The sequence below is a fragment of the Sus scrofa genome, chromosome 6 (assembly GCF_054392235.1).
Source record: "Sus scrofa isolate SSC_HxYL_T2T_F1_AM1 chromosome 6, Sscrofa_HxYL_maternal_Yorkshire_Landrace_v2.0, whole genome shotgun sequence".
NCBI classification, from domain to species: Eukaryota; Metazoa; Chordata; class Mammalia; order Artiodactyla; family Suidae; genus Sus; species Sus scrofa.
The window spans coordinates 82,745,182-82,887,428 of NC_139388.1; the positions used below are offsets into that span (position 1 = coordinate 82,745,182).

At 46.6% G+C, this 142,247-nt stretch overlaps 4 protein-coding genes and 1 pseudogene across 7 annotated transcripts; 2 read left to right on the forward strand and 3 right to left on the reverse strand.

The window, feature by feature from the left end:
• The first annotated feature begins 8,437 nt into the window (after positions 1–8,437).
• Positions 8,438–87,054, forward strand: PLA2G5 (phospholipase A2 group V). Of its 3 annotated transcripts, none has more exons than XM_084963133.1 (5): positions 8,438–8,571; positions 80,093–80,142; positions 81,946–82,090; positions 84,989–85,095; positions 85,765–87,054. In XM_084963133.1, exons 2-5 carry the CDS (start codon positions 80,103–80,105, stop codon positions 85,887–85,889), a joined length of 417 nt encoding a protein of 138 aa, XP_084819259.1. In that variant the 5' UTR covers positions 8,438–8,571; positions 80,093–80,102; the 3' UTR covers positions 85,890–87,054. The 3 variants fall into 3 exon arrangements, with proteins under 3 accessions (XP_084819259.1, XP_084819258.1, XP_013854492.1); XM_084963132.1 differs by lacking the exon at positions 8,438–8,571 and adding an exon at positions 62,832–62,997; XM_013999038.3 differs by lacking the exon at positions 8,438–8,571 and adding an exon at positions 76,337–76,467.
• On the reverse strand, positions 38,393–50,215 carry PLA2G2A (phospholipase A2 group IIA). Its single transcript, XM_084965698.1, has 5 exons — positions 50,181–50,215; positions 41,590–41,639; positions 41,243–41,386; positions 40,877–40,995; positions 38,393–38,865 (listed from the first exon to the last, which is right to left on the reverse strand). The coding sequence occupies exons 1-5, from the start codon at positions 50,213–50,215 to the stop codon at positions 38,686–38,688; spliced, it is 528 nt and encodes a 175-aa protein (XP_084821824.1). The 3' UTR covers positions 38,393–38,685.
• LOC100513156 (small ribosomal subunit protein eS6 pseudogene) lies at positions 55,787–56,591 on the reverse strand (annotated as a pseudogene).
• A 14,649-nt stretch (positions 87,055–101,703) lies between the features above and the next one.
• On the reverse strand, positions 101,704–108,048 carry PLA2G2D (phospholipase A2 group IID). Of its 2 annotated transcripts, NM_001244695.1 has the most exon segments (4): positions 101,708–102,638; positions 103,974–104,080; positions 104,749–104,893; positions 107,972–108,048. In NM_001244695.1, coding segments are annotated over 4 exon segments (438 nt in total). In that variant the 5' UTR covers positions 108,012–108,048; the 3' UTR covers positions 101,708–102,492.
• A 16,073-nt stretch (positions 108,049–124,121) lies between these two features.
• On the forward strand, positions 124,122–134,003 carry PLA2G2F (phospholipase A2 group IIF). Its single transcript, NM_001244874.1, is given in 5 exon segments — positions 124,122–124,335; positions 125,009–125,061; positions 128,357–128,501; positions 129,383–129,492; positions 131,632–134,003. Coding segments are annotated over 5 exon segments (615 nt in total). The 5' UTR covers positions 124,122–124,240; the 3' UTR covers positions 131,844–134,003.
• The last annotated feature ends 8,244 nt before the right edge of the window (positions 134,004–142,247 follow it).

The following is a 142,247-nucleotide window of genomic DNA, read 5'->3' on the forward strand; positions in this document are numbered from 1 at the left end:
TATATATATATATATATATATATGTTGACTTTTATATGACAATATATGTTTAGATATTGGTGCTTTCCACTGGAAATAACAAAGGAACAAATTTTCCATGTTAAATAATAAAATGGATTATTGGCTCAAGTCAGTGAAGATTCCAGAGGCATGGTGGCTTTCAAGCATGGTTGGATCATGGCTGTTGTCCTGTTTCCTCTGTAGTTCTTTCTATCTTGCCCTCTCCCAGTGTCACTTTTGTTCTTATGCGGGGTTCTCTAGTGATTGTAAGATGGTTAAATGCAAACAGGGATTCCTACTCCTCAATCACATTGGGAGAAAAAGAGAAGGCACAGCTTCCCATAGTCACTGCACAAAAGTCTTCAGCTTTATTCTGCTACAAGCTGCCGAGGATAATCTCTGTTGCAAAGGGGATAAGACAGAAGCTGACTGATGTATCCTTTAGGCTCACCCTTGGGTCTGAAGGACCGGAGTATTTAACCCAACTGCATGATGACTGTGCACCTGAAAAGGGTGGGCCCCTGAGGGAAAACCTGGGTGATGTTAGGAGGGTGTTAAGAGGCCAAATGGGTGCTGCAGAAATGCAAAGCATGTCTCTGTCACTACTGTGCTTCCAGAAATGGGGATTTTTCTAAAACCACTTTGAATAAATTCAGAAATGCCTACTTACTTTTTTATTTTTTGTCTTTTAATTTTTTTTAGGGTCATGCCTGCAGCATAGGGAGGTTCCCAGGCTAGGGGTTGAAAGAGAGCTGCAGCCTTTGGCCTACACCACAGCCACAGCAACGCCAGATCCGAGCCACGACTTCGACATACACCACAGCTCCTATGGCAATGCCAGATCCTTAACCCACTGAGTGAGGCCAGGGATCGAACCTACATCCTCATGGATACTAGTCAGATTCGTTTCCTCCAGAGCCACGATGGGAACTCCAGAAATGCCTATTTAATTGCAGGTGAGTGGATAGAAGGGCCCATTATTATGAGATTGGGGGGAAATACCAACTCCCAACCAATTCAATAAAATTGTGGAGCTGAAACTACTCCCAGAGGAAACTCCAGATGAACCCTCACTAGATTTTGAGATGTTTGCTCTCAGCCCTAGAGCTTTACTCTAAAGATATGGATTTTGTTGTTTTAAATTGTGGGGAAGGAGTTCCTGTTATGGCTCAGCAGCTTAAGAACCCAACATAAGAACACATGAGGATGTGGGTTCAATCCCTGGCCTCGCTCAAGTGGGTTAAGGATCTGGCATTGCCATTAGCTGCAGAATAGGTCACAGATGCAGCTCGATCTGGTGTTGCCGTGGCTATGGAGAGGCCTCAGCTGCAGCTCCAGTTGGATCCTTAGCCTGGGAACTTCCCTATGCCCTGGGAGCAGCCCTAAAAAGAGAAAAAAAAATTGTCAGGAAGATTCACAGGTTATGTCCAGGAAGTCAGCCTATTAAAGATGGTCCAGGTGCCTCCCTGTCAGCCGGAACACAAAACAAACAATTGGACGCCCTTAGACAAAGAGAAATGACAACCCTAGCAAGAAAAACCAGAAAGATAAGATGCAGGAACAAAGAACACATCTCAAAAACAAATCAAAGCAACTCTGAGGCTCTCAGCAAGTCTTACAACACAAATAAAGGAGCTGCCAGAAGTCAGAGAGAAGCTGCCAGAGCAGCAGCAGACTCCCAGTTTTGTCTGGAGATACCCAAAATAGGTGCAAATGAATGGTTACCAGGTCTTTACAAAGAGAGAAAAGCATTCCACACATTCAATTTAGCAAACATTTAGGTTCTAACACTGTGTTGATTGCCAAGATGAAAAGACTCCTGCTGATCCCAGCGGACAGATAAGCAAATGTGTGAGCGGCTATAACAGAGCGTGGAAAAAAGCACAAGGGCGCCACAGAGGAAGAGATAATTCATTCTGCCAGGATGGCCTTTAAGGAGAGCTGCAAAGAGGAGCTGTCCCTGGGATTGGGATCTTAAAGTATGAACGGGACTTTGCTGGTGAGAGCCTCAAAGAGGGAAATGCAGTAGGAACCATGGGTACAGAAGCCTACCAGCTTAGAAGTCCTGTGGACATCTTTGCTTTTCTCTGCTCAGAATCCCTTCAGCTTGTCTTTGATAACATCATTCCATTTTTCCTTCTCTCATTCTATAGGGTCCTGATGGAAATGCCAATCACAATGAGGCCCCACCCCCAGAGGCGAGCACATGACCAAGCCAGCCAATCAGGCTCTCTTCTGAGACTCTGTATCTTTGGCAGATGGATGCACATTCTTAAGGCAGATGCAGCAGAGCCAGTTTCTGCCCTTAGTATTCTAAAAAGACTGTTCATGAGGTCTTGCTACTGAGATTCTGCATCTTGGACCAGCTCTTACATTTCATGAGTTATCTGATTTCCTTTCACCAAATTCCTTTTTGGCTTTGATTAGCCAGAATAGGTTTCTGTAATGATTCAGTGTGCTTGCAAACAAAGATCTTTATTTCATATGGAAATTGGCACCAGCAAGAAGATTGTAAGCATTAAGCCCTGAGGGAAATAGAGAATCTGGGATAGGTTATGGGGGCACAGATGGGCATCGATTTGGCACACTAGTTGCCATTGTCCCCAGAGTTACTAAACAGCCACCTGCTCACCTGCAAGGCTTGGGGGCCTGGATGGTTGCTGACATACAACAGCTTAAAGGGGATGAGGAATGAAGTGGCCTCATGATGGGATGCTTGTTTTGACGGCATCAATGATTAATTAAGGAGAGAGATATTTATCATACCCCGAACCACCCAACATATCATATGTCAGGGTTTGTTTGTTTGTTCTGTCCCTTCTCTCCTAATAGAATGTGAGTTTCTCAAGGGCAGACACTTTGTCTTGAACACTGCTCTGTCCCCAGTGCCTAGAACAATGCCTGGCACACAGTAGGCACTTAAGTATTTAATGAACAAAGGCATGCAAGACTAAAGAGCAAGCTCAAGTTTAGAATTTCTAGAGTAAGGAATAGAAGAGCTATCCTGGAAGAATCGAAGAAATTTTCTAATTCATATTATACAAACTCCTGGTGAGAAATTGTGAGAATAGATGCTGAGGCTTCTCCACCAAGAGTGAAATGCTATATCAGGTTAATTTATGACTCTGATGCCATAGCCCAAGATTCTGCAATTCACTGAGCTAATTTGGGCAGCTCTGGGAGTCTAATGTTGCCTGGGATGGTGAATTCACACACTGGTTCACAGCACATGGAAAGTCAAAACTCATTGTCTTAAGGGGGAGTGTCAACCAAAAAAACGCAGAAGGCTGCAGGGAGGAAAAGAATTTATGTGGAGGTCTTAAGAACTGCAAATAGGGGGAGTTCCCATTGTGGCTCAGTGGAAATGAATCCAGCTAGTATCAGTGGGGATGTGGGTTCGATCCCTGACCTAACTCAGTGGGTTGGGAATCCAGTGTTGCCATGAGCTGTGGTGTAGGTTGCTGATGAAGCTCAGATCTCGATTGGCTGTGGCTGTGGTGTACGCTGGGAGCTGCAGCTCCGATTTGACCCCTAGCCTGGGAACGTCCATGTGCTGGAGGTATGGCCCTAAAAAAAAAAAAAGGCAAAAAAAAGTTGCAGTTAGGGAGACAGATTCCGGTAAAATGTAGAGAGTGTTCTGAGGAAGAGAGGCAGGGGCTTACAGAGGCAAAAGCCATGGGGCCGAACTCTGATACAAGAAAGGAGATATTTGTCCTTAAGGGATGGCTATCATGGGATGTTTCAGAGTAAGAGCCATTCAGTATCTTGAGTTTTCAACAGATGTTCTAGATGCCTTTGTTAGGACCATAAGTGGTCAAAAGGTCAGATTCCATCCAGGGTCAGATGTGCCTAAGTTGTCTTCCCTTAATGGCCTCCCTCCCTGTTGCATGTTAGAGAGGTTGCTCTTTCTCTCTCTTTTCTTTTCAGGGCCACACCTGTGGCATATGGAGGTTCCCAGGCTAGGGGTCAAATTGGAGCTGCAGCTGCCAGCCTACACCGTAGCCACAGCAACACGGGATCTAAGATGCATCTATGACCTACACTGCAGGTGGGGCAACATGGGATTTTTTTTTTTTTTTTTTTTTTTTTCTTTTTAGGGCTGCACCCACGGCATATGGAAGTCCCAGGCTAGGGGTGGAATTGGAGCTGCAGCTGCCAGCCTATGCCACAGCCACAGCAACACCAGATCTGAGCCGTGTCTGCAACCTACACCACAGCTCACGGCAATGCCGGATCCTTAAGCCACTGAGTGAGGCCAGGGATCAAACCTGCGTCCTCATGGTTATTAGTCAGATTCGTTCCAGCTGAGCCACGACGGGAACTCCAGAAGCAAAGGTCTTAATCCTTCTGGGTCCCCAGATATCTTGGTTGTCTCACACTTTCTCTGGATGTAGAACTCTAGCCGTGGGGTCGCAACTATAGCCCTGGACCAGATCCAGCCCTTTGCTGGATTCTTATTCCTTTGTCAATAATCTGTTTATCTTCCCCTCTTTCTCAGAAGATTTTAGGATCCCTTATTCATCCTTAGTGTTCTAAAATTTTATAGTGATATGGCTAGGCATGAATGTTTTCACCGTTTATTTTCTTTCTTCTTTTTTTTTTTTTTTGTCTTTTTGCTATTTCTTGGGCCGCTCCCGAGGCATATGGAGGTTCCCAGGCTAGGGGTCTAATCGGAGCTGTAGTCTCCGGCCTACACCAGAGCCACAGCAACGCGAGATCTGAGCCGCATCTGCAACCTACACCACAGCTCATGGCAACGCCGGATCATTAACCCACTGAGCAAGGGCAGGGACCAAACCCGCAACCTCATGGTTTGGATCCGTTAACCACTGCGCCACGACGGGAACTCCTCACCATTTATTTTCTAAGCACTCAAAGCGAGGTCATTCAATCTGAGCACTGTTATTCTTCAGCTTTGGGGAATTCTCATGTTTCTCTGAGCATTTCTTTTGCTCTGTTTCTCTTTGTAGATTTCCTATATGCTGCTGTTGGACTTCCTGGAATGATTCTCTGCGTCTCTTATCTTTTCTGTTTTATTTTAGTCTTTTGGTTATACTTTCTGAGAAATACCTTGACTTTATCTTTCAACCCTTCCTTGATTTTTCAAAATTCCAACAATTTTATCCTCTTTTAAAAACTTCTTTCTTGGTATCCGATTATTGTTTTAAACTACCTTTCTGGTGCTTTATGAATGTATTATTTTCTTGAATCCTTCTGAGGATAGCAATTAGAGATGAAAAAAAAAATGTATCTTCTGGGAGTTTCCTTGTGGTGCAGCATGTTAAGGATCTGGTGTTGTCATTGCAGTGGCCCAGGTCACTGCTGCAGTGCAGATTTGATCCCTGGCCTGGGAACTCTCACATACCACAAGCGTGGCCAATATTTTTTTTTTTTTTGGCGGGGCGGGGGGGTGGGAATAAAAAAGAAAAAAGGCTTTTGTTCCCTGAATTATCTCTGTTTCTTCTGGGTCATCTCCTTCACCTTGTTTGATCATGTTGGCCTTCCTCATTGTGTAACGTTTCTTTACATTTCTGGTGGTCCTGGATTGTCTGCTGCTATTTAAGAATAAGACAATAAAAATTTCCAAGCGTGTGGATGGACAGGGAGCCAGCTTTTATGCCAGCATGAAGAGCTCTTTTATCCTTGGCATGAAAGTCCACATCGGTTACCCTAATTATTCCCAGACAATGTTTTGAAATGCAGAGAAGTCCTCTGATTTTTTTTTTCTTTTCCCCTAGGAGTGTATAGTGGTAGTGGTATGGCTGTGGATAGAGAGGTTGGATGCCCAGGCACTAGGTATTCTATATGTGTATATGTGTTTAGGTCAGTGTGTGTGTGTATGTGTATGTGTGTGTGTGTGTGTGTGTGTGTGTGTGTGTGTGTGTGGAGTGTAGTCGGGGGTGGGGGGGTCCCCATTAACACCTCTTCTCCATTTTGTTAGTAATAACCACCATTGACTTTGAAAAAAACCATCTCTCCCCTGCATTTCATGCAATCTTATACAATCATCCGTCACGTACCCTGCATTGTTCACCACTGGGGTGGACCTGTGACTCAAGATATCCAAGAACAGGGGTTCCCATTGTGGTTCGGTGTCATGAACCCCACTAGTATCCATGAGGATGCAGGTTGATCCCTGGCCTCGCTCAGTGGGTTAAGGATCCGGTGTTGCCGTGAACTGTGGTGTAGGTCGAGGATGGCATTAAACCAACATGCTGGTGGAGGGAGGCGGGGAGGCGGGGGAGAGAGAGAGAGAACCTTGTTAGACTTCCACTCTGAACCTTCAAATTACGTGAGCCAACAAATTCTCCTTGTGACTTAATGCTAGTTTGGCCTGGGTTCTGCCATTTGAAACTGAAGAAGATCCAGACTGACCCAGGAGGTTTCCATGGGGAGCAGAAATCTGGTCCTACTTGGACTCAGGATACCCCAGGATGGGGGTGTCTGGCTGGTACAATAAGGTGAGGCTGAACACTAGACGCAGAGGTTGGAAATCTCAGCAAAGATCCATGGGCTCAACCATGGCTTAGAGCAAAAATAGCCCCAGCTCTTCAGATGGGCAAGGACATGGCAGACCTGGACTCATTCCCAAATGTCCTGGGCTGGATAAATCCTGAGGACCATGGTACAACTTCAAGGGAGGGGGAAGGGAATCTTCCGAAATATGACTTAAACTGCCCACCAACCTGAGTCAGTTGAGCCGAATTGATTCCATTTGTTAAGTTAAAGCCATGTGACATTTCATATACTTGAGTGTCATAGAGAAGATCGCACTGCTGACTCCCTCCCTCCCCCCTTATCCTCCTCCTCCTTCTTATCTTCATCCTCATCACCATCACCTACCACCTGTCACCATCCCCATTCTCCCAACTCCCACCTCTACACCCCTCCCTGGTGAATGATACCACGTGTGAAATACCAACAGCCAAGCTCAGGCCCATCCCTTTCTCACTTTGCCTCACCAAGGGCTAGAACAGCTTCAGGGCTTTTCCTACCCAGGGTCACCTTGTTATGCTTTGATCTTAGACACACAGAACATTTTCTGATCAAGATCTGAGATAAGTTGTCCATCACGTCCTTAGCTGCTGAGATAACGGAACAAAGGTCATCCAGGAACAGATGAAAGCAAATAAGATAAGTGACTTCAAACATGAACAAAAGGCCAGCGGGAGATGAGGAAAAATCTATTAGCAAATTAGACACCATGGCCTGAGATCTGTAGGGCACAGTTTGAGATCTGACATGAGGGAGGGGGTCCGATCAGAGTGCTCCTACACAGAACCAGGCTCTATGTCACGTCTCGAAGGAGTTGAAGAATTATTTAATTTATCATCAAACAGATGAACGAGCAGAACAGTCCCAATCACACCTTAAATAAATGTTTATTGAGCATCTCTTATGTGCAAGGTCATGTCTGGGCCCAAGAACAAACCAGATGTGTAACCTACCCTCTTGATGCCTTTGTCCCCGAGAGGAGATGAACAGGGGCAGAAATAACTTTGATTCAGTAGAAAGTAATATGCGTCACAGGAGCAGGAAAGATAAAATTCTACAGCATTTGTGTTAAAACGTTTCAGAATGTTAAAGGCAATGAGTCAGGTGAGATGCCCTGGATCTCAGTTAATAAGAGAAAAGTTCACTACAAAAGCTATGTACGTGGGGAAGGAAAAAATGTTATTTAATGACCTTTCTCCAAAACCCACATCCGATATCGGCGAAGAACATAAGGAAAAAAGGACCAGGGCTAGAGAAGCAAAATGCCGGGGGCATTTGAGGCAAGGGGCTGTGCCCATACAGGTGGAGCTTCAGGAGACACCTTTTTTTTTTTTTCTTTTTAAGGCAGCACTTGTCACATATGGAGGTTCGCAGGCTAAGGGTCAAACTGGAGCTACAGCTGCCGGCCTACACCACAGGACCCAAGCTGTGTCTGTGACCTACACCACAACTCACGGCAACACCAGATCCTTAACCCACTGGGTGAGGCCAGGGATCGAACCTGCAACCTCACGGTTCCTAAGTTGGATTCTTTTCTGCTGCGCCATGACAGGAACTCCAGGAGACACTCTTAGTAGACACGGGCAGAAGGAGCTTAGCAAAAGCGTGGTAGATGCAACTTCACCTTGACCTTGAACTGGGAGACAGCCTTAGCACTGTCTGTGGGATAGCAGAGGTCTTTACCAGATGCCCGAGGGCTGTGGGTGCTTGAGGCAGGATGCGCAGCTAAGGCAAGGATTCATTATGGGGAGAATGAGGTTTCCTGTAGGCACATCCCACAGACCCTGGGGGCGGAAGGATGATTTGCTGCCTTTCCTGTATTTCTTCAGCCAGGTTGCAGACCAAAACAATAGCTTGAACTAATTTTTTTTTTTCCACTTTACATTCCGAGAGATGTTGCCCTAGAGGGTTTTAGCTTTTAGCATTAAAGACTAATGTGGTTGGTATAGAGGGACCATGGAAATCCTTCCCTTTACATTGTTTTGAACGGCCTCAGAGCCAAGGCTCTAAACTGCAGAGGACAGTTCTCAGCCAAAGGTGATTTCGCCCCCAGGGGACATGTGGCAACGTCTGGAGGTACGTTTGGCTGTTGCAACTGGGAGGGTGTTACTGGGATCCAGTGGGTGCAGGCCAGGGGTGCTGCTAAAGATCCAGCAATGCCCAGGGCACGTCCCAACAGAGAATTACCCAGCCCCAGATGTCAGTGGTACTGAGGTAGAAAACCCTGCCTTAGATGGATTTGCCTTGGATTTAGACGGTCCAGCCCACACAAAATCTCCACTTAGCTCTGGATTTATGAAGGACAGAAGTCAGGCCATGGTCAAATGTTAGATCTACCCATGGAAAGGTGGTAGATTTTATAACAGAGAAAAACATTTTGAAAAGGAACAGACATTTTTATTATAAATAGAACATGCCATCTACCTGTCGTGAGGCACAGGAATGATGCAATTAAATTATTAGCAACTTGAGGGTTAAGGGAATTAAAGTGGCCGGCACAGGAGTCCAATTACTCAGGAAATTTAAAAAGGAGCCAGGATGATTTGAGAAGGATGCCTCCGGGCTTTTTGTTTATTCGTTTGAATAGGAGGAAAATAAAATCAAGGAAGACAGGCAGGTTAGTAGTTTAGGGGAGATATCTTCTTAGAATAGTGGTTCTCAAAATGTGGACTCTTACCTGCAGCATTGGCATCACCTGGGAACTTGTTATAAACACAAATTCTCAGGCTCCATCCCAGATCTTCTAAACCGGAAGCTCTAGGGGTTTACCCTTGAACTGATTTTGACAAGCCCTCCAGGTAATTCTGATGCTCACTGCAGTTGGAGCACCACTGCCTTAAGAAGAAAGGCTGAGAAACTGGGAACCGCCTAGAAACATAAAAGGAAAAATGAGATCTTGAATCCTTTAGCTGAGACTCAGCCAATGAAAAATTGGGGAGGGTAAGTTTTGAACGACAGTGCCCTTGGCTTTTAGCTTGCAAGGTAAAATAATCTGCTGTTCAACTGAAGATGCTTTGATGTTAGTTTTTCTTGTCTACGGTGGTCAGTGGGAGCTTTTTCTACAACTAGACCAAGAATTCTACCTGTCAGATGATTGTAAAGTGATACTGATTTTAGGATGCATCTGAATTGCATTCAATCAGGATGCATTAAAATGGAGTGGGGGGATACGTGCATTTTAGAATAAATGAATTACAGTAATTTTCAGATTTTACTTTCTGGGAATTTGATTATGGGAGAGGGTTAAGATTCAAATAATGGGAACTTTTGGGTTGGAATTCGTTATTGGAGTATCTTTCTGATGTCATTTGAGTTCACTGCAGAACCTCTAATCCGTTGTGCTAAACAATGAGGCTGAATATGAAATGGGAAGTAGAACGTGAAATGGATTTTCAGCTTTGGTTTAGGGGTGGTTTATCAGGATTAGGGTCAGTTGTGAATGACAAAAACTCCAAATAATGGTGGCTTAACCAAGATGGAATTTTATTTCCCTGTCCCAGAAAAGAAGTTTAGAAGTAAGGAGTCTTGAGAGTAAAAATTGAGTCCACAGTCTTCGAGGACTGGGTACCTTCTGCCTTGCTGCTCTGGTATGCTAAGCGTATCATGGTTAAATATGGTTGCTTGAGTGCCAGCCATTGTGTCTGTATTCTGTCTACAGGGCCCAGGGCCAAGTTTGGGGGAGCTCTGATCAAGGCAAAGAGCACGTCCTTAATGGAGAAGGAGATGAGAGAAAAACCAGGAGAGTGTGGTTCGAAAGGGAGGAGAGAGGTTTTGTTTGTTTGTTTTGTTTTGTCTTTTTCTGTCTTTCGTCTTTTTAAGGCTGCACCCTGTGACATATGGAGGTTTCCAGATTCCAGGTTCCCAGGTGGAATCAGAGCAGGAGTTGCCGGCCTACACCACAGCTCACAGCAACGCTGGATCCTTAACCCACTGAGCAAAGCCAGGGATCAAACCCACGTCCTTATGGATACTAGTCGGGTTTGTTAACTACTGAGCCATGACAGGCACTCTGAGAGCTTTTGAAGAAAGAGGATGAAACCCTTTGTTTCTGTTTAGGGCCACTGTGCTCTTCTCTTATTGCCCGGTTTCATCCCTGTTCTTTAAAAACATCCCCTTGAAAGATTCATCCCACAGAAAAATGTAGCGTGTCTCATAACCTCTTTATTTTTAATTTAAAAAACTTTCCTTTCATTTAAATCATAGTGTATACTTTCTCTTACAGCTTTGGCAAATATTGGGCACAAAGGGAATTAAAAATGCTGGGAGGATGCCAACACAGCAAACATCATTCTCTTAAAACTACTGTGTCCTGCAGTTTTTCCCTTTGCCCTTCCAGCTCTGTTCCAAGCGTCCTGGGAGGCTGACCCCTTGACCCATGGCTTCCTGTGGAGTTTGGCCGCAGGGAGGACCAGCAAGAGAATCAGCAGAGGAGGGAGGGCAGTGAGGTCAGGGGGCTTCCTCCCCTGGGGCCCCCTCTCTGGGGAGGGGTATTACTGTGGGCTGGGTACACCCATTGACTGAAGACCACACCCCCGGCTCCTCTCCTCACCCCTCCCTCTCTCCCCAGCAGCTGCTTCTTTGACTTTGACTTTCCAGGCGTGGAATGGTAGCAACTACCCCATGAGCAAAAATTCCTTGGGGTTTCCCTACACCTGCCCACGCCTTTGCCAGAGTCCCTTTATTCAAGTCTCCTTGAGCTGCAGATTGAAGGAGCCCCCTCTTTCCCATCGGAACTTTGCTGCACACCCTGAGCCGTCAGTCTCACTCCTGGAGCTTCTCCACACAGCCCTCCCTTTAGTCGCCAGCAATGACCACGTCACTGGTCCGATGGCTAACTCTTCACGCTCGCCTTCATGGACCTGTCGCAGCAATTAACATGCTGATCCTTCCACCTCCTTTGCCCATTTTCTTTCTTTCTTTCTTTTCTTTTTTTTTTTTTTTTTGTCGTCTTTTTTTGCCATTTCTTGGGCCGCTCCCGCGGCATATGGAGGTTCCTAGGCTAGGGGTCGAATCAGAGCTGTAGCCGCCGGCCTACGCCAGAGCCACAGCAACGCGGGATCCGAGCTGCGTCTGCAACCTACACCATAGCTCACGCAACGCCGGATCCTTAACCCACTGAGCAAGGCCAGGGATCGAACCCACAACCTCATGGTTCCTAGTTGGATTCGTTAGCCACTGCGCCACGACGGGAACTCCCCATTTTCTTTACCTGGCTTCCATCACCCTCTCTGGGGGTTGCTCCTTGTCACTCCTTCTCATCTTCCTTCTCAGCCTCTTCCGTGGCTGCCCCAGGCTGTCTTCGGACCTCTTCCCTTCTCCACACTCACTTCCTTGGTGATGCCATCAACTCCCACCGCTTTTTTTTTTTTTTTTTTCCTCTACCCATCCCCCTCCTGGGCATATGGAGTGTCTAGGCTAGGGATCAAATCTGAACTCCAGTTTGGACCTACGCCACAACTGTGGCAACACTGGATCCTTGGCCTGCTATGCTGGGCTGGTAATGGAACCTGCATCCTGGCACTGCAAAGAAGCCACTGATCCCATTGTGCCACAAACAGAAACTCCTCCCACAGCTTTTAAGTACCATCTATTAGTACTCCCAAGTTTATACCTGCAGCCCAGGTATGCATCGTTATAAATGCAGATGCACTTATTCAACTGTCTGCTCGACATCCCCCATAGATATCTAATAGGCATCTTAAAGTCAGCACGACCAAGAGAGAACTCCTGACCTGCCTCCATAAAACGGTTTCCTTCAGTCTCACCTGTCTCAGTCGATGGCAATTTCTACTTCTAGGTGCTCTGGCTAAAGACTCTGGAGTCATCCTTGAGTCCTCCCTCGCCTTTCCAATCATTTAGCCTTTCAAATTATATTCTAGAAACGGACCCCTTCTCTCTGCCTCCATGGTTCCTGCCTTATCCAAGCTGCCACCGTCCCTCCCCTCACCTGTATGACTCCCTCACCTGTATGACTCCCTCACCTGTACGGCTGCAACATGCTTCTGTCTTTGCTTCTGCCTTTGCTTCCTACAGTCTCTTCTCAACACACTGGCCAGAGTGGTCACGTTCTGTACAGTTTTCATCTCACTTTGTCTCAGAATAAGAGACAAAGTCTCACCGTGGGCAGCAGAGCCCCGCATGGTCCAACGCCCTATTTCCGATCCCTGTTGTGCTCTCTTGCTCAGTCCCCTCCAGACACCTGGGTCTCCTGGCTGGACTTTCAATATGCCAGGCACAACCTGACTTTGGGGTCTTGGCCTTGGTTTGTCCTTCTGCCTGGCAGGCTCTTCCCCTGGATGCCTGTGGGCTTGACACCCTGATGTCCCTCCATTCTTTTTTCAAATGTCACGTTCTCAGTGAGCCCCGCCCACCTCTGTTTATAATTACACCCCTTCCCCCACCCCTTCCTTGTAACCGGCTGTGCTTTTTCTATTTTCAAAGCCTTTGTCACCTTATACCACACTATATAATTTCCTTTTTTCTGAGGCATGTGGAAGTTCCCAGGCCAGGGATCACACCCACGCCACAGCTGTGACTATGCCGGATCCTCAACCCACTGAGCCACCAGGGAGCTCTTAATTCACTTTTCATTATATTTCTTAGTCATTGACTATCACCCATCCCCCACCCTGGAGCACGGACCTTGGCCAGACCTCTGTTTTATTTGGTGTGATCTGAACACTTGAATGGTGCTAGAACATAGCAAATGCTTGAGAAATGTTTACTGAATGATTGTACAAAGAACCTAATAGGTCTAATTCTATGCCTGATAAATAGAAGTTATCCTTCCTAGTTAAGTGCATGTGGGATGCAAACCGAAACTGACAATATGTTGCTGGAGCTCAAAGAAAACATCAATTACTTTTTTTTTAAAAAAAGTAGAAATAGTACAAACTTGGTCTGCAACACAATGAGAAGCAGTAATAACTAACAAAAGAAGAAAGAAAAACCTCCAATCACTTGGAAAGATAATTTTTCCAAGTGACTCTCACATACACAAAGACATTTTTAATATTGCAGAATGTCGAAAACAAAATAATGAAAACAACATTTCACAGTTACAGGTTCCAGATGAAACTGTACCCAGAAAATTGATACCCTCACATTCCTAAGGAAGGAAGAATAAAATGACTAAATTAAGCCTCCTTTGCAAGAAGTTAGAAAAACAATGACAAAGTGCACAGAAAGGAGTGTAGGAAGGAAACAACAGAGGTAAGAAGAGGTTGTAATCAGTAAAAAAGAAAAGTAGCAGAATGGACAAATTAAAGAACGGACTCAAGAGGGGAGAGATACCTAATAATATAATCTATGAGTCAGTTTAATCCAGAAAAAAGAGGGACAGAACAAAAGCACAAAATCAGGAGTGTGAGAAAGAAATAATTATGGGTGGGAGTTCCCTTGGTGCATAGAGGGTTAAAGACCTGATGATGTCACTGCAGTGGCTTGAGTTGCTGCTGTGGCACGAGTTTGATCCCCTGGCCCAGGATGTTCCACATGCTCCAGGGATGGCCAAAAACCCCAAAACAAACAAAAAACCAAATCACAGACGCAGCAGTGATAGTTCTGTCTTAGGGTTGGGAGATGGGCACCACCTGCCAACGATGGGTCACCACTGAACCACAGCTGAACCGCTGAGATGAGGTTCCCCAGCTTCTCAGGGGGCAGCTGCCACATTGGGTGGATTCCCCATTAGCTGTGCCTGGCTCCTTCACATTGGTCACCAAACCTGCCCCCTGCTTTGTCCTTTCTTTCATCACCATTGATCTCATTCTGGTCCTGAACAAGGGCTCAAATTTAGGTCTTCTTAAGGTCTGAGAGAGGCTTCCTGATTCTCGTGATGACCGAGCAGATTCCTTAAGTCACCCAGAAACGTCACTGGATTTCTACCTTAGGTGTTGCCTCTCCCTTGGCACCAGACAGGACCCATCCATCCATCCACCACTACCTCCTTGCCCTGAGTCAGGGGACCTGGGGTTTGCCGGCTGCCCAGCCTTGGGATGGGGTAGATTTCCCCCAGTTCTTTGATGAGGATGGAGGATGAATGAACTGGTCTGTGTGGTAGGGGAGGAGAGGCAACACCTGGGGGCCCCAGTGGGATTCACCAACTCCAACTTTGGGGGCACCGGGGAATCTGCTCAGTAGTCCTGGAAATCAGGGAGTCCTTCCTCAACCCTTAAGGCAGAGGACTCAGAATCTGAGCCCATGCCCAAGACCAGAATGAGGCCAGGGATGACAGCAGAAGAGGTGGCCGAGCAGGGGCAGGGGTGGGGGTGGGGAATCAACCAGGTGAACTTTGTACAGTGGCGAGGTGATGGGTCAGTCCACCACCAGTCGTGGTGGTGCTGATGCCACATTTCTCTACAAAGCCCCATCTCTGAGTTGCCTATCCAGGAATCTGCCCCAGCGCCAACACCACCTCCCCACACACGTCATTCTGGATGGCAGTCAGCAGGCACTGAGCCACTGGGAACTGGCCTTGCATTCCACTGCCCAAGGCCTGCTCTAGCACCAGCTGCCAGTCAAACACAGGCATCTCCTACCTCCTTCCTGGGCCTCCAAGCTCTCCGTTATGTACCTTTGTTTACCAGTCTCTGCTTCTGTTTCCTATGGCTGCTCAAAAATTACCACAAACTTGGTGGCTTAAAATCGTGTACAGTTTATTCTCCTATAGTTCCAGAGGCCAAAAGTCCAAAATCAGACTTACTGCATGGAAATCCAGGGGTAGGCCGGACTGTGTTCCTCCTGGAAGCTTTAGGCGAGACTCTGTTTCTTTGCTTTTTCCAGCTTCTCAGCCTGTGGCCGCTTCCTCCATCTGCAGAGCCAGCAGAGTGGTATCTTGTTTCAGTAGTCACTTTGCTTTCTTCTAACTGCATCCTCTTTTTGGTCCTTTTGTTTCTGTTCTGAACCACAATTTCCTTCTCTCTGTCTGTAAATATGTCAAGCTTGGTCCTGCCTCTTTGCCTTTGCTTAGCTGCTCCTCTTCCTGGACCAATTTTCTCTTTGATCATCTTAGGGCTGACTTCATATCATGCATGATCGCACTGCGGATGCCTCCTCCCCTGCAGCACCTTCCCTGGCCAATTCACACCTTATCTCAAATACATACCCTGCCTCCCCGCTCCCATCGCTAAGTCTTCTGTTTTTTTTCCCTTTCTTCTTTTCTTTTCTTCTTTCTTTTCTTTTTGTCTTTTTAGGGCTGACCCAAAGCATATGGAATTTCCCAGGCTAGGGGTGGAACTGGAGCTGTAGCCGCCAGCCTATGCCACAACCACAGCAACGCCAGATCCAAGCTGCATCTACAACCTACACCACAGCACCTAGCAATGCCGGATCCTTAATCCACTAAGCGAGGCCAGGGATTGAACCCACATCCTCATGGATATTGTTGGGTTCATTACTGCTGAGCCATGACAGGAACTCCCTAGTTTCTTTATATTGAAACTAAATATGTGTTTTTGCTTTTTTATCCTTGCAGCTTCTTTACTGGCTGCATCTGTCTCTTCCCAGTGACTTGTAAGTGCCAAGAGGCAGGGACCCTGGTTCTCTGTCTGGAATGTTGAAAGCTCATATAAATGTCTGCTTGAATGAATGAATGGAAAGTGGGAATAACAAATGATCTCCCTTAGAGGATTGCAAAGAGGATTGAATGAGAAAATGCATGTAACACGCTTGGTCCAGGACCTGCCACCAAGTAAATGCCAGTAAGTCGGAGTTGTTGAGACACATTGTTTTTGCCGCTGTTGTCATTGCGTGGTCAGTAGCCTGGCTTCTGAGCATCTGTCTCCATCATGCTCTCATTTGAATGGAAATTACTCCCCGGCCATGACCTAGTTGAAAAGTGGGAGAGTCCCTCAGTCGGCCAGCTGGCTCTTTGATCTCCTCCGGCTGCCTAAAGCAGTTGAGGTGATTTATTTCCCTTAGGGGATGGAATTCATCAGTAGCTTTGCCCTTGAAAAGTCTCCTGGGCTAGGTTTGAACTAAATGTGGGAAGCTCAGATGGTCTAGATTTGATTTTCCAGACCTTCAGAGACCAGTGGAAGCCTCCTTGCTTCACTGGCCAAATAAAAGGCATGGAAATAAAGTAAGATGTGCTTTGGGGACGGTGACTCGAAAAAGAGCTGAAATTTTTCCCCTAAAGGTTTAGCAGAAAGAGCCTCTTCTTTGAGACAACTTCCAATCCTGAGACCAATCTCAGAGTTTCTTGAGCCGAGACAGGTAGCAGGGTCCAGTTGTATCTGTGGCTGCCGGCTTACACCAGAGCCACAGCAACGCCAGATCCAAGCTGCACCTGTGACCTACACCACAGCTCATGGCAACACTGGATCCTTAACCCACTGAGCGAGGCAAGGGATTGAACCTGTGACCTCCTGAATACTAGTTGGATTTGTTTCCACTGAGCCTCGATGGGACCTCCCAGGTTCATCTGTTTAAGTGAAGGTGACATTTGCCAAATAAGCAAGAAATAAGCCAAAGTGTGGGCTGAGAATGAGGAAAATCTGAAATGGGTGTTTGGAGGAAGTTTGTGATGACTATACCAGCTCAGAGCTTAGAAGCAGCTGAAGCAGCAGGGACTGTGCCTATTTCACTAAGCCTCTTTTTTCCTTTCCTTTTCTTTTTTCTTCTTTCTTTGCTCCTTTTCTGGGGGGCCATGCCCACAGCATGTGGAAGTTCCCTGGCCAGGGATGCCACCCTTGCCACAGCAGCAACCAGAGCCACAGCAATGGCAATGCCAGATCCTTACCCTCCTAAGCCTCCAGGGAACTCCCTTCACTAACCCTCTTGATGAAAGGCTTTTAGGAGATCTGGATTTGAAGGACGCTGTGACCCACTGGCCTTGTGCCTCCCTTTCAGTGTAGAAGTGAGAGCATCTCGTTATCACGAGACAGCAGAGGCCCCTGAGCGGATCTGAATGGCCCAAGGGGTGGACTGTGGTAGGCACCATCTATGTGTGTCCACAGATTCTGGCAACCCCCCCTGTGTCCTGGACCCTCCGTAGCTGCTACATCCAGGCCAGGCCCTGAGCGCATGGTGATGCAGGTGTGGTTTCTATCCCTGAGTTGTTACCACTCATTCCTCTGTGCACTGAATTAATGTCCCGCTGCATCATGTACGACAGATTTCCAGTCTCAGACGGTCACCTTTCTTCCACCCAGTGTGAACTTTATTTTATTCTACTTGCTCTCTGGCAGCATGTGCCAGTTTCGCTCCATGTTAAACCTGAAGACAAAAGCAAAATGAAACCGCATTTTGGATGACGTACAATCTCTGTTAATATAGCCAAGAGAGCGCAGATAGGTGAGAAATGGCTATTTCCTTGTGGCCGGATGGTATAAACTAGGACCTGGGGGCCTGGCTGGCCTGTGTGTCACTCACACCTACCTCCCAGGCAAGCTTTCTTTCATCTCCTCCTCCATTACTTCCTCCTCCACTGCACCCCTTGATCCCAGGGATGGCTGATTTCAACCTCGGGATGTGACTTCCTGTCAGTGCTGCCCCTTCCAGGTGTTTAATGAGCAAATCCCGCCCAGAGCAGCTGGCTGGCGCAGCCGCAGATGGCAATCATCACATCTAGGATGCATCCCCTCCCCTGGCCCTACATTCCCCTTGAGGCGCAGGGACCAAACCCACGAAGGAAAAGGAAATATACTTGAGAACATAGAGCATCTGAACAGAATGGTCAGAATGGATGAGCAGGAAATTCAAAAAAGCATGTTCAACATGCCTATGTAGATAAGGAAAGACATTCACACTTTCCTCATCGTGAAAAGAACAAGAAATCATTTGAACAAAATCTAAGGGTAAATGTTAGTTATGAAGAATATAATCATTGAAATGGGAGAGCTGGAGAATGCCACAGGGATTTGAGACACAGGACTGAGAAATTCTCTCAGGCGAAAGCGTAAAGAGAAAATATTGAAAATAGAAGATAAAATCTAAGTGATGTGGAAGAGGAATGTGCCAACATCCAGATAATAGAAATCTTTGGAGGAGAGAAGAAACCTGGAGGAAAGGAAATACATATATATATTTTTGGTCTTTTTAGAACTGCATCCACAGCATATGGAGGTTCCCAGGTTAGGGGTTAGATGGAGCTGTGGCCGCTGGCCTACGCCACAGCCGCAGCAATGCAGGATCTGAGCCATGTCTGTGACCTACACCACTGCTCACAGCAATGCCAGATCCTTAACCCACTGGGCAAGGCCAGGGATTGAACCTGCATCCTCATGGATGCTAGTGAGATTCGTTTCTGATGAGCCACGACAGGAACTCAGAGGAAAGGAAACATTTTTTTTTTTTTTGTCTTTTTGTCTTTTCAGAGCCACACCCGTGGCAACAATTTACTTCCCATCAACAGTGTACAAAGTTCCCTTTTTCTCCCCACATCCTCACCAACATTTGCTATTTGTTGTGTGTTTTGTAACAGCCATTTTCAGGTGTGAGGAGATATCTCATTGTGGTTTTGACTTGCATTTCTGTGATGAGTAGTGATGTGGCTATCTGTATACCTTCTTTGGAAAAATGCCGATTCAGATCATCTACCCATTTTTAAATCAGACTTTTTTTTTTGATGTTGAGTTGTATGTGTTCTTTGTGTGTGTGTATATATATATATATTTTATAATTACTCAATGAATTTTCTTACATTTATAGTTGTACAACAATCATCACAGCCCAATTTTACAGCATATCCCTCCCAAACCCTCAGTGCATCTCCCCACCCTCCCAACCTGTCTCATTTGGTAACCATGAGTTTTTTTTTTTTGTTTTTTTGTTTTTTTTTTCTTTTGCCTATTGTTTTTATTTTATTTATTTATTTATTTATTTATTTATTTTATTTTCCCACTGTACAGCAAGGGGTTCAGGTTATCCTTACATGTATACATTACAATTACATTTTTCCCCCAGCCTTTCTTCTGTTGCAACATGAGTATCTAGACAAAGTTCTCAATGCTACTCAGAAGGATCTCCTTGTAAATCTATTCTAAGTTGTGTCTGATAAGCCCAAGCTCCCGATCCCTCCCACTCCCTCCCCCTCCCATCAGGCAGCCACAAGTCTTTTCTCCAAGTCCATGATTTTCTTTTCTGAGGAGATGTTCATTTGTGCTGGATATTAGATTCCAGTTATAAGTGATATCATATGGTATTTGTCTTTGTCTTTCTGGCTCATTTCACTCAGGATGAGATTCTCTAGCTCCATCCATGTTGCTGCAAATGGCATTAGGTCATTCTTTTTTCTGGCTGAGTAGTATTCCATTATGTATATATACCACATCTTCCGAATCCAATCCTCTGTCGATGGACATTTGGGTTGTTTCCATGTCCTGGCTATTGTGAATAGTGCTGCAATGAACATGCAGGTGCACGTGTCTCTTTTAAGTAGAGTTTTGTCCGGATAGATGCCCAAGGGTGGGATTGCAGGGTCATATGGAAGTTCTATGTGTAGATTTCTAAGGTATCTCCAAACTGTTCTCCATAGTGGCTGTACCAGTTTACATTCCCACCAGCAGTGCAGGAGGGTTCCCTTTTCTCCACACCCCCTCCAGCACTTGTTATTAGTGGACTCATTCATGACGGCCATTCTGACTGGTGTGAGGTGGTATCTCATGGTAGTTTTGATTTGCATTTCTCTTATAACCAGCGATATTTAGCATTTTCTCACGTGTTTGGTGGCCATCTGTATATCTTCTTTGGAGAAATTTCTATTCAGGTCTTTTGCCCATATTTCCATTGATTGATTGGCTTTTTTGCTGTTGGGTTGTATAAGTTGTTTATATATTCTAGAGATTAAGCCCTTGTCGGTTGCATCTTTTGAAACTATTTTCTCCCATTCTGTAAGTTGTCCTTTTGTTTTCTTTTGGGTTTCCTTTGCTGTGCAAAAGCTTTTCAGTTTGCTGAGGTCCCATGGGTTTATTTTTGCTCTAATTTCTATTGCTTTGGGAGACTGACCTGAGAAAATATTCATGATGTTGATGTCAGCGAGTGTTTTGCCTATGTTTTCTTCTAGGAGTTTGATGGTGTCCTGTCGTATATTTAAGTCTTGCAGCCATTTGGAGTTTATTTTTGTGCATGGTGTGAGGGTGTGTTCTAGTTTCATTGCTTTGCATGCAGCTGTCCAGGTTTCCCAGCAATGCTTGCTGAATAGACTTTCTTTTTCCCATTTTATGTTCTTGCCTCCCTTGTCAAAGATTAATTGACCATAGGTGTCAGGGGTTTATTTCCGGGTTCTCTATTCTGTTCCATTGGTCCGTCTGTCTGTTTTGATACCAGTACCACACTGTTTTGATGACTGTGGCTTTGTAGTATTTCTTGAAGTCTGGGAGAGTTATGCCCCCTGCTTGGTTTTTGTTTCTCAGGATTGCTTTGGCGATTCTGGGTGTTTTGTGGTTCCATATAAATGTTTGGATTGTTTGTTCTAGTTCTGTGAAAAATGTCATGGGTCATTTGATAGGGATTGCATTGAATCTGTAGATTGCTTTGGGTAGTATGGCCATTTTTACAATATTGATTTTCCCAATCCAGGACCATGGAATATCTTTCCATTTCTTTACATCTTCTTTGATTTCTTTGATTAAAGTTTTATAGTTCTCGGCATATAGGTCCTTTACCTCTTTGGTCAGGTGTATTCCGAGGTATTTGACTTTGTGAGGTGCAATTTTAAAAGGTATCGTATTTTCGTATTCGTCTTCTAATATTTCATTGCTGGTATACAGAAATGCAGCTGACTTCTGAATGTTCATCTTATATCCTGCTACTTTGCTGAATTTATTAATCAGTTCAAGGAGTTTTGGGGTTGAGTCCTTAGGGTTTTCTAGGTATAGTATCATGTCATCTGCATACAGTGACAGTTTGATCTCTTCTCTTCCTATATGGATGCCTTTTATTTCTTTTGTTTGTCTAATTGTTGTGGCTAGGACTTCCAAAACTATGTTGAAGAGCAGTGGTGAGAGTGGGCATCCCTGTCTTGTTCCAGATTTGAGTGAGAAGGCTTTCAGTTTTTCCCCCTTGAGGATTATATTTGCTGTGGGTTTATCATAAATGGCTTTGATTATATTCAGGAATGTTCCCTCTATACCCACTTTGGCGAGGGTCTTGATCATGAATGGATGTTGGACTTTGTCAAATGCTTTTTCTGCGTCTGAGATGATCATATGATTTTTGACTTTTTTTTGTTAATGTGGTGTATGATGCTGATTGATTTGCGTATGTTGAACCATTCTTGTGAACCTGGGATGAACCCAACCTGGTCATGGTGTATAATTTTTTTGATATGTTGTTGGATTCGGTTGGCTAAGATCTTGTTGAGAATTTTTGCATCTATATTCATCAGTGATATTGGGCGATAGTTTCCTTTTTTGGTGGTATCTCTGTCTGGTTTTGGAATGAGGGTGATGGTGGCATCATAGAATGTCTTTGGGAGTATTCCTTCTTCTTCAACTTTTTGAAAGAGTTTAAGGAGGATGGGCACCAATTCCTCTTTATATGTTTGATAGAATTTGCCTATGAAGTCATCTGGTCCTGGACTTTTATTTGTAGGGAGTGATTTTATGACCTCTTCAATTTCATTTCTAGTGATCAGTCTGTTCAGTTGGTCTGTTTCTACTTGATTCAGTTTTGGCAGGCTGTAAGATTCTAGAAAATTGTCCATTTCTTCCAGATTGTCAAACTTGTTGCCGTACAGTTGTTCATAGTATTCTCTTATGGTTTTTTGTATTTCTGCTGTATCCGTTGTGATTTCTCCTTTTTCATTTATAATTTTGGTTATTTGGGTTCTTTCTCTCCTCTTTTTAGTGAGTCTGGCCAGGGGTTTGTCAATTTTGTTCACCTTTTCAAAGAACCAGCTCTTGGTTTTATTAATTTTCTCTATTGTTTTTTGAGTCTCTGTTTTATTGATTTCTTCTTTGATCTTTATAATTTCCTTCCTTCTGCTGACTTTAGGACTTTTTTGTTCTTCTTTTTCTAATTCATTTAGGTGGAGGGTTAATTTGTCAATTTGGGATCTTTCTTCTTTTTTGAGAAAGGCCTGTATTGCTATAAATTTCCCTCTGAGCACTGCTTTCGCAGCATCCCATATATTTTGAGAGGTTGTGTCTTCATTATAATTTGTTTCAAGGTAGTTTTTAATTTCCTTCTTGATTTCCTCATTGACCCATTGGTTTTTTAGTAGCATGTTGTTTAGTCTCCATGTAGTAGGTTTTTTCTCTTTCCTTTTCCCATGGTTGGTTTCTAATTTCATGGCGTTGTGGTCAGAGAAGATACTCGAGATAATTTCTATGCTCCTAAATTTGTTGAGGTTAGCTTTGTGTCCCAATATGTGGTCGATTCTTGAGAATGTTCCATGAGCATTTGAGAAGAATGTGTATTCTGATTTTTTTGGATGTAGTGTCCTGAAGATATCAGTTAAGTCTAACTTTTCTATTGTTTCCTTTAGGATCTCTGTTGCTTTATTGGTTTTCTGCCTAGAGGATCTGTCCATTGATGTGAGGGGGGTATTAAGGTCTCCTACTATGATTGTATTCTCATCAATATCTCCCTTTATGTCTGTTAATATTTGTTGTATGTATCTGGGTGCTCCTATATTTGGGGCATATATGTTGATGATAGTAACATCCTCTCCTTGGATGGATCCCTTAATCATTAAGTAGTGTCTTTCTTTGTCTTTCTTTATGTCTTTTGTTTTAAAGTCTATTTTGTCTGATATGAGTGTTGCGACTCCTGCTTTTCTGTCTTGCCTATTGGCGTGAAATATTTTTCCCCACCCTTTTACTTTCAATCTATATGTATCTTTTGTCCTAAGGTGAGTTTCTTGTAGGCAGCATATTGAAGGTTTTTGCCTTTTTATCCACTCAGCCACCCTGTGTCTTTTGATTGGGGCATTCAGTCCATTGACATTTAAGGTGATAATTGATAGATGATTATTTATTGCCATTTGAACCTCATGTTCCAGTTGATTCTATGGTTCTCCATTCTTCCTTTCTTCTTTTTTTTTTTTTTTTTTTTTGGTTGGATGGTCTCCTGTTATTATCTGCTTGAGTGTATTTTTTTTTTCATTTTTTGCAAATGCAATATTTGCTTTTGGCTTGTGGTTGCCCTGTTTTTTAAGTATGCTAACCCCTTCCCATAATTGTGTGTTTTAGCCTGATGGTCCTGTAAGTTCAAACACTTCATTACTATATTAAAATTAAGAAGAGAGACATACAAACAAACAAAAAGGGTTATTTACTTCCTAACATCCCTTGCCCACATTTTATGGTTTTGATGTCTTTTTTATTTTTTTCTTTTTAATTTTATTTTGTTTGAGGCATGTTCATGATTAAATCTGTATGCTGGCTTATTTGAGTGACTGCTCTCTGATTGCGGTTTCCTCAGTCCTAGTTCTTCCTCTTCTTCTTCTTTTTTTTTTCTTTTCTTTTTTCTTCCCTTTCCTTCCTTTCTTTTTGGTTTAGAGAAGCCCTTTCAATATTTCCTTTAACCTGGGTTTTGTGTTGCTGTATTCTTTAAGTTTTTGTTTGTTGGGAAAAATTTTTATTTCCCCTTCTATTTTAAATGATATTCTTGCTGGATAGAGTATTCTAGGTTGCATATTTTTTCCTTTGAGCACTTTAAATATCTCTTGCCATTCCCTCCTGGCCTGTAGTGTTTCTGTAGAGAAATCAGCTGATATTCTTATGGGGGTTCCCTTGTAGGTAACATTCTGTTTTTCTCTTGCTGCCTTTAGGATCCTCTCTTTATCACTAACTTTTGCCATTTTTATTATGATGTGTCTTGGTGTGGGTCTGTTTGGGTTCAGTTTGTTTGGGGCCCTCTGTGCTTCTTGTATCTTGAACCCAGTATCCTTTAGATTTGGGAGGTTTCCATCGATAATTTCTTCAAATATATTTTCCATCCCCTTATCTTTTTCTACTCCTTCTGGAATTCCTATTATGCATAGATTGGCCCACTTTATATTATCCCATAGGTCTCTTATATTGCTTTCCAGTTTTTTGATTCGGTTTTCTGTCTGTTGACCGGATTGAGTGATTTCCATTATTCTATCTTCCATATCACTGATTCGTTCTTCTGCATTATTCATTCTGGTTTTTACTGCCCTTAGTTCAGTTTGCATCTCTCCAAATGAATGTTATAGTTTTTCTTGGCTCCTCCTTATATTTTCTAGTTCCTTTCTGAGGGTATCTGCATTACTGTTCATATTTTCTCTTAATTCCTTCAGTATTTTCACTATTTCTCTTTTGAACTCCAGGTCTGTCTGACTGCAGAGATCTGTTTCATTGTTGACTGTTTTAGGTGAGTTCTCCTGTTGGTTTGACTGGGGGTGGTTTCTCAGCTTCTTCATCTTGCTTGTTGTTTTCTTTCTCCTAAGGGAGTTGTACTCTCCATTATCGGGCAGTGTTTGCCTTGTCACTGCCGTGGAATATTTCCTGAGGGCTGGCGTTGTTGGTCAATCTTTTTTTGAGGCAGTGTGGCTTTTCTGGAGTGTTGATGGGGCTAACAGTGTTTCTTTGAAGCAAAGGAGGACTTCCTGAGGGCAGACAGGACTGGGAGGTCCACACCACGATGGTAGCAGATTTCACTTGGTCATGCAGAGCTTGCTCTGGTGTTTTTAGGCTGTGGGGTTCTTGCAGGGGGTTGGCGGTGTTGGGCAGCTGTTCCTCAGTAGTGCAGCACCCCCTGGGGGCTGGAGCAGCTATCTGGGTCACTGAGAACCTAAGAGGCTCTTCCCTAGGGCAGCCCAACTCAGAAGGACAGCCTGAGAATGTAGGCGGATCTTTTCACAGTCTGGCCGAGCTTGTTGCAGCTTTTCTGGGCTGCAGGGGCTCTTCCAGGGGGTTGGTGGTGCTGAGCAGCTATTCCGTGGGAGTGGGGCACCCCCTAGGGGCTTGGGCGGGTAGCAGGGCCACTGGAAACCCAAGAGGCTCCTCCCCAGGGCAGCCCGACTCAGAAAGACCGTCTGAGATCTTTTCCCGACTCGGCCGAGCTTGTTGCAGCTTTTCTGGGCTGCAGGAGGTCCTGCCTGGAGCTGGCAGTCCTATGCAGCTGATCCACTAGGGCACCCCCTGGGGGCTTGGGTGGGTAGCAGGGCTGTTGGAAACCGAAGAGGCTCCTCCCCGGGGTAGCCCGACTCAGAAAAACCGTCCGAGAATTAGGCAGATCTATTCACGGCCTGGCTAGGCTTGTTCTAGGTTTTCTGGGCTGCAGGCCTTTTCTCGGGGGCTGATGGTGTTTGGTGCTGCTCTGCGGAAGTGTAGCCCCTCCAAAGGGCAAGCAGGCCTGTGCAGGGACAGCCCCTGCAGTGGTAGGCTTCAGGCAATTGTTGAGGCCAGCCCTCCCGGATGGCAGGCAGCCCCAGGTTCGGCGAGAGCGTAGGGCGTGGCAGGGGTGGGGGGAGGGGATGCACTGGGAAGCACAGCTTTCAGCTAGCTAGTGGGCCTGTAAGCTTGCTGTGGTGTGGGGGGTATTCTATGGGGACCCACCCCTTCTTCTCTCCCCTCCCCAGCACGGGCGCAGACCAGGCCCTTCTCCCAGGTTCCCTCTGATGCGGCTTTCCACTTCCCCGCCCCTAGAGTATTGCTCCCTTCCTCTGCAACAGCTTTGTTTTCTAGTCTCCCAGGCTTGGGGCGGGGAAGTCTCTGCCCCGTCAAATGGTTCTAGACCTCCCAAGCAGTTTCTGCTCCGCCCCACCCCCCAAGCCCAGGGACTAACCTTCGGAGGCAAGGTCTTGGTGCCCAGCCCCCACCCAGGCGTCTCAGTGCCTGTAGTTCAGATGGTCCGTTTGGTTCTTGATCGGCTTTTCCGTACTCCAACTTACTGCTACACTCTTCTCTGCATCTGGAGATTGCTCCAGTTCGTTTGATCTTTCCCCCATGTAGGTGACTTTCCAGGGTGCGGGATCCCTTTCTCCTCCGCAGTTCCCTTTCGGGAGCACCCGTCCCGCTCGGATTCACCTTCTCTCACTCTCCTCTTTTCTCCTGTTCTGCCCAGTAATGTCACGAACTTCTTGCCGTTATTGGAGTTTAGGTTCTTCTGCCAGTGATTGGTTGTTGTTCTGTGCGAGTCATTTATTCTGTAGATGTGCTTTTTTTGTTGTGTTTGTGGGAGAGGGCGAGCGTGTCCCCCTACTCCTCCGCCATCTTGTCCTCTCCCCTCACCATGAGTTTTTTAAAGTCTGTGAGTCAGTATCTGTTCTGCAAGGAAGTTCATTTTGTCATTTTTTGAGATTCCACATGTAAGTGATAGCATTTGATGTTGGTGTCTCCCTGTATGACTGACTTTCACTTAGCATGATAATTTCTAGGTCCATCCATGTTGCTGCATGTCCATCCATGTTTCTTTCCTTTTAATGGCAGAGTAATATTCCATTGTGTATATGTACCACGTCTTCTGGATCCACTCCTCTGTCAATGGACATTTAGGTTGTTTCCATGTCTTGGCTATTGTATATAGCACTGCAATGAACATTGGAGTACATGTGTCTTTGCAAGTCGTGGTTTTCTCTGGATAGATGCCCAGGAGTGGGATTGCTGGATTAAATAGTAGTTCTATTTTTGGTTTTCTGTGGAATCTGCATACTGTTTCCCATGGTTTCACCAATGTACATTCCCACCAACAGTGTGATAGAGTTCCTTTTTCTCCACACCCTCTCCAGCACTTATTGTTTGTAGACTTTTGGATGATGGCCATTGTGGCTGGTATAAGGTGGTACCTCAGAGTGGTTTTGATTTGCATTTCTCTAATAATGAGTGATGTCGAACATCTTTTCATGTGTTTCTCGGCCATCTGTATGTCTTCTTTGGAGAACTGTCTGTTTAGATCTTCTGCCCATTTTTTGATAGGCTCGTTTGTTTTTTTGGTATTGAGCTGCAGAAGTTGTTTATAAATTTTGGAGATTAATCTCTTGTCAGTGGATTCACTTGCAAAGATTTTCTCCCATTCTGTGGGTTGTCTTTTTGTGTTGTTTAGGGTTTCCTTTGCTGTGCAGAAACTTTTAAGTTTGATTAGGTCCCATTTGTTTATTTTTGTTTTTGTTGTCAATACTCTGATAGGTGGATCTGAGAAGATGTTGCTGTCATTTATGTCAGAGCATGTTTGGCCTATGTTTTCCTCTAGGAGTTTGATAGTGTCTGGTCTCATATCTAGGTCTTTAATCCATTTTGAGTTTATTTTTGAGTATGGTGTTAGGGAGTGTTCTAATTTCCTTCTTTTCCATGTGGCTGCTGTCCAGTTTTCCCAGCACCACTTATTGAACAAGCTGTCCTTTCTCCATTGTATATTCTTGCCTCCTTTGTCATAGATTAGTTGGCTGTAGGTGCGTGGGTTGAATTCTGGGCTTTCTATCCTGTTCCACTGATCTATATTTCTGTCTTTGTGCCAGTATCATGTGGTTTTGATGACTGTTGCTTTGTAGTACAGTCTGAAGTCCAGGAGCCTGATTCCTCCAGCTCCACTTTTCTTTTTCAGGATGTCTTTGGCTATTCTGGGTCTTTTGTGCTTCCAAATAAACTTTAAAATATTTTGTTCAAGTTCTGTGAAAAATGTCCTTGGTGATTTGATAGGGATTGCATTGAATCTGTAGTTGCCTTAGGTAGTATAGTCATTTTGATAATATCAACTCTTCCAATCCATGAGCATGGTATATCTTTCCATCTATTTGTGTCATCTTTGATTTCTTTCATCAGTGGCTTGTAGTTTTCAGAGTACAGGTCTTTTGTTTCTTTAGGTAGGTTTACTCCTAGGTATTTTATTCTTTTGGATGCGATGGTAAACAGGATTGCTTCCCTAATTTCCTTTTCTGATCTTTCATTGTTAGAATATAGAAATGCCGTTGATTTCTCTGTATTGATTTTGTATCCTGTGACTTTGCCAAATTCATGGATGAGCTCTAACAGTTTTCTGGTAGAGTCTTTAGGATTCTCTAGGTATGGTATCATGTCATCTGCATATAGTGATAGTTTTACTTCTTCCTTTCCAATTTGGATTCCTTTTATGTCTTTTACTTCTCTGATTGCTGTGGTTAGGACTTCCAGAACTATGTTGAAGAGTAGTGGCGAGAATGGACATCCTTGTCTTGTTCCTGATCTCAGTGGGAATTCTTTCAGCTTTTCACCATTGAGACTGAAGTTCGCTGTGGGTTTGTCACATATGGCCTTTATCATGTTGAGGTAGGTTCCCGTTATGCCCACTTTCTGAAGGGTTTTTATCAGAAATGGGTATTGGATTTTGTCAAAGGCTTTTTCCGTGTCTATTGAGAGGATCGTATGGTTTTTATTCTTCAGTTTGTTAATGTGGTGTATCACACTGATGGATTTGCGGATATTGAAGAACCCTTGCATCCCTGGGATAAATTCCACTTGATCATGATGTACAATCCTTTTAATGTATTGTTGGATGCGGTTTTCTAGTATTTTGTTGAGGATTTTTGCATCTATGTTCATCAATGAAATTGGCATGTAGTTTTCTTTTTTTGTGGTATCTTTGTCTGGTTTTGGTATCAGGGTGACGGTAGCCACATAAAATGAGTTTGGAGTATCCCTTCCTCTGCAATTTTTTGAAATAATTTCAGAAGGATAGGTGTTAGCTCTTCTCTAAATGTTTGATAGAATTCACCTGTGAAGCCATCTGGTCCTGGACTTTTGTTTGTTGGAAGTTTTTTTTTTTTTTTTTTTTTTTTTTGTCTTTTTGCTATTTCTTTGGACCACTCCTGTGGCATATGGAGGTTCCCAGGCTAGGGGTCGAATCAGAGCTGGAGCCACCGGCCTACACCAGAGCCATAGCAACATGGGATCCAAGCCGTGTCTGCGACCTACACCATAGCTCACGGCAATGCCAGATCGTTAACCCACTGAGCAAGGGCAGCGACTGAACCGGCAACCTCATGGTTTCTAGTCGGATTCGTTAACCACTGCGCCATGACGGGAACTCCTGTTGGAAGTTTTTTAATCACAGTTTCAATTTCAGTTCTCATGATTGGTCCATTCATCTTTTCTATTTCATCTTGGTTTAGTCTTGGCAGATTGTACTTTTCTAAGCATTTGTCCATTTCTTCTAGGTTTTCCGTTTTATTGGCATATAGTTGCATATAGTAGTCTCTAATGATCCTTTGTATTTCTGTGATATATCCGTTGTTACTTCTTTTTTTTCATTTCTAATTTTATTGATTTGAGTCCTTTCTCTTTTTTGCTTGATAAGTCTGGCTAGGGCTTTATCAATTTTGTTGATCTTTTCAAAGAACTAGCTTTTTGTTTCATTGATTTTTTTCTATGGTTTTCTTTGTTTCTATTTCATTGATTTCTGCTCTGATCTTTATGATTTCTTCCTCCTACTAACTTTAGGTCTTGTCTGTTCTTCTCTCTCCAGCTGCTTTAGATGTAAAGTTAGCTTGTTTATTTGAGCTTTTTCTTGTTTCCTGAGATGGGCTTGTATTTCTACAAACTTTCCTTTTAGAAGGACTTTTGCTGCATCCCATAGGTTTTGGAGTGTTGTATCTTTGTTGTCATTTGCTGCCAGGTATTTTTTAATTTCCTCTTTGATTTCTTCAGTGATCCATTGGTTGTTTTATCCATGTTGTTTAGTCTCCACATGTTTGTGTTTTTCGCAGTTTTTTTCTTGTTGTTGATTTCCAGTCATATAGCATTGTGGTCGGAAGAGATGCTTGATATGATTTCAATTTTCATAAAGTTACCGAGGTTGGATTTGTAGCCCAGGATATGATCAATCTTAGAGGATGTTCCATGTGCGCTTGCGAAGAGCATGTATTCTGTTGCTTTTGGATGAAATGTCCTATAAATATCTATTAAGTCCATCTGGTTTAATGTGTCATTCAGGGCCTGTGTTTCCTTATTGATTTTCCGTCTGGTTGATCTGTCCATTGCTGTAAGTGGGGTATTAAAGTCCCCCACTATGATTGTGTTATTGTCGATTTCTCCTTTTAAGGTTGTTAGCAGTTGCCTTTTATATTGTGGTGAACCTGTGTTGGGTGCGTAGATATTTAAAATTGTTATAACATCTTCTTGGATTGATCCTTTGATCATTATGTAATGTCCTTCTTTGTCCCTTAAAATATTCTTCATTTTAAAGTCTATTTTGTCTGATATGAGTATTGCTACTCCAGCTTTCCTTTGATCCTCGTTTGCATGAAATATTTTCTTCCATCCTCTCACTTTCAATTTGTATGTGTCCCTAGAAGTGAAGTGGGTCTCTTGAAGACAGCATATATATGGGTCTTGTTTTTGTATCCATTCATCCAGTCTGTGTCTTTTGGTTGGGGCGTTTAGTCCATTCACATTTAAGGTAATTATTGATATGTATGTTCTTATTGCCATTTTATGAATTGCTTTGGATTTGTTTTTGTTGCTCTTTTCTCTTTCCTTCTTCTCTTGTTCTTTTCTGCCTAGAGAAGTTCCTTTAGTATTTGTTGTAAGGCTGGTTTACTGTTGCTGAATTCTCTCAGCTTTTGCTTATCTGTGAAGGTTTTGATTTCTCCCTCAAATCTAAATGAGAGCCTTACTGGGTAGAGTAATCTTGGTGGGAGGTTTTTTCTTTCATCACATTAAGTATATCATGCCACTCCCTTCTGGCCTGCTGAAAAATCTGCCGATAACCTTATTGGGGTTTCCTTGTATGTTATTTGTTTCTTTTCCTTAGATGCTTTCAAGATTTTCTCTTTGTCTTTAATTTTGGTCCGTTTGATTAGTATATGTCTTGGGGTGTTCCTCCTTGGGTTTATTTTATATGGTACTCGTTGTGCTTCCTGGATTTGAGTGAGTGATTCCTTCCCCATTTTAGGGAAGTTTTTGGCTATTATCTCTTAGAATATTTCTTCTGTCTCCTTCTCTCTCTCTTTTCCTTCTGGCACCCCTATAATACAGATGTGGGTGCGTTTTACATTGTCCCAGAGTTCTCTGAGACTCTCTTCATTTGTTTTCAATCTTTTTTCTCTTTTCTGTTCCGCATCTGTGATTTCCACTAATCTGTCCTCCACCTTGCTTATTCATTCTTCTGCCTCCCGTATTCTGCTGTTAGCTGCTTCTAGTGAATTTTTTATTTCAGTTATTGTATTTTGCATGTCTTCTTGTTTAAGTTTTATATCTTGTATCTCTTTGGTCAGTGTTTCCTGTAAGTTATCCATCTTTGCCCCCAGTTGATTTCTAATGTCTTGCATCATCTTCAGCATCAACAGTCTAAAGTCTTTTTCCTGGAGGCTGAGCATCTCCTCATTGCTTAGCCAATTTTCTGGGGTTTTTCCTTTCTCCCTCATCTGAGTTATAGTTCTCTGTCTTTTCATTTTTATAGGTTTTTGGTGTGGTGACCATTTAAAGATAATAGAGTTGTAGCCTCTCTTACTTCTGGTGTCTGCCCCCCTTGTGGCTGAAGTCAGTATGGGGGCTTGCTGTAGGCTTCCTGATGGGAGGGGCTGATGCCTGCCCACTGGTAGGTGGAGCCGATTCTAATCCCTCTGGTGGGTGGGGCTTAGTCTCTGGATGGGATTAGAGGCAGCTGTGGGCCTGAGGGGTCTTTAGGTAGCCTGTTTACTGAGGGGCGGGGCTGTGATCCCACCTGAGTTGTTGTTTGCCATGGGGCTTCTCAGCAGCTGACTGACTGATGGGGCCAGATTTTCCCAAAATGGCCACCTCCAGAGAACAGCCCTGCTTCTGAATATTCCCAAGAGCTTTGCTTTCAGTGTCCCTCTCTCACAACAAGCCACAATCATCCCTGTTTTCCCAGGATGTCCTCCAAGAACTGCAGTCAGTTTTGACCCAGATTCCTAGGAAGACTTTGCTTTGCCCTGGGACCCAGTGCACATGAAAGTCCATGTGTGCCTTTTAAGAATGGGGTCTCCATTTCCCCCAGTCCTGTGGAGCTTCTGCGCACAAGCCCCACTGGCCTTCAATGCCAGATGCTCCAAGGGCTCTTTCTCCCAGTGCCAGATCCCAGCATGTGAGGGTTTGATGTGGGGCTCAGAACTCTCACTCCTGTAGGTGAGTCTCTGTGAACCAGTTAGTTTCCAGTCTGTGGAGGTTCCTACCCAGGAGGTATGGGGTTGTTTATACCGCAAAATTGCCCCTCCTACCTCTTGATGTGGCCTCCTCTTTTTCTTCTGGAGTAGGGTATCTTTTTTTAAGGTTTCTGGTCCATTTGGGTGAAGAGTGCTCAGTCTTTAGTTGTGAATTTTGTTGTTTTTAGGAGAGAAGTGGAGCTCCAGTCCTTCTATTCCGCCATCTTAATCCCGTCTCCCGATATCCTGGCTTTTAAATACCATTCTTCACTCACGCAACTGTGTTCTCTGGAGAAGTCACGTCATAGTCGTTTTGATTTGGATTTCTCTAATAATGAGTGATGTTGAACATCTTTTCATGTGTTTTTTGGCCATCTGTATGTCTTCTTTGGAGAACTGTCTGTTTAGATCTTCTGCCCATTTTTAGATGGGATTGATCTTTTTTTTTTTTTTTTTTTTTTTTTTTTTTTTTTTTTTGTACTGAGCTGTGGAAGGTGTTTATAAATTTTGGAAATTAATCTCTTGTCAGTCACTTCTTTTGCAAATATTTTCTCCCATTCTGTGGGTTGTCCTTTCACTTTATTTAGGGTTTCCCTTGCTATGTAGAAATTTGAAGTTTGATTAAGTCCGATTTGTTTATTTTTTGTTTTATTGTCATTACTCTAAGAGGTGGATCTGAGAAGATGTTGCTGTCATTTATGTCAGAGAGTATTTGGCCTATGTTTGTGTTCTTTGTATACTTTGGATAGTAACTCCCTATCAGATATGCCATTTGAAAATATCTTCTCCCAGTCAGTAGACTGCCTTTTCATTTTGTTGATAGTTTCCTTTGCTGTGCAAAAGCTTTTTAGTTTGTTATAGTCCCATTTATTTATTTTTGCTTTTGTTTCTCTTGCCTGAGGAGCCATATCCGAAGAGTATTGCTAAGACTGATGGCAAAGTGCATCCTGCCTATGTTTTCTTGAGGGAAATTTGGGGTTTCAGGTCTTATATTTAAGTCTTTAATTCATTTTGAGTTTATTTTTTGTATATCGTGTCATAAATTAGTCCAGTGTGATTCTTTTGCATGTAGCTTTCTTTTTTTATTTTTTTGGTCGTTTTTCTATAAGGCTACACCCATGGCATATGGAGGCTAGGGGTCTAATTGGAGCTGTAGCTGCTGGCCTATGCCACAGCCACAGCAATGCGAGATCCGAGCCATGTCTGCAACCTACACCACAGCTCAGGGCAATGCTGGATCCTTAACCCACTGAGCAGGGCCATGATTGAACCTGCAACCTCATGGTTCCTAGTTGGATTCGTTTCCACTGTGCCATGATGGGAACTCCTGCATGTAGCTTTCTAGTTTTCCTAGTACCATTTATTGAAGAGTGTGTCTTTTCCTTCTTAAATATCTTTGCCATCTTTGCTGTATATTAATTGCCCATAAATGTATAAGTTTATTTCTGGGCTCTCTATTTTGTTCGTTGATCTATGCATTTTTTTGGGTGTAATTATCATAGATTTTGGAAACATAGTGTTTACACACTATATTTTATAGTATAGTATGAAAATCAGTAAGCATCATGCCTTTAGCTTTGTTCTTCTTGCTCAAAATTGTTTTAGGTATTGAGGGACTTTTAGTTTCTATGTACATTTTTGAATTTTTTTGTGTTAGTTCTTGAAATATTCTGTTGGCATTTTGATAAGGATTGAATTGATTCTATAGATTGCCTTGTTGTGGGTAGTATGGTCATTTTAACAATATTAATTCTTCCAGTCCATGAACATCATATATTTTTCTCTTTTTTGTCTTGTTTTCCATTTCTTGCAACACTGTCTTATAGATTTCTGAGTACAGGTCTTTTACATCCTTGATTAGATGTATTCCTAGGTATTTTATTCTTTTGATGCAACTTTAAGTGAGATTGTTGTCTGAAATTCTTTCTGATAGTTCATTATTAGTGTATAGATATTATTTCTGTACACTAACTTTGTATCTTGCTACATTACTGAATTCATTTATTAGTTCTGATAGATTTTTTTTTTTTATGGAATCTTAAGGGTTTTCCCTGTATAGTATCATGCCATCTGCAAACAGTAACAGTTTTATTTCTTCCTTTCCAATTTGGATTCCTTTTATTTCTTTTTCTTGTCTGCTATGGCTAAGACTTCCAATACTATGTTGAATGAAAGGAGTGAGAGTGAAAACATTTGTGTTTTGCCTGCCTTAGAGGAAATGCTCTCAGGTTGTCACTGTTGAGTATGAAGTTAGCTGTGGGTTTGTCATACATGGCCTTTATGTGTGGTGTGTTCCCTCTATACCCATTTTGTGGAGCATTTTTATCATAAAAGGATGTTGAATTTTATCAACCAATAGCTTTTACTTCATCTGTTGAGATGATAATATGATTTTTATACTTCAAGCTGTTAGTGTGGTGTATCCCATTGATTGAAGTGAACTGTCCTTGCATTCCTGAGATAAATCTCACTTGATCATGGTGTATGATCTCTAAAATATATGAATGAATTCAGCGTGCTAATATTTTGTTGAGGAGTTTTGCATCTATGGGCATCAGTGTTGTTGGCTAGTGATTTTCCCTTTTGGTGATGTTCTTGTCAGGTTTTGGTATTGGGGTAATGCTGTGGGCCTCACAGAATGAGATCAGAAGCATTCCCTCCTCTTCAATGTTTTGACATAGTCTGAGAAGGGCAAGTACTAATTCTTCTTTAAATGTTTGATAGAATTCACCTGTGAAACTATCTGGTCCTGGCAATTGATAAAATAATTGTATGGTTTTTGAATCAAATAATAAAATATTTGTGTGTGTGTATATATATATATATATATATATATATATTTATAGGTATTTGTCTTTTCCAGGGCCTCACCCACAGCATATAGAGGTTGCCAGGCTAGAGGTTGAATCAGAGCTGTAGGTGCTGGTCCACGCCACAGACACAGCAACGTGGGATACGAGCCATGTCTGCAACATACACCACAGCTCATGGCAACGGGGGATCATTAACCCACTGAGCAAGGCCAGGGATCAAGCCCTCAACCTCATGGTTCCCAGTAGGATTTGTTAACTACTGGGTTAAGGGTCTGGTGTTGCTGTGAGCTGTAGTGAGGCTCGCAGACATGGCTCAGATCTGATGTGGCTGTGGCTGTGGTGTAGGCTGGCAGCTGTAGCTCCCTAGCCTGGGAACCTCCATATGCCATGGGTGTGGCCCTAAGAAGCAAAATAAATAAATATGAATAGAAAACTAAAAACTAAAAATTGTTGCATTTCTCACTTAAAAATTAATATTATTACTTTCCGGCATCTGTCGGGATGATTTCAATTCTTCACGCTGTCAGTGTGGTGTGTCACATTGATTGACTTGTGAATACCGAACTGTCCTTGCATTCCTGAAATAAAACTCACTTGATCATGGTGTGTGATCTCTTAACTGTATTACCGAATTCGGCTTGCTAATGTTTGGGTGAGGAGTTTTGCATCTGTGTGCGTCAGTGATACTGGCTTGAGATGGTCCCTTTTGGTGATGTCTCTGTCAGGTTTCGGTACTAGGGTAATGCTTTTGGCCTTGTAGAATGAGTTCAGAAGCATTCCCGCCTCTTCAACTTTTTGTCATAGTTTGAGGAGGATAAGCACTACCAGGGGAGTTTAAATGTTTGGTAGGATTCACCTGTGAGACTATCTGGTCCTGGCGATTGATAATTTTATGAGTCATTTTATGTTCTTTGAATCAAATAATAAAAATATTTGTGTTGATATGTTGCGTGTATTTTATTTTGCAAAAGTAGTGATCTGAGCAGATCAAAGGCCCAAAGCACGGGTCTCTTGGCAATTGGCAAGTGCAGCTTGGGAGGAGCCAGATTAGACCAAAGGTGGGCAGACTTCTGGCAGAAGGCCACATGTTCTCTGTCACAAGTACTCGGTTCTGCTCGTGTGGCATCCGAGCAGTTATGGACAACGTGAAACCAAATAAAACTTTACGTCTTGTCACTAAAATTTAAACTTCATCTCATTTTAATGTGTCACATATATTCTTCTTTTGCTTTTGTTCAAGCATTTAAAGATGTCAAAACCATTCTTTGCTCATAAGCGGTGCCAAAGCAGGCAATAGGTAGATTTGGCCAGCAGACTGCAGTTTGCCAGACCCTGGATTATGCTATATTGGCTCTGAGATTTAGCATCTGTCTTAGGGAGGGAAATGTTTCCATATGTTTGAAGATGCTAATGTTTTGGAGTAGGAAATACATTCATTGGGCTGAAAAAGCAAAACAATATGAAAAATTACAACTAGGGAAATTTCCCTTTACCCCATCTGTGCCCAGTGCATTTCCCTGCCAGCCCTGCTCCCTATAAATAACGAAGTAATGTAACTTCCCGTCTCTCTTCTTTAACTCTTTCTGTCAATATGAGCGAGTACGTCGTCAAGTTTCCATCCTTTCTCCCATCAGTGTAGCACACCGTTTACACGCCTCCAGTCTCCTCTTTTCACTTGCCGTCCGTCACGTGTTGGAGCTGTTCTACACTGTGGCAGAGGAATCTTCCCTCTTAAACAGGTGTATTGTATTCTGTTTTGAGACTGTATCATTGTTCATCTAACTTGTCCTCTCTGCATGGCCACATGCGGTATTTCCAACCCAAGTCCAGACAATGCAGGAATAACAAAACTTGCTCCCAAATCATTGTGCGTGTGTGTGTGTGTGTGTGTGTGTGTGTGTGTGCGCACCTTTGTAGGGTACATTTCCAGAAGTGGAGTTACTGAGCCAAAGGATAAATTTGCCCTCTATGGTCATTTTGCTCTCCCACTAGCCCCCTGTGAGAGGGCTGGTTTCCCCATGCGACTTGCCAATAGAGCAGATTGTACACTTTTGAATTCATTCTAATAGATAAAGATGGTGTCTTAGTGGAGTTTTAACTTGCATTTCTCTTAGTATGAGGGAGAGTGACCACGATCAGGGCTACTGGTAGCAAACGAAGCCTCTCTATGCAGAATTAGAGAAACGCACGCCCACCCGAGAGGAAGAATTACAGAAAAGGCACCATCTCTGGATGCATGGAGAGCCTGCTCAAGTTCAGCTCCCATCCGTGCCCGCTCAGCTGGGTGCCTTTGTGGGATCCCCATCCAGCAGCCCTGATGATGAGTATTAAAGAACTAGGTGTGGCTGGTCCACGTGGGACTATCTAGTGGGAGCCTGGATGACAGGAGGGGCAGAAGCATCCCGGTGAGGATCGGAGCAGCTACGTCATTTGTGGGTCCCAGTGCAAAGCAAAATGCAAGATTCCTTGTCATTCAGGATTTGAGATGGCTGGGGCCGAGCAGTAAACTAGGTGCCACGCCCTCTGGGACTCTGCATGGGTCACAAGCTGAGGAAGCCCACCCAGGGCGAAGGGATGAATGCTCTGAGTCCAGCTGGTGGCCAGTGTTGCACTGACCCACCTTCACCAGGCGGGTGGCATAGGAGAAGATCGTACTGCACAGAAGGCGTGGCTCCTTCCTCCCCAGAATATCAGGAACAACATTCCTCTTTTCCCCTAACAGGCCTGCAGGAGCTGCTCGTGCCCAGGAAGGCGAGGTGGATGGCTGGGTTTTACTGGTAGTGATAATACAGACACGACAGCCCCTGCCCTTTACATCCATTATCTTATGTAATAATCTCGTACCTCTCCAAGAGGCTCATGCACTTGGTACCAAAGCTGTCTCCATTTAGATGAGGGAACTAAGGCTGAGGGAAGTGGTGGTGGGGATTGGACGCAGTCAGTTTGACTCTCAAATATGTATTTTTAACACCTTACACTGAATTGCCTTGTATATCAGTTTGTTCTCATGCTAGAAGTGTCTGGAGCAGTGCATGTGCGAGAACACGCATGCACACACATACACACACACCCACACACACCCACACTCACATAGAGTGTGCCAAATGAAATCTTTACTCAGAAGAGCCCACCTGGAGTACAGTTGCTACTGCTAAGCATGAAGTTGGAGTTGAAGAAGAGTGGAAATGGGGAACTCTCCTGGTGCCCAAAGGAAGCAGGGGGGAGAGGCCAGTCACACAAGCCCAGACTTCTATGTGAGGAGAGAAGAGCTCCAGGCTTATCTCTAGGACGGGAGAGTGGGTTTCCTTCCTTTGCCAGGGAACATGGCTAGGGTAGTGAATAGGGTGTTTGCCAGGAAACTTGGCTAGGGTAGTGAGTAGGGAAGGACACTCAGCATTGGGTGGCAAGGCTTCCAGAACCAGGGGAGTCTCGGCACTTGGGGGCAGTCCCAGTGCACCTCAGATTGCTGTAATATTGGAGCTTTACATTATAGGTCCTCAGGTTTCTTGCAAAACAATCGGCAGCTATTTTATCACACTGACATAGTCGTCTTCTACAGTCGTCCTGTGGCTCTGAAAACACAAGATCAGAGATTGTTGATATTCTATGGTTCTGTGTGGGAATTCTGGGGGAAAAGACATAGCCCCTGCCCTCCCAGGGCTTTGAATCTGGGATAAGCACCCATGTTCCAGATATTTCTGACTGATGGGGAGACAGAATCCCTGCCCCCTCAGGAAGGCCACGCCCAGCCTGATGGGGACACCAGCACGGAACACTGAGGCCTGGGAATGGGTCATGATGGGTGCAAGCCAGTGATGGTCATCCCTTTTTCCTTTGTAGTGATTGGTCTCTGGGTCACTTGTGACCTCGCTCTGGCCAGTGAGCCACAAGTAGAAGTCTTCTGGGGCTTCTGGGCAGGATTAATTTCCTCCCTCAGAAAGACAGCTATCCAAAGGGAAAGAAAGCGTCTTTTGTAGGGTGAGGCCATCATGCTTAGAGCCGCATCATGTATCTTGGCCTCACACTGCCAACAGGGCAGGGCAGAGCAGAAGGTTGGGGAAAGACTGGGTCCTGGCCATCATAGTTGAGAAGCTGCCCCAGCCCTGGCACTGCCCTCGTTCAGCCTTCCTCATTGTCTGAGGCTCTTTTAGTTGGGCATCTTGTTGCCTGCCACCCAGAGCCTGCTAAAGACGCATGACGTTAAGGAGAGGTCACGATGGGGAGACCTGATTTCTGACCGGAGAGAACTCAGGCTCTTGGGCACGAGCCCACGCTTTCTCAAAACCCCACTCGTGGGTCTGCTGTCTGGGGGCACTGAGCAAACCCTTCCAGCTACTGCTCACCTCTCTGCTTCCCTTCAGAGCCAATCTTGCTCCAGAAGGTTGTCTACACCTCCTGCCCCTGCATCGCGTGCCATCCAATTTCCAACCCACTCTACTCTGGCTTTCTCCTCAGCACCCCATCAGCAAGAGCTCCCACTGAGGTCCTCCATGGTCTTCCTGTCTCTAAATCCAAGGAGCCTGGTCAGCGCTTATCTGGGAGGAGCCCTCTGTTAACCTGGCTGCCATTAACCATCTCCTTGCCAACTCCTCCACCTTCCTGGTTCTTCCCTCTCTCGGACTATCCCTCCTCTGTCTCCTCTCTGGGCCTTTAAGCATCAAGTGGGTGGGCACCTGGTCCAACTCTCAGCTCTCTGCTGCTATCTCCTGAATCTGTGCCCTCAGCCAGATCCCTCCCTTGAGCTGTGAGTTCCTTTATCCAGCTGCCTGTTGCCCATCTTCCTGGTTATTCGGAAGCCTCCCCACTCAACATGCTCCTCCCCTCGCCCACCAGGACCCCCTCAGGTGTACCATCCTCATGGTTGTCTGGCCACCAACAGCTCCCAGTTCCCTACCCAGTCAGTCACCAAGCTCTGCTGATTCTACTCCCGATGTCTCATCATGTCACTTGCCATCTTGTCCATTCTGCTCACCATTTCTACTGGTCAAGCTCTTACTGTCTCTGGTCTGTGTACTGGCAATGGTCTTCTCACTGTCCACCCCCACTGCCATCTGTTTCCCTCCATCCTCAGTCAAAGCTAGTCCCCCGAGATGTAGGTCTGATCACATCACTCCTATGTTTAAGAGCTCCCTATTGCTTTAGGACAATGATTTAAGTACAATATGGCCTCAGGGACTTGACCTAGCCCCTTCCCATCTCTCTGCCATGGTCACCCACCACTTGTCTCATCCTTACATTTCCCTTCAGCAGAATAGAATTGTTACAATTCATTCCTGTGCCTTGGACCCTGCTGCTGTGTCCTCTTCTTGGGATGCCCTCATCCCTCCCCCATCCCACCCCCAACTCCTCTCAGCCTTGAAGACTCACCTAGGAGGTCATCATTCTCAGAAACCCTCCCTGATCCTCACGCTGCATTATTTTGCTCACTTCCCATCAGAGTTGTGTTTTCATTTTCTTCTCTTCCCACTTAAGGACGCAGTCCCTTTTTTCCTGGCTTTGATGCCCAGTACAGTGCCTGACACCATGGCGCCTCTAAAAATGAATAGAAGAGGCTGGGTGGAGTTCTCAGACTCTTTCTTACCCCAATGGTTTGGCCCTGGTAGAACACAAACTTGTAGCTCAGTAACTTGGTGCCACACCCACGTTTCTTAAGCTGCTTGTAGCAACAGTCATGTGCAGCACAGCACCTGTGACGACAGACTACGCTATTGAGGCTGTCCTTTTCTAGTTCCAGGGAGCTGGTGTCCTGTGTTTCATGCTCTTCACCCTGGGCAGAGAACCACTGACGTTGTAATGGTCTTGAGCAGAGTTTTCAACATGCTGGTTGCTTTTTCAGCTGGGACTTCTTGGGGTTCTGTGCTGAGGGGGCACCAGCTGGAGCCTTCCATCACCCAGCCCCATGGGGTGCCACAAGCAGGCAGAGGGGAGAGGTGGGCATGGTCTCAACAATCAGTTGCATCCTTGGGTGATCCTTTGCCTCCCAGGCCACAGTAGCAACCATAGAAGGCGTAATTGGGCACGGGTGACTTTCCTGTCTTCAACTTGATCATTTTGTGGAAATTCAGCACATTCCCCTGGACCTGCAGCAAGCCTGGAAGGAAATTGTCCAGTGATGGGGCCTGGGGCCTGTGTCCTCCCTCTCTGCCTCTCTCTGCTACTTCTCCTCCCCACAAGAGCCCCTCTCTTGCTCTCACTGGAGACAGTCTGATGTGGTGGGAAGGGCAGCTGGGAGGAGAGGGTGCTTCCCTCCCTGCACTGTCCCCCTTGTGGCCTGAGGTCAAGGTCAACCCTTACCAAATGCCATGATCACTGCCAATAGCAGGAGGGTCTTCAAGTTGTGAGTTCTGCATGGGTGAAATACAGAGAGATACAGTGAGACAGAAACAAGTTGAAAACTACATGCCATTCCCCAGTCCTTCAGTGCCCCTCAAGGTGGAATGCAGCAGATGGAGGCGCCTTGGATCCCTGAGTCACTGCATGGAGGAGCACTGCCCTGGAGAGTCCCACTGACCCTCGGTGGTCTTGTGTGAGCCAGAAATGCACTTCTGTTGGGTTAAGCTGCTGCTTATTGAACAAAACTGTCATGGGTTGGTTCCATCCTATCAATAACCACCAGCCCTTTCCGTTGTTATGATTGCAAGGTGTCCTTTAGCAATAACCATCAGAAAACTTCCCCCAAAATTAAGGTTTATTACTTATAGGACCTGGAACTTTCAGAGCACACCTGGGTCCACACAGTGAGGTCAAGGGGAAAGAGATCACCAGATCATGGCCTGGGGGTTCTGCTTTTTATTGGGGTTGAGGGTGGGGGCTTAGCGGTTTGTGTGCTCACCCTTTATTGGTGAATTTAAGACACGAGAGTGCAAATGTAAAGTTCGGGAAGGGAAAACACAGGTGGCTCAAGTAGTCAAATTAACCCAAATTTCTAAATCAAAGCAACCTTAGTGAGGGAAGGCGGCCTGGCTCTTTATAAAGTCACGTGGCTGGCAATCTGTTTATTGTAGATCACCTTCTTTGAAGTGGATTCCTGGCAATCAAAGATTGTCTGGCACTAATCAAAGTTAAGGGAGGCACTTACATTAACAAAAAGACAAACAAACCCTCCAATCCCAAGCTGTCAGGGTTTACATGACAATAACCTAATCTATATTGACCAACAGTCATCTGGGCAATTTGTCCTTTTTTTTTTTGTCTTTTTAGGGCCATACCCATGGCATTTGGAGGTTCCCAGACTAGAGGTGTTTTTGGAGCTGTAGCTGCTGGCCTACACCACAGCCACAGCCACATCAGATCCAAGACGTGTCTGTGACCTACACCACAGCTCACAGCAATGCCAGATCCTGAACAAGGCCAGGGATCAAACTTGGGCCTCATGGCTGCCAGTCAGTCTCATTTTGGCTGAACCATATTGGGAACTCCCAGGCAGATTTTATCTTGAAGACATAATTTCCTTGAAGTGCAGGACCTGGGTTTTGGGTTGAATTGCCTCCTCTACCAAATTTATGTTGCAGTCCTGACTTCCATTAGGACCTCAGAATGTGACATTATTTGGAAACTGTGTCTTTGTGGAAACGATTATTAAGACAAGGTTATTCAGGTGAGCCATGATGCAGGATGACTGGGGTCTTTATAAAAAGGGGAAATTTGGAGACATACACACACACACCCCTTCACTGGAAGAACCCCCTGTGAAGGTGAAGGTGGTGACTTGGGGCCGGGATCTGGGATGTGGCTTTTAAAAGCCAAGGAATGCTAAAGCCGGCCAGGAAACCTCCAGAGCCAGGGGAGAGGCCTGGCATAGATCCTCCCTCACGGTCCTCAGAGGAACCAACCCTGTGGGCACCTTGATCTTAGACTTCTGGCCTCCAGAATTGTGAGACCATACGTTTCTGTTGTTTGTGGTACCTTGTAGCTGGTAGAAATTTCTAGCAAATTAATGCAACCGTCAAGGATCTCTGCGGTCTCTGAAATCTGGGATTTGTGGACAAAGAATGTTGGCTCTTGTAGCCATCAAGCCCTCAGCCACATCAGCCATCCTGAGGGAATTCAGGATGGAGAAAAACAGGATACTGGCCCTAGATAGTTAAGGTTAAGGTGCGTGTCAAAGGATTGCATTTCATTATTCCTGGACTCTCGCATCTTCCCAGATACATACAAAAGTGCTAAAAGAAAAAAAAAAATAGTTAAAAAAAAAAAAAAAAAGGAAAGAAAAGAAACCAAAAAAAAAAGTGCTAAATTCATTTACTTGAGATATCTTTTTTTCTTTCATTTGGCAATAATCTTTTGATGTTCAATGACTTGTTTTTTTGTCTTTTTTTTTTGCAAGAACTCCTTTATATCCTGGCTCTTCCCTTTTCTCTTCAGAGGTCCCTCAGAGCGATCTGAGAGGCTGTCTCCTGGGCTTAGCTCCTCAGGAATGTGCCACATAAAACATAACTCTCAACTTTTAGAGTCTGCATTTTTTTTTTTTTCAGTCAACAGATTTTTGCTTTCATGGACACTTGTTTTAGACCTAAATGAAGAATAAGAGGTGATGGGCTAGACCTTGACTTTTTGTTAAACCACCTCAGCTTTCAGAATACTGTCATTTCTCGGGGTTCCTATCGTGGCGCAGTGGTTAACGAATCCGACTAGGAATGATGAGGTTGCTGGTTCGGTCCCTGGCCTTGCTCAGTGGGTTAAGGATCCGGCGTTGCCGTGAGCTGTGGTGTAGGCTGGTGGCTACAGCTCTGATTAGACCCCCAGCCTGGGAACCTCCATATGCCACGGGAGCGGCCCTAGAAAAGGCAAAAAGACAAAAAAAAAAAAAAAAAAAAAAAAAGAATACCGTCATTTCTCTGACAGGCAAACTGCCTCCCCCCCCCACACACACACACCCTGCCCCGGTGTATCCTGGTGGCCTCTGGTATCATGTAGGCCTCCGCAATCAAGGATCCTGATGAGATAACACTTGGAGTACAAATTCTCCACTCTCCTGGGGCTTACATTTTAGTGAAGAGAGACAAACAATAAAACAAAAGACACAATGAATAGGTGATATTCAGTTGACCCTTGAACCACACGTGGGTTAGGGGCATAGTCAAAAATCTGAGTATGAGTTTACAGTGGGCCCTGGGTATCCATGGTTCTAAATACACCGATTCAACCACCTGTGGATTATATCGTACTTTAGTGCATATTTATGGAAAACAATCCATGTATAAATGGACTCGCACCATTCAAAGCTGTGTTGTTGTGGCATATTAGGTGGTGATAAAGAAAGGGGGAAGAAGCAAGAGAGATGGATAAGGGACAGCAGGAGCGTGACTGGGGGAATGAGGGGTGCAATTTTACATAGGATGGATGTGCTCAAATGGGATTTTTGTTTGTTTGTTTTTGTCTTTTTAGGGCTGCACCCTTGACATATGGAAGTTCCCAAGCTGGGGTAGAATCAGAACTGTAGCTTCCAGCCTACATCACAGCCAGAGCAACGTGGGATCTGAACCTACACCACAGTTCACAGCAATACCAGATCCTTAACCCACTGAGGGAGGCCAGGAATCAAACACTCATCTTTATGGATACTAGTTGGGTTTATTACTACTGAGCCACAGTGTGAACTCCTGGGGTGTTTTTTGAACATAGTTAGCAGGCAGAAATATTTTCTTAAGTGATTAATAATTAGAAAACTCAGCCTATTAAGAGTGGTTGTTTTCAATATCAGGATTATGGTCGAAATTTTTCTATACTCTCTGTTTTCCTAATTTTTCCTTACTCATTACTCTTCTTTTTTTCAAAAAAAATTTCTATTTTTTTTTTTTTTTTTTTTGGCGGGGGTGGGAGCATCCTAAGCATATGGAGGTTCCCAGGCTAGGGGTTGAATTGGAGCTGTAACTGCTGGCCTATGCCACAGCCACAGCAGTGCCAGATCCGAGCCGCATCTTCAAGCTACACCACAGCTCATAGCAATGCCAGATCCTTAACCCATTGAACTAGGCCAGGAAACGAACCTGCGTCCTCATGGATGCTAGTCAGATTTGTTCCCACTGAGCCACGATGGGAACTCCAAAAGAAAAAAGACCTTCTAATTTTGAAGTACATTTACACTTACACAGTGTCAACTGTGTATCTTTTACTTATTGTGTTTTTTGTTTTATTTTTTGTCTCTCTCCACTAAAATGTAATCGCCAGGAGAGTAGAAAATTTTTGTTTTTTTCGTGGATATACTCCCAAGTGCTAATATTAGTCTTTGGATGAAGGTGATTGGACAAGAAGCCAAATCATGGACTTTAAATTCTTGGGGAAAAATCCTGAAAAAGTGGGAAAAAGAGAGTTGAGTGAGAAATAAACAGAAACCTCTGCGAAATAGAGTTGAGCCACCAGAAGGAGGAGCCCTCACACCCTGTAAGGATGGCAGAGTCCAATGGGAAAGACTCTTCTTTCCTGGTAAGCCCTCAGCCAATGAAAAGCCAAGGACTCTTTGTTTCCTATAGCCCTTCCAGCTTCCTTTTCTCCTCTTTAAAAGAGTGCTCCCTCCTTTCCTGTGGAGGGTCTTGTATGTGCCTCGCCATGGTTGCAGACCCAATTACTCTCTGTTGATCCCCAATAAATCCATCGCTGCTAGAGAAATATCTGGCAGTCTAGATATTTGTTTTAGGACAACAGTTGCAAAGGTAAAGTTACTGTACACGCCTCATCCCTCTGATGTTAATGTCCTGCATATAGCCATGGTACAGTTATGAAGACCAGGAAATTAATATTAGATTTAATATTAGATTAAATTTAAAATTAATATTAGATTTTATGTGAATGTCACCCGTTTTCCTATTGATGTCTTTTTTTCTGGTCCAGTTTCTACCAGGGTCCCCTATTGCATATAGCTTTTAGGTTTCCTACATCTTCTCTGATCTGTGACAACTCCTTTTTCTTTGCTTTTCGTGAACTTGACTTCTTTTTTTTTTTTTTTTACTTTTTAGGGCGGCACCTGCGGCATATGGAAGCTCCCAGGCTAGGGGTCCAATTGCTGGCCTACACCAGAGCCACAGCAATGCAAGATCCGAGCTACGTCTGTGACCTGCACCGTAGCTCACGGCAACGTTGGATCCTTTAACCCACTGAGCAAGGCCAGGGATCGAACCTGTGCCCTCATGGATCCTAGTTGGGTTTGTTAACCACTGAGCCAAGCCAGGAACTCTGACCTAGAGACTTTTGAAGAGCACTGCTCAGGTTTTTATAGAAGGTTCCTCAATTTGGATTTGTCTGATATTTTCTCATGATCAGATTGAAGTTATGCCTCTTTGGCAAGAATGTCACAGAAATGATATTGTGCCCTTCTCAGGAAATCTTATCTGTGATACATAATAGCAGATCTCATTACAATTGATATGCATCTTGAATACTGGGTTCAGGTTTCTCCACTGGAAACTTACCATTTTTCCTTTTATAATTGGTAAGTACATTGGGGGGAGTTACTTTGAGACCATTTCTCCTCACCTCATCCTTCCACTCACTAATTTTAGCATGAATCCATGGTTCTTGCTTGCGATAATTTAATAATTGGTCTTTTTTGGTTCCTGCATTCCTTCAACATTAAGAATTTGAATTCCAGAGTTCCTGCAGTGCTTCAGTGGGTTAATGATCTATCTGCCTTGTTTCGGTGGAGGTGCCATTTAATCCCTGGCCCGGAGCGGTGGGTTAAGGATCTGGCATTACCACAGCTGTGATGTAGGTCACAGCTCTGGCCTGAAATTCGATACCTGGCATGGGAACCTTCTTATGTCAAAAATGCAGCTGAACAAGACCACCCCCCCAAAAAAAAGTTAAAAAAAAAAAAAAAGAATTTGAATTCTACTCTAGGTAAGAGTTTTCCCTTACATTTATTTGTTTAATTATTTAAATGAGCATATACTTTTTTTTTCCATCTATGGGTTATAATTCAATACCACCATTATTTTTTTTCTCGGATATTCCGTGTTGACTATGGAGAGCACCTTGAAATTGACACCTATGTCCTTTCAGCATGTGCCCTCATCATTTGTTTTCTTAGCACTTCCTTTCTGGCCCCTTGAAATGTTCCAAGTTTATCTTGTATTTTATCTTTCCAAGCCCTGGAAATCATCTGGGCCTGGAAGATACCTATGGACTGGCTTGTTCAACATCTATTTCAGCGTCTTCCAGCGTACATTCCTGTCCTTCAGAGGCTGGAACACTTACATAAGACTTCCTTGCTGGTTAGTGTCCCTATGTTTGAAGATTCTGCCTATCAGGTTTGAAATCAGAACTGAGTGAATGGGAAAAGGGGCAGGAAGTAAGGCATCAATTTGCTGGCATGGTGCTGTAGTGGAGGTAGGATTCTGCTGATGGAAGCTGTGGTGACAGGGTCAGGATTTATTTTTATTTATTTATTTGTTGCCTTTTCTAGTGCCATACCCACAGCATATGGGGGTTCCCAGGCTAGGGGGTCTAATCGGAGCTGTAGACGCCAGCCTACGCCACAGCCACAGCAACGCTGGATCCTTAACCCACTGAGCAAGGCCAGGGATCGAACCTGCAACCTCATGGTTCCTAGTCAGATTCATTAACCACTGTGCCACAACAGGAACTCTGACAGGGTCAGGATTTAATGAGCAGCTTCCTGTGGTGGCAGAAGCAGCAGCTTCCTTGGCCGACCCCTTCTGTGATGTGATTCTGGGAGTCTTTTCTGGAAACTCAGCCTGCTTTTCTGACACTCCCACTCGTAATGATTTTGTGGGATGCAAAGCTTGTCTGTAAGCAGTTTCCTTCTAAATAAACTAGACCCACAACTCTGAGTGGTGCCCTAGCGGTGGTTAGTTGGGGCCATTCCAGGCAGAGGAAGCTTTAAGTACTAGGACTGTGTACAGAGGGAAGTGTGCTATCGGAGGAAATTAGAAAAGGCCAGTTGGACAAAGCACAGAGAGTAAAATGAAGGTGGAGCAGTCAGAAGGGGCCAGTGTACTGCAGGCTTTCTGGCCTTCTAGGCTCAACCTATGGCACTTTGAAGCCATGGTGCAGCAGAGAGAATTATTATTATTATTTTGTCTTTTCTGTCTTTTTAGGGCCACACCCATGGCATATGGAGGCTCCCAGGCTAGGGGTCTAATCAGAGCTGTTGCCATTGGCCTATGCCACAGCCACGGCAACACTAGATCCGAGCCGCATCTTCGATCTACACCACAGCTCATGGCAACACTGGATTCTTAACCCACTGAGCAAGGCCAGGGCTCGAACCTGCAACCTCATGCTTCCTGGTCAGATTCGTTTCCGCTGCACCACGACGGGAACTCCGAGAATTATTATTACTTTTAAAACAGGTTTTATTGGAGCATGAGCGCAACTGTGTTTATGTTGGTCTCTATCTGCCTTCTTTTTTCTTTTCATTTCTTTCTTTCTTTCTTTCTTTCTTTTTTTGGCCGTGCCCCTGGCATGTGGAAATTCCAGGGCCAGGGACCAAACCCATGCCACAGCAGCAACATGAGCTGCTGCAGTGACACCAATCCTTAACCCCCTGCACCACCAGGGAACTCCAAAAGAGGGAATTACTGACCTGCCTTTATCCTTAATCAGTTCAGTATTTCCTTCTTCTTGTTTGCTATTTTTTTCTTTTTAGGGCCATATGGAAGTTTCCAGTCTAGGGGTTGAACAGGAGGTGCAACTGCAGGCCTATGCCACAGCTGCAGCAATAAGGGATCTGAGCTGCATCTGTGACCAACACTGCAGCTTGCCAAAACGCCGGATCCTTAACCTACTGAGAGAGGCAAGGGATTGAATCCACATCCTCATGGATAATAGTTGGGTTCGTAACCCACTGAGGCACAACGGGAACTCCCAATTCAGTATTTTCAAGAGGGAGAGAGAGCAATACAGTATAGTGGCGTGTTTAAGATAAATCTGAAGGGGAGTTCCCGTGTGGCTCAGTGGTTAACGAATCTGACTAGGAACCATGAGGTTGTGGGTTCAATCCCTGGGCTTGCTCAGTGGGTTAAGGATCTGGTGTTGCCATGAGCTGTAGTGTTGTTTGCAGACGCGGCTCAGATCTAGTATTGCTGTGACTGTGGTGTAGGCCGGCGGCTACAGCTCCGATTTGACCCCTGGCCTGGGAACCTCCATATGCCATGGGTGTGGCCCTAGAAAAAAAGACAAAAAAGACCAAAGGAAAAAAAAAGATAAATCCGAAGCGAACCTCATTTTGGACATGATTTTAGGACCCAGAGGCAACAAGAGGCCAGCGTGAGAATGATCTTTAGAAAGAGGCCAAGAGCCCATTTGGGAGCTGGATAAAGCCCGTCTTTCATAGCAGCAGGCGTTGGCCTGAATGACCCCTCTGAACCATGCAATTGAGTGACTCCTCTCCTCCCTTCTGGGCTGGCTGCCTCTCCCCATTGCTTCAGAACTCCCTGTGGAATTTGGTCCAGGGACCCAGATAAAACCACCTCTTCATCTTTTCCAGAGAACACACTTCATTCTCTTTTCCACTTTAAAAAGTTGGCACTCGGAGTGGCCCTCTTACATTTGCTGACTGCGGTCCTTATGTCATAACTCTCTCAGCACGGTAATGAACGTGGGCTTCGGCTTTGTCCTGAAATGAGTAGGGGCTCCAAGAATCCCTCTCTCCCCCTCTCTTCTGTCAAAGGACCTCTCCCAGGGATTAAACCCTCCCCTACCTTCCCTCAGCAATAAGTCACCCACTGCTTTTTTATAAGATGCTGCGAATCTTTGGATATTAGTATTTATGTATCCAATATTTCCACTGAACCAGGAGCTCTTCAAAGTCCGGGGGCTCCTCAAGCATAGAGCTGTGACTTTCCTGAAGACTGAGGACCCCTTGGGAGTGTGGAATGATCTTTCCCATTCGAATGGAAACTCCCTGCATCTCACAGTCCTCTTACCTGTGCATGTCATGCTCCAAAGTGGGGTAAGACATTTGCCCCTTCAATGCAAAGCACATGGAGAGCGCTGGAGCACCAAGTGTGAACAGAGAAGTCCTGTGCAGAGGGAAAGCTCTGTCAGCATCAGGGTGATCAGGTTGAGTACCTCCTGAGCTGAAAACTCAGAGCAAACTCGCTATGGGCCTTAAAAGTGAGGCGGGAAGTGGCTGTGATCTCATTTCCTTAACGCATAGCCCAGGGCCTGTTGAATTTGGCTCCATGAGTATGTGCTGAGTGAAAGAAAGACTGGATCCATGAACAGTAAGTACGTGGGTACAGAGGACGTGTCCCAGGTACTAAATAGTAGGTCAACAAGATTAACTCTAGACCCCACACGAGGAAGGCTCTGAGCTAAATAAATAGCTGCCTATCTGGGTCACAGTTGGCTTGCAACTAGACAGAACTGGGGTCTGAAATTTCTAGAGGCCCAGGCCCTACAGCTGATAAGATCCAAAGAAGTTTCAGGGAAGCCTCTGCTCATGACTTCCTCATTCTCTCTCTCTCTTTTTTTTTTTTTTTTTTTTTTTTTTTTGCTTTTTAGGGTTGCACTGCAGCATATGGAAGTTCCCAGGCCAAGGGTTGAATAGGCATTGCAGCTGACAGCCTGTACCACAGCCACAGCAATGCCAGATCCCACTGAGCAAGGCCAGGGATTGAACCTGTGTCCTCAGGGATACTAGTCATGTTCATTACTGCTGAGCCGCAATGGGAACGCCTGCTCATGGCTTCTTGAAGTCGGTGTTTGGTTTCAATCAAGAACTTGATTTTCCCTGTGGCAAATAAGCACTCTGGTTTGTGCTGGCTGCCTGCGGTCATTTCCTTGGTTGACGCTCTGAATCTATTCAATTGCAGCAAAATATTCTTTGGTTCCAGGATGGAGCCAGGGACTTTTCCCACCAGATGTCCCCCAGGCCATCTGAGGCCAGTGGACAATGTGATCAGAGGTGTGGGAAAGAATTATTTTATCTGTCGTCAGTGTCCTGGGGTCTTCCCAGGAGAGACCACCTGTCCTGGGACTGGATCCCCTTGGCTTCGAGATGTGAAGTCAGGCATCTGGAGGGCCAGAGCCTCATCTGACTACTGCTTAATGGACCAAAGGTGCGATGAGCATGGGAGGTGGTAGAGGTGAGATGGTGGAGTGGGGGGAGGGAGATGCAGTTGAAAACTTGAAACCTTTGCCCTGGAAAGGGAAAAGCCAGGCTTTTATTTGGAATAAATAGGCTTAGAATAAAAATAAAGAATGCAGCATTAGAAGGACCCTTAGCTAAGTGTTCCTATTGTGGCTCAGCAGGTTAAGACCCTGACTAGATGCAGATTCGATCCCTGGCCTCACTCAGTGGGTTAAAGACCCAGCATTGCTCCAAGCTGTGGCATAGATTGCAGCTGTGGCTTGGATCTGGCATTGCCATGGCTGTGGCTGTGGCTGGCAGCTGCAGCTCTGATTTGACCCCTGGCCTGGGAACTTCCATATACTGCAGGTATAGCTGTAAAAGGAAAAAGAAAGAAAGAAATGAAGAAAGAAAGGAAGGAAGAAAGAGAAAGAAAAAAAGGACCCTTAACTAGACTGGTGCTCAACAATCACCTTTTTTTTTTTTTTTTTTTTTTTTTTTTTAGGGCCACACAGGTGGCATATGGAAGTATCTAGGCTAGGGGTTGAATTAGAGCTGCAGCCACCGGCCCCAGCCACAGCCACAGCAACTCGGGACCCAAGCTGCATCTGTGACCTACATCACAGCTCATGGCAACGCCAGATACTTAACCCGCTGATCGGGGCCAGGGATCCAACCCCCATCCTCGTGGATACTAATTGGGTTCACTACTGCTGAGCCACAACAGAAACTCCTCAATGATCTCATTTTTACAGATGGGGAAACTGAGGCTCAGGAAGCTCATGGCAGACGTGGGACTGTTATCCCCTGACTCTCTGCACCGTGCTACACCATCTGGAAACAGGAAGTTTGTGCAATACAGCCACCTCCCTCTCCTCAGGTTTGCCACCTGGCTTAAGGCTCTCCTTTAAGTAAGCAGCATGTTCTGACTAGCCCCAAAGTAGCCATTGTCTGGGTGACCCCAGCAGTGACCTTCACAGTCTTTAGAACAGGATATGCACTTGACTTATACAAACATAAATATTTTGGTGGCTCTATGGGCAGCCTTGGAGTGTTAGGGTCCTTTTGTTGATTTTTACACAGACACAAGAAGTTCCAATCTCAGCGGACTTAAGTTGAAGCCAGAAGCTCAGGTGTCTTTGGAAAGAGAAGCTGAAGGTGATTCAGAAAGAAAGGGCAGCGCAAACAGCTCTTTAAAGATGTATGAAAGAAAAAGAACCAAGAAAAACCCTGAGTAGCGATATGCCATTTCTTCCCCCCCTTATTTAGAAACCAGATTACAGAGGGTAGAGACTGCGTCTTCTGGGCTTGTTTGTCTATTTGTGTGTCCTGCTGTTCCAAGTATGGACCTCGGGTATGCGGTATTGGGATCACTTGGGAGCTTGTATGTCAAAATCTCCAGCTTCACATAAGACCTGTGGATTAAAATCTGCATCTTGAAAAGATCCCTGGGTGATTCGAAGGCATGATAAGGTTTGAGAAGCACTGCCCAAGAGCATGAAAGCCCGTCAAACACAAAACAGGCTCTGAACAAAAAAAGAAAATAAAATATTTACCATGACTTCATTGTAAAATCAAGAATGCGTGGAGTTCCTGTCGTGGCTTGGTAGTTAACAAATCCAACTAGGAACCATGAGGTTGCGGGTTCAATTCCTCGCCTTGCTCAGTGGGTTAAGGACCCGGCGTTGCTATGAGCTGTGGTGTAGGTCACAGACGCGGCTCGGATCTGGCATTGCCATGGCTGTGGCTGTGGCTGGCAGCTGCAGCTCTGATTGGACCCCTAGCCTGGGAACCTCCCTATGCCATGGGTGTGGTCCAAAAAAAAAAAAGAATGTATAGTCACCACTAGTCAGCAGCAAAATGCAAATCGAAACCACAAGGCGATGCTACCTCACATCTGTCTGAATAACAGTTGTCAAAAAGAGATCAAATCACAAGGCTGTGGGGAAAAGGGAACCTCCTACACTGTTGGAAGGAATGGAAATCGGTGCAGCCTAACAGTGTGGAGGTTCCTCAAAAAATGAAAAATTCATGAGCCAGCAATTTCACTTTTGGGTATTTACCAGAATGAAAACAAAAACACAAATTCAAAAAGATATATGTACCCCCATGTTCAGAGCAGCACTATTTACAAAAGCCAAAAGAGGAAAACAAACCAAGTGCCAATTGAGAGATGAATGGATAAAGATGTGGTGTGTGTGTGCAGTGGGAGAGTCCTCAAACATATGAAATGAAATCTTGCCCTTTGTGACAACATGGATGGATCTAGAGGGTATTATGCTCAGCGAAATAAATCGGACAGAGATAGACAAATTCTCTATGATCCCATGTATTGGGAAATTCAAAAAACAGACAAAAAGAAAACAGACCTGAGATACAGAGAACAAATGGGTGCCTGCCAGTGGGGAGAGGTGGTGGATTGGAAAAAATAGATGAAAGGAATTAAGAAGCACAAACTTCCACTTATAAGTAAGCCAGGGGGGTTTAATATACAACATGAGGAATAAGATCATACGATCAATGATATCGGAATACTTGGTGTGGGTCAGATGCTTACTAGACCCATCATGGTGTTCATTCCACAATGTGTGCAAATATCAAATCTCTTTGCAGTACACTTGAAACTAACATAATATTGTACCTCTGCTATATTTCAATTTTTAAAAATGTATGTCATCCTGTAAAAGCACTTATTGCAACCACAGTTCTTTTTTATTTTTTAAGCTTTTAATTTTTTCTATTATAATTGATTTACTATGTTCTGTCAATTTCTGCTGTACAACAAAGTAACCCAGTCATACACACACACACACACACACACACACACACACACACACACACACGCACGCGTGCGCACACACACACACACACACACACACACACACACATATACATTCTTTTTTTTGTTGTTGTCTTTTTAGGGTGCACCCATGGCATATGGAGGTTCCCAGGCTAGGGGCCAAATTGGAGCTACAGCTGCTGGCCAACATCACAGCCACAGCAATGTGGGATCCTAGCCATGTCTGCCACCTACACCACAGCTCATGGCAACGCCAGATCCTTAACCCACTGATCGAGGCCAGGGATCCCACCTGCGTCCTCATGGATGCTAGTCAGATTCATTTCCGCTGAGCCACGATGGGAACTCCAGATATATATTCCTTTTCTCACATTACCCTTCATCATGTCCCATCATAAGTGACTAGATAGAGTTCCCTGTGCTGTATGGCAGGATCTCCATCATCCACTCCAAATGCAATAGTTTGCATCTACTAATCCCAGGCTCCCAGTTCATCCCACTCCCTCTCCCTCCCCGCTGGCAGCCACAAGTCTGTTCTCCAACACAATAGTTCCTTTTACGTTAACAGACTTTATGTTTGTTTGTTTCCTTTTGGAACAGCTTTAGATTTATAGAAGAATTATGCAGAATTCTCAAATTCCTCCTCCCGACCTGGTCACAGGCATAACTTCCTCTACTGCTAACATCTTGTGTTAGTGTGCATCTGTGATAGGGAATGAATCAATATTGATGCATTATTATTAACCGATGTCTATAGTTTGCATTAATTTATTCCTCTGTATGGTATATTCTCTGGGTTTTGATAAATGGGTTATGTCCTGTATCTGTCATCACTATATCTTAGCAGAATAATTTCATTGCCCTAAACATCTCCTAGGTTTCACCTACTCATGGGTTCTTACCACCCCAAACTCTTGGCAATGGTTGATCTTTTTGCTGTTTCAACAGTTTTGCCTATTCTAGCATATCACACAGGTGGAATCATATAGTATTTAGACTTTTGAGACTGGTTTCTCTCCCTTCGTAATATACCTTTACGGTTCCTCCATGCCTTTTTGAGACTTGATAATTCATGTCCTTTGTTGCTAAATAATATCCCACTGCATGGCTATACCACAGTTTGTTTATGCATTTATCTCCTGAAAGACATCTTGGTGGCTTCCATTTTGTGGCAATTATGAATAAAGCTGCTATAAACATTTGTGTACAGGTTTTTTGTGTGGGTGTAAGTTTTCAACTCAGTTGAATACATACCTAAGCGTGCAGTTGCTGGATGGGATGGTGAGACTATATTTAGTTGTGTAAGAAACAGCCAACTGTCTTCCAACGTGGCTGTACCATTTTGCATTCCCATTAGCAACAAACGTGAGTTCCTGTTGTTTCCCAGCCTCCTCGGCATTTGGTGTTGTCCAGATTTCGTGGGGGTTTTTTTGTTTGGTTGGTTTTTGTTCACACCCGAGGCACGTGGACGTTCCTGGGCCAGGGATCTAGTCCACGTCACAGCAGCCACCCAAGCCATGGCAATTGCTGGATCCTTAACCTGCTGCACCATAGGGGACTCCATGTTGTTGTTGATATGTTGGACTTTAGCCTTTCTTTATTACTGTTTTGTTGTTGTTGAAGATTTGATGTTATTTATTTGCTACTCTTACCACATCTCATTTTCGACTGGACTCAGACTTAGAGGTAGACGCGCTCAGAGAGGACAGCCTCCATCTCTTGGCAAATCTGTGCCTGATGTTTTTCTTTGGCCTCCTCATGCTCTTGGTCAAAAATTTAGCATATTCTGTGGCCTCTTCCGTATGTTTATTGGTACGTGGTTACTTCAGAGCAGCACGCAGCTGTTCATGTCACAGAACTTGGCGAGTAACCCGAGGCTGAATCTTGGGTGTTTCGGTCCTAGGTTTCCTACCTTCTTTGTTTAAGGGGCTTTGTTTAGGGGCTTTCTCACTGCTTGCTGCCAGCCATCACCTTCCTTAGAGGGACTGAAAAGTGTGTGGAGTCTGCTAGTGCTTGTAGGCCCTAGGCCAGGAGGCACAGTAGTACCATTGGGTCCAGGAATATCCTTCTCCCCTTTTTCTACGCCGACCAAATTGAGAGCACTCAGACTGGCATCCATCATGCCACCCCGAACAGATTTTGGCTTTCTTTCTCCAGCCCTCCTTGGTCTGTAACAGGAATGCCCCTTCCTCTGTAGCAGGCGGACTCGGCCATGGGTCAAGATACCCTGCTTCATGGGGGACCCTTGGTTGTCACTCCCACCACCCTTCCGGACCACCTCACCCTTCCATTCCTCACCCAGAGCGTCCGCAGCAATTTCCGTGGCCATGTGTTTCTCATAAGAGGTACGAAGTTTTCGTTCCTCATCCACGCCAATGAATTTCTGGCAGCCAGTGGCAGGGAAAGAGAAGCTCAACTTCATCTTGAAGCAGCCGACCGCCTCTGAGGCGCCACGAAAAAGAGGTCCAACTTCTGCTTAGCCCAGGTCGCATAGGTGCTTTGCCTTTAGCCTTTCTAATAGTGTGTGGTGGTTGTTTTAATTTCCAATTCCCCAATGACGTATCACGTGGAGCATTTTTCTTATGCTTATTTTCCATCTGTGTATCTTTGGCGAGCTGTCTGCTCAGATATTTTGACCACTTTGTAATGGGGTGTTTTTTGTTTGTTTAATTGTTGAGTTTCAGGTGTTCTGTGTATATTTTGGATACAAGTCCTTTACCAGATGTGTGTTTCGCAAATATTTGCTCCCAATCTGTAGTTTGTGTCTTCCACGAAGCAGAAGTTTTTTTTTTTTTTTTTTTGTCTTTTTAGGACCGTACCCACAGCATATGGAGGTTCCCAGCCTAGGGGCCTGCCTACACTACAGCCCCAGCAACAGAGGCTCCAAGCTGCATCTGCAACCCACACCACAGTCCACGGCAATGCAGGATCCGAAACCCAGTGAGCGAGGCTAGGGATTAAGCCTGTGTCCCCATGGACACTAGGACACTAGTCATATTTGTTTCCCTTGAGCCACAATGGGAACTCCAAGCGGATGTTTTTTTAGTTTAATAAACTCCAACTTAACAGTTCTTTCCTTTTTTTTTTTTTTTTTTTTTTGGTCTTTCTAGGGCCACACCCATAGCATGGAGGTTCCCAGGCTAAAGGTCAAATCAGGAGCCGTCGCACCAGCCTGCACCACAGCTCACAGCAACGCTAGATCCTTTAACCCACTGAGCAAGGCCAGGGATCAAACCTGCGTCCTCATGGATGCTAGTCAAATTCGTTTTTGCTGAGCCACGATGGGAACTCCTCTTTCCCATTCCCACATTTGGTGGCATCATACTGGCAGCCTGAAATCAGCCACAGTGGGACTACTTACTTTAGAAATCGGCAAACTCTAAAAATCAAGGTTCTTCTTTTGTTGTTGTTATTGTTTTGAGAACTGTTTGTAAGACAGTTACTGGCACACCCCTGCCTCCTACTCACCTTCTGTTGAATCATCCCTGTTGGTCTATTACTTTACTGTATAATGATTATTCTAATGTACTAGAGAAGGGTTTTTTTTTGTATACATATGTAAAATATTGGCATTTTATTTTTCTTTTTATTTAATTTATCTCATTTTTCACATTTTCCCCACTCACATAGGAGATACACTTATGGTTCTTTTAAAAAAAAATCTGGGTGGGAACTCCTAAAAGAGACAGTTTTTCTCAGTTATTTCTGTTATTTATAGATGACTTTGATATTTATGATTAGACAAAGTTCTGATTATTGATAGAATTTCATTGCAAGTTTTATTTGTTTGAGAAGTTAAAAAAGTTTATATCTAGGAGTTCCTGTTGTGGCTCAGTGGCAACGAACCCGACTAGTATCCATGTGGCGGAATTTAATTTGAAAAAATAAATGCAGTTTGACATGACAATAACCTAAGGTGCCTGTCATATATAGGTACTCAATATATACAAAACAATGAATCAAATAAAGTTAAGAATAAGATATAGATACCTGCCATCAATATTTTCCTGGAAGTCTTATCCAATGCAATAACACCACAAAAATAAATAGTACAAAATTTAATAGATATGTGTGAAAACATTTTTGAAGAAAAAGAAAAAAAATTATTTAAGAATATATAAGAAGAAGTTCAGTAAATGGAGAGTAAGACCGTGTCATGTGCAGGTTGGCGAGACTAAATATCAAGTCACCTATAAAATTCAATGAAATGCCCAATAAAAATCCGGATGAGAGCTATCATAGAACCTGAAAAACTGATTCTAAAATTCATTTGGGAGTTCCCATTATGGCTCAGCAGTTAGTGAACCCTAGTAGCATCCATGAGGACTCAGGTTCCATCCCTGGCCTCACTCAGTGGGTTAAGGATCTGGTGTTGCCATGAGCTGTGGTGTAGGTTGCAGACGTGGCTTGGATCCTGTGTTGCTGTAGCTGTGACGGAGGCTGGCAGCCGTAGTTCCGATTAGACCTGCCGAGTGTTCAGCCCTAAAAAAGATGAAAGGACCAAAAAAAAAAAAAAAAAAAAAACAAAAAAACAAAAAAACAAAAAACCTCACATGGAGGAGTAAGGGTTTAAGAATAAGGAAAACATTTCTAAAAAAATGGGAAAGAAGGGAAATTTCTTTACTATGTGTGAAGACTTAAAAGCCATAGTAGAGAGTTCCATGATGGGCTAGTGGTTTGGACTCAGCACTTTCACCACCATGGCTCAGGCTCAATACCTGATCTGGGAACTTAGATCCCACCGTGGCTAAAAAAAAAACCCCCCAAAAACCGCAGTAATTGGGCAGAGTGATATTAGGGTAAGTGTAGACAAACAGATCAAAGGAAAAGAAAGCCCAGAAGTGGATCTGAGAGGAGTTGGAAACTTAGGTGATAGAGAGAGCAGGGGGGAGGGAGTCCTGTTGTAGCTCAGTGGTAACAAACACAACTAGGATCCCTGAGGCTGTGGGTTTGATCCCTGGCCCCGAACAGTGGGTTAAGGATCCCGCGTTGCCGTGAGCTGTGGTGTAGGTCGCAGATGCGGCTCGGATCTGGCATTGGTTGTGACTGTGGTGTAGGCTGGCGGCTGCAGCTCCGATTCAACCCCCAGCCTGGGAACTTCCAAATGCTTGTAGGTGTGCCTTTAACACCCCCTCCCCCCACCACACACACACAAACAGCCAAAAAAAAAAAAAAAAAAAATGTCAGAGGGGAAAGATTAGACTGTTCAACAAAAGGTGTTGAAATAATCTTCTCTATGGAGACACCAAATTAACTCCTCCCTCATCCACACCCCCCACCTTGACCTACGTAGTATTCTTACTGATAAAGTTTAACCTGATTAACTATGAGGAAACAATCAGGCAAATCCAAACTGAGGGGGATTCTATAAGACAACTGGCCTGGATTAAAAAACAATGTCAGAAAAACAAGCAAACAAAAAACCGAAGAATGTTCTAGATTAAAAATGACCACGAGGGACAATAGATTGCAATTAATTGCAATTGTTAAGACTCTGGATCAGAAAAAAAGGAAAGAAACTGTATATAAAGGACATTATTGGGATAATGGGGAAAATATTAGATATTTTTAATGTATACTAGATACTAGTATTCTGTCATGTTAAATTTCTTGAGTGTCTTAATTGTATTAAGTTGTGTCAGAAAATGTCTTGTCTTTTTTTTTTTTTTTTCGCTTTTTAGGGCCACACATGCAATGTATGGAAGCTCTCAGGCTAGGGGTTGAATCGGAGCTACAGGTGCAGCCACAGTAATGTGGGATCCGAGCTGTGTCTGCGACCTACAGTGAAGCTTATGGCAACTTGGGATCCTTAACCCACTGAGCCAGGGCAGGGATGGAACCTGTGTCCTCACAGAGACAAGCTTGGATCCTTAACCCAGTGAGCCAAGGAAACTCTGGAATGTTTGTCTTTAGACGCTAGATGCCCAATTATTTAGAATGAAGTATCTGCAACTTACCCTCAAAGGTGCGTGTGGAGCTCCCGTCGTGGCGCAGTGGTTAACGAATCCGACTAGGAACCATGAGGTTGCGGGTTCGATCCCTGGCCTTGCTCAGTGGGTTAAGGATCTGGCGTTGCCATGAGCTGTGGTGTAGGTCGCAGACTTGGCTTGAATCCCGAGTTGCTGTGGCTCTGGCGTAGGCCGGTGGCTACAGCTCTGATTAGACCCCTAGCCTGGGAACCTCCATATGCCGCGGGAGCGGCCCTAGAAAAGGCAAAAAGACCGAAAAAAAAAAAAAAAAAGGTGTGTGTGAGAGAGAAGTAGAGCCATTATAGTAAAATGTGGACAATGGGTGAATCGAAGTGTTTATGGGTGTTACGTATATGAACCTGGCAACATTTCTGTAGATTTCAAATTTTTCAAAATAAAATTTTGGGAAAAGTATGGATTGCCTATGACTCAGTATTGCCTTTTCAAATATGTGCTTTAAAACAAATCAGTGGTGTAGGGATCAGTGTGGATAGAGTGAAAAAAAACAAGATTGCGAGATTAAGTTTACTGCCATTCCATTTGTGTAGAAATAAAAACCAGGAAATAAAGTTACATATTGTCTGTGGATACACATCAATTTTGTGATCTGGTTGCCTCTGGGCAGGGGAGGAAGGCTGGAAATAGGGCGAGAGAGGGCAGGGGAAAATTCCAATTGAATCTTTTTTTTTTTTTTTTTTGTCTTGGGCCACTCCTGTGGCATATGGAAGTTCCAATTAGACTAGCAGTCTAATTGGAGCTGTAGCTGCCAGCCTACGCCACAGCCACAGCAACTCCAGATCCGAGCCGCGTCTGCGACCTACACCACAGCTCATGGCAATGCCGGATCCTTAACCTACTGAGCGAGGCTAAGGATCGAACCCGCAACCTCATGGTTCCTGGTTAGATTCATTTCCACTGCTCCACGATGGGAACTCCCCCAACTGACCCTTTAAAAACTTAATTCTTATAAAAGCAAATAAACTGAAAGAAAAGCGTAAGCCAAATGGACAACATCTAAAGAATATTTTATAAATACGTTTCTGAATCATGGTTATTTTAAGTATTATTCTTATTGGAATAGAAATCATTCTGAAAAGTGGCTAGCCTGGGTGGATTATGGGGAAGGTTTACTTTCAACTTGCTACATTTGTGGGTTTGTTTTTTTTTTTAAGTCTTTATCTCCTTCTCTGATTATGGGGGGAAAAAGATAATATCTGTATCGTGTCTGTATCATGTCAGGACAGAGTCCTTTTTTTTTTTTTTTAAGGGCCACACCTGTGGCATATGGAGTTTCCCAGGGTAGGGGTTGAACTAGAGCTGTAGCCACTGGCCTACGTCACAGCCACAGCAACATGGGATCCAAGCCTTATCTGCAACCTACTCCCTAGCTCACAGCAACACTGGATCCTTAAGCCACCGAGCAAGGCCAGGGTTCAAACCCAAGCCCTCATGGATACTAGTTGGGTACATTAACCGCTGAGCCATGACCAGAACTCCTATTATTTTGCTTTTTTTTAAAGGCTGAACCTGCAGCATGTAGAAGTTCCCAGGCTAGGGGTTGAATCACAGCTACAGCTGCCGGCCTGTGCCACAGCCACAGCATCGCAGGATCTGAGCCTTGTCTGCGACCTACGCCACAGCTCATGGCAACGCTGGATCCATAACCCACTGATTGGGACCAGGGTTTGAGCCTGCATCCTCATGGATACTAATCAGATTCATTTCCCCTGTGCCACAGTGGGAACTCCCAGGATGGAGTCCTTCTAAGCTTAGGGGAGGCTCCGGTTCACTGTGTGACCTTGGCCAAGTTCCTGGACCCCTGTCTGAATAGCACTTTCCCCGTGGAGCTAAAGTCTGTGGTAGATGAGGGTAAACCATGTGTTCTGCTTAGCATGGGGTCTGGTGCACGGTAAGCATCCCACACATGTTAATTCCACCATTATTATTGCGGCAGCTGAGTTATTATTAGTCCCCTCTCCTAGCAGCTGCCCTGGGTGCATCTACTCCCCGCTCTCCGGCAGTGTTTTTGGTGGTATGCTTTCCTGCACTGTCTCCACCATTAAACTGCAAACTCCTTGAGAGCAAGGACCCCGCCCCCCACCCCCCGCACCGGCTCCCCAGCTCCATTATTCATTCCGTACCTGCCTCTCAGCCCAGCAGGTGGCACACAGTAGGTGTACAGGAAATAACTTCTGAATGAAAGACACAACCGCCTTTCTGGCTCCTGGTCCCTGCTCTCAGAACTCACTTCCAGATGTGCATTTGTTTCCCCGCTGGCTCCAGTACCACCCACTCTGACCACGATTCTCCCCATCTGTTTTCCTGGGCATCTGCTTCCCAGCCTCTGTGTTCAGGCTCCTGTGTCAGTCACAATTGAAGACCATGGGAACTCCAACAGCCAAGTTACTCAGCAGACAGTCAGATCTTTAAGAAAGGTCGGCGGTCCGGGCCCCGGTGGGGGTGATCCCTCCAGGCCGAGGGGATTAGCGGAACCTGTGAAGCTGGGTCAGGCGGTGACCTGGGTAATTCAGGACTCACATCCACCCCTACTGGAATTCTCTGGCGGACTGCCCAGGCCCCTTTGGCAGGAGAGCTGGTCCCAGGCTCCAGGTTTTTGCTGGACCTTCTGATCTGCCAAGGCAGTGGAGGTGGGGGGCGCTGAGCAGGGTGATGCTCGGGCGGACCCGGGGAAGAAGTTCCTTCTGACCACCTCCGGGCCTGCCTTCACTGCTCGCTCACACTCACGACTTTAAGATTCTGGAAGACTAGAATCTGTTGGGATCTGTAGCCCGTGGACCCTGATGTTGTGACTGGAGGTGGGGAGCCAGCAGGGCCTGAGGCTCCAGGCTCTGCCCCATGAGGCTGCTTTTGGGAGCAGGAGCTGAGGCCAGGCCAGAGAGGTCAGTATGGACATGGGGGCTGCAGGAACCAATGAGTGGCCAACCAGCTGGAGTGGAGAGACTGGAGTGGGTGGGGGGCCAAAAGGGGGGCAAAGAGGGGTCCCTGGGAGCGGGGAGCCAGGCACAGATCCAGTTAGGGTAGATTGCTCTGGCTGTGGGGTCCTTTACTCAGAATACATCAAGACCTGTGAGCTATGCCATTCTCCTTTCTTTCCTTCTTTTTCTTTCTTTCTTTCTTCTTTTCTTTCTTTCTTTCTTTTTCTTTCTTTCTCTCTCTCTTGCTGCACTGGGGCATGTGGAAGTTCCCAGGCTGGGGGTTGAATTGGAGCTGCAGCTGCTGGCCTACACCACAGCCACCACAACACCAGATCTGAGCCACATCTGCCACCTATGCCCAGGCTTGAAACCAGGGATCAAACCTGCATCCTCATGGATACTCGCTGGGTTCTTAACCTGCTGAGCTGTGCCATTCTTAAGGAGGCAAGGCCACACCTAAAGGGAGATCGTTCCCAAGATTAGGGGCAAAGCGGGGCAGGGTTATCAACAGGGTTTAAGTTGGGACTTATGTTCATGTTAATCTGAGGCCTTGCTGGAATTTCTTTTTAACTCAAGCCACACAAAAATATGCCTCTTTGGGAAAAGGAAGCATCATCTTAGTGCTCCTTCACTTTTACTGAACATCCTCCGTGTGCCAGATGGTGTGGTGCACATGGAAATTTGCAGAGATGGAGAGGACGCCATTCCTGGCCTTTATAGGGAGCTCCGTCTTCTCTCCTCTGCCTCTCCCTAGCCTTCCCCCCTCCACTCCCAGGCCTGCCTCCAGAATGCAGTTTAGCCATAGGCTAAGTCAACATGGCCTTGGGAGTCAACTGATCACGTTCAACTCAGAGCTTTGCCGTGTGATGTGGGTAAGCCGTTTCTTTTCCTTTGAGCCTTGCTGTTCTAATCTGCAAACTGCATCTGACCATAGTGCCTCCCTCATAGGATCATTTAAAGGATGAAATGGGATAAGTGACATAAAGAACTTAGCGTGGTGTCTGTGCTTAAAAAGCGTTAGCTATTTGGGAGTTTCTGTTGTGGCTCGGTGGGCTAAGACCCCAACACCATGTCTGTGAGGATGTGGGTTTGATCCCTGGCCTCACTCAGTGGGTTAAGGATCTGGTGTTGCCACAAGCTGCAACATAAGTCACGGGATGTGGTTTGGATTCAGTGTTACTGTGGCTGCAGTTGTGGCCGGCCATAGGCCAGTAGCTACAGCTCTGATGGGACCCCAGCCCAAGAACTTCCATATGCCTCAAGTGTGGCCCTAAAAAAAAAAAAAAAAAAAAAAGCATTAGTTGTTTCTATTAGTCATTTGACAAACATTTTTTCCCAGTCCGTGTCATGCAGGAATATGCCAGGGGTATAGATGAATGAGAGACTGTCCAGGATTCAATGCCTACTTTGTTCACGCACTGATTGATTCGGTTAGGCAGTCCATAAATATTAAGCCCTACACTGCGTGCTGGAATGTCAAAATAAATGTCCCCAAATTCTCCCAGTCTGGTGGGGAGACCTTATAATATGACATGATTGACTCTGATGTGGGAGCTCACCAGTAACGGGAGAAGACAGAGAAAGGGAATTTCGCCAGTTTGGCCTGGACGATGTGTTCAGAAGAGAGCTTTCTGCCAAAGGTAGACAATTTCCTTAGTGTGTCTCCAGCTCATAGGCGTACATGCTCCTGTTCCAGGTCATTTGTCCTTCCTTTGCCTGGAAACTTCTTCTCCAGACTATTCCCAGAGCCGGCCCCTCACCTCCTTCGGGGCCCTTCTGCAGTGAGACTTTCCTGGCCATCCTTTAAACTGGCTTCTCCCTCCACCAGCCCCCTCCCTCTCAAAACACACACACACACACACCCACTCCCATCTCCCTTTCTGCTTTTTCTCCATAGCATTTGTCACCTGTAAGTGTATTTTATTTATCAATTTGTCTATTTCTGCCTCCTCGCACCAGAATACAAGGTCCCTGGGGGCCACACGGAAGGAATTCTCATCTGTTTTGTTCATTGCTTTCCCCCAGAACAGAGCTTGGCACCTAACAGGTGCTCACAAAACAGTCATTGAATGATAAGCATGCTAAGTCTAGAAAGAGGAGTAGGGTGGAGGAAGAGAAGAATCTGGAGGGAGTAACAAGAAGAAAGGGGAGAGGGGAAAGGGGAGAGAGAGAAAGAGCGTGTGCCTCTGTGTTGGGAACTGAAAGGGCCCGGCGTCTGCCTTTTCCCAGCAGTGAACTGGTTGTGGGTGAAATCAAGGCCAACCAAGGCCCCAGTGACAGTAGGACATGCAGGGCCATGGCCACATGCCTGCCGGGAGGCAGGTAGGCTGACCTTGGCAGCACATGACACATGCTGTCATAGAGGATGGGATCATTGACCCAGAACGGAAGGGGAAGCCATGGACTCTGCCTGGCAGGTATCAAGGAAGGCATCTGGGGAGTTCCCCTTGTGGCTTAGTGGGTAACAAACCTGACTAGTATCCATGAGGATGCGAGTTCGATCCCTGGCCTTGCTCAGCGGGTCAAGGATCTGGCATTGCTGTGAGCTGTGGTGTAGTTCACAGATGAGCCTTGGATCCCATGTGGATGTGGCTGTGGCTGTGGCTGTGGCTGGCAGCTGTGGCTCCGATTCAACCCCTACTCTGGAACTTCCATATGCCATGGGTATGCTCCCTCAGCCAAAAAAGGGATGGTATCTGGAAGAGACTGCATCTTCTCCTAAGCACAGGGAGGAGTTCAAACGTTCTAGGTGCCCTGGGCGTCTAAGGGCTGTTCCCGGAGTTCCCGTCGTGGCGCAGTGGTTAACGAATCTGACTCGGAACCATGAGGTTGTGGGTTCGGTCCCTGCCCTTGCTCAGTGGGTTAACGATCCGGCATTGCCGTGAGCTCTGGTGTAGGTTGCAGACTCGGCTCGGATCCCGTGTTGCTGTGGCTCTGGTGTAGGCCAGAGGCTACAGCTCCGGTTCAACACCTAGCCTGGGAGCCTCCATATGCCGCGGGAGCGGCCCAAAGAAATAGCAAAAAGACAAAAATAAAAAAAAAATTTAAAAAAATAAGGGCTGTTCCCATCCCTTCCCCTAACAGACAGGCGCTGGGTCGTGACCTCTTGATTTAGCTTAGCATCTGCTTCCTTCGGGCCTCGCTGGAGCTCTGCCCACAGGAATTGCTCAGGAAATGGTGGCTGCATTAAATTCAGATGGAAAGCAAATGGAATGGCCTGGAATTGTCAGTATCTCAGGGTCATGAGCCTGGAACCTTGGATCTTGGGTCTTGGATCTTACCAGTCAGAGCCACAGGTTGTTCCAGGGTTTCTCTGGCCTCCCAAAAAGAAGTGACATCACCACCTGGAAGAACACATAGGCTTTTACCAGGTGAAAAATAGAGAGCATTTCAGGTGGAAGGAAAGACAGAAACAAAGGCAGAAAGGAAGGCTAGTCCAGGGAGTGTTTCTTTTTCTTGTCTTGTCTTCTTTAGGGCTGCTCCACTGGCATATTGGAAGTTCCTAGGCTAGGGTTGAATCAGAGCTGGAGCTACTGGGCTACACCACAGCCACAGCAACGTGGGATCTGAGCTGCATCTGCAACCTACCCCACAGCTCACAGCAACACTGGATCCTTAACCCAGTGAGTGAGGCCAGGGGTTGAACCTGCCTCCTCATGGATACTAATCAGGTTTGTTCTGAGGAGCCACAATGGGAACTCCTCAGGGAGAGTTTCTTGAGAGTGAACAGTCGAATTGATTTTTCAAAGATAAAGCAAAACACGTACTTGCTATCAAGTAGGTGTTTGGACTTGTGTTTTTAGCAAAAGTTTTAGTAAAGGCCTGTTCCTTGAGTCTATGTACCAACAGACTGAGCCCAAGGCAAGGTTGGCTGTGTGCATCTTAGAGCAAGCTGCCAACCTACGGAAGGGCTGAAATCCAGTGAGGTTGCCACTTCCTCCAAACCTCAGTTTCTCTAAAACCAATGATTCATCTAATCAATCATGCTCTTACCCCACAAACAATTTTTTTTTAGTTTTCTTTATTTTTTTTTATTACTTGAATGAATTTATCACATAATGATCATAACAATCTGATTTCACAGGATTTCCATCCCACACCCCAAGCACATCCCCCACCCCCCAAACTGTCTCCTCTGGAGACCATAAGTTTTTCAATGTCTATGAGTCAGCATCTGTTCTGCAAAGACGTTCCGTCTGTCCTTTTTTCAGATTCCACATGTAGTGAAAGCATTTGATGTTGGTGTCTCACTGCATGGCTGACTTCACTTAGCATGATAGTTTCTAGGTCCATCCATGTTGCTAAGAATGCCAGTATTTTGTTCTTTTTAATGGCTGAGTGATATTCCATTGTGTAATATTCCATTGACCACAAAATATGTAGCAGCTGATAAGATAAGGCTGACAAGTTTCCTGCTCTTTAGTGGAAGGGTAGGAGACAGATACCCTCCACCGGTAAAGAAATACATTAAAGACAGCGAAAGATGATAGTAAATGCTGCAGTGTTGTGGAAAGGTAAAATGGGCATGCGAAATTGCTAAATGACATAGGTTTGGCCAGGTTCATGGGAGAAATTAATGTTAGCCGAATGTCAATATTTGGCAGAAGTTTATAAAAAGGAAAAAATCCAGTTTGGTAGTTTGTTGAACTGTGTTGGAATATTTCTATGATTTGTTGGTTTGATCTTAAAGAATATGAAAGAATTTCAAGTATATGCAATTTTTATCATTTGTACCTAAGTAGCCAAATCATCTGTATGTTTGAAAAAGAAAAAGTTGTTGAATAATTAAAAAAAAAAAAAAAGAAAAAGATGATGGTGGAGTTCCCACTGCAGCACAGTGGATTAAGGATCCAGCGTTGTCTCTGTGGCAGCGTGGGTTCAATCCCTAGCCCATGCAGTGGGTTAAGGATCTGGCATTGCTGCAGCTGTGGCATAGGTTGCAGCTGTGGCTCAGATTCGATCCCTGGCTCAGGAACTTCCATATGTCATGGATGTGGCCATAAAAAAAAAAGATGCTGGCTGTGCAGGGAAAAAACAGAATACCATGGGACTAGCAGGAGGAGGAGGCGCTACCTTGAGTGGATGGTCAGGGAGGGCCTCCTGGAAGAGGGGGCGTTTAAGATGAGACCTGGAGGACTAGGAATCAAGGGGGCCAAGTCTTTTTTTTTTTTTTTTTTTTTTGTCTTTTTAGGGCTGAACCCACAGCATATGGTGGTTCCCAGGCTAGGGGTCTAATCTTACGCCACAGCCACAGCAACAGCAACACCGGATCCAAGCTGCATCTGTGACCTACACCACAGCTCACAGCAATGCCAGATCCTTAACCCACTGAGTGAGGCCAGGAGTTGAACCCGTGTCCTCACGGATACTAGTCAGATTCGTTTCCACTGAGCCATGGTGGGAACTCCCGAGTGAGCCAAGTCTTGCCAAGTATTATATATATACATATATTCGAGGCAAGGAGAGCAGTAAGTTCCAGAGCCCTCAGGAAAAAAGCTTGGAAAGCTGAAGAATCAGTTATCATGAGAGCAGCTGCTGTCACGGAATGCCACATCTGGAGCTTATCCAGCCTGCGTCCCACTGAATAAGTGCCGCTCTTTGCAACATCCCTGGACATGACTTGGATGTGAGTCAATGTTGAGGGGTGGCCTCTAAGAAGGTGGGGTGCACAGATTATTTGACAGCTTTCCCCATGCCATAAAGCAACGGAGGGGCTCCTGATTTTCCTGTTTTTTAAAGCAAATCTTGGTAAAATGCAGTTTTTTTTTTTTTTTTTACATGTTTACAAACCTATGAACCTAATCTTTGTAACAGGCATAACAGACACTATGTGTTTTCGATGAGACTTTCAAGTTTCCAACTCTTCAAGAAAGCTCCCTTTCCGGTGAAGTTAAGTGGGTGGGGGTGGGGCATGACGCCCCTCTGGGTCCCCCACACACACTATATTTCTGTTCCTAAAAAGTGATAAATAAAAAGTGCCTCTGGGGATGGGAAACTCACCACTCCCAAGACAGCTCATTATTTCCCCAGGACACAGGAGTTACTAGAAGAAATTTTCCTGGCTCTAGTCCAAACCTCACTCCTCGCAGCGCCCACGCCTGGTGCCTGCTCTGCGGTGGACCACATGGGACAACAATGATGACTTTCATTCCCGAATGCCCCCTAGAGGTTTGGAGACAGGGGCTGGGTGCCCCAAGCCCCTTTCCAAACACTGGTTACTTTCCATGGCCTCCCATAACAGGCATCCTGTGACCCACAGCCCCCGCCTCCCTCCCCGTTTTCTAGAAACTCTCCTGGAGTTGGGGTTCAGAACCAGTACATCCCTCCAGATCAGGTCAGCTAGGACCGCCTTCTGAGCACCATACTCCTGCCATCACCACCAAGACAGCTGCTCCTTCTGTGACGTGACTGATGCTGGGCTCGGGGGTCCCACATATGACGGCTGAGCTCTGTTACCCAACCCTGCCCTTGTGTGTTTCCGTTGGGGGATCTTGGGGTAGGACCCATTCAATCTCTTGTTATATGAACTCACATCACCTTGCTCTTTTGATGGAGGTCATTCTCAGAGACTCAGGAGAAGAGTCCAAACTCCCTAGCCTAATGCTCAAGGTTCTCTGTGACTCACCAAAGTGCATCTTTCTGGCTAGACTCTCCCACCATTCCTAAATTCCTACCACACCTAAAGGAATGCCCTTTCCTGAGAAATTATGTGAGGGCATGTCTCACCTTCCTAGAAAAAATAGCCAACATTTATTGAGACTTTACTACGTGCTAACACAATTCTGAATGTTTGCAATGTATCAGTTCAGAACATAGGGATGAGGCAGGTAAAATGATTCACTCCATTATTCAGGTGGGTAAACTGAGGCACATAGCACTTGTCCAAGGTCATAGCTAATAAGTGGTACTTCCAGAACGTGGGCTTTTAACTAACAAGCATCCTTACCTCAACAAGTGGTTTTCTCCCAGCCCCGCATTCAGTGACACAATATTTGTAGCATTGAAATTGGAATCTTGGTGTATTTACAACACAGAAATTGTAGGGAATTCCCTGGTGGCTCAGTGGATTAAGGATCTGGCATCGTCACTGCTGTGGCTCAGGTCTCTGCTGTGGTATGAGTTCAATCCCTGGCCCAGGAACTTTTCATGTACAGCCAAAAAAGAAAAATGAATGAGAAATTGGCGAATTTTAAAAATCAAGGCTTTTTATTACCCCCTGAAGTATTAGTTATTAAACATTTACTAGGATGCCACTGGCTAACACCGTCAGCTATCCCATCCATTTGTAGTTCCATGAATGAGCCATTATAATTCATGCCTATGAGTCCTGCATGGGCCGTTCTCTCTGTCTGGAGTGCCTTTCCTCACATTCTTGTCCTGGTGAAATCCAATCCTCTCTCTCTCTTTCTTTCTTTCTTTCTTTTTTTTTTTTTTTTTTTGTCTTTTTAGGGCCACACCCACGGCATGTGGAAGTTCCCAGGCTAGGGGTCCAATCGGAGCTGTAGCTGCTGGCCTACACCAGAGCCACAGCAACGTAGGATCCGAGCCGCGTCTGTGACCTACACCACAGCTCACGGCCATGCCAGATCCTCAACCCACTGAGCGAGGCCAGGGATCGAACCCCCAACCTCATGGTTCCTAGTCGGATTCAATAACTACTGAGCCACGACGGGAAATCCCTCTCTCTCTTGTTTAAAAATTGTGGTAAAATACACATCACCTAAAATTTACCATCTTAACCTTTGACATATATACTTCAGTGGCATTAAATACATTTATAATGTTGTGCAACCATCACCACCATCCATCTTCGTAACTCTTTTCATCTTGTAAGACTGAAACTCGGTACCAATTAAACAGTAACTACCCATCGCCCCTCCCCAGCCCCTGGCAACCACCATTCTCCTTTCTGTTTCTATGATGTTGATAAGTATCTCACATAAGAGGAATCACACAGCCTATGTCCTCTTGTGACGGGCTTATTTCAGAATTCCCTTCCTGTTTAGGGCTGCGTACTATTCAGTTGTGTATATACATCACATCTTACTTATCCACTCACCTGTCAGTGGACGCTTGGGTTGCTTCCATGTCTTAGCTGTTGTGAAGAATGCTGCTGTCATCATGGTTGTACAATTATCTCTTGGAGACCCGGCTTTCAATTCTTTTGGGCACACGTCCAGAAGTGGAATGGCTGGGTCGTAGAGTAATTATACCTTTAATTTGTGAGTAACAGCCATTCTGATTTCCATAGCAACTATACCATTTTACATTCCCAACAAGAGTGCACAAGGGTTCCAATTTCTCTGACCCACTTTTTTTTTTTTTTTTTTGTCTTTTTGCCGTTTCTAGGGCCTCTCCCTTGGCATTTGGAGGTTCCCAGGCTAGGGGTCTAATCCGAGCTGTAGCCGCCAGCCTACACCACAGCCACAGCAACCTGGGATCTGAGCCGCGTCTGCGACCTACACCACAGCTCACAGCAACGCTGGATCCTTAGCCCACTGAGCAAGGCCAGGGATTGAACCCTCAATCTCATGGTTCCTAGTCAGATTCGTTTCCACTGTGCCATAATGGGAACTCCTCCAACCTGTTTTTAAAGTGGGTTTTTAATCCAGGTGCCTCCTCTTCCAGAAAGCCCTCAGGGCCCGCTTCATCCTGGGATGGGCTCCTTCCCTGTGCTTATACAATATTTACTGAGCAACTATTATGTACTCGGTTCTGAGCATGGCACTTGAAACACAAGTTTACGGAAGAGATGATTTCGGCTCTCAGGGCTCCATTACTGATGAACGTGTTGGGAGGATCAAACTCAAGATTGAGTTCTACGGCAGGCCACCCGTGAGCCCTCCAGACCAGGAGCCACAGTGAGGCAGGGTGAGCAAAAGGCCACAAGGAGTGGGGAAGACCAGGGCAGAGCTAAGCCCACATGCCCAGTCTGTGGGCACAGCTGGTGGTTGTCATGTAGGAATCCAGAACGAGGATTGCCAGATCTTTTAAAGAGAAGTTGGTTGTTTGGATTTCTGTCTGAGATCCCTTGACGTTTATACATTCATTACTAATTCCATTTTTAAACAGGCACTCTGTAGGATGAGCAAAGCATCGCCAAAGCCTCCACATGGCCCTGGGCTGAATGTTTATAACCAAAAATCCAGTTTGACTCACCAAGCAGTTGATGGGAATCCTGAGCTATAATGCTAATTCTGCTTTTCACTTCTCCATCTTGTCTATAGGGAAATTATGTGACACTCTGGTTGGATGTCCTGGGAAAATCCCAATCATTATGTCTTTACCGGGTCTCAACCCCTTTGTGTATTGGAAAAAACATGGACTTGAGTGATGGGTCAGTCTTGAGAGTCTGGGTCCACCTCTGACTAGCTGTGTGGTTTGGGGCCAGCTCCTTAACATCTGCCCCTCAGTTTCCTTACTTACAGAAAGGGATGATAACTCTGAAATTCCAGGAGGATTAAGATCATGAGTTCTGAACTTGGCTTGTGCTTGTGGCACCACTGAATCTCACTGAACACCGAAATCCTCTCTCCTTCCTTCCTGGGCTATCAGCTTCATCATTCCCTCCAGTAGGAAGTGCCAGAGTATACGTATGTATGATGAGTTCTTTAACACTGCAGAGATAGGCACGCGTCCCATGGAAGGAGCAATCAGGGAAAACTTCTTGGAGCAGGGGGTCTCAATGCAGACTTTCTGCCAGTGAGCCCCAGGCAATCCTGCTCTAGTTGCCAGCCTCCTGAGGGGCATCAAATGGTTTGATGAGGCCGGGAGTGTGCCAGCCACTTAGGGTCTCAGGGCAACAGAGCACCCAGACAGGCCTTCAGCCTTGGGACAAACCTGCCCAAGACAGACACAGCAAGTGCCAGAGAACAAGCATGCTTATGGGCTTTTAATTCATTCCAGATGTTTCTTGTGGACCCTACTAGGGGTCAGATGTTGTTCTGGGTGCTGGAGTCAGACATGAATCAGAGACGAATCCTGCCTTCAAGAGTCTCTACTCTGAAATGTGAATGACTGGATCCATTGCCAAAGATAGGGGAGCTGGGAGGGGCTGGGTTGGGGGCCAGACAGTGAGTTTAGTTCTGGGGTTCCTGTGGGATACCAAGCTAGAATATCAAGCAGGTATTTGAATTTCAATTATTATATTTATTTAAATATGTTAACTATATATATATCTTAAATGTATATTAAGATACATTTATTATTAATTAAATATAATTGTATAGCTTATTTATAAATATAAATTATAATTAAATATCTATTTATACAATTATAAATTTACATGTCATAATTATATTTGAACTGTGAGTTGGAGGAGTGCAGAGGGAATGAAGCTAGAGCCAGTGGAGTCGTGCATTCACTCAACAAACCTACCTACCTACCTGAGCACCTACTATGCACCAGGTGCTGGGGGTGTAGAAATGAAGCCGACCCAGTGCCTACTTTTGTGGAGCTCTTGTTTTAGTGCAAAGACCTAATAGCAATGATGCTTGTAATAATTATGCTTCACTGAATACCTACTAGGTGTCAGGCACTGCACCGAGCCCCTCTGCCCCCATCATTTCATTGAATTATCACCATTATGAAGTGAAGCTGGTTCTGTTACTGTCCTGCTTTCCAGATGGTGAAAATGAGACTGAAGAGGTCAGGTGACAGGGGTAGTGAGAGGTGACACCCAGCTCTGAAGCCCTCGCTCTGCCTGACTCGAAGCTCAGGCTGTGTGACCTGTCATTGTACTTCTCTGCCTCCAAGTATTCAATCATTTTTCTTCACACAGGGTTATTGTTGAGGGAAAGTTAGTGCCACACACTGCTTGGCCTGGGGACATCTGGACAGAAATAAGACTTAAATCCCTGAACATGGATAACTCACCCCGAGAGAGGGCAAGAGAGGGAGAAGGTGGTCCCTTGAAAACAGTTGCCTTTGCGGGCCAACAGAAATGGGGGGTGAGCCACAGGAGGGCAGATGGCAGAGTGTGGTCTCTTGAAAGCCAGAGGGAAAGAATTTCGAGAAGGATGCAGTGGTCAATGGGATAGAGTGTCCAAGAGACTAAGGGCATGAAGCCCAAGTTTGGGCAACACTAGGCTTGGGAGGATCCCTGGGAGCAGGGTTAGGGATGCAGCAGAGGGCAGGCAGCATGGGGTTCAGGAAGGAGCACGAGGGGTTCCCATTGCAGCTCAGCAGGTTAAGAACTCAACTAGTATCCATGAAGAGGCGGGTTCGATCCATGAAGATGTGAGTTCGAAGATGCCAGGATCCAGCACTGCAGCAGGCTGCGGTGTAGGTCGCAGATGTGGCTTGGATCTGGCGGTGGATGTGGCTGTGGCTATGGCAAGGCCAGCAGCTGCAGCTCCAGTCTGACTCCAGTTCGACCCCTAGCCTGGGAACTACTTCCGCATGCCGCAGGTGCAGTCCTAAAAAAAAACAAATTAAAAAAAAAAAAAAAGGAGGGAACAGGTAACAGGCAAGAAGAAGCTTCTCTGTCTTGACCTTTGGCTTCTAGAGGAAAAAGAAAGCTGGAGAGAGGGCAGCAAAAACAAAAGACGTTTTCCCCTTTTCTTTTCTTTTATTTTTTTTTGCTTTTTTTTATTACTCAAATGAATTTATCACATCTGTAGTTGTGTAATGATCATAACAATCTGATTTCGCAGGATTTCCATCCCACACCCCAAGCACATCCCCTCACCCCCCCAAACTGTCTCCTCCGGAGACCATAAGTTTTTCAATGTTTGTGAGTCAGCATCTATTCTGCAAAGAAGTTCCGTCTGTCCTTTTTTCAGATTCCACATGTAGTGAAAGCATTTGATGTTGGTGTCTCATTGTATGGCTGACTTCACTTAGCATGATAGTTTCTAGGTCCATCCATGTTGCTAAGAATGCCAGTATTTTGTTCTTTTCAATGGCTGAATAATATTCCATTGTGTGTATGTACCACATCTTCTGGATCCACTCTTCCATCGATGGACATTTAGGTTGTTTCCATGTGTTGGCTACTGTAAATATTGCTGCAATGAACATTGGAGTACATGCGTCTTTGCGAGTCGTGGTTTTCTCTGGAGAGATGCCCAGGAGTGGGATTGCTGGATCCAATGGTAGTTCTATTTTTAGTTTTCTGAGGAATCTCCATACTGATTGCCACAGTGGTTGCTCCAATGTACATTCCCACCAACAGTGTACTAGTGTTTGTTTTTCTCCACACCCTCTCCAGGACTTATTGTTTGTAGACTTTTTGGATGATGGCCATTCTGGCTGGTGTAAGGTGGTACCTCAGAGTGGTTTTGATGTGCATTTCTCTAATGATGAGTGATGAGGAACATCTTTTCATGTTCCCCTTTCATTTTTTAAATTTTTTTGGCTTCCTTTGGTTTGGTTTAGGATGGCAAGACTTGCAGATACCTTTAGGCAGAGGAAGTTGCTGGTCGAGAAAGAGAAATGAAAATGCAGGACAGAGAGGACATTTCCCCACAGCGGTTCTTATTTCTGGGCATACTATACATTTATGTGATGGCTTTACTATCTGTTTCCCCAACCGGAAGGGACGTTCCTGGAAGCCAGTTCTCCATCTTGTTCTCAGTGGGTTCCCAGCAGTGCCCGGCAGGGAGTAGACACTCAGTGAGTCCTTTCTTTTTTTTTTTTTCTTCTTGTCTTTTTACCATTTCTTAGGCCACTCCCATGGCATATGGAAGTTCCCAGGCTAGGGGTCGAATCCGAGCTGTAGCCGCCGGCCTACACCAGAGCCACAGCAACGCAGGATCCGAGCCGTGTCTGCGACCTATACCACAGCTCACCTCAATGCCGGATCCTTAACCCACTGAGCAAGGCCAGGGATCGAACCCACAACCTCATGGTTCCTAGTCGGATTCATTAACCACTGAGCCACGACGGGAACTCCAGTCCTTTCTGTATTGAAACGAATTCACGGGGTTCTGAGGGGTGCCTGGTGGTTGGGTCCTGGCAAGAGGAGGGGGTTTGCAAGGGTCCAAGGGCTTCTTTCTGATGCCGAGGGAAGTGGGAGAGAGAAAGAAGAGCCAGAAGAGGGAGGAGTCATAGCCATAACTTCTCAGAAGAGTGTGTATGTGTGGGGGTGGGGTGGGGGGAGGCCAGTCAGGGAAAGTGCAGAAGAACCTTGACCGTGGGTAGCCTGGGTCAGACCCTCCTCCGTGTTTCTCCTGAAAGTCGCCCAGGCGCCTGACATGCTTCAGGAAATAGCTGCTTCTCAACACTGAGAAGGAAAAAAAAAAAAAAAAAAAAAAAAAAATCCCCGGGGGGTCTCGCGGGGGGGGGGGGTGAAGTAAGACTTCCTGTGTGAGTTACCAGGAGTCCTGGAGCTGCCCAGACGGGGCGTGGGAGGGGGCAGAGAGGCTCTTAAAACCAGGCGCACCCAGCCCCTGCCTCTACCCCAGACCTGAGGACGCAGAGCAGGTGTCACTGGTGAGGAATCTCATTCTGGGGGCGCTGTCTGGCCCGAGGAGGGTGGGGCGAGGCACTGAGAGGGAGGGGGTTGTGAGAGGAGACCCCTGGCCCCCCCATCCCCCCCCTCAGACTACAGGGAGATCTCAGCGCTGCCTTCTGTATCCTGGGGGCTTGGTGCTATTGATCTTCTCCAGCCAGGAGACAGGAACTGGGGTGGGATGGGTGGGGAGAAATCTTTGGAGCAGGGGGTTATACTGTACGTAGAGTTGGAGGGCTTGTGCCCCCGGTGACGCAGCCACTCCCCAGCCTCCATATTTTCATGCTTCCATCAAGCTGTCGGTCTCCACCCTTACCCACTCTCATTACCTCAGCCGCTGCTCCACTCCACAATTATCTCTTGGCCTGGCTCATTCCCCTCTGGCTGCTTGATAAAAATAGCCAATGCCACATCCTTCTCCTGGGAGCCGGCTTTGGGCTTCATTGAAGGTCCACTTTCCTGCAGCTATTTCAATGCCTCTGCCACGTCCTCCGTGAAACTTCTTTTGCACACTTTCAGACCCTTTCGGGTGGGGCCTGCCATCGCTGCTGGCCCACACCATGTCCCAAGGGGTTCTCACATGCACCTTGGGATTTTGATTTTATTCAAGTATGGTGAGGCCAACAGATCAGGAGACGATTGCATTTAAAAGATAGTTTTAAATCTTTACAGTTTCCAAGAGAAGGCGGGGGGTGGGGGTGGGGTGGTGCACATCATACCTTGCAGGGTCATACAGGGAAGCACCAGGGTTGATCAGGAGGCAGAAGAAATAAAGGCAAGCATGGCCCAAAGTCTGTATTGTATTTCTTGTGTGGAAGACAAGACAGGCACGGTAAATAGATTAGGATTGGCTAGCTTGAATAATTGCAGTGGACTCCAGGTTTGGGGGTGATCCCTGGTGGTCTGGTCCTGGTCCTGGGGTGATTTAGACGAAGGGAAATATTGGCTTGGAGTGTGAGAGTGAGCTAGAGGAAGTGGTTGGGCACTTTAGTTTATGACAGGTTGCATTTGAAAAGCTTGTTCACAGGAGAGTCTTTTGCTTTATCTAGGAATTAGCTAGTCCTGGAGGGGCTGCCTCTTGCCAAGATATCAAAGCATCATAAAATATAGAAAATGGGAGTTCTTGTTTTGCACAGTGGGTTAAGGATCCAGTATGGTCACTGCAGTGGCTTGGGTCGCTGCTGTGGCACAGGTTTGATCCCTGGCCAGGGAACTTCTGCGTGCTATGAGTGTAGCCAAAATTGTGTATATATATATATGTATACGTATAAAAAGTGCACAGGGGTGGCTCAGAAGTAGTGGAGGAGGGTCAGTCCAAAGAAGAGGTTTGGAGTCCTGAGTTGACTCCTTGGGCAACTCACTGCCCTTCCTGATGCTCGATTTGTCCATCTGTAAAAATCAACAACTACCATTCTCCCATTCAACAATGATGGTAAAGGGCAGATGCTGTGCCAGCAGATTTGAAAATACCCACCTGGTAGGGTCATCGGCAGGTCATCAGCAGGTTTAAGGAGACAGAAGATGGTGTCTGGCATGTCATAGGTGCCCAGGGCATGGCCGCTGGTATCTTCCTCCTGTCACAGCTCCAGGAAGCAGTAAGAAAGATTGGCGTGGATGGGGAGGGTCAGGAGCCATTGTCCCTGGCTTTTTAGAGCCCTCAGAGTGGAGACTGGGTGGACAGAACCCTCAGGAATGTTCTTGGAACTCAGAGGAGCTGCTGGACAAAGGATGGCAAGGAGGGGCTAGCCCTGTAGCCGGGAGCCCTGGGGAGTGGGAGGTTGTGTGTTTGGAGCCAGGCTTTGGGAGGTGCCAGGGGCCCTGGCAGAGTGCTGGCAGAGTGACCACTGACCTCAGAGATCAGAGACAGCAGGGCCTCCACGTGGAATCCCTACAGACTGGAGGCCAGCTGAGCAGCTCTGGATGAACAAGGACTTAGGGATCCAGAGAAAAAGGGAAGCAGGCAGCCACCAGTAAGGAACTTCTAAGGGGCTAAGTTAGAATCTGTCACTGGCCGGAGACACAAGGGATTTCTCTTGCCTTCTCGGTATGATTTTTTTTGGACTCCAGGCTAATGATGCATGTATTTATCAAAGGTAGATGCTGGGAGGGAACCTGGGGCCTCTGGATTTACAGGGTAGAGACTTTTGTTCTCAAAGGAGAACACGTCCCTCTGGGATGTGAGGGGCAGTGAGAAGCGTACAGGCCTGGGTATGAACCCTGCCTCTACTTTTTTACCAGCTGTGTGACTTCTGGCAAGTGGCTTGAGCTCTCTGAGCCTCCATTTCTGCACTGGCACAGTGGGACCTGTTGGGGAGGAAGAAATTTTCCTCTATCCTTCTAAGTTCTTCTGGCTGGTCTAAGAATACAATTGACATGAGATAGACTACCAGGAGAAAAAAAATCAAACAAAAGGGCAACAAACAGCCTGTATCCTCAGGGAAACTGGGGAACTCAACCAAATGGCCCAAACCCTTACTGTAAATAACCATCTTCAGCTAAATACTGAAGAGGCAGTTGGGGCTAGTGGTTTGGGACTTCAAAGGGGAGGAAGCCAATTCACATAGAGTTGGAAAAGCAAATGTTTGCAGAGACAATGGAACGCAGGGTGGACTCTGATCTCTAGTCCCCACCACACCTATTGCCAGATTCCTTGGAGATATTGCTGCTATTAAGCTCTATTCCGGGAACAGATCTTTGATCTAAATTCTTTAGGGAGCCAAGGGGGAGGTAAAAGAAAGACTCCCCAAAACTTCTGTCCCTTAAAAATAATCAGCCTAAATGCATCCTTATGCCAAAGGGACATATTTTGGGGCGCAAATTTTGTTCCCCTCCAGAGCAGTGATACCTACTCTCACAGCTGCTGTACGCACCCAGGGTTGACTTATTTTTTTTAGGTAGACACAGTGTCTGGGCCCATGAGAATGTTTCCACTTTAAATTCTTTTAAAATCAGGAGAGGAGTTCCTGTTGTGGCTCAGCAGTAATGAACCTGCCTAGTATCCGTGAGGATGTGGGATTGATCCCTGGTCCCACTCAGGTTAAGGATCTGGTGTTGCCATGAGCTGTGGCGTAGACCACAGATACAGCTTGGATCCTGTGTTGCTGTGGCTGTGGTGTAGGCTGACAGCTGCAGCTCCAATTCGACCCCATAATATCCATATGCTGCAGGTGCAGCCCTAAATAAAATAAAATAAAGTCAGAAGAAAAAGAATGAATGCAATACAGTGAATGCATAAGAATGAATCCAGCCTATATTTGTTTTTGTACCAACACTGCTGTAAAATATAACAACAAGAATTTGGGGAGGAAGGAGCAATTGTGTTGGGGGCTTTGGTGATAGGAAAATTCTCTCCCATCTCTACTGGGGCAACACCCCATGGAGTCCCCCCCCGCCCCCCGCCGACTCCCCCTCCTCTCTCCCGCCCCTGGCCCTGGGACTTCTTGAGTCAACTCCTTGAGGGTTTTTTTGCCTCATCTTTTCCAGCTGCAGTTGCCTGCTTCCTGCCCAGAGAGGGTGGGGCCTGGTGGGGAACCAGGAGTGGGGCCTGAACAGGCCATGAGGGCCTCTCCTGACTGGTGGGTCATGGGATGTATTTTTTTTTTCCAGAACTCTGAAGATGAAGGGGCTTCTCACACTGGCTTGGTTCCTGGCTTGTAGTAAGTACTTGCCCCAAAACCTCTGAACTTGTGACCTTCCACCTCTAGGGACAATAGGGTAGTGGAAAGGAGACGAGTCTTGGAAGTTATAGAGACTCGATTTTAATCCTGGCCCTGCACTTAACTGTGTAGATTTCAGCAAGAGCCTCTGCATCTTTGAGCCTCTGTTTCCTCACCTGTGACAGGATCATGGCCAACGGGTCGGGCTGTGGCAGGAGTCTAGGAGACAATAGGCAAAGGTTGTACTTGGAGTTCCTGTCATGGCGCAGTGGTTAACGAATCCGACTAGGAGCCATGAGGTTGCAGGTTCGATCCCTGGCCTTGCTCAGTGGGTTAAGGATCCGGCGTTGCCATGAGCTGTGGTGTAGGTTGCAGACACGGCTCAGATCCCAGGCTGCTGTGGCTGTGGTGTAGGCCGGTGGCTATGGCTCGGATTTGACCCCTAGCCTGGGAACCTCCATATGCTGTGGGAGCGGCCCTAGAAAAGGCAAAAGGACAAAACAACAACAACAACAACAAAAAAAAACCAAAACAAAGATTGTACTATATGGAGGACATGGAGCTTGTAGATGTGGAAGGCAGATTTTTCACTTTAATGCCAAATAAAATAAAATAAAGCTATAACAGGAGTTCCGATTGTGGCGCAGGGAAAACAAATCTGGCTAGTATCCAAGATCAGAAAACTGAGTCTTGCTCAGTAGTCCGAGGATCTGGTGTGGCCATGAACTATGGTGTAGGTCACAGATGCAGCTCAGTTCCCGCGGTGCTGTGGCTGTGGTGTCGGCTGGTGGCTTGTAGCTCTGATTTGACCCCTAGCCTGGGAACTTCCACATGCCGCGGGGGCAGCCCTAAAAAGCAAAAATAAATAAATAAATAAATAAACAAATAAATAAGCTTTTAAAAAAATAAAATAAAGCTATAATAAAACCAGCCCCTTTGTGTAAATATCCCATTCCATGATCCCTGGGGGTTCTCTGCTCAGACTTCTCGAGGTTTTCTATACTCCCTACCTGGAGCTGGGCTTTGGGCTTCCCGAGGCAGCTGGCAGCCCTGTAGCCATGTACACAAGCTACAATGGGCTGTCCTAGCCGATGCCTTGCCAGATCCCTGGAGACAGCAGGGCAAAAGGGAGTCCTAGTGCTGGCTGAGGGCTGCCGGCTCACTGTGAAACTCTGGGCCAGGCACCTTCCCCTCCCAACTACAGTTTCCCAATTGTCAGAGGAGGGAGCTGGCTTCGGAGATCTCTGCAGGCCCCATGCTGCTGTCAGATGAGGTACTTCTGGTTCCCCATGGTGCCAGTTGTGGGGAGGGAGGGGTGTACCATCAGGAGAGACAGATAGCACCTGTCTGCCTGCTTCATACAGATACCATGGCCCTTATCCCTAATATTTCTTGGTCACTTACTATGTGTCTGCCACTGCGCTTGGAATTTATACACGTCATCGTATGTCAACCCTCACGACAACTCCAAGAGGTCGGTGTTCATTTTCAGCCCCTCATCTTGCAGGTGAGGACCCTGAGGCTCTGAGAGGTGATGTGAGTTATTCAACATCATGCTGCGAATTAGCGGCAGAGCCAGGATTTGAATCCAGCTGCTTATTCTCCACATCCAAACTTGTAACCACCTCTCCATACTGTTTGCCTTCTCCTTTCTCGTTCCTGTCCCACTAATGGGAAGGATAAAAAAAGAGGCCTCTTGGTCACTTAGAGCCCCAAGGTGAGAGAAAGGAAAGGAGATGCTGGGCAAGGGGACCTGGAGCAGGTGTGCCTGGGTTTCATCTGGGGACATGGGCTCTCTTTCAGGTGTGCCTGCTGTCCCAGGGAGCTTGCTAGACCTGAGCACGATGATTGAGAAGGTGACTGGAAAACCTGCCCTGACGAACTACGGCTTCTACGGCTGTTACTGTGGCTGGGGGGGTCAAGGGACCCCCAAGGACGGTACTGATTGGTGAGCTAATTGTCACAACTGCCCTTTGTGCTCCAGGCTCTGGCCTACCTCATTTGATTCAATGTTAATTCTGAAAGATGAGTATTAGAGCACCATTTTAGAGATCAGAAAACTGAGTCTCAAAGATGTTAACTAACTTGCCCAAGGTACATCGTGTAACTCCCCAAATCTCAGTGGCCTAGTATATCCATCCATTGGTCTTTCTCTACATAACAAATCACCCCAAAATGCAGATGCTTAAAGCGATGAAAACCATTTACTTTTCTGCCACTTGGGCTTGTCTCTGCTCCACCTGGCTTCAGCTTGGGCAGCTCCACTGAGGCTGGGTGATCTGCTTTCTAGAATGCTATTCCTACTGCTGGCGAGGTATCACTGGCTGCTGGCTGGGACCTGAGGCCAGGGTTTGGGGGGAGCTCAGTTTCTCTCACTTGAGCCTCTCCAGGGTTGTCTGGACTTCTTCCCAGCCCAGCGACTCTTGGGTTCCCAAAACGAGTGTTCCAACTGCATGACACAAGAGTATGGCTTTTTATGATCCAACCTCAGAAATTTTATCACATCATTTCCTCTGTGCCCTTTCTTTCCTTCCTTCCTGCTTTCTTGCTTTCTTCTTTCTTTCTTTCCTTCTTTCAGCTTTTTAGGGCCACATCCTCGGCATATGGATGTTCCCAGGCTAGGGGTCCAACTCTAGCTGTGGCTGCTGGCCTACACCACAGCCACAGCAATGCCAGATCCAAGCTGCATCTGTGACCTACACCACAGCTCACAGCAACACTGGCCTACACCACAGCCACAGCAGTGCCAGATCCAAGCTGCATCTGTGACCTACACCACAGCTCACAGCAACACTGGATCCTTAACCCACTGAGCAAGGCCAGGGATCGAACCTGCATGCTCATGGATACTAGTCTGGTTCATTACCACTGAGCCACACTGGGAACTCCTTCCTCTGTCCTCTTGGTCAAGGCAGTCACCAAGGCTTTAGGAAAGAGGGGGCCTGCTTGCCACCTCTTGATTGGGAAGTGTCGATGTTCTAGATGAACATGGGGGTTGAGAGAGATTGTTCTTTAGATACAACCTGCTGGGTTAACAATTCTTATACAGCTAGACATGAATACTGGGAGGGGGGCACTTAAACGAACGGATGGTAGATGGTTGGAGCCAAGCCACTCACATTGGAAGGGGAGCTGACAGACCAGACAACAAAGGACAGGAAGCTAGAATGATCTATGTGGTCATGGATTAGAGTTAGAAGACTTCAGTATGAACACTCACTTAGCTTAATAGATATATAATATATATATGTATATTTTATATACATATATATATATACACATACATATATATATGTATATAAAAGAGAGAGAGGGAGAGAGAGAAAGAGATTTATTTTTTTGTTCTGTCAGCCAAAAGAAACAATACTCCAAAAGCAATAAACAACTCTTAGTGCCCAGATCTGGTTTCTGATCCCATTCTCCAGTAAGAGGAACCAAGGCTCCTTGGAGAGATGGCTGATTCCAGGACTAGGGCAGGAAAGACACAAGATGAGCCTGGAGCTTCTTGTAGTGCCAAAAATTAAGGATGGGCTCGAAGAGAACAAACCCAACCCCACATTGATAGGGATACACCAAAAGCTTGGGGGCCAACTGAAAGAGCTCCCAATGGCCCAGGTTGGAACAATGCAAGCAACAAAATAAACCCATAACCCATCTTATCATGAGAAAAACATCAGAGAAATCCCAATAGTAGAGCATCCTGCAGAAGACTCCACCACTGTTTCTTAAAACTGTCAAGGTTATCAAAACCAAGGAAAGTGTGAGAACCTGCTATAACCAAGAGGAGCCTAAAGGGACAGGAAGATTTTATGTAACATGGTGTCCTTCACAGGATCCTGGAATAGAAAAGGGATATTTAGGAAACACTAAGGACATCTAAATCAACTACGGACTCCTTTTACAATTAATGAATTGGTAATGATATGCTATTATTTAGTTAATTCTTTAATAATGTTGATATGTTGGCTGCTACAAATGTATTGTATTCATTTAAGATGTTGATAATAGGGGGAACTGGGGTAAAAGGGAGTATTCTGTACAATCTTCTCGATTTTTCTGTAAATCAAAATTTTAGGAGTTCCTGGCGTAGCACAGTGGTTAACGAATCCAACTAGGAACCATGAGGTTGCGTGTTCGATTCCCTGGCCTTGCTTAGTGGGTGAAGGATCCAGCGTTGCTGTGAGCTGTGGTGTAGTTTGCAGACTCGGCTCGGATCCCGAATTGCTGTGGCTCTAGCATAGGCTGGTGGCTATAGCTCCGATTCGACCCCTAGCCTGGGAACCTCCATATGCCGTGGGAGCGGCTCAAGAAAAGGCAAAACGACCAAAAAAAAAAAAAAAATTTAAAAATACAGTTGTCCACACCTCTCATACTTGAAGTTTAGTTTTCACTCATTTAACAATGTGAATCACATATCAGTTCCAGGACCCAGCTTTCCCCTGTCTTGTAGCTCTCCCCATGGCCTCTCAGTCCTCAACTAGGGCATCTCCATCCAGCTGAGATAGAGGAAGAGAGTGTAGAGGATGGTGTGAGAGAGGTTTTAATGGGTAGGTCTAGAAGTGCTGTATATGCCACTGGCCGCCAATCTGGTCATGTGATCTCACATGCGGTCATGTGATCTCCCTGCAAGGGAGGCTGGGAAAGGTAGTCTCACCATGGGCCTACCCTTTCTTGGGAAAAGGTAGGTCAATGAACAGGTATAGGTGTGGGGCAGCTCTATTGAAAGAGCAGGAAGGACTCATCCCTATTATTAGATTCTTTCTTGGTCAGACCTCACCCACCATGGTGACCTCTGCTCAAGGGACAGGCCCCTTCTGCTCAGGGTCTAAGTCTCTTGCATTGACAGGTGCTGTTGGGTACATGACTACTGCTATGCACAGCTGGAGGAGAAAGGCTGCAACACCTTGACACAGTCGTACAAGTACAGAGTCGCATGGGGTCTGGTCACCTGTGGTAAGGCTGGGGCTTCCATTCAGGCTACTGGAGCTACCCCTAGAGGTCAGCCAGTCTATATCTTAGGGAGACATGCCCAGGGTAGGAGGGGCAGGATTACTGCAACTGTATCTGAACTCCAGGAGAAGGACTGAAATATCTTAGACGCAGCATGTCCTGGGAGCCAAGTGTTTTGCATACTTCCTTTTGCTTGCTGTGAAGCTGATTTACTGTCCCCATTTTACGGATGAGGAAACAGACTCAAAGGCTTGCTAGCACCCACAATGAGTCGAGATTCAAGTTCAGGCGCTTCTGAGTTCAAAGTTAAATTTGTGGATGGAGACTCCTCTATGAGAGCTGGCATTCAGCCAAGCAAGGGTGGTCTCTACCATCAGACTGGGAGCCCCCAAGGGAGGGAGGGAATGTTCTCAGACTGGGGACTCCCTGAGGGCAGGGGCTGTGTCTCCCTGGGCTGAAACCTCCCCCCAGCAGCAGCTCTGCCTCTTCCATCAGATGGTGCACACACCCATCCCCAGTGTAGAAGCTGCGCCTCCCTCATCAGCCTGTGAGCAGGAAGGAGACTGAGAAATCTGCTCAGGCTGGCAGCAGGTCGTACCGAAGCAAGCCCGGAGTCAGGGTCACAGAGTCCCGCTTCCCTTCCTCATCCTGCATTTGGCGTCCTATTTGCAGAACGCGGGTCCTACTGCCAGACGCAGCTTTGTACCTGTGACCAGAAGTTCGTCTACTGCCTGAAGCGAAACAGGAGGAGCTACAACCCTCTTTACCAATACTTTCCCAACTTCCTCTGTGACTAGTGAGCTCCTCTGGTACCAAGACCTTTGCTCCCTTCTCCAGCAGCACAGAGCTCCCCCCTCCGCTGGGTTCCCCAGAGAGGCTCCTAGCTCTGGACTTCACTCCTTCTCAATGGACCACTGGGCTTAGAGGAGCCCCAGGGACATCCTCCAGAGTCCCAAGAGGGTGACTCTGGTTGTTGGACTTGGGAGGGTCAAGGTCCCTGGCCTCCACTTGCAAGATGGGCCGCTCTGGTGCCAACAGCTTTTCCCTCCCGCCTCGTCCTGAAGACAGCCGTGCTTCTCCAGGAGGAAGGCTTCCCTGGGATATGCCTTTACTGTTCAGGTCTGCAGCTGGATGATCACCATAACCCTGTAGAGAATTTTTGCTCAAGTAGAAGCAAAATTGACCCCATAATTCTGCCCTATAGATAGTAGATAAAATTCCCTCTTAAAACTAGTAATAACCACACAGGTATTTCCCCCACTGTGGGGGGATGGCCTGCATCTCCTTCTCTGCTGTTGGGGCACCAACTTCAGCATTAACCATGTTCTCTCAGAGGCTAAAAGTGCAGATTAGTAACTAGAAGCTTTCCTGGGATGAGTGCCAAGTTTTTTGGGCTCAGCTACTTGCGGGTCCTCTTGAGCCAAACACTGGGACCTTCTTCTTCCCCCAGATGAAGATGGGGAGATAATTGGCAATTGTGCCATCTGGGGCTTCCAGTCCCAAGAGGGTCACATTGGAATCTCAGTTTGGCTTCTGCTGTGCGGTCTCAGGCTCATTACTAATCCTCTCTGATTTCTGATCTTTTTTAAAAAGAAGCAATATTTCTTGCAACATAAATCGGGAATCCCAAGGTTACCTTGATGCCGACCCAAGGATGCTGAGGTTCTGGGATTTCACAGAGTAGGACATTAAAGGAATAGGGTCCAGCAGTGGGTTTATTTTTACCACGTAAGGACACCAAAAAGCCCACCTCATCTATCAATTCATAAAAGAAAGGGCATTCTAATACCCAAACTGCAGGAAGAAAGGACACATCCCCGAATAAAGGAGAGTCCCTTCCAAGAAAGGACCTCTGGATACTCTATGCTGACAAACCCCAAAATAACTACATGGTAAATGGGATCTATATTTAAAAACCTCCAATGTCAAACAATTTCAAAATAAAATTCAATTTTATGAGATTACTCTGAATGTACTAGTGTTTTAGAAATGCTTGCTGTGGACTCGTGTCTGCCTTTGACACTGGAACAAAGAATTTTGCTCACATGTCCAACTTGCTCATGAAAGTTTTTTTTTTGATCAGAGCCACTTTCCAAATCCATTTTAAATAGGTATGCAGAGGAAATGGGGGAGCTTTTCTTAATGCCACTTCTCTTCAATTCTGACATTCTGGATGTTGGAGAAGAGGCCTCAACCTAGACTTTTCCCTTCTCGTATCAGGGTCAGGTGTCAGGCATGTTGTGTCTTGCTGGTAAGTTCTGTAGGAGGGGGCTGTGTGCAGGCCCCTCTTCCTGGGGCATTCCAGCTCAGAGCCCTGGCATTTAGGCAGGTATTTGCAGATGAAGGATGCTCTAAGGCCGTGAAAGCCACCGCAGGGGCTGACATGGGTTTGAGCTGGAAGGGCTCATGGAGAACCTTTGTTCATCTACCAGGAAATTGAGGCCCAGAGAAGTTACGTGACTTAACCAAAGTCACACAGCACATCAATCCAGAAGTAGGATTAGACCTAAAATCCTGGTTCTACCTTCTGGCTCTGATCATAGTCCCACTGTTTTCAACTCTGCCCCCAAAAGAGAGAGCATGGAACCAGGGTAGGGATTGTGCCATGTTTATTCATTTGTTCACTGCAGCTCACAGCAACACTGGATCCTTAACCCACTGAGTGACGCCGGGGATTGAACCCTCATGGACATGATGTTGGGTTCTTAACCCACTGAGCCACAATGAGAACTCCTCACAGCATGAGTTTAGAGGGTTGCATCTGGTGTGTGCACGTGTGCATATGCTTATTATCATTTTTTTCCTTTTTTAGGGCTGCACCTGCAGCATATGGAAGTTCCCAGGCTAGGCATCAATTCAGAGCTGTAGGTGTTGGCCTATGCCAGAGCCACCGCAACGCCAGATCCAAGCTATGTTTGTGACCTACACCACAGCTCATGGCAATGCCAGATCCTTAACCCACTGAACAAGGCCAGGGATCAAACCTGCATCCTCATGAATACTAGTCAGATTTGTTTCCGCTGAGCCACGATGGGAGCTCCATGTGTGCTGTGTTTGCTGATCTACCACAAGTCATAAAGTGCTGCTTCAGCAAATTGTGTTTGCATCCTGGGAGTATATATGTGGGTTAACTGGGTCTGGGTTTCAATTTTATTACCTTCTGTGGGTTGCCATCCAAAGAATTTGAGAAAAATTCTCATTGACATGACCTCTCCAGGGCCCTCCTGGCTCTGAAGTTGCAGGCTTCTAACTGGCTTCCGCGTCTTAGCCTTAATGATACGAACCCCCTTAAAGGCTTCCATAGAGCTCCATGCCTGACTGCCTCAGCCTTCTCTTCAAATATGAGATCAGAACTGGGCCTTTGACTGTGGCTCTCCAAGCCCGTGATGGCATCAGTCCCTAAATGTTCAGTAACTACCCAACACAGGACTAGGACATAAACACAGATGTTTGGTCCCTCGTTGGAAAACAGAGATCCAAGCTACTGAGTTTCAGTCATGGGGAGCTTTGGAATCAGGTAGGGACTCTGCCTTCAGGGCTGTGATTTCATTATCTGAGCCTCAGTTTCCTCAGCTGTCCAATGGGCTAATAACACCTTCCTTGCTAAGTTCTTGGGAATGTTTGATGACATGATGCACATTAATTACCTACTACAGTGCCTGGCATGAAGTAGGCACTCATAAATGGCACTTGTCATGAGAGAGGACCATTAAACCCAAGCCCCAGAGTTTTGACTCCAAACACCAGCCCAAGGGGCCAGGGTCAGTGTCCAGGGCAGAAGGTGGTCCCTCTTCCATCTTTCTGGGCTGCCCCTAAAGCCATCACATGGGATGTGGCCATTGGTGATGCTGGGGTTGTAGGGGTCCCATTTGGGGGGATACTGGCGAGCTCTCAGGAGGGAGTAGCCACAGTTGCGGGTGAGGCAGCACTCGTGAAGATACCCAAACAAGGACGGGGACAAGCAGGTCCTGTAGCCAATCTAGGGGCTGCACGTTTATCCACCTCCAGTTTTTGGGCTGGATGCTGAGCCTGGCGTGCTTGTCTCCCCAGCCCTCCCATCATCAAGACCCAGCTCAAATGTTGCCTCCAGATGACACCTGTCCCAGCTTCCCCAGCAGAGGGCATCACTCCTCTTCTGGGATCCCATAGAGGACCAGTCACTGGTTGTCTCAAACGCTGGTCATTAGCTCACAATTTATGAAACACCTGCTTGTGTCAGGCCTGGCAGGGTCCCAGGAGGCACAAAGATTCAATAGCAACAACATAGAAATCTCTTTCTCAAGAAGCTCAGTCGAGGGAAGGGGGCAGACATACTGTAGACAAGCTCTGCATGTGATGAGGACGGACGATGGATGAAGGTGTTTTGAGTTGAAGCAGGAGGCTGTCAGCTAAGTGGGAAGGTGGTGGACTAATGCCACGGCCAGCCTGCTCACCACAGATTCTACTCCGTCTCCACCAGAGCCAGCAAAGAGCACGGGCACTGAGAGTAAAGGACCCGGTCCCCACTCTCAGGCCTGACGAGGTCACTCAGCCCACCTGCCAATACAGAGGGCGCCTTAGGACTCGGGTTCAGAGACTACAGCTTCCCAGTGTTGTGCATTGTCTCTGCCAGTATAGAAAAGGTTAAGCCTTTCCTCCCTGTGGGAAGGAGAAACTCTGTACAGGTGGAATCTGATGCTTTCTAAGGCTGCCCTAGGGACTGACAGGTAGAAGGACTGTCTCAGAATCACATGCAGTGAAAAGCACAAATCCCTGGAGTTCTCTTGTGGCCCATTGGGTTAAGGATCCAGCATTGTCACTGAGCGGCTAAGGTGTGGGTTCGATTCCTGGCCCAGGAAATTCCTCACGCCACAGGCATGGCCAAATAAAACAAAACAAAACAAAACAAAACACATCACCAAGCCAAATCAGCACTTCTGGTCTGGAGAGTAGAAATCTGTATTTGGAAACCATTTCTCCAGGGGATACAAATCATGGTCCTGTGCGGAGACCCTGGAAGGCTTATAGGTCAAAAAAATGAGCAAAGCTTTCTTGATATTCTCACACGTATCTGTAGGGTTAGCCTGTCAACCACTGAGACTGGGAGCACCTGTAGGTCCTGGTCCTGATTTTATGCATTTCTAATTTTCTGACAGTGCTGTCCGGATGAAAGATGTGTTGTCCTAATGAAAACAGAATTATGTATCACCGTCCATGTCCCTCAAATGCATATATATTTTAATAACTTTCTCTTTTAATTAAAATTTTATTACAATTTTTTTCATCTTTTATGACAGGACATGCTCTTCAAGTGCGTTACCTCTCTGCCTTTTCCACCTATAACTTTGTTACTGACAGAGACTCTTTGAACAAGCATGAGTTAGGCTCCTCTAAATCCTTTTTTGACTGAGCCCTGTCCTTAGACCTTGTCTCCAGAGCAAGAGTCATAAGTCACCTTGGGGCTATCTGATCAGATTTCCCATCCCCACTATCCCCATGGGATGTCTGATCAACCTGGCCTGCCTTTAGCAAGAAACTCCCCCTGCCCCCCCCCAAAAAAAAGAAAGAAAGAAAAATAGAAAGAAAAGAAAAGTGAAGTAGGAGTTCCCAGTGTGACTCAGTGGAAACAAATCTGACTAGCATCCATGAGGACGCAGGTGGGATCCCTAGCCTCAATCAGTGGGTTAAGGATCCGGCGTTGCCATGAGCTGTGGTGTAGGTGGCAGACATGGCTAGGATCCCACATTGCCGTGGCTGTGGTGTAGGCCAGCAGCTGTAGCTCTGCTTTGATCCCTAGCCTGGGAACCTCCATATGCTGCAGATGCAGCCCTAAAAATCAAAAGAAAGGAAGGAAGGAAGGAAGGAAGAAAGAAAGAAAGAAAGAAAGAAAGAAAGAAAGAAAGAAAGAAAGAAAGAGAGAGAGAGAGAAAGAAAGAAAGAAGGGAAGGAAGGAAGGAAAGAAGGAAGGAAAGAAGGAAGGAAGGAAGGAAGGAAAGAAGGAAGGAAGGAAGGAAGGAAAGAAGGAAGGAAGGAAGGAAGGAAAGAAGGAAGGAAGGAAAAGAAAGAATCTCTCCTGACCTGTGATGTTTCCTCTTAGTAATTTTCTATCCATTACTCCCAATCTTCTTCTTGGCCATCAATCCCCACTTGTTCTGCTGTATTTGAACTTGACCTCAGTTCTGTATGAAGTCTCTTTTCCTTCACTGAAATCATTCCTGGTTAAAATCTGCTTTTCTTGCTATGACTACTGTCCAGCTCCGGTTTTCTTGAACAATTGTGTGCTTGAGACCCAGAGAGAATCAGATTCATCAGTGGACCCCCAAACCTCTCACCCAAGACTTTAAGTCTTCACTTCTGAATCATTGACTGGGGGTCCCTTGATGAGCTCGACCCCCTAAACCAGTACTCCAGAAAAATGGCTGCAAGTGTATTTGTTGTTCACTCTCATGATCCCATGGGTGACTGGGAGCTGCAGCTGCTGTCACTGCCCAGCATCATGAGAGAGTATCATATTGCTAGTCCAGGAAAAGATCAAAATTCAAAGTATAGTTTCAATTGAATGCATGTAGCAACATTATAAAATAAAAAAAACCCAAGTCAAACAATCATAAGTTGAGAACCATCTGTAAAGAACCATGTCTCTAGAAATTATCAAGTATATTCATAAAGTTGGCTCCGGCTACAGAATGCTGGTATACGACAGATCAAATTTCTCTTCTTTGTAGTTTTCTCTGTAAAAGAAAGGTTACTAGCGGCTACAAAATGTAAGCAAAATATGATGATAAAACTACTAAAAATAATAAAGGAAACAATGTGTGCAGGGCAATTAGGAATGTTTTTGGTAAGGAAAAATACATAAGCTATGAACAGTCTCTTTTTCTTAAGGAAAAAGAAAGGAGAATAATTGTCTTAAAGTAAGATGACTAGTTGTTCCAGAATGAGAAAGAGGAAAAAAAAGATAAAATAAACTGAAATGGATGTAGAAAGTTGTAAGCGGGCAGAATGTGGATTTTTATATGCAGTCAGTCTAGGAAGATTGAATTAATTTATTTACAAGATTTCTTTTAAAAAATACATTTTGATATCCAAAGTACACTGAAGCAAAATTAGAATTTGGTTTTCTCTCTGTCAAAATGACAGATTTCTTAGAATATTTGTTCACTTTAAACAAGAGAGGGTAGAAGATAATCTACTTAGGAACCAGGGTTTTGTCTTAGGATAATTTCCTGTAGTATTTGTTAACCTTTGTTATGGTTATTTAAGAGAATGAGACTCTCACTTTTAAGAAATCTAAGGTTTGGCATAGCCGTCATGGCTCAGTGGTTAACGAATCCGACTAGGAACCATGAGGTTGCGGGTTCGATCCATGGCCTTCTTCAGTGGGTTAAGGATCAGGCGTTGTCGTGAGCTGTGGTGTAGGTCGTAGATGCAGCTCGGATCCCACGTTGCTGTGGCTGTGGCTGTTTTGTAGGCCAGTGGCTACTGCTCCGATTAGACTCCTAACCTGGGAACCTCCATATGCCACGGGTGTGGCCCTAGAAAAAACAAAAAGACAAAAAAAAAGAAAGAAAGAAAAAAAAAGAAAGAAATCTAAGTTTTTTTACATTTTTGACAATCTAGTCTTCCCCAAATCAAATACTAGATGAAATCTTTTTGTTCTACATCTGAGCTTGAGGTTTCCCAGAGGACTCTTGAAAATTCTCAATGATTTACTCTCTCACCTAGTAAAAATAGAGAAGTTGAAAAAGATTTGTTTACCCTGCTAAATTTCACGGAAAGCATTGTCAAATAAGAAGGGATACTTAACCTTCCTGAGATTATATTTGCATGGGTAAAACATTAGTTCAGAAATTGTGTAAAATTCCCAGAAATTTTTCGATGTCCTCCCTGTCCATCATATGTCCTAATTGAAGGTTCTCAGTCCTAATTTCAGTTCCTTTTAAATGTGGGGTGCCGCAGAAATAACCACATTTTCTTATCCAATGAACCTATTAACTTTTTAACCATGGTCATTTGAAGCCTTCTTTCCTTCTTGTTTCATTCTGATTTTTCTCTGAAAATATTTGCACTCAGCCACAGGCCAGAATGCTTTGTGATAGCATTGCTTAAATAACTGAGCCCATGTCACTGGACTAAGTTAGGATTTCCAAAATTAAGGGAGTATCTGTTGGGTTCATAGACCTGCCAACCCAAGATCCCGCAGAAGAATAATTAATGACATGAGACTGAATGAACTGATGAAGGATGATTATGATTTTTGGTTGAACTATTTCTGGCTCTTTCATGTTTTACTTTCCAGGTATAAAGACCATTTCTCCTTTGTCTCTTAAGTTATCCATATTTATATCAGTTGGGTAGATGATACCTCTGTACACATAATGTTTTCTCCTTACCTGACCCCTCCAAAGTTCAGAAACTCTTATCAACTATTCTTATTTTCCTGGCAATATAATTATTTGCATAAGTACAGCAAGATTCTGTTCTCCTTGCAACAGGAAACTACTGGAAATGTTGGTCTTATTACTAAAGCTTTGTCTGGAATGTCGTATTTGAAAAGATGGGTGTAGAATCAGATATGACTGGACAGTTTTAAGGTTCTAAGTTTGACTTTGTGAAGCCAAAGCTTTACTTCATGAAGTTCTTTTGGAAAAACTTGTTTGGTACCTGGCTTACAGGTTCTCTTGGAAAAATTGGTCTGGTACCTGGCTTATGGTTTCCTAGCCTTACATGTGAGTAGGGAAGGTCACTTCCTGGAAGGCCCAGGAAAAACGGGATATCTTGGGGAACTCAAGAGAAGAGGAGTTCACCCAAATCCATACGTATATAACCTTATGAAAAGTTTTAGCAGAGCAAACTCAAAAAGATCTGTGTGATCAGTTACCCTTCTTGCTGCCCTTATGTAAATAATCATGCCAAAGCTAGTGAGACCAGACTTATTTTGTGACCAGAAATAACCTTACTTGGATGATCTTTGATCAAAAAGAAGGATGACTGTAAAGAGAAATGTTTATATTTCAGTGGAAAACTACAGTACACCCTAATGCGTTCGCCAGTCTCTGAATGCAACTTTCCAAATTGAAGTTTCCAGCTCTTCTCCCATCTTCCTGACTTGGCATCATTGAGAAATAAATCTGCCCTTTGCCCAAAGCCCAGCCAGCAGAAGCTGGAAGACTTGATATAAACTTCAGAGAAACCACCGCAACAGATTATGTATGGGCCGCTTCATGCCAAATGCTTCAGGCCACTGAGAAAGTTCACTGGGACACCGATGTCCCTATCAAAGACCTTCAAACTGCAAGTGAGGAAATTTGTTAAAGTGTCATTGCTGACCTCTCTCCATCATCTAAAGATGCTTCTAGATCGACAGCTATTGACTGCCCTCTGGACTCAGAAACTGTGTTCCCAGCTACTATCTTTTCTTTTCTTTTTATAGAAATTTCCCTGCTAAATGCCTGACTACTCCCACTATCCAGCAAATATCCTCTACAACCAAGTCCCAACAGATGATTTAGCTGATCCTTAATGAACACAAGTAAGCAAATAAGAATATTTTTTTTCGGCACCCACGCCATGCAGAAGTTCCCAGACAAGGAATCGAACTCATGCCACAGCAACAATTCAAGCCACTGAAGTGACAATGCAAGATCCTTAGCTCACTGAGCCACTAGGGGACTCCAAGAAATAGACTTATATTGTTCAAAGGAAGGAAGATTTCTTCTTTCCTCAAACAAGAGAGGAAACTAAGATTCTCCTTGACCAAACTTTAGCCATGCTCCTTTAAGACTTTTTTGACTAAGCCTCATCCTCAAGAATAAGAATCCAGTCAAGGAGGTTTAGCCAGAACCCTCACCCTCAATATCTGATCACCTTTGAGATCTGATTAAATCCCTCATTCCCACCATTCTCCAGGTGATATCTGATCACCTTGGCCTGCCTTCAGCAAGAATCTTGTTGAGTCAGTTTAGCAAGAACCCCCTCCCCCTTTATCTCTGATGTTTCCTTTTGGTAATTTTCCGTGCACGCAGACCCCACTCTGCTCCTTGGCGGTTAATCCGCACTTGTCCATGCTGTATTCTGAATGGAGCCCCGTTTTGTAGGAGGCTTCTTTTCCACTACTGCAATCATTCCTGGTTAGAATTTGCCTTTCTTGCTTTAACACTGTCCAGCTCTGGTTATCCTTGATCTCACCCCTTTTCTGGAAGATTCCTGGTCACTGTGTTAATTCCTCTGCACTGACCTTCCCACTACACTTCAGCTTCCCCATTTCTATTCCAGTAAGGAGCTGGGGAGAGAGTCAGATGCATCTTACAGAAAGAAAAATCACATTTCAAACTCACTGATCCATCAATTCCAAAATGATAGCTTCTGGGAATTGGCAAAAAAAACCACCCATTTATCAACTCCAAGAACCCCTGATTTAGAGAGTCTGAAAATTATCTGGTCCCCATGTCAAAAATTCTGTGAGTCATCAATTCTAAACAGCTGACTTAATACATGTGGAATGTTGCATAATTGCTTTCCTATAAATTAAAGTGAGCCGGCTGCCGGACGCTGAGATTACTCAGGTTTCAAATAAACATGATGGTTGTAAACACTGAACCTGCTATTATCTTCTCTAAGGATCTCTTTATCTAGAGACAGTGGTGCTCTCATACTGAGCAGTCAAAGCTCTGACACGTTTCAGCTTATAGACTCCCTTTCTACCTAGAACACACCAGACATTTTTTAAAAAATTGAAGCATAGTCAATTTACAATGTTGGAGTCGTTTCGGGTGTACAGCCAAGTGAATCAGTTATACATGTACATATATCCATTCTTTTTTTTTTCCCATATAGGTTGTTTGAGAACATTGAGTAGACCTCCCTGTGCTACACAGTAGGTCCTTGCCAGTTACCTATTTTATAGGTGGCAGTGTGTATCTGTTAACCCCATAATCTTAATTTATTTATCCTTCCCCCTTCTCCTTTGATAACCAGATGTTAGTTTTCTGTGTGAGCCTGTTTTTATTTTGTAAATACGTTCATCTGTTCTGCTTTTTAGATTCCACATGTAAGTGATGTCATTTAACAGGTGGCTTTCTCCACACCCCAGACCTTTCAACATTTTACACTCTTCAAAACATTTTCAAATCCATGATCCAGTAGCCTCAAAACATCCCATTTTACTGGATGGGAAAGAGAGACAGAGACGAAAGTGTCTTACTTAAGGTCACGCCCATTTCTTTGTTGAGGGACATTTAGGTTGCTTCCACGTCTTGGCTATTGTGAATAGTGCCGCTGCAAGAAACATTATCTTTTCACCAGATGTATGCCTGGAAGTAGGATCATTGGAAAGGCTGCCTTTTTTTTTTTTTTTTTTTTTTTTTTTGTCTTTTTAGGGCTACACCTGCAGCATGTGGAAGTTCCCAGGCTAGGGGTCAATTTGGAGATGTAGGTGCCAGCCTATACCACAGCCACAGCAATGCCAGATCCGAGCTGTGTCTGCTCACGGCAACACTGGATCCTTAACCCACTGAGCAAGGCCATGGATACTAGTTGGGTTTGTTACCGCTAAGCCGCAACGGGAACTCCCAGGAACCGCTGCCTTAAGGAGTGTACCATTTGGGCTGGAGAAGAGTGGCACCAGGATGGCTTTATTTGCCTTGCCCAGCTTCTGCCACTTCCTCCTGAGTGGGTTACCTCCGGTGAGATATTTATCTTATCAGAGTCTGTTTTCTCATCTGTAAAATAAGGTCAAAATACCCACTGGGCAGGGCTGTGGGTAATAATGTGTAAATGAGAGAATGTATACTAAGTGCCTTCACACGGGGAAATCCAGAAATTGCCCTTTTTCCATAGGCCTTTTAGGAAGCCAGAAGCTCCCACAGCTGAATTTTTTCTTCTGCTCTGTGGTTCCCAGACGTGGGGTGTTTGGGGCACTTATCCGAACCAGGGGCCACTTCATCTCAGGGCGGGGTCCTAGAGGGGAGGGGACAGCCTCAACTTTGGCTGGCCTCAGCCCAGCCTGGAATGGGCTCCAGATGAATCAGCCCACATGGACAATGACCTCTGACCTCATGTCCATGGCTTCTTTTGAGTAGGGGATTGCACTTGGTGGGAGTTGGGGGACTGGTTTCTGATAGTCCAAAGGGAGGGAGCAGGGAAGTAATAAAGCATGCCCCCTTGTTAATTATCTGTTTATAAAATAATTTTTATATTATTTCCACCATCCCAATTCCTCCTCCCCCACAATGGTTTCCCCTATGGGAACCCACGGGGAAATCCAATCAATAGTTTGTAGTAATCTATATGGGAAAAAAGAATGGATGTGTGTATGTGTGTGTATCTCTGATTCACATTGTAACTCAACTATACTCCAATATAATTAAAAACAAAAACAAAAACCATGCCCCCTTTCCAATTTGCCCACCCTACTCCTTTCACTCTGTGCCAACCGCCTCACCAACCAGAAGTCTCACCAGGAAAGAGAAGAACACTCAGCCAAGCTCCTCTTTCATGGGACTCATAAGCAAGCTGAAGAGGTAGGTGTTGTCACCTCCGTTTGACTGATGCCAAGTTGAGGATCAGAGAAGTAAAACCATTAGCCCAAGGTCACACAGCTGGGCACTGACTCAGTTGAGAGAAATAAGATGACTTCCCTATCCATCCTTATTCATTCATTCATTCAACAGATAATTCACACGCCCCCAGCATCCTCCTGGGAAGGCTGTGGTCCCTCCCAAGGTGTTTACTGTGCTGGAGCGCTGGGTGAGAGATAAAGGAATGAATGAGTAAGTGATGAAGAAATCCACCAGAAAATGTGAAGCAGAGGATGAAACTGAGGTTGGAGACAGGGAGGAAGGAAGAGGGTGGGTTGGTGGTTGCTTCACGTTGGGAGGGCAGGGGTGTTTTTCTCTGAAGGAGAGACTGTCAGCTGAGCTCTGGGAGACATGATGACAGAAAGGGGCAGTCTTGCAAAGAGGACCCAAGACGGGCAAGGCTTGGCCTGGAACCTAAAGCAGAGAACAGAGAGGCAACATTTGGCCACGCTTCTCTGACCAGCTTGGAGTTGCACAAACTGTTTGAAACTATCTCCTTTTTTTTTTTTTGGCATTTCCATTTTGGCTCAGTGGGTCACAAACCCCACTAGTATCCATGAAGATGTGGGTTCAGTCTCTGGCCTCACTCAGTGGGTTAAGGATCTGGTGTTGCCTTGAACTGTGGTATAGTTTGCAGACGTGGCTCAGATCTGGCATTGCTGTGGCTGTGGTGTAGACCAGCAGCTGTAGCTCCAATTCGACACCTAGCCTGGGAACCCCCATATGCTACAGGAGTGGCCCTAAAAAGCAAAAAAAACAAAACAAAACAAAACCAAAAAAACCCTCCACCACCACCAAAAAACCCCCAAAAAACTCTATTTTTTTTTTCTTTTTTACTGCTTCACCTTTGGCATATGGAAGTTCCCAGGCTAGGGGTTGAATTGGAGCTGCAGCTGAGGCCTGCGCCACAGCCACAGCATCACTGGATCCCAGCCGCATCTTTGAACTATGCCACAGCTTGCAGCAATGCAGGATCCTTAAACCACTGAGCGAGGCCAGGGATACAACCTGCGTCCTCTCTGAGACTATGTTCTGTTCATAACCGAGTGAGCCACAGTGGGAACTCCCTCTCCTTGTTTCAAGCAGAAAAAAAATTAGAAGACCCCAAGCTGGAGAGAGCCAGCAGGTCCTGACTCTGTCATCCAGGCTGCTCTGGGTTCTCAGGCTAATTTTAGCAAGGATGCAGAGGGCCCCAAGTGCAAACAGCCCCTTCCCCCCTCAAGGGGGTGCCAAAATGAGGATGAGGATGGGGTCCTGGCCCCACCTGCACATCCCAGCAGGAGGGAGTTGAACAGAATCCAGCTGGAAAAACAGGCAGAAACATGGCAAAGTCACCTGCCCATCACTGCTCTGGACAGGGCTCCCACCCCCTAGAGACGGGACCCAGCATCCAGGTGACATGAGGATTGGATCAGCCAATGGTGGGAAGGGGGTTTGTGCAGGATAATGTGCTCCAAATATGAGGGCTTGATTCTAGTGCAACTATTATTGTCATTATGATTATTACTCACTGTACCTTCCCCCAGGATCCCGCCGTGCCACACCCTGGCCCTCACTTCCTCACCCTGGATGCAGCTGTTCCCCCGAGGGGCACCCAGACCTGGGTCATCAACTGTCCCAGCAAAGAGTGTGGGAGGAAGGGTGACACACGGCCTGGGAGCCAGAGAGACCCGGGTTTGAATCCCATCTCTGCCACTTATCAGCAAGTGACTCATCCTTGAGTTTCAGTTTCTGCAGCCAGAAAATGCAGGTGACAATTCCAATGTCCCAGGGAGTTAAGAGGAGTAGGTGAGTGGGCAAGTGTTCAATATCAGGTGTTCCTTGTCTGCCCTGCCCCATCCCTGCCTTGACGAGTCTGACCTGGAGGGGAGCAGAAGCACTGTGACTGCGTTCTTCTGTCTGCTTCCTTCATCCCTGGGTGCATGAGAAACGGGGGCAGAGGACAGAAATTGCCCCCGAGCCTCTCCTTCCTTTGTGCCTCTCATCCAATCCTAGTAGTTGGAAATTGGCCCATAATGAGAGAACACAAGACAGGAGGCTCCCCTCTTCCTTTGGAAACTCACTCTTGGCTTCCCTGAGACCCCACTGCCCATCCCACCTCTTGTTCCAAAGTCCTATGTCTACCTACCTGGGACTCATCCGTTTTTTCATTTATTCATTCAATAATCTATTGCTCACCTACCATGTGATCCCCAAGCACTTGCCCTAGATACCTGGCTCACAGAGGGAACCTGTAGGCAGAATTCTCCTGCTGACCCAGCCCTGGACCTGCCCACCCGACACCAGTCCTGCCAACAACCCCAATAGCCCCAGTTCTGGCAGGTCCCCACCACTTAGGGGCATTGAATCTGTCCCTTCTCAGAGGTAAATACATCCTGAGGAATCTAAACTCATCAGGGTAATCCCATTGTCTGGGGCTACCATGGTTGAAGGCGACCAGTCCTGAGCAAGAGGTCTGCTGTGTGGTGGTGACAGGGCTTATTAAAAAGAGGCAGAAGGAGTTCCCGTCATGGTGCAGTGGAAATGAATCCAACTAGGAACCATGAGGTTATGGGTTCGATTCCTGGCCTTGCTCAGTGGGTTAAGGATCCAGCGTTGCTGTGAGCTGTGGTGTAGTTCACAGACATGGCTCAGATCCTGCGTTGCTGTGGCTGTGGTATAGGCCAGAAGCTGTAGCTCCGATTCAACCCCTAGCCTGGGAACCTCCCTGTGCCACAGGTGTGGCCCTAAAAAGCAAAGCAAAAAAAAAAAAAAAAAGAGGTCGAACAGAGAACATCTTCTCTGCTGGTTATCATGTCCTGGCTTGAGGGCTGGATGATGGCTGCCATCCTGGAGCAGGGAGTGGAGCTGCTCAGAGGGCAAAGCCAGCACAGTGAGGGAGCCCAGCCGAGACAAGGAAAGAAACTGGTGCTAATGACATCATCAAGGCACCAAAGAGCCACCTTCCTCCTGGAAGACCGGGAAGGTCTTGTCATGTGAGGTCATAAATGCTCTCATGGCTGAAGCCCATTGAGTCACAATTTTGGGCAGGAAGCTTCCTGACCAGTACAAGTGGGATGAGGCGCTAGGGAGTAGAGCAGGAAAAGTCTGTGGAGGGATCCTGGCTCTGTCTTTTGTTGGTTGTGGGATCTCTGAAGTTTCCTGTCCCCATTCTGAGCCTCAGCTTGCTTAATGATAAAACAGGGATAAGAATGTGCATGTCTGCCAACATTGATATTGTCCCAAAGCCATAGACCCTGGCACATGGGAGCTCTGATGGGCGAGTACAGTGGCCAGCTCTTGACCACGTATCTTGAAGAAATGGACATCCTGCACTATGATCCAACATCCACTGCTTATATGGTCGGGCAGAGAAGAGAGAAGAATTAGGTGAAAATAAGGGACTATTGATTAGCTATTTTCTCCTCCTGGTTCATCCTGGGGGTGACTTCAGATTCGGTCACTGTGTAACAGCAACAATAATAATACAGTTAACTTTAAAAGAGGGATTACTAAGTGCCTAAGGGGGATTACTGTGCTAAGAGCTTAGCATGCATGAATCTTGTTTATTACATTGACGTCATATTATGTTCTTCTTATTCCCATCTGTACTTTACACACGAGGAAAGTGAGATCTCTCTGGTCAGTGGTATCACCGCAGTTTGAATTCAGTGCCCATAATTCTTAATTCCTATTATTCTACCTGGCATGAGCCCCTGAGCTTCATGTGGAAGGAAAACTGCTCAATCAGCTGTTTCACAGATGTGTGTCACAGGTTGGAGGGTGTGGGCAGCTCTAGATGCCCCAACCCTATTGCTGGAAACATGGCTAATTATATATGAATGACAGATTGTTCATCCTTATATGAAAATATCATTTCTCCATCCATCCATCATCCATCCATCCATCCTTCTGTCATCCGTCCATCCACCACCCATCCATCTGTCCATCCACCATCCATCTACCATCCAATCATCCAACCATCCATCATCCATCTATCCATCCATCCACCAATTCATCCATTCCTCCATCCATCTAAAGGCAGTTTACCTAGAAGCCAAGCCTGAGACAGGGATTCTTGTGCAAGTGAATGATTTATTGAGGGAGTGCTTTCAGGAGAAACCTGTAAGGGAACAAGGAAAACAGGCTATGCCAGTGGACAAAGCAAGACGTCTAGCTCGATCCTACAAGGAGCTCTGGGGCATGCAGTGTACCACCCAGATGGTCCTGAAAGAGGAAGAGGGAGGTTAATAATTCCCTCTGTGGTACTATTCTCCCTACTCATTGGTTAGAGGTGGGTGGGTGGCATGGGGTGGCCGATGAGCATGGTAGCTCCCAACAGCCAAGGGCAATCAATCCTCAAGAGAAGGTGGCAGTTGTGAGCACTTGGCAGCAAACACCTGGCTTAGCTGGGGGTTGGGGACCTGGGCCAGGAGGAGAACTGAGTAGGGCACCAATACCACCTGCCACCACTTCCATCTCTCCATTATGGGCTCCTCTGGTCCAAAAGCATTGCTTGAGCACCTGGTACATGGAGGAGCAGAGGAAATGAAGATGAGACTGATGCGGCCTCCATCCTCTGGGAGCTCCAGTCTGGTCGGAGGAGGCCAGAGCAGTCTGGCTAATTACATGCCACTCAAGGGAGAGCTTGGCAAGTGGCAGACCCATTCCTAAAGTGCTGTGGGATCTCAGAGATGGGAGTAAGCCAAGACCCTCCCTCTTCTTAGAGTGTTTTAAAAGAGCCAGGCTGGTTTGAGGATTAGATCCTTTGGGGGGTTGCGGGAGGAGAATTCAGCAGTCCTGAAGGAGTGCAAGATGGGGGGGCAGGGCAGGGACGGGTGAGGCACAGCGCTGTGGGCTCCTCCTAGCACACTGGGGTCTGGCCCTTGCAGTGCGGCCGCCAGTAGTAACGCAGGTGCTTCTTGTAGCTGTCCAGGTTCCGCTTCATGCAGAAAGCCACCCCCTTGTCACAGGCGCACAGCTCTCGCTCACACCAGCTCCCCTTGTCAGCTGCAGGGTGGAGGAGGAAGGCACTTAGCATCTGTCTCTTCCCAGGACAGGCCCCTGGAGGGAGCCTCTGAAGGCAGCACAGCCCTTGCTCAGTTTTCGGGGACCCTTCCCTGCCCACTACTTCCACTCTAGCTGTGGGAGCTTGGGCACGTGCCATGTCCTCCCTGTGTGCCATTGCTCCTTTGTCTCTTTATTCATGCGTTTAATAAACAGTTGAGCACCTCCCGTGGCAGGCCCTGGGGTGGGGGGAGAGAACTGAATGGAAGGGACATGTGAGGGTCACACTCCCGTGGGGGCAGCAAAAAACCACAGCAGTGATCAGGGCTGGGCTATGTGGAAGTGAGAACACGAAGCAGGGCCTACGAGATGGTCAACCGTGGGACCTGACACAGTGTCTAGAGCTGTTTGTGCTGAGATCAGAAGGGTCTGCTCAGGAAAGCCACAGTGAAGGAGAGGGCGTATTCCAGGCAGATGGAACAGCATGTGCAAAGACGCTGCGCAAAGAGGGACCATGGTGCTTCAGTTTTGTGATCTGTAAAATGGGCATAAGAAGTGTCGCCTCGGGGCTCTTGTGAGAATTTAAAGAAGCCAAGGCTCTCAGCACATAGTGAGTGCTCAATAAATGGTTAAGCTGCCAATGAACAGGAACAGCTGTGATGATTCCATTCGCTTCCTGGCCCTGGGACCTGCCGCCTCTCTGTGCATGGACCCCGGGTCTGGGTGACCTGGGTTACAGCCCAGGCTTCGTCATTTGCAGCTGTGTGATCCAAGCAAACACTTCACTCTAGGCTCAGTTTCTGTGTCTGCACCATGGAGATCACCCGGGCAGTTCTGCCTTCTGACTGGGCTGCGATGAAGACCAGCGATGATGAAAATAGTCACAGCAGCCTCAGTCGCTGGGGTAATTTTTCGAGCATGCTTCTGCAGCAGGCATCTGCAAGGCCCATTCTCTCGGCTCTCAGATTAGCCCTCGAATTAATGTTATGGGTGGAATACTGTTATCGTCCTGAGTGTCCAGATAAGGATCCTGAGGTTCAGAGCAGTTAAGCAATGTGTTCAAGGTCACACAGCTGGTCAGTGGTAGTTGGTCTGGGATCTGAGCTGAGTCTGCCAGCCTTCTAGATCCCGAAGGGCTCAAAGACTCCATTGGACCTCTCCTTATGTCTACCCCCATTCCTACCCCTCCCCACAGCTCAGCTACTGTCACTGGACACATGAGAAAAACAGAGAGGTCGTGTAGGCTGTGCCTTGTCACACAGCAAGTGAAGAAGGCAAGCCATGCTAGAACTCTCTTCCTCGGCTTCCACCTCCAACCCCGAGGTCCTGGGCACTCACAGCACTGGACGGTCCCCTGGGAAAAGGTGTATCTGTAGTGGTCCAAGTGGGTGCGGCAGCCATGGCCCTTCAGGTGACTGTAGCAGCAGTCGTGGGCGTGGCAGCACCTGGAGGGAGAAGACGGGAGGTGGGTGGAATCCCGGACTGACTCAGGTCTCTGGCTGCCCTGCCCCAGAACAGAAACCGTGTGCCCACCTTGGAAGGGTCATGCCCAGCGGGGTCTAGTCTTCTTTCTAGTACCTATTGCTTCCGGTGCACCAGGCTGCTACTCTATGAATTCTCTCTTAATCCTCTCCATCACCCTATGGTGAAAGTACTAGCATTATCCCCATTTGCAGATGAGAAAACTGAGATTCTGGAAGGTCAAGGCACTTGCCCAGGACCACGCAGCCTGTAAGTGGTGGACGGAGGGCACTGACCCGGGGTCTTGACGGGCTCCCATCCCTCCTCTGGCTGAAACCTAGGGTTGTCGTGAAAACAAAATGAGATTTTGCCAAAAAGAGGTGGGACTTTTTAAAAACAATGTTCAATGGCCGCGGGGAGTGTGGGAGGTATTGTAACTACATCAGGGGTGGGAAGACAAGAGGGGCCCTTCAGAGTCTCCAGGGAGCCCTCTAGAAACCCCGAAACTGCACTGGAGCTCTATGGGTTCCTAGCACATAGTACAAAATGAATAAATGGATGGAGAGGAAGAGGGGACAGGAGGAAGGGGGGGTTGCCCCCGGGTGGGGGCAGGGCAGGATTCCCCCCTTGGGCCTGCGTGGGGAGGAGTTACCAGTCTGTGGCATCTTTGGGTTCACCTCTGCCACCGATTCCACAGTGACAGCCGTAGGGCCAATAGGAGAAGAAGGGCACCTTCCCGGTCACTTGTTTGATCATCTTGTTCAGGTTCAGGATCCCACCCTGGGCTGGAATCACACCTGTCACAAATAAAGAACATGAGTCTCAGGGGAGGCCAGTCGGCCACAGGCCTGGCACCTCTGCTCTGCCTGGACCAAAGCAATGACCTTGGATAATAAAATGACAACAATCATTATGGCTACTGAAAATATAATGATAGCTGTTGTGTGCTTACCGTGTCTTTTCATGTAGTGACCTACTGATTCTAGCCATCTCCAGAAGTAAATACTCTTTTTAAGTAAATTTTTTTTTTCTTTTTGGCTGCACTTCAGGTATGTGGAAGTTCCCGGGCGAGGGACTGTATCCACACCATAGAAGTGACAGTGACCTGAGCTGCAGCCATGACAATGCTGGATCCTTAACCCACTGCACTACCAGGGAACTCCTAAATAAACTTTATTTGGTGCATAAAAGTTACCAAGGTTGTACAGAGAGGTCTCTAAAGTTATCATTGCAGAGAATTGTGGTATATTTATGAAAACTAAGAAACCAACATTGGTATAAGGAATACTATTTAAACAATTTTATGTATTTATTTATTTGTCTTTTTAGGGCTGCACATGGCATTTGGAAGTTCCAAGGCTAGGAATCAAATTGGAGCTGCAGCTGCCAGCCTTCACCACAGCCACAGCAATGCAGGATTCTAGCCACATCTGCGACGTACACCACAGCGCACGGCAATGCTGAATCCTTAACCCGCTGAGCGAATCCAGGAATTGAACCTGCATCCCCATGGATACTAGTCGGGTTCGTTACTGCTGAGTCACAATAGGAACTTCCGAGAAATACTATTTTGAATACCCATTTTAAAGATGAGCAGACTGAGGCTCCGTACCTTGCTGCAAGTCAGAGTAGTTGGTAAACGGAAGAGCCGGAATTGAAACCCAAGGCAGTCTGGTTCTGCTCTCTGTCTCTGGGCACTGAGTTCATGTTCTATGATAGGAACTCTGCCAGCCCATGGAGAAATCCAAACGTTAAAAAAAGAATAGTGGGCATGGCTCTCCACATGATTCAGAAATCAGTGATTTTCACGGACATTTTTCACTTCAGTCATAATATTCTCAGGTTAGAATTGATCATAAGGGGAATTTATTTTATTGGGAGAGAGGAATGCATTATGTCGAGTTAGGAGAAATAAAATATATGGAGTCAATGAATTCAGGGAGAGTTTAGGAGAAACAGACAAGGAAAGAAGGACACTGGAAGGGACCTGTGTGCCACCTCGGGAGATGACCCAAGAAGTCACTTGGAGCCAAGAGTCTCAGGGAGACTGGGATGAGGAGTCCCCTTCGGGTGACCCTAGTTTTGGAACCCTGCCTCCCACCCTCAAGTAAATGATCTTGCAATGAAAGCTCCACAGGCGAACGAAATAAGTAGTAAGCTGAGGGGAGTTCTAGTATCCATGAGGATGCAGGTTCACTCCCTGGCCTCGCTCAGTGGGTCAAGGAGCCAGTGTTGCTGTGGCTGTGGCTGTGCTGTAGGCCAGCAGGCAGCTGCAGCTCCGATTCGACCCCTAGCCTGGGAACTTCCATATGCTGCAGATGTGGCCCTGAAAAGACAGGAAGAAACAACCACGCAGGTTGTTTACATACATGTCATGTCCTCAGTGTGTGGGAATTCACATTGTCACTCCTGTCGTCACTTCAGCTACTCAGATATTAAAGAGAAATCTCGCTAAGCTTTAACTATGGTGAGGAATGACCCCAGGCCCTCTGGAATTCTGGACTCAGTGATAAGGCACCTGAAAACAGCCCACTGCCAAGAGAGTTACCATCTGCCTTGTGGTCCAACCAGGGACTTGAATCCAGAACCTTGCCTTTTTGGTGTCCCTCCCTCCCCCTTTCCTCCCTCAGTCTAGCTCTTTCCATTTCAGCTTAGCCATAGCCACACAAATGAACTCACCCCTGAAATGACGCAGCTCTCCCTCGCAAGGCAAACACCACATTCAGCTTTGATTCAGAATGTTTTGGGTGGTCTTATAGTTCTTATAATAGTACAGGGAGGTCCACCCAGCCCTGAGAATTTGAGGAGCTCAACCTACAGTTATGAGGACTTCAGTGCACTGGCTTAGCCTGACAGCAATTCCTACATTGGATGCTTTTTTTTCCCATCCTTGGCTGCCACCAAGGGGGACGGAGCCCCTTCTCTCAAGGGTTAGCCACAGTGGCAGAAGGCAATATTGCGCATGTGCTCTGTGTGAAGCCATTGCCTGCTCACTATTACTTGCACTTGCTAAACACTTTGTGTATGTTTTCTCATCAGTGAAAAAGGTGCTCTTGCACCCACTTTAAAGATGAGGATGTGGGGGTGGGGGGTGGGGGCACTTGACCAAGGTCATATCACCAGGAGATGATGGGCCAGCATCTAAATGCAGGTTCATCTGTCTATCTTATCTCTACACTGTATTGCCTCTTTGCAACTGAGAGATAAATTTCTGTAGCTTGATTGCAGTTTTTAATGCTTTGCACTGTAACCCTGGAGATGGGTTCCTTTTGAGAATTTGGGAGTCCCCAAAATAACATAAAACCACATTTAAAAATGCAAATCCTTTCTAAAACCCCACATCTGAGATGGATCAAGAGACAAAAGTGCCAGTTTGTGAGCAACCATATTTGTACCTTTGATCTGCTAAAGATCCGATGGAAACTGCCCCATTTCTCAGTGGTCAACAGAACTCTCTTCCCAGGTTCAAGGGAGATAATGCACGCAAAAGGTTTCTAAAAATGTAGCGTGCTGTGCATACGGAAGAGATGGCTATTATCTTGTCAAAGGGACAGAGGGGAGCAGATCCATTTCTGTCATTTGTGTCCGAAGCCCCATAGGTGTCAGCAAACAGCATGACCCCAGTTTCTGAACCCCTAGTTTCCCGTCTACGCATGCCACATGGCTTGGCCACCCAGAGCTCCTCGGCCAAAGCCACTGTTCCCAGGGATTGACAGCTATGATGGCTCCTTGCATGAAGCCAAATTGTTGGGGACTAGGAGGCCAGGGCAGTGGAGGTCAGAGCAGCAGTTCAGTCTAGGAGAGAGATATAGGGCATAGCCACTTCCCCCCCTCCCCCCACCGCCATCCCAGCTCTGGGTCCTGTCCCCACTTACCAGCAAATGCCACCAAGAAGCACAGCAGGGGAAGTTCCATGGTCCCAGCACAGAGCAGTGGAGGCAGCTGCTGGAAGTCCCCTTCCATCCTGGCAGCCCCTTATATCAGATGCACCCCTAACCACTGAGCCCGCTCCCACCCCTCCCAGCACCAGCTCTGGTGGACGTCACCATGCTCCTTCTGTTTCCTCTTTTCTGGAAGAGGGGAATTTTTTTGTATATTTTTATTTTCACTTTCTGTTTTTTAAAACTTTTTGGTTGCAAAAGAAACACATGTAGCGTAGAAGACTTGAAAAACAATTAGAAGAAATTTCAAATTGCTGACACCTATGGGGCTTCGGACACAAATGACAGAAATTTCAAATCACTTGTGAATCTGTTAATCGTTATTGATTTTAATTGAAATATAATCGACATATAACATTGTGCAAATTTAGGATGTGCCACATATGGATTCGATACATTTATCTACTGTATTATGAGTGCCATTGTAGTAATGATTAGCACCCCTGTAACATCACATGATTATAATTTCTTTTTGGTGGTTAGAATCATTAAGATCTAATCTTTTGGCAGTTTTGGTGATTGTAACACAATATGGCTGTCTATGTTCCCTATACTGTGATATAAGTCTCTAGAGCTTATTTATTACTTGCAAGCTTGTCCCTTTTAACAACAGTTATCCTGTCCCTCCCCACCCCCTGTTTCCTGGTAACCACTGTTTTACTCTTGGTTTTTACATGTTGGGCTATTTTAAATTCCACATATAATTTATATCATATAGTATTTGTCTTTCTCTGTCTGAAATCTCACTTAGCATAATGTCCTCAAGGTCCATTCAAGTTGTCACAAATGGCAGGATGTCCTTTTTAATGGCTGTATAATGTTCCTGTGCGTGTGTGTGTGTGTGTGTGTGTGTGTGCGCGCGCGCGTGCACGCATTTGCTAGTGTGTGTATACACACACACACATAGATATATGACATCTTCTTTATCTGTTCATCCATTGATGAGCACTTAAGTTGTTTCCACCATTAACATTTTGATGTATGTCCTTCTATTGCTATATGGGTCTTTCCACAGTTTTCCCTGACCAAATGAGGAAAATGTTACAGGTAGCACTTTGTAGTCCATCTTTTCACTTACTAATATAACTTGAACATATTTCTGTATTGTTAACTATTCTCCCACGGAAACATTTTGAAAGGCAGTCTTGTATTCCATTATACAACTATACTATTGATGGGCGTATGGGTTATTTCCAAGTTTGTACTCTTCTAGACCATACAATGGTGCAGTGAAAGACATCTTTGATGTTAAATCTCAGTTCCTGTTCAGGATTGTTTCTATAGGATCTACTCCTTCAGTGGATTTGCTGAGTCAGAGCATACACACACACACACACACACATGATTTGAAAGCAACTGAAGTGTACCGACAACTTACCCTGCAGAAAGACTGCCCCAGTTTAAAATGGGAATCCTAATGAGGGGAATGGTTTGGACCTCACCTAAGTAGGGTGGACGTGCAAATGGCAGGACACGCACATCATTACAAAGGGACAGTCTGCCACAAAGTCTCCACTGGTAATCTCCCAAGGTTTCATGGAGAGTCCATGATAGCAGAAATTGTTTTTTTGTTCCCATGCCCACCAGATGGGCTGTTCAAGGACCTAGTGCACAGGCTGATCTCTTTGCTGCCTGCTAATCAGTTCATCCCCCAAGGTCAGTCACTGTTGGGAGTCCTCCCTCTTCCTCTCTCAGCCCTCCCCTCTCTCCCTTTTATTTTTTTTAGTTTTGTTTTTGTTTTTGTTTTTGTTTTTTGCTGTGCCTATGGCATGTGGAAGTTCCCAGACCAGGAATCGAACCCACGCCATAGCAACCACCCAAGCCACTGCAGTGACAATGCCAGATCCTTAGCCCAATGTGCCACAAGAGAACTCCCACCTCTCTCCCTTTTAAATCTCGTGGTTCCTAGACTCAGTCTCCTTATGTGTGAGAATCTGCATGCTCAATAATTAAGCAGCAGGGAAAAGAAATGTCTCTGGCATTTTCTTCGACATGCTTCCCCCATGCCTGCTCAATCGTCATTTCCCTATACTCTTACCAATGTGGGATCTTACTATACAAACAATCTTCTAGATCTGGGCTCTTCATGGGGCATGTGGCTCCCTCCCCTTCCCAGAGCCCTAGCTTCCCCCAAGGACTAGGAGGAGCAAAACTAACCAGGACTTCTGCTGATTTCAGAAGGCTTTTCCCTAATGGAAGCAAAGACATGATCTCAATGCCGCAAAGAACCTTCAAAAATAGCTGTCCAGGACACCCCCAGAGGTCCCAGGGCACAGCTAAAAGGCTGAATTTGAGATCAAAAGGACCACATTCAAACTATGGCTCCCTCTCTTCCCAACAGTGGGACCCTGGGTACATCACCTCATGAGCTTTGGTTTCCTCATTTGCATAATGGGGATGATGTGGGGGCAACAACCCCTCCCTCCTCTGCTTACTGTGGAGTTTAGGGTCATGCATACAGCGCACTGCCCCAGGTCTCACCTGCAGAGAGAATGCCCTTATGGCGACTACAGTACAGGTTATGCAGCCCCACATGGAGATAAAGAGGCCGGCAGATGGGATTCAAAGCCAAACTGCCTCCCCAGTGTTCCAGCTGCTTTACAGGGAGAAAGCTGCTTAGCTCTGTGTCCTCCATTTCCTTGTGTGTGAAATGGGGTGATGATAGTGTTACCAAACCAGCTTGGGTCCAAACAAACTTGGGTCCCCTGCTTGGGTGCAGTAAAGCCAATCTACTGACTCAACCTGCTGCGCCACAGGAGAACACCCAGGGAAAGGTTTTTAAAGACAGGGTGAGGGGCAGGGTTGTGGGGTATGTGATCAGCTTGTGGACATTCTTCTGATTGCTCGATGGTGAGGTAACCGGAGGTCAACATCATCAACTTTCTGGTTCCAAGGGTCTGGTGTCAAAGTGCTTATGGACAGCTTACAGTTAACTTTTTCCACCTGGTGGGGGTTTCTCAAAACAGCTCAAAGAATTTGGCTCAGAATATTATCTATAGGCCTTGAGGAGGAACTAAAATTCGTGACTTTGTTGAATGGCTACACTCTTACTATTTGGTCTTACTTGGCTCTTTTCCTTTGTGTTTGCATTTTCCCACTTCTCTGATTGAATTTATTCTTTGGAACGAGGAAAGCTTAGGAGACTAAAGTTTTTAGGCAGGAGGAAGACATGGGGTGGGCGGGGGGGTCTGTTCTGGAAAGTCCCAAAGGGTCCTGCTTGGTTATAGTAGCACCTACTTCATAGACTAGTTTCATGGAGTCCATGAGATGATATGTGTGCAGAGCTCAGTCTATAGCTAGAGACCAATATGTGTTAGCTATGGCTACTCCCACCACCATCATCATTATCTTCATCTGCACCATTGCTGCTTAGAATGAATGGAGTAAATAACTCCTTTTCTTTTGTGTTGTCTAATCTGCTGTTCATTTTATCCTCTCTATCATCTCAGTATATTTTTTTCTCTCTAGAAATTTGGTCTGGGTCTTTTTTTTTTTTTAAATCTTCTGTGTTTCTAATTAACATGCTCAGACTTCCCTCTATCTTCTTAAACATATAGAATATTGTTCTAAAAACTGTCATAATATCGTTAGCTATTGATTCTATCATTTGGGTCATTTCTAGGTTGATTTATATTGACTGATTTTTTTCTCATTATGACTTTTAGGTCACCACTGTTTATTGTTACAGAAAACAGTGTGATAATAAATCTTTGTCTATTTTTAAAGGGGAAGGAAGTTCTTTAGAGTAGATTTCCAGAAGTAAAATTACTCAATCAAAGGACAAAAAGATTCTCAAGCTTCTTCCTTTTCTGGAGGTTGGAAAGAGTTGGGAAACCCCCTTGCTTCTGGCTCCATGAGCAGCATGTAATAGTTGGACCTTGTCATTTCTTAAGACTTGTCAGCAAGTCTGTGTGTTTTCATTTCCTTGGAAACTGTGGGAAAACACTTGGAGATATTGTTAGGCCACTATCCATCAACATCTCCAAGTAGTGGATGGAAAGGAGCAGGAGGAGGCTTAGAGACTATTCAGAAGTTACCATCAGCTGGGGCTCAGAGAAATTTGCCCAAGGTCATCTGTAGGCATGTGGCAGAGTTTGGGTTAAAATACAGGTCTGCCAGAGCTGCCTCTATTATCTCTGGGTGCGGTTCTAAGTGGTTCACACACAGTAAATTTTAAGTAGCTACTGTCCCAATCCCCATTTTACAGATGAGTCATTGTACCCAGGGGCTCTGCCATACTTTCCTGCCCTCCCCAAATAGATGGAGGTGGAAATGAGAAGAGCTGGAAGATCCTGGAGCCTGCGGCCCCCAGCCTCACTACAGAGAAGAAGGTGGACCCCCATCTCCTAAGAGACACCTCCATGGTGTCAGAGCACATCTTTCAGCCAGTGGCCGGAGTCCTCCCCTTGACACATCTTTCCTCACAAAAGCCATTTACCGAAATGGTCCCATTGACTGGATTCCATCCGAGATGAAACCTACCAGAGGCAGTTAGACATGCAGCTCAGAATTACTGAAGGTTTGCAGGGGAAGAGGAAAGTTAAAGAAGCCAGGCTTCCTCAGGGTCTCCTGAGCCTTATCTCTGATAGGGTCTGGCAGGGGGAGACAGGGAGGAAGAGATTTGAGATTCCTCTGTGGGAGAGTGACCCACTTTTCTCCTGCGGCACTGAGGCAGAACTAAATCAAGTGAATTCAACAACCAGAAACCATTTAAATGTCTGTCTACTGCAGAATGGTAAATGGCACCAGAGTTACTCTGTGATAACACCACTGAACTACAGCTACATATGACAACATGGAAAAATCTCACGGATGTAATGCTGAATGACAAAAGCTGGATGCAAAAGAGTACAGGTTTTAAGAGAGATTTATATGACCTTCCCAAACAGTCAAGCTATTTTGTGCTTTTACAAGTTGAGACAGTATCTACCCATTGAGCAGCATGATGACTAGAGGGGTTACTAAGAGGGTTTCATGGGTGCTACTTATGTTCCCTCTCTTTGGGGATTGGTTACACTGGTGTGTTCATGTTGTGAAAATTCATACAGCTGTTCCCTTTTGATTTGGGTATTTTTGTGCATACATCCACAAATTTGAGTGATGATGATAATAAGGATCATGACCATAAAAGCAAATGGACACCAACTTCAGCAGGAAGTACTTCAGATGTCCTTCTAGGTGATCAGATATCCTTCTAGATGGTCAGATATCCTTCTAGGTGATCAGATATCCTTCTAGGTGATCAGATATCCTTCTAGATGGTCGGATATCCTTCTAGGTGATCAGATATCCTTATAGATGGTCGGATATCCTTCTAGATGGTCAGATACCCTTCTAGGTGATCAGATATCCTTCTAGATGGTCGGATATCCTTCTAGATGGTCATATATCCTTCTAGGTGATCAGATATCCTTCTAGATGGTCGGATATCCTTCTAGATGGTCAGATATCCTTCTAGGTGATCAGATATCCTTCTAGGTGATCAGATATCCTTCTAGATGGTCGGATATCCTTCTAGATGGTCATATATCCTTCTAGGTGATCAGATATCCTTCTAGATGGTCAGATATCCTTCTAGATGGTCAGACATCCTTCTAGGTGGTCAGATATCTTTCTAGGTGATCAGATATCCTTCTAGATGGTCGGATATCCTTCTAGATGGTCAGACATCCTTCTAGGTGGTCAGATATCTTTCTAGGTGATCAGATATCCTTCTAGATGGTCGGATATCCTTCTAGATGGTCGGATATCCTTCTAGATGGTCAGATATCCTTCTAGATGGTCAGATATCTTTCTAGGTGATCAGATATCATTTTGGATGATCAGATATCCTTCTAGATTATGAACAACTGAGATTGGGTAGCAGGAAGAAATTTCTACCTCAATATCAGGCAAATCTGGCTTTGAATTCTAGCTTATTCATGGCATTATTTTGATTACATTACTTTGTCTCTCTGAATCCTGGGTTTCCCATCTGAAAATGGGGCTAATCATGCATCCTTTGAAGCTTGGGGTCATAATTAGAATGAATGCATGGCAACTGGTGACCCTCCACCCGAGAGAAAAGAGTCTCAAGTTCTGACCTCCCCCCACATCTTGGGCCCAGAGACTCGTTTTTAAATGACGGAACTAGTCACACAGCAGGGGATTTCCACTTTGATCCCTCAGACAAGTAGCCACAGAATGTACTTTCAAAATCACTCAAAATTCCCCCACGCAGCAGCTTCAAGATCGTCATTGTGAAGGTTCTCCTTGTTTTCAGACTTGGCCTGGCCCCCTGCTGCCTTCCTCATGGCCACATTGTGCCAAGAGGCAGCAGAGCCTGGGTGTTCAGAAGGAGGCTTTGGGGTTAGACCGACCTAAGGTGGATTCGCTCTCCCTCTGTTTTCTCATCTGTTAAATAAATGGGGTGAAGGAACATGAGAATGCCCAGCTATTGGCGTTCTTGTGAGGATTCCTAGACATGGGGCACACGTGGTCCTTGGCTTGTATACAGTAAGTACCCAATTACGGTAGTTGGTGGTACTGTTAGTTACTAGTATTACTTTCTGGGAGGCAAAAATCACATGTCCATGGGAAATTCCATGGGAACCTAGCAAAAAATTCTTCCATTCAACAGGTATTCAAGCACCTACTATGTGCTGGTCCTGAGGCAGACCCAGCACACTGTGCAAGGTACAGGGAGGAAGGAGTAAGACAGGTTCCTTCCTCCTAGGAACTCACAGTGTTCCTGGAGTGACCAGGAACTTTTGAGATGATTGGAACCTGGATTGTGTATACCCTTGATTGTTCCTCTGGTGGGTGTGGGTGGAGGCCTCACACCAATTTGCATAAGTTGATTTGCAGGCAGGCGGGTTTATCGGCCTGAGGAGTCAGAGTGGGAGGATGACTCTGGGCACTGAGATATTTCTCTGGTGGCTTTGGCCTGAGCCCTGTGGAGAGAGCTCTGTAGGAGCTCCAGGCACAGGCTGTGGTTACTGGGAGGAGTTCTGCAGGGGACAGGGGACAGAGGACAAAGGGTGCAAATATGGTACAGGATGGGGCTGGGGACATGCTTCCTTCTCTGCAGAGAGCACAGTGTGGGAAGGTAGGGAGACCCCACTGGGCATCTGAGAGCTGGCAGCCTTGGGATGCTGAGGCCTCCATGAACAGCTGCAGAGGTGGGGCAGGGGAGCAGAGGAGGATATTGGGACACAGGCAGGTACAGAGGGACCAAACATGTGAAGACACAGGGAGAGAGGGCCATCTGCAAGTGTGGGAGAAGGGCTGCAGAAGGAACCAACCCCGGAGTTCCCTGGTGGCTCAGGGGATAAAGACTCTGGTATTGTCATGGTTGTTGCTCCAGTTTGATCTCTGGCCATGGAAATTCCACATGCCATATGTGTGGCCAAAAAAAAGAAGGAGGAGCCAATCCTACTGATACTTTGATCTCTGACTTCCAGCTTATAGAACTATGAAAAAATAAAACAGTTGGTTAAGTTTTCTTTTAATTTTGAGAAAATAAAACTGTTGTTTAACTCTGTGGTGCTTTGTTATGGCAGCCTGAGTAAACTAATACAGGTGTTAAGGGAGTCCAGAGATAATAATGGATGCACAGGCAGGCTTCCTGGAGGAGGTGAGCAGCTGTTCGTCATTGCCCTCTCTCTTCTGTTCCCCTCCCTGCCATGTCCACCCAAACACCGTGCCTGCAGTACAGAGACCCGGTCTGAGGGACTAACCTGGTCCTCAGGCCACTGCCTGTAGCTGAGCCTTCCCTGACTCACAAGGTGGAGCCACCTGGCTTGCTGCCTCAGTTTCTGCCTCCATAAAATGGGAACCATTTATCCTTTGATGCCTCCCTCCATCAGAGTCAACGCTTAATAAATAGGAGTTATTTAGAGAATAGTCATTACATATCTGTGTGTGTTTGTGTGTGTGTGTATAACATTTTTGTCTTAAATGTAGAGGCAATATATATTTCTTAATTTTTTATTTCTTTTTTTTTTTTTTTTTTTTTTTTGTCTTTGCTATTTCTTTGGGCCGCTTCTGCGGCATATGGAGGTTCCCAGGCTAGGGGTCTAATCGGAGCTGTAGCTGCCAGCCTACGCCAGAGCCACAGCAACGCGGGATCCGAGCCGCGTCTGCAACCTACACCACAGCTCACGGCAACGCCGGATCGTTAACCCACTGAGCAAGGGCAGGGACCGAACCCGCAATCTCATGGTTCCTAGTCGGATTCATAAACCACTGCGCCACGACGGGAACTCCCCCTTTTTTTTTTTTTTAATTTTTTATTTCTTTTAAAGTCAAATTTATTGAGATATAATTTACACAAAATTTGGTATGATCAGTCTTTTTAATTTCAGGCACTCTAATTGGTATGTCTGATATTAAGTTTGGTATTAAGTTTTATTTCCCTAATAATTAATGATGCAGAGCATCTTCTCTATAGGCTGATTTGTCAAGCTATAGCTTCTTTGGTGAAGAATCTGTTCAAATCTTTTGCTCCTTTTTAAAACTTGAGTGCCTTGTTTTCTTCTTGTTGAATTTTGAGAGTTCTTTATATATTCTGCATACAATCTTTTATCAGATACGTGATTTGCAAATATTTTCTGCTTATCTTAGTAGAGTCTTTAAAAATGCAAAAGTTTAATGTTCGTTAAGTCCAATTTATATATTGTGCTTTTGGTGTTGTAGCAAGAAATCTGCCTAGTCCAAGGTAACAAAAATTTTCTGCTATGTGTTTTTCTAGAAACTTTATAAGCTTAGGTTTTACATCTAAATCTATCATTCATTTTTTCAAATATATATGTTTTAAACTTTTTGGTAAAATGTACATAACACTTACCATCTTAACCATTTTTGAGCTTACAGTTTACTGACAGTAAGTTAAATTCACACTGTTGTGTAACCACCACCACTGTCCAGATGCAGAATGCCTTTCATTTTGCAAAACTAAAACTCTGTACCCACTAAACAATAACTCTCTATTTGCCCCTCCCCTAGGTCCCTGGCAACCACCATTCTACTTTCAGTCTATGAATTTGACTGTTCTAAGTACCTCATATGCATGGAATCATATAGTGTTTGTCCTTTTATAACTGACTTAGTTTACTTACCATCATGTCCTCAAGTTTCATCCATATGGCATGTGTCAGAAATTCATTCCTTCCTTTTTAAAGCTCAATAATATGATATTTAAAAACAATAGCTTTACCAAAATATAGTTTGCATACCATACCATTCCCTCAAATGTACACTTTGATTTTCTCTTGTGTATTTGCAGTTATGCAACCATCACCACAATCTAATTTGAGAACGTTTTCAACATCCCACAAAGAAACCTTCTACTTTAGTGGTTACTCCCCAATCTCTATCACACACACCCCCTCCCCTAAGCTTTCAGCAACCACTAAACCACTTTCTATCTCTATAAAGTTGCCTATTCTGGAATTTCATATAAATGAAATCATATAATATGTGGCCTCTTATGACTGGTCTCTTTCATTTCATACAACGTTTTTTGGGGTCATTCATGTTATAACATGTATTAATACTTTATTCCTTTTAATTGATGAATAATATTCCACTGCATAGATTATACCACCTTTTAGGTGTCCATTCATCAACTGATGGACATTTGGTTTTTTCCTGATTTTTGGTTATGAGTAATGCTGCTACAAACATTTATGTGAAAATTTTTGTGTAGATGCATGTTTTCATTTCTCTTGGGTATATATCTAGGAGTGGAATTGCTGGGTTGTATGGTAACTCCATATTTAACTTTTTGAGATGCTGTCAAACTGTTTTCCAAAGTGGCCACACCATTTTACATTCCTGCCAGCAATATATGTTTCTGATTTCTCCACATCCTCACCAACACTAGTTATCATTTGTTTTGTTTTTAAAAATATATATAGCCATTGTAGTGGGTGTGACATGGTATCTCATTACGGCTTTGATTTGTGTTTCCCTAATGACTAATGATGTTGAGCATCTTTTCATGTGCTTGTTGATCATTTGTTTACCTTCTTTGGAGAAATGTCTATGCAAATACCTTGTCTTTTTTTTTTTTTTTTTTTGTCTTTTTGCCTTGTCTAGGGTTGCTCCCGCAACATATGGAGGTTCCCAGGCTAGGGGTCGAATCAGAGCTGTAGCTGCCAGCCTACACCACAGCCACAGCAACGTGGGCAGGATCTGAGCCATGTCTGCAACCCACACCACAGCTCACGGCAACACCGGATCCTTAACCCACTGAGTGAGGCCAGGGATCAAACCCACAATGGTTCCTACTCGGATGCGTTAACCCCTGCGTCACGACAGGAACTCCTACTTTGTCTTTTTTTTAGTCAACTTGTTATCTGTATTGTGAGTTTCAAGAGTTTTTTTATATACCTTGGACCCAAGTCCTTTGTCAGACATAGGCTTTGCACATATCTTCTCCTCATCTCTTATTCTGCAGGCTGTCTTTTTACTTTCTTAGTGATATAGTTTGTAGCTCATAAACTTTAAATTTTGATGATGTTCAATTTATCTTTTTCTGGTCACTTTGTGCTTTTGTTGTACCCTCTAAGAAACTATTGCCTAACCCAAACTCACAAAGATCTACTCTTCTATGTTTTCTTCCAAGAGTTTTATAGTTTTAATCCTTACAGTTGAATCTATCATACATTTTGAGTTGACTTTTGTGTATGGTGTGGGGAAAGAAACCATCCTTATTCTTTTGCATGTGATATCCAGTTGTCTTAGCACCATTCTTTGAAGACCTCTTTCTTGATTGAATTGTCTTGGCACATTTGTTGAACTAATATCCATTCTGATTAATTTTTTAATATGATGAGAAGTGTGGAAGAGAATTCTTTTTTCTTTCTTTTCTTCTCCCTCCTGTCCTTCTTTTCTTTTTTTCATATGGAGATAGTCACTGCTCCATTACCACTGTTGAAAATTTATCCTTCCTCCACAAAATTGTCTTTGCATCTCTGTCAAAAATAAAGTTTCCTTGGGAGTTCCCGTCGTGGCGCAGTGGTTAACGAATCCGACTAGGAACCATGAGGTTGCGGGTTTGATACCTGGCCTTGCTCAGTGGGTTAAGGATCCAGCACTGCCATGAGCTGTGGTGTAGGTTGAAGACACAGCTCGGATCTGGCGTTGCTGTGGCTGTGGTGTAGGCAGGGGGCTACAGCTCTGATTAGACCCCTAGCCTGGGAACCTCCATATGCTGCAGGAGCAGCCCTAGAAAAGGCAAAAGGACAATAAATAAGTAAATAAAGTTTCCATTCCTGTGTAGGTCTAATTCTTGATCATCTATTCTGTTCCATTGATCTACTTGTCTAGCTTTATACCAATCTATACTCTCTTGATTAAATTTATAAGCCTTAAAATCAGCCTATAAATCCTACAACTTTGTTCTTCTTTTCAAAGTTGATTTGGCATTCTAGGTCCTTTTCATTTCCATATGAATTTTAGAACCAACTTATCAATTTCCACAAGTCCATCAGGATTTTGATTGAGAGAGCATTGACTCTATAGAGCAAATGGGGAGCAAATATCATCTCGATGATATTCAGTCTTCTGATTCATGAACATGGTATATGCCTGTATTTATCTTGGTCCTTGATTTCTTTGGGCATTGTTTCATGAAACAGTTTCATATATTTTGTCAGATTTATCCCTAAATATTTCATTTTTGGGATATTACTATAAATGTATTTTTCCAATTTCATTTCCACTTGCTTATTGCTAGTAAATTTTCATCTTATCCTGCAAATTTGCTGCTAAACTCAGATATTTGTTCTAGCAGCTTTTTTTTTTTTTTGGTAGGTTCTACAAGATTCTTTTTTTAAATATGGCCTATCATGTTTATTCAAATAGAGAACATCTTACTTCTTCTTTTCCAATCTGAATGCCTTTTACTTCTTTTCTTGTCTTATTGAACTGGCCAAAACCACCAGTACAATGTGGAATAAAATTTGTGAGAGTAGAGATTTTTGTCTTGGTCCTAATATTTGAGAAGACAGTAACCAGCCCTTTTCCATTAAATATGATATTTGCTGCAGGTTTTTTGTAAATGCCCCTTTTCAGGCTGAGGAAGTTCCCTTCTATTTCAGCTTACTGACAGTTTTGTTATTTTTTAATCAGGAAGCGATATCAGATTTTGTCAAATGGATGGGTTTTTTATTTTTTTGCATTTATAAGATGACTATAGTTTTTCCTTAGTCTGTTACTATGGTATATTACATTGATTGATTTTTAATATAAAATCAAACTCTCACCCCTAGGATAAACCTCGCTTGATCATTGTGTATTTTCCTTTTAATGTCTTTGTTTGCTAACATTTTATTAAAAATGTTTATATTTAAGTTCATGAGGGATATTAGTCTTTAGTTTTTTCTTGTAATGTCTTTACCTGATTTTGGTGTCAAAATAATAGTGACTTAATAGTATGAATTGGAAAGCATTTCCTCTACTTAAATTTTCTGTATTGGGAGTTCCTGTCATGGTTCAGTGGTAATGAACACGACTAGTATTCATGAGGACACGGGTTTGATCACTGGAGCCGCTCAGTGGGTTAAAGATCTGGTGTTGCCAGTGAGCTGCAGTGCGGAACATAGACGTGGCTTGGATCCCATGTTGCTGTGGTTGCAGCACAGGCTGGCAGCTGTAGCTCCAATTCGACCGCTAGCCTGGGAACTTCTATATGTCATGGGCGTGGCCCTAAAAAGACAAATAAATGAATGAATAAATAAATTAATTAAATTTCTGTATATAAACTGATTGTGTCCTCCCAAAATTCATAAGTTGAAACTAACCCCCCATATCTCGGAATGTGACTGTATTTGGAGAGAGGGTTTTAACTGAGTTTCAGTGAGGCCATTAGGGTGGTCCATCTGACTGGTCTTTATGAGAAGAGGAAATTCAGACACACAAAGAGATAGGAGGGATGTGCATGCAGAAAGGAAAGGCCCTGCGAGGACCCAGCAAGAAGGCGGCCATCTGCAAGCCCAGGAGAGAGCCCTCAGAATGAAACCAACTCTGACAACACTTTGATCTTGGACTTCTAGCTTCCAGAAGTGTGAGAAAATGAATTTCTGTTGTTTAAGCTACCCAGTCTATGGTACTTTGTTATGGCAGCCCTAAAAATCTAGTATAGTTGGTATTATTTCTTCCTTAAGTATTTGGTTACATTCACCTGTGACTTCATCTAGACCTGGACTTTATTTATGAAAAGGTTTTAAATTACATGCTCAATTTGTTTAATAGCTATAGGGACTGTTTCCAGTTGAGTGAGTTTGTGTCGTTCAAGGAAATTAACCAACTTAGTCATTGAATGCACTACCTTGCAACCACTTTAATACAAAGAAATTACAAATAAGACAATAAAACTACCAGTTATTCTACTGTTTAAAAATAACTGTTGCTAGTGTTTTGTTGTATATCCTTCCAGATAATTTTTATGCATGTGCCCACTAACACCTCTTGCCCCCCGCACCTTTTTTTACAAAATTGCTGTTACCCTTAATACCCAGGATTTTTGGCATTAAATCTTTGAAAAGGTAATTATGGATGGTTAATAATTTGCTTAATTAATTCCTTAAGGTGCTTCTGAGTCGGAGGGGGGAAGCACCTTAAAGAATGCCCCAGTCACTATTGTGTTTCATCTGTCTCTGGGAACCATGAGTAGTTCTTCAGGGTTAGGGTTCGTATCTCGGTTTATAGTCCCAGAAGTGGAATTACTGGGTGGACCAGTTTATTATTGACATTGGTACTGAGCATCCTGTGCTTGGAGGAGGGGAGTGGGGGGGGAAGGAAGCAACAATCCGCCCCTCAAGGGACCAGTCCAACCAGCACTGTCAGTGGGAATGTGTGATGAAAATATGGCACAAGGCTATTCCAAGGCTCTTAGAGCACCCTCTCACCCCACCCCCAGACTCCTTGGCATTGATCTAAGTGGCTCCAGGTTACCTGTATATTGGTGGTTGTATTGTCAGTATGTGGACCTGGACTGGGCCTTATTTCCTGGTTCTTCCTCCTTTGGAGTGAGTGATAGCATTAAGAAGCATCTGCAAAAAATCAAGCAAGAACTGAAGCCAAGCTCTGCAAAGGCAAGTGAAGGCAGAGACCAGGCCTATCCTCCCATCATCATGCTCCATTGCCAGGGAGCTTCCAGTCTGACATGGTAAAGGCAGGCCCTGTCCCATGGGGAACCCCAGGTTTTGGGGAAGAAATTACAGTCCCCTATTCTCCAGGATCTCTGGTCTGAGGGCAGTGTCAAGACCCCCAGACCAAAACATGTACAGGTGCCTAGAAAGGACTGTATAAACGACTGCCAATCCACACCTTCCCTGTAAGGATGTGTGAACGGATGCAGAGGGGCTTTTCTAGGATAACTTTCTGGGAAAGAGAAGGGCCTGGACCACAGAGAGGAAGTTGGGCAGGGGAAATGTGGGTGCTGGGAAAGGGAAAATGGTACATGGTGTTGTTGCCCAGCCAGTTGGTTTGGTAGAACCAGAAGTAGAAGCTGGAAAAGCTAGGGGTAGGAAGGAAAGCCCCAGGGCACTCTCTTTTGTCCCTTGTCAGAGAGTCTGGGGACATTGGTAGGGAAGGGCCAATGTGAAGGTGGGGAGATGATTTGATGTTTTCATTTCCAGTGGTACTCTTCTCATCCCCTGCCTTGTTTCCCTCCCACCAGAGGGAGGAGAACAGGCCTCTGCTTGGTAACAAGCAGGTCTTTGGGCACCTGCTATGCCCCCACAGCACACAACACCTGTTATTACCTGTGAGCAAGACCTTTCCTCAGTGATGCTGGTTTTATCCATCCTACCACAGAGGCCAGAGGCCAGGGAAGGGGACTATCTTGCCAGGATCTCAGAGGCAAGAAATCAGGGTGCAGGATGTGCAACTGCCCACACAGCAAGGGGCTCCTGGGGCTCCTGCCCCCTCTACTTCTCCCCAGCCCCGTCTCTCCCCCACACATGCCACCCTCAACAAGAGGCAAACGGCACCTGCTCCCTGGCCACCAAGATCTCAACCAGAGGTGACTGCCTCCCACCCCCAGCCCCCGCCATGGCACATTTGACTATGTCTGGAGACATTTTTGGTCATCAAGTCAGTGAGGGTGGGAGGGAGGAGAAGCAGGGGGGAGCTCGGGGAGGGCGAGATCACTGGCACTCGTGGCATCTCTCGGGGAGGGATGCTGCCAAGGATGGCCCCCACCAGAGGCTGTCAGGTCACGTGACAGTGGTGCAGGGGCAGAGTAGCCCCCCTATTCCAGATAGGCAGGCTCACCCTGCCAGATGTGAGTTGGGGGCTTCCTGCTGGATGCTTGTGTGTGGGTGTGTGCGTGTGCGAGTCCTAGCCAGGTGTGGGCACCAAGAGCTTGCAGATGTGGGTAGAGAGTTCTCTGCAGATTCTAGAGAAAGCCTTCCTCTCCTTGATCCAACCCCACTCCGGCTCCTTGAACTCTTCTTCTCTTAGGCTTCAGCCTCCCGGCTTCCATGTTCATTTCTGCATTGTCTAGATTAGCAAGTATCAGCCAGGATCCCTCAGCCTCGATATCTGATGGGGTTCCTCACCCCCCCTCATCCCCAGGTGATGTCTGATCACCCTGCCTGCTTTCAGTAAGAATCTCACTAGGTGGGTTTAGTCGGAATCCCTTCCTACCCTTGATGTTTCCTCTTAGTAATTTCCCATCCACTGGCCCCACCCTGCACCTTGGCTATAAATTCCCACTTTTCTTTGTTCTATTTGGAGTTGAGTCTAATCCCTCCACCCCGCTGCAAGACCCCACTGCAGTACTTCCTACACGAGCCAACAGCCCCTTTGAATAAACAGTCTGCCTTGCTGTGCTTTAACAAGTATCTCCGAATAATTTTTTCTTTATAATCGCTTTCAGATGGGAAGAGAGGGAACTTTGGGCTAATTTTCCTTCAGATGCCTGGGGAAGGGCCAATTTCCGGTAAGGTGCACCAACCCCCACGCCCCCGGCGGCCCCGAGCACCCTTGGGTGGGACATCGCCAGGCAGCCGTGGGCAGGCGATGGGAGGGAGGGAGGAGGTGGAGCCTCCTTTTTCTAGGCCGTGTGTCACCAGCCTCCTGCCCAGGGGCATTGCCCCGGCACTACCCTGCCAGCGCGGCAGTGAGAAGCTGGGGCCTGTTCCCTGGAGCCTCTGGAGCGCATTTCAGGGCTTGCACGACCTATGTCGCTGGCTGCTCAAAACCCAGAATATGGCAGATGGGGCTCGGGCCAACCCCAAAGGGTTCAGGAAGAAGGCGCTGGTTAGGCGCCCCTCTGGGTGGAGAGGTCCTTCGAGAACCTCCAGGTACGTGGCTACTTTCCTGCGGGGAGGCCCTCGGTGGAGAGGAGCAGGGAAGGGGGTGGGGAACTGGCCCCTAGAATCCGTTTCTCCAAAAAGGAGTGCTCTGAGTCTCTGATGGTAGCTGAGACAGATCATTGCATTTTCAGCACTAGAAGGGCCCTGGGGATCATCCAGCCAAGCCTTGTAGGCCCTTGAGGCCCTGAGAGGCTAAGGAATCTGTTGGTGGTCACACAGCCTTTTAGACATTGAGCTCCAGTGAGAACCCAGAGACCAGGTCTCTTGGCTTTGGGTGTAAGAGCCCACCACCAGCTTGTCGCATGACTCCCCAATATGGGGAGGGAAAAGAATTGGTTCTGATTGGTGACAGTGGTCCAATCCAACGAGACAAGGAGCTCCCTGTCTTGGAAGCTGATTCCTGCCCAGGGCGGAAGGGCAGGAGCCTCGTGGTGCCTCCTGGCTCTGCCGTCTTGGGGCTGTTCCTCCGGGAGGTGCAGGCAGACGGGAGGTGCTCACATCTTCCTGGAGGAGGTAATCACAGGGCAGGGGCAGCAGGAAATGGGGCATCAAGGGACGGCCTTGACCTTGCCTGTAATGAGGCCCAGGAGGGAGCCGCCGGTCAGGAAGCGCAGGCAGGTGGAAGGGGCAGACTCAGGACTGGGGTGTCTTCCTTTCTCAGATCTGGCCTGGGGATGAAGAAGCTCCTTACCGTCACCCTCCTGGCCAGCAGCGGTGAGTGAAGGCGCTGGGAAACTCCTCCCCGCCCCATCCCAGCCTTTCTCCCGTGACCTACCCACTGACCGCTACACCTAGACCTCGGGGGCTGTCACTCCCCTCCCCGGGTCTCTGCTTCCGGGCTCAGCCCCTGTGGGGCTGCCTCTCTTCTTGGGGGCTGTTTACTTCTCCAGCCAACTTGTCAACACACCTGGGGTGCGAGGCATTTACTATTTACGAGCCTCAAGGGCGCAGGGCCTTTGGCTGAGCAAACATCATAAAGTGGTGCTGGGGGCGGGGCGTGGGCACACGGCCACGCGGGGGCTTTTGTGTGCACAGGCGCACATGTGGACCTGCAGACGTGAGCCAGGGAGCTTGCAGGTGGAGAGCCCCCGCGCATCTGTGTGTGGGTGTGTCGGAGCACGTGGTGATGGCTCTGTCTGTAACACACATCAGGAAGATGTGTCCGTGTGTGTTCCTGGAGTGTGTATGTGAAGTGTATGTGTGTAGCAGTGTCTGGCTGTGAGTTGTATCAGAAGATGATGGGGCAGATCCGGGGGCCTTCTTCCTTCTTTCTAGGGGGGCACCCCACCCCCACCCTCACCCCGGACTGCCAGCCAAGACTCCAGACACGCACACAGGTGTCCTGGTGGCAGCTGCCCTGTGTAGACAGAAGATGGGCTGAAGGTCTTGCTGGCATCCTGTCCACCTGTTCAGCATCCCCTGAACACAGCCAGGTGTGAGGCAAAGGAAAAAAAAAACACCAGAAATAAAATAACTTTAAATGTGGGACACAGATGTGAGAAACGGTCGGTTGAATTCAGGCAAAGTGATCTGTTATTTAGAAAATAATCTGTGCGCTCAGCCCAGACCATGGGCTGGGGAGGAGGCGGCAGCCTGAGTGAACACACAGTTTGTTTCTCCTGCTCAGAGTGTGAGTGTGGACGTGGGCACTCTGGGTGCTGCTCATGGGTGAGAATGTGTGTGTGCGTGTGCACATGCCTGTGCGTCTGGGTGTGGGGTGCATGTGTGAGCTTATGTGGTATGTGTGGGCATGTGTCTGCATGTGAGTGTGTACAGTTGTATGATGTAGGAGGAGAGTGTGCAGGGAGTGAGTGTGTGTTTATGTCTGTGTGTGTGTAAGAGTGCGAGTGCGTGCAGGCACTCTTGAGTGTGTCCATCCTGCATGTGGATGGGTGAGTTTTAGGTGGGAGCTGAGGAGTGGGAGTTCTGGGCCCTGTCCCCCCAGAGTAACCCCTTCAGGTCTGGGGGGGATGCAGCGAGGGGAGCCTTCAGGCTCAGGGGGGCGAGGAGGCCAGGACCTCACAGCGGGCGATCCACCCCCATGCCCTGTAGGGGAGTGTCTTTCTCAGCTGTCCTCAGATCTGGGAATCAAGGTCAAAGAGGCTACATAACCTGCCCCAGGCCCCACAGCGCTAATGGAGAAACCTGTTTGCAGAGCTGGGTCTGTCTGACCCCCGGGGCTGCCTGGCACATGTTTGATCCCAGCAAATAAGAACCCTGCAGAGTGGAAGGGTGGCAGAGAGCTAACGTGCAGGGACTGCTCCCCCACTCTCCCCTCCTCAGTGTACATCACGGCCAAACTTCCCACGTGTGGCTCTGGAGACAGACTCAGGCCCACAGGATGCAGGGCCCTTCGGCCCCTGCCCTGGGCCCAGCGTAGATGTTCACAGGCTCTAAACCACCTCTTAGAATCACCTGCCATCTCTGCTTTATTTCCTCTCTCGTTTGCTGCTTACTCTCTGTAACGAAGAAAATCCCCAAGCCAATCGACAGGGAGACTCGGGTGCAGCAGGTGCCAGGTCAGCTCTGACGGGGAGGGGAGGGCAGGCCTGGCTCAGGAGCCCAGCAAGCCCTGAGAGGGGGCACCATGGTGGGGCGAGGGTCTGGTGGGTGCCAGGCCCCCAGCTGGGCTCTGGCCTGCCCCATCTCTGGAGATTGGGATTCTTATTCCCATTTCACAGATGGGGGAACAGGGCCCCAGGGAGCTTTAGTTCTGGGGCTGCATCTATCTGACTCCAAAGTCTGTGCTCTTCCCGTGGAGGCACACGGAGGTGGGAGGCCCCCGCTCTTACGGGCGATGCTGGCCCGCCACATCTCAAGAAGCAAGTCGTCTGGACCTTGGGATTCCGGCCAGCCTCTTGCTTCTGAACTTCTTGGCTTCCTCCCTCTCCCAGTGCATTTCCTCTTTCAGAACATGAGAGAGCAGCGGGCAGGGTGCTGCACAGGGCTCCTGGCCCTGGGCGTAGCTGGAGGAGCCGTGGGCGAGGGAGGCAAGCGGGAGTGGGAGCGGAGCTGGCGTCCCAGCTCTGGGGCACACAAACCTGAGTTCAGGTCTGGGCTGTGCCACTGCCAGGCTGCACGACCTGGGCAAACCCGCACGTTTTCGAGCCTCCATTTGCCCATTCATAAAATGGGGTGAGAGAGGCCCTCCTGCCTGTGTGGGGGTGGCTTCACTCAGGGAAGCACCCAATTGCAGGCTCGGGGTTGACTCTACAGTGAAGAGATGCATCGAGGAGACTCAGAGGCACAGAAGCGGGGGTGGGGGGTGGAGGAGGGGGTTGTTGCTCGGGTGAGCAGCCTGAAGGATGCCAAGAAGCTGGTTTTGCAATTCTGCTGGTATTGGAAGGGTTGTTGCACTACCTGTGAGACAAGGACAGAAATGTGTGCGTGCGTGCGTGCGTGCGTGTGTGTTCACTGAATGTCCAGAGCAGCCAACTGTCTCTGGATTAATCCTGAGCTGCACCAGCAGTGGGGATGCTGAGTCCCTGCTGGGAGCAGAGGAGCCAGGCCAAGCCAGAAGGGCCTAGAATCATGTTTGGAAGAGCATCTGGCATTTGCAAAACCCCTAGGGGTGAACCAGGCACTGGGTCCTCAATGCCTGGGTCCAAATTCTGCTTCCACTGCTGTTCAACAATGTGTTGTTTGGCAAGTGACTAAATGCTCTGGGCCTCGGTCTCCTCATCTGTAAAATGGGGATAGTAGCAGCACCTGGCAGGGTCACGATGGGCCATTGATACGCTAATGCACGGAAGGGGCGTAGGGCAGTGCCTGGCAAGTACTATTATTATATTTGCAGGGCCGTAGGGCTCTGTGTAAGGATGTGTGTCACTCACTGTCCCCATCCCTTTGTAGGTGGCTTCCTCCTCCCACTCTGCCTGCCCACCTGCCCTCCTTCTCCTGCTCCCCATCTCCTTGCCCCAGCCCTGGGGTGTTGGGAGGACAGCCGGTCAGACAGACGTGGTCTCGCACAGGGCGGGGAGCTCACGGCACCCCCTTGGTTCTCTTGCAGTCCTGCCCTTGGCCCAGAGCAGCCTGCTCAACCTCAAGTCCATGGTGGAAGCTATCACGGGGAGGAACGCCATCCTGTCATTCGTGGGCTACGGCTGCTACTGCGGGCTGGGGGGGCGCGGCCTGCCCATGGATGAGGTGGACTGGTAGGTCCCGGAGCATCTGGGCTGTGGTCAGAACCCGGGCGGGGCTGCAAAGCTCAGACTGTCTCCATCCCTGAGAGCGGGGAGGGCGCTCTGTCCCTAAAGGAGGAGTTGGTGGCCAGAAGCCTGACTTGGCACCTGTGTCCTCCTCAACCCTCTTGGACACTTCCTATTATCCATCTCCAAGCGCTTGGGTTTGGAGGCCTTGGAACTTCCATTCTCACCAGAGGGAACCTTTGACCTGCCCCCAGACACACAGGAGAGCAAGAGTCACACAGCTTGGGCTTGACAAAGGCAAGGGCTGTGATCCCTGCCCCCTCAGACCCGGGGCTCTGGGAGACAGAACTGGGCTTCCTCCATCAGACTGGGAGTTCCCAAAGGCATGGCTTAGCCTCTGCTCCCATCTCCCCCCAAAGTAGCCAGCACCAAGCCTGGTATCACTAGAGACTTAATAAATGCATGTTAATTAATTGCCTGCCCTCTGCCAGAGGGGATAGGACAGCCACGCCACATCTGCTTCCTGTCCCTCACCCCCGGCCCCCCCCAACCCTCCCATCCTCATGCACCGCCAGGTACAGCTGCTGCATCTAGCCTGTCTCCCTCTCTACTGTCTTAACCCAGGCCCCTCACTCCCATCCCGACCCCTCCCACAGCTGCGGCCAGGGCTCCAGGGGGCAAAGCCGGGGCTCTGGGCAGAGGACAAAGAGGTGGGATCACAGGCTTTGCCTGGCTGTGTGACCTCAGGCAAGTTACTGCCCTCTCTGGGCCTCCGTCTGAAGGTCTGACTCAGGAGGGAGGGGAACAGATGATCATGATAGGGGTCACTGCTGGTGGGAGAGGGGCCAGGCCTGGCTATGCCTACCTGCTCTCCTCTGCCCCCCTAGGTGCTGCCATGCCCATGACTGCTGCTACCAGAAGCTCTTTGACCTGGACTGCCACCCCTATGTGGACCACTATGACTATACCATTGAAAACAACACCAACCTTGTCTGCAGTGAGTCTCTACCCACCCGCATCACCCCCCAACTCCAAGACAGCCATGGACGGCCACCCCCCCAGCCGGTGCTGGGGCCCCGGGCAAGGTTGCCAGATGAAGTGCAGGATGCCCAGTTAAATTCTAATTTCAGATAAATGATGAAAAATGTTTTCATATAAGTATATCCTACATAGTGCATGGGACTACTTCTACTAAAAAGTAAAGAGTAGCATTCAATTTAAAATTAGCATAAGTATATCCCAATAGTTGGGATATACTTATACTAAAATATTTATTGTCTGAAATTCAGATTTAACCAGGCACCTTAGTTTTGTTTCCCTGTTTGTTTGCTAACCCTAAAAACCTGGCCATGGCTCTGAGTCTCCAATAATGAATCAGGACCCTGGTTTCCAGTCCTCAAGATTCTTAAAGTTTGGAGAGCTTAGGGAATAATCTTCATTCAGTGAATCAGTCTAGATGGGGCCCAGGACTCTCTGTTTGGAGAGTGTGGTTCTGAGATTTTGTGTCAGGCTAGCCTGGGAGTCAGGAGCCTTGGGTTGGAACCTGGTTCTGCCAGCATCTCCTCGCCATGTGATCCCGGGCAGGGTCTTTCCACACCTGACCTGAGTCTCTTGCTGGGTACATGGACGGGTTTGGATCTCAGCAGACCCATTCCCTTCCAGTTTTGTCACTGGGACCCCAGCAGATGAGGCGGCCCCATCTTAGCCAGTGTTTCTAGGAATGCGAGGTGTTGGAGCCAGACCTGGCGGGTCCCCTCCTTTCCATTGACTCTCTGTGGTCATTCCCCGCCTGAGTGGCATGGCATCCACGGAGATGGCCCAGGTGTCCCTGCCCTGCCCCGCCCTTAGTGCCCCTCCCTGGGGCAGCAGGTGCCCCTGGGCCTGTCCCATGGGCAGTCCCAGGCTCCCTTTGCCGCCTCATCCTAACCAGGCCATGAGTTGTCCCTCCCTAATAACTCACAAGCCAGGCCAGCCTTGCAAAGAAATTCAAGACTCCTGTTCTCTCGGAAAGAGTCTCAGGGTCTGGGGGGATCGGGGAGGGGGGGGGCTGCACACTTCCAGGGCCTTGGCAGCCCAGGGCGGTGTGGGTCTTGTATTCTGCTGTCCAGATACGCGTGGAGGGGCTGGCTGGAGAGAGCAGCTCAGGAAGAGTCCAAAGCAGGTCAAGCAGGGGAATCTCCTTCCTCCACCCCTAAGACGGTAGACTAGCCCAAGCAGGTTCTCACGCTGGGTTCCAGGGATATCGGTGGGGGTGGGGTGGGGTGGGGGGCATCAGGTCAGCTACTGCAAGAGGTGATGGTGGGATGGTGGGGGCAGGGACCCCTGAAGGGTCTAGCTGGCTCTTTAACCTATTTTATAGCTCTAGGGGCTTCTCTTTCAGCTATTTGATGTATTAGTCTTTTGCAAAGAGTTTCATTTCAGAGAAAGGATTCTGCTGATGGAAAGTTGAAAGTTTGCAAACCACTGGCCTAGCGGGTGGTTCTCAAAACGTGTTCCCTGAACCTGCAGCATCAGCATCACTTATTGGAACCTCGCGCCCCACCCAGACCTACTCAGTCGGAAGCTCTAGCGGTGGGGCCGGGTGGTCTTTGGTTTCACAAGCCCTCCCGCTGATTCTAATGCACACCTAATGCTAAGAAGTCTTGAGGTTGATGATTATTATTTCAATAATAATAACAGTCGGTACCAGGTATTAAGCATTTGCTCCGCGGGAGGCCCTGAGCTAAGCTTTTTACAAGCTTTTTCCTCACTCCAGCATGACCACGAACTCCCTCCAGGTTGGGTGTGCAGTGCTTGGAGGGCGGAGGCTGGAAGGGTAGAAAGTAATGCCCTTCCCCCGGGGAGGGGTCCTTCCTGACCCCTGAATTGTCCTCCCAGCTCTGCCTTGGCTTTGCTGGGTGACTTGGGTAAACCACACCCCTTCCTGGGCCTTGTCCTGTTGGGCTTCAGTGGTTCTCCGTTTAACCTGCACTCAGGGCGCCTGGAGGGCTGCGAATGCAAAGGCTGGGCCCCCGGCCTGGAGATTCAGAGCCAGCAGGCTCGGGGTGGGCCCGACGGAGGTCCTAGGGCTGCTGGCCCAGGATCACCTTTCAAGGTCCATTGTGTCCTCAGAGTCCATGCTCTCCATGCCCCACAGGCCAGCTCAACCAGACTGAGTGTGACAAACAGACGTGCGAGTGTGACAAGAGCCTGGTCCTGTGCTTCCAGAAGCAGATATACAGGGAAGAGCATCGCAACTACCTCAACATCTACTGCCAGGGCCCCACGCCCAACTGCAGCATCTATGAGCCGCCCCCAACAGCAGCAGGCTGCAGCCCTGGCTCCCCGGTGCCCCCCACGCCTCCCTAGCGTCCCCTGGCGGTCTGACAGAGAAGAGGGGTGGAAGTTTGAGCTCTGGGGACCAGATGGGTGGAGCAGGTGGAGGTGGGAGCAGATCGGGAGTCCTCAGGCTGCCCCGCTGCCTCCTCCCTGGAGCCCTCCAGCCAGACTGGCCCTCAGAGGACTCGGAAAAGCGTGGGCTCTCACTCTGGCCCCCGGGCTCCTCCGGCCCAGCCCTGGGTGTGGCTTTGTCCTGGACAGGGTAGGGAGCACGTGGCTTGGTGTGGGTCTCTGCTGAGTGTGGAAAGAAAGGCCTGAGAGAGACTGGGGGCCTCTGAGGGGGGCCTCTCACTGGCTCCAGCTTGACTTCCTTAGCCAGGCCCTCGAGGCTGGGCCCCAGGATCTACCCAGACCCAGAGCCACCAACACAGGCCCAGAGCTTGATGTGTCCTGAGATGTGGTTCCCTGGCAGACACAGTGCTGGTCACGAGGCCTGGGTTCTGGAGGCCCCTTGGCTGTGCCCACAGGCTGACTCAGGGTGATTCCTGTCTGGGGACCTTGCAGCTCTCAAGAGCCCCATTAAAGAGCAGTGGTCCCTTCCCGACTTTTGTCGAGGTGGCACAGGCGTCCTGGCCCAGACGCCACAGTATGGCCACAGGGTTTATGTCCCAACCCTAAAGTCTGTCCTCAGTCACCCAAAGTGTCACAGAGTAGATTTCTGGGCACCGACAGAACCAATGCACACACACACAGGGACCGGGAAGGGGGCAGGCTCCAACATGCCCCCAACTCGGGTCGTCCTTCCGACCCACACAGTGACCCACTCCCATAAGAGACACACTGGCCATGGCCCTGCCACACTGAACTGCCCTGAGCAGCACCCCAACCCCAGTTCCCTGGGTCCCTGACAAATAGGGAAGGGGGCGAGACCTGGGCCCTCCCCCTGTGCTTCCCATCCTTCAGCAGCCAGGCCAGGTGGTGGAAAGACCCAGAACCCTCCCCCCCCCCCCCCCCCCCCCCCCCGGCAAGGAGAGGCAAGGCTGCAGCCTCGCAACAGATGGGGAGGAAGTCAAGGGCTGGGACCTGCCTCAGTGAAGAAAGAGCAAAGGCAGGAGAGTGAGGGAAAGTTCCAGAAGGCAGTAGCGAAGGAGCAGGATGTGAAGAGGGAAGTGAGAGGAGAAGTGGGAGAGAGGTGAGACAAGGTGAGGACCAGAGAGGTCTTGGCAGGAGGATTGGGTAGAGGCGTCTTGGGGGGGGGCCGGCCCCCCTTGGGCCTGGGTTCCCTTTGGGCCCATGGGGCTATGGGCAGAGGAAGAGGAAGATCCGGCCAGCTCTCTGACTCCGCCCCAGCACTGTTGTTTCCCCAGGTGTGCCGCCCACTTCCTCGCCTCACCTCTTGACCTCCGGGTCAGCAGCCTCCAAGTAGCCAGTGTGTCCTGCCTCACCTCACCTTCTGCCCTCATCAGTCACCAACCCCAAGGACCTGCTGGTGCAGCACTATGACCTGCTGGGACACTGAGAACGTCCACCAGGAAGCTCAGCCTGCCCTGGGGCCCTGAAAGGCCACTGTCATGGGGGGTGGGGAGAGGGACAGCCAAGAAGAGAGGTGCCCAGAGGGTTGTGGGGGTTGCAGAGAGCACGTCTACGGAAAAAACTGCAGGACTAGATGGAGCCCTGCCAAGCTGCAGCGTCTAGAACATCTGCTTTGGGGCTGTGGATGAGGCTGCAGGCTGGAGTCGGCCGTCATGACCCTCCCACTGGCCCCCTCCTGCTGTCCTGCTGGCCACTGTGGCAGGACTGGACCTGCCTTGTCACTGAGATGGTCTCAGGAGCCCAGCTAACAAACCACCTTCTCCTCACCGTGCTGGGTTGAACCCCTCATCTCTGAGCTGGAGCCCCCAACCCCTGCCACCCACCAAGCAGGGGTGGAGCCAGGATGGGAGTCCCATGAAAGTAACCCTGCAGAGGCCTGGGCCTCTTAGCTGTGGGAGCCCAGGTTTCTGGCTCTGCCCCTCTGCAGGGGCACACACCTCCCCATCCAGAAATTTGGGGTATTGGGATGGGATTCTGCTGCTAAGGGGTCCTGCCTGCCCCCCACATCACCCCAGACTCCTCCAGATGCTGCAACCCCAGAGACGCTCTGCAGGACTTGGCACCCCTCTTCAAACTAATAAATGCCTCCTGTCCGAACTCTCCACTGCTGGGTCCTCCTTGGCACGGCGCCCACTGGCTAGGGTTAGGGAGGGCATAGTGACCCTGTCCCCTGGGGCTCCAGCTTCGGGGAAAGTGGGTCCCCTGACACCCAGCAGCTAGCAGGCCTGTCCCCTTCCTGCTCCCAGCCTGGGCGAAGCGGCCCTTCTCCAGCAGAGATGCAAAGCTTGGGAAGATTGGAAAGTGGACCTGTGGTCCACAGTCGGACAATGATAACAATGGCTGGGCTGAGTTCTTGCCAGGCATCGATCTCCACCACGCAATCCCTTCACCCCATCTTTTCCTATTGGTTAACCAAGGCCCAGAGGGAGAAAGTAACTTGCCCAAAGTCACACAGGTCATCAGTGTTGGGGGGTCAGAGCTGAACCCTCATCATCTGACCTTTAATGTCACCTCCCCACATCTTAATGATGACTCAGGCCGCTGGGGCCAGTGGGACAAGTGACAGAGTCCAGCAGGGCGTGAGGTCCTAGGTCCTGGCCTTGGTCCCTTCCCTGGGATGGGCTTCGGTTTCCCCATTTGCAGAGGGACCAGAGCAGCTCCTCAAAGCTGCGGGTTCCTGAGACGGCTCGAGGTAAACTCTGGGGAAGGGGAGGCTGAGCAGATGGGGGTCTGAGCCCCCATTCATTCTTCCATGAGCAACCCTGCTTTTCCTGTATTACCTCTGGAGCCTGCACATGCGCTGTCAGAAGAAAAGAGACTCTTGAGCTAAAATCTGGAAAACCCCTGGATGTGATTGTCCTTTGGTTCCTTCATTCAGCGGACCTGGATCCACATCCTCTCCTCTGGACCAGGAAGGAGGCTGGGCTTTGGGCTGGACGCCACTACTCAGACAGAGCCTCTGCCCACAGCCTGGGAGCAATGGGCAGACATGTGGACGGATAACCTTGACACATGGTGTTCAGGGGTGTTGGGACAGCACTGGAGGATGGAGCCCAAGAATGTCTGTGGCAGTCCAGTAAGCCCCCCACCCCGCCCTGCCCCGTCTCCCACCGAGGGAGTAGGGGTGGAGCTGGGATGGTGTTAGATGCCTCTGGCGGTAGGGAGGAGGGGTGGGGTCCCAGTTTTGGAGGAAGGGCTCTTTGCCTCTACAGTCTGCGTGGTCTTTCTCTCCTTAGGTTAGTGAGGTCTTTTATGCTAAAGCTTGAGGAGGGGGCTTGACCGGCTTTGGACGTGTCTGGGGGCAGCCCCTGACAAAGGCTGTCTCCCTAACTGAAATTTAGTCAGGCTCTTCTGAGACTTTTTCTGGGGTTCCATATTGCCCCATTTTAGCAAGAATCCTGCTGTATCAGTTTCATGAGACTCCCAACCCGGCCTCCATATCTGATCAAGTTCCTCAGCCTCCACGGAGGATATGTGACCATCCCAACCTATCTTTTGCAAGAATCCTGTTAGGTCAGTGTAGTACGGATTTCCTACCTTCTTATACCAATTTTCTGTCCCTTCCCCAACTCCCCCCGCCCTTCACCAACAAATCCCCACTTAAGAAAAGTGAGTATTCAAAATTATATTTGGAATTGAGCCCAATTCTCTACTAGCCCCTACTGCAATTGTTCTTGAAGAAAATCTATTTATTTATTTATTCTTTGCCTCTTCCAGTCGTTTAAACCAGTAGTTGCCGGGCGTTGTGCCTCAGGTGGAATCAGATTTGTCATGGTATCCCCCCCACCCCCCGCCAGACTTTGCCAGCTACAAATTTTCTCTGGTCCTCTGGTTGCATGAGCACGCAGTCCCTAAGCCTCTGCCGTGATTGGCGTTCCGCACTCCCTGAAAGGAGTTCAGGATGGAGGTGCAGAATGAGGTGCTCTGTGCTCTGGGAAAAACTGGCAGAACAGGTCTTTAGAGAGGTAGATGTTTTCAGGAGGTTTTATGAGCCTAATTTCTTGCATCTTCTCATATCTAGAAAAACAATAAAATCGTTAATAGAGGCATCTGCTCCTCGTGACTAGCAGCAAAGCTTCTGCCAAAATGTGTGCGGGGGATGGCACACATCCACCTTCCCATCAGCAAAAACACATGTATACGGACCTCCCCCAGCGCTTACCTCTTCAGACCACGTCCTCAGAGCTATCTGAGAGGCTGTCTCCTGGGCTATAGTCCTCATTTCACCCCAAGTAAAACTTGACTCACAACTCTCACATTGTGCATTTATTTATCTATCTATTTATTTATTTATCTATTTTTGTCTTTTGTCCTTTTAGGGCTGCACCCGCGGCATATGGAGGTTCCCAGGCTAGGGGTCCAATCGGAGCTGTTGCTGCCGGCCTACGCCACAGCCACAGCAATGCCAAATCCAAGCCACATCTGCGACCTACACCACAGCTCACGGCTTCACCGGATCCTTAACCCACTGAGCGAGGCCAAGGATCGAACCCTAAACCTCATGGTTCCTAGTCGGATTCACCTCCACTGCACCACGAAGGGAACTCCAGTACATATTTTTATTTAATATAAGTATTTTAGAAATTACATGCAATTCACAGAAACGTTTCAATGCCTTGGGTATACATCACATGTCCTGGTATAATGTTATCCACCATAACTCCAGTTATTATCTTAATATGTTGTACGTCAATCGTATCATAATGAATTCTCACAGTCTTTGCAAGCATTTTGTCATCCACAGATAGTTGCTCTCTTCCTCGGATGCTTTCCTGAAAAATCATGCAATCAGCTTGTAGCTAAAATGCTTCATCTTCATCAGAAAAGACTGTTTCAGAGACGCCTGGAAAAGACTCTGACAAGTCCTCCAAGGAACAGGCTTCCGATGACATTGAACACATTGAGGTCATACCACTGGACTAAGTAAGGATTTCCAGAATAGTAGAGAATCTGACCATGATTCATAAGACTGCTAAACCCCCAAATCAAGCAGAATAAGAATCAATTACTTGGAACTGAATGAACTGATGAAGGATGATTACAGTTTTCTTTGGAACATTGCTCATTCTTTGCTATTCTATTTTCTTTTTGCTTTTTTTTTAGGGCTGCACCTGCGGCACATGGAGGGAGATTCCCAGGCTAGGGGTCCAATTGGAGCTACAGCTGCTGGCCTACGCCATAGCCACAGCAACGCCAGATCCAAGCCATGTCCTTGACCTACATACACCACAGCTCATGGCAACACCTGATGGTTAACCCACTAAGCGAGGCCAGGGATCGAACCCGCGACCTCATGGTTCCTAGTCAGATTCGTTTCTGCTGCGCCGCTCCAGGAACTCCTCTATTTTCTTAATTTAAGGAACTTCTTTCTCTTTTATCTTAAACTATCTATAACTCACGACATTTCAGTAGATTATGCTTTTGCAAACATAAGCTAATCTTCTTCCTGTCCGGTCCCTCTAGATTTTGGAAACTCTTATTGAGTATTCTTATTTTCATGGCAATATAATTACTTGTATTAGTTCAACTAAGAATCTGTTTCCCTTAACATAGTTGGAAACCCTGGTTATATCACCAAAGATTCGGTTGGAATGTCATATTAGAATAATGCACATAGAATCAGATATGACCAAACAGTTTTAAAGATATAAATTTAACTTTATGGAGCCAATGTTTACAAAGCTGTCCTGGAAAATCCAAGTTTTTTCAAATTTTCTCTTGGAAAATCTCATATCTGGACTACAGGGTTCCCAGCTTTACAGGTGAGTAAGGAAAGTCAATTCCCAGTAAGCCCAGGAAGTTTAGGATGCCTTGGGGACCTCAGGAAGAGAGGATGTCACTCAAATATCTAGGAAATACAAGAAAAATCTGGTGGCAAGTTTCTTGCTAGGCTTCTAGTCTTGGGAGGCTTTCAAAATCTAGTCTGACAGATACCATATGATATCACTTACATCTGGAATTTAATATATGGCACAAATGAACCTTTCCACAGAAAAGAAACTCATGGGCATGGAGAACAGACTTGTGGTTGCCAAGGGCGAGGGGGAGGGAGGGGGATGGATCGGGAGCTTGGGGTTCATAGATGCAGACGATTGCCTTTGGAATGGATTAGCAACGAGATCCTGCTGTACAGCACTGGGAACTATATCTACCCACTTATGATGGTGCATGATAATGTGAGAAAAAGAATGTATATATGTATGTGTGACTGGGTCACCTTGCTATACAGTAGAAAATTGACAGAACACTGTAAACCAGCTATGATGGGGAAGAAAAAGCATTAAAAAACAAAAGCAAAATCTAGTCTGAGACTTCTTATTAAAGGTTCCAGCAAAGCAAACTCCAAAAGTTCTATGTGATCAATTACCAGTTTTGCTGTCATCACGTTAAGAATCATGCCAAATCCAATGAGATCAGATTCATTTGGTAGACAGGAGTCAAGAAAGGGGGGGTGTGTGACTACAAAGGTGTATTTTCAATGTCTCCATGGGAAACTATCGTACAGCCTCTTGGGTTACTAAATTAGAGTCCTGTTGATTATCTTTGAGCTATTTTTCACCTCTTGGTTGGACTCCATTTTCTTCTCTGCTTTGTAAACTGGAACAGATCCTGACATCTTGCACATTTTGTTAATCTTCTAGTTTGCTCCAAAATCTGGCTGCAACCCTTCAAATTAATGTTTCCAATTTTCCTCCCACGCTCCTGACTTGGAGTCACTGAGAACTAAAAAAATCTGACTACCCAGATCCTTATTGGGACTACCTCTTGAAGCTCTCTGAGCTGAAGCTGGATGCTTCCATGCTGTCTTCCAAGTAACAAACATTGACTGTGACACCGACATATCAGTGCCATCACTGAAGACGATGCAGACTCCAAACCAGAAGACTGCTGGATTGCCACTGCTATCCATCTAATGATGCTTCAAGCTCCACATCTAGAAATCTCAACTGGCTGCCCTCTGGACTCAGGAACTGGGTTTAGTTGCTCCTGTCGTTAATCTCTGTTTTTCTTTTTTCCATAGACATCCCCCTGATTTAAATGCCTGCGGGTTCACACCATCCAGAAAATACACTTTACCACCATGTCTTGGCAGATGGTTCTACTGGTCACTAATGAACAAAAAAATGACCAAACAAGAAACAATTCATATTGTTCAGAGGAAAGAAGTCTTCTTCTTTCCTTGAACAAGAGTGGAGACTGGCAAAAACTCTTCTCCACCAGACATTAGTCAGGCGCCTCTGAGACCTTTTCTCAAGTCCACCTTAACCTTTGGGCTTCTAGGTTTACCTGTGCATCATCTAGATTTAGCGAGCTCAGTTTAGTGAGAATATTCACTTGCCTGCAAAATCTGATTAAATTTCTCACCCCCCACCAGCCCCAGGTGATCGTTGATCACCAGGGCATGCCTCCATCAACAAGAATCCTGTTCAGTTTAGCAAGAAGACCCTACCCTCTTGGCAATTTTCCATCCACTGACCCCAGCTCCCCCCTGCTCCTTCAATCCCAACGTTTCTTTGTTCTATTAAGAATTGAACCCAGTTCTATACTGTCTCCCCCCACCCCATTGCAATAGTTCTTGAATAAAATCTATCGCTTTAACCTCTGCCCAGTCCTGGTTTTCTACAGCACCACCTCTGCCCAGACCTAAGTCAGTCTTTCATTCTTGGAGAATCACACCTCCCTCCCCTCCCCCCACCCCCGCCCCCATTCGTCAGACCCTTCTAGTGGCTGCCCACCCTTTTAAGAACTTGGGCGACACCTAGTGATCATGAGAGGTCGCTACTCATGCTTTGCTCCACACCACCTGCCCCCTGGATCTGAGCCCACGTCAGAGACTGTGTCTCAGGCTAGCAATGCCCAGGAGAGCACTAGGAAACCATCCTTGTCACCTCCACCTTATCACTGCCATCTATGCTGCCTCTCCAACAGAGCAGACTGGGTGCAACCCTGGTTCTGCCGCTCGCGGGTCACGTGGCCTTGGGTGAGTGGCCTCACCCCTTCCAATCTCCATCACCCCCTCTGTAAAATGTGGGTAATAATGAGGAACACATGGTGGGGTCCGAGGACTCCAGGAGGCACAGAAGAGAAGGCCCCAGCACCGCGCCTGGTGTAGGCAATGGAACCATCATTGCTGGAGGCTGGGGCCCCCTTGGCTACAGGTTGGGCAGACGTCCTCGGGGCCAGATCAGAAAACAGCAATAGGTGGAAGGGAAGGCAATGTGGATGGATGTGTAGGGTCTGCGACATTCGCCCTTAAATGGAAACCTGGCAGAGCAAAGCTGTGGTTTAGCGAGAAAATCTGGCTGTCTGCACATGGATGTTGGGAGAGGCAGAAGGAGAAGGGGAGGGGGCCACCTTAGTGCCCCAACCCCACAGCCAGACACCTAGGGCCTGCTGGGCCCTGGTCTCAGCTGGGCCTGGGAGTGAGCACTCCACCCGCTCAGGGCCCCCTGTGAATGCACGGAGGCTGCCCTGTCCTCCCCAGAGGTTGGCATGGCAACGCTGCTGCCAGCTTCCCCAGCTGTGTCTTCTAACACGTAGCCGATGCCACTAACTATGACAACAAGTAGGCTGGGGCATCAGGAGGCAGGGGTGCTCAGTATAAAGTCACGGGAGGACACGAGGTCCTGCCAGAGACAAACCGGCTGGACGCCCTGCTGCCTGGGCTGGCGGTTCAGGATCTCAGGATGTCAGGACTCGGTGAGTAGAGAAAAATTTATTAAGCACTGACCCTGTGCCAAGCATTGGGCTCAGAGCTCTGTGTGTGCCGTCTCAGTTAACCCTCCTAGCAACCCTACAAGGTGGGGCTATCAATAGCTTTGTTTGTAAAAGGAGGAAACTGACGCCCAGACAAGCCCAGTAAGTTACTCAAGGTCATGCAACAGAAGCCAGGTTTGAACCCCAACTCCAGAGCCTTAGCCTCAGAGAGCATCGCATCAGCCCCCTCACTTTGAGAAATGGGGCGGGAAACAAGAGATTTAGAACCAAAAGACATGGGTTCCCACTCCAGCCCCACCTGCCCTCAAAGACCCTCTCTCTTCTCATTTATGAAATGGGTGTGAATAATTCCTGTGATCCTGCTGATGAGCAACAAGAGAATGGGGGAGAAAGAGCCTGAGGGAGTTCCTGTTGTGTGTGCTGGAAATTAATCCGACTAGTATCCATGAGGTTGTGGGTTCAATCCCTGGCCTCACTCAGTGGGTTGGGGATCTGGCATTGCCATGAGCTTTGGTGTGGGTTGAAGATACGGCTCAGATCCCACTGCTGTGGCTGGCTGGCAGCTGTAGCTCTGATTTGGCCCTTAACCTGGGAACTTCCATATGCCGCAGGTGTGGCTCTAAAAAGCAAAAAAAAAAAGGGGGCGGGGAGAGTCTCAGGAAGGGTCAGAGTATACAAGCACCGTTTTGGGTTTTTTTTCTTTTTTTGGGGGGGGGGTGCCGTACCCGTGGCACATGGAGTTTCCCAGGCTAGAGGTCGAATGAGAGCTGCAGCTGTCAGCCTACACCACAGCTCATGGCAATGCCGGATCCTTAATCCACTGAGTAAGGCCAGGGATCGAACCTGCATCCTCATGAATGCTAGTCAGGTTCATTTCCACTGAGCCACAACAGGAACTCCCTGGCTTTTCATCATGATGAGGAACCTGGGGCCCAAGTGGAGGGGTATGTGTGAGGTGGTCCTCACTCCAGCTTCCTTCTCTCCAGCCTCCCGGCTGCCTTCCAGCCCCCTCCGGCTCTACCCCGGCTCACTCTCCTCCCTGCCGCTGCCCTCCCCAACACCAGCCTCCCTCTTGGCTTTTGCTCAGGCCATTCAGGGCCCAGGGCGCTCTCCCTCCGCTCTGCCTTCCTGGACTGCCTCCCGCCTAACCTTCAGGTCTGGAAGCCTCCACAGACCAGCAGGTCTGGATGGGGCCCCCCAGGCGTGCCTCCATCTGGACTCCCTATTCCTCGCTGTCCTGTTGTCACCTGCTTACCAGTCTGTCTCTAGCTCGGCCGTGAACTTTAGGCGGCAGGGGGTGCTCTCCTCCCCGACTGAACCCCCAGTGCCCAGCCCAGCCTCGGGCACACTGGGTATTTGTACAGGGGGTGAATGAATGAATGATGAGTGAATGAAACCACACAAGGATTTAGTGGCTTGGCCAGGACCAGAACCTAGGCCTCCCCCCAGGGCAAATATTTAAACCCCTGCAACAGCTTCCTCAATGCCCCCTCCCCCAAGCCTCCCCAGCACTGGACTCCTTCTGCCCCGAGCCTGCAGAGGGAAACCTTAGGGCAAGGAGAGTCAGCTTGGGCTCAGGTCCCTGCTCTGCCATGTGTTAGCCATGTGGCCTTGAACCTCAGT

What these genes read in the sequence shown, in the direction of transcription:
- PLA2G2D (XM_084958218.1), bottom strand. An exon ending in CCAGGGGACCGTCCAGTGCT is followed by an intron (nt 102,639 to 103,973) that starts GTGAGTGCCCAG and finishes TCCACCCTGCAG; the next exon opens with CTGACAAGGGGAGCTGGTGT.
- PLA2G2A (XM_084965698.1), bottom strand. Translation starts at nt 50,215, where the DNA reads ATGTCTTACCCCACTTTGGAGCATGACATGCACAG. An exon ending in TTGGAGCATGACATGCACAG is followed by an intron (nt 41,640 to 50,180) that starts GTAAGAGGACTG and finishes TCACCCATGCAG; the next exon opens with AACTCACAACTTGAAGACCC. An exon ending in GGCAGTGATCATGGCATTTG is followed by an intron (nt 41,387 to 41,589) that starts GTAAGGGTTGAC and finishes ATTTCCTTCCAG; the next exon opens with GCTTGCTGCAGGTCCAGGGG.
- PLA2G5 (XM_084963132.1), top strand. Translation starts at nt 62,954, where the DNA reads ATGAGGCTGCTTTTGGGAGCAGGAGCTGAGGCCAGGCCAGAGAG. An exon ending in GCTGAGGCCAGGCCAGAGAG is followed by an intron (nt 62,998 to 80,092) that starts GTCAGTATGGAC and finishes TTTTTTTTCCAG; the next exon opens with AACTCTGAAGATGAAGGGGC. An exon ending in GGCTTGGTTCCTGGCTTGTA is followed by an intron (nt 80,143 to 81,945) that starts GTAAGTACTTGC and finishes GCTCTCTTTCAG; the next exon opens with GTGTGCCTGCTGTCCCAGGG.